Consider the following 144,179-nt stretch of genomic DNA (forward strand, 5'->3'; position numbering starts at 1 on the left):
GCCGCTCTTTGGTGAGAAGATTTTTTATATATTCAATTATATTTTCAAAAATTTATTATTTTAGGTGATATATTGTAACTTTATGAAGTGATAAAGCTGATGACTGACCCTCATAGCAGCATAAATGAAAATATTAAAAAACTGAGCGATGTTCTGTGAGCAGTGGACAGCTATCTTTATGTTATTGCTAGGAAGATACCTGTTCAAAAACTGACATTTAATTCTTAATTATATACTCAAGCTAAGCATCGTATGTACAGTTATGTTAATGAAAGCTCTGGCAGAATGTGAATGATTTGGGTTTAAAGAAGACAACTCATCAAAATGGTGGAAGTAATGAGTCATTGACAGACACACAATAAGTAATGAAAACTGTGCCTTTAAGGAGATCGCCCGCTCGTCCCCCTTCCCCCCTACCCCACACACACTACATTTTGAAACCAATTGTTGATTTTCTAACATACATAGGGCCTATAGATAAATGCTTCACTGAAATCTGAGCGTAAAATTACATGTAACTCACCATACATTAAACATTTCATGAATATAAATGTCACCTTGTACACTATGAACTGTTTGTCAGAATGCAAACTATAGTTTGTTAGACATTTATTGTTGAAACATACAGGAAACACACTTATGGAAGGTACATGATAAATACACACATTGAGAATTAATGGTGTCTTTAAGTGGAGTTGATTTCCCAGGATATCAAAGTAGCAACACATTTAGCTCCAAAATACAGGTACAGATTATACTAATAAGTAATATAAACAACAATGACTACAGTGTGACTTCACTAATTTAAATTTGCAATGCCAGCTTGCAAATTTGTTATAAATTTTGAAACCATTTATAATACATTATAATCTTTTTTCAGTTACCTAATAACCATTCATCAACAGAACCCTGTTTTCGTACTACTCTGAAACATGTCCAACATATCATGCATACATCAAATACTTATTATAGAATGACAATTAGTTTGTCTTCAGATTTGGGTACTAATATCACCTAACAACAAACATTAATTGTAACATCAAATTTACAGGTAAGGAGCCACATTCAGTAAGAAGGAAGTTTATCACAGGAAATTTCTAAGTAGGACCCGTCTCTTGCACTTCACTTAAAATAGTCTTCAGTTTAAAATATAGGAATTCCATTATTCATAGTGAAAAATGCTTGAGCATGTTTCCAAAATACTTAAATTCATGTTTTATTGATTATAATGCTTTATCACAAAAATAAAAATACTGATTATCGTAACTTGTCATGTTTTAGCCTTCAGACACCTGTCAGTGGAATGCAAAAGGTGATAGTTTGCTTTCTACATTTGTGGCAGATTTAAAAATACTTTCATTTGGATGCCACTGAAAAATAAAAGTGTATAGTTGGTGGCTATATAAATATATAAAATATATTATATGAAACAAAAATTGCAATGTGTAAGATTGTAGAGTTACAAGGAAGACAATAGAAATACTTCTTGCTGTATGAAAATACCAGAAATATTACAGACAGCATGCAGATTGTCTAAAGTACGGTACAACACAGAGACGGTATCACACCCATGGAATGTAGTTCTCTACAGGTTGTGACACAAACAGGAAATTAGTTACAATAGCAAAGCAGTCTAAATTTCATAGTTGCGGAACTTGCTGACAACTTCACTAGAAGCATCAGATTTCCAGTTGACAGTGCCACGAGCACCCCAGTGTATATTTGCACCTCCCTCTGAAGCCCGGCGGTGTGCCTGGGGAGCACTCCCTGAGCCACTTGTGCTGCCACCTTCACCTGCAGTTTCAGGCAGCATCCTATCTTTCGTCTTCAGGGTGGTCCAGTGCATTGACTGAAAAATATTCAATAGTATGAAATTAGGATTTCTGAAAAAATTTTCAAAATAAAGTGAAACTTTTAAGAATCAGCAAACATACTTTGAAGGTAAGGAAATTGTGAGTTAATGGTACTGCAGAATTGCTTTAGGGAGATTGGAGGAGAAGGAGGAGGAGAAAAGGAGAACAAGAAGAGAAGAAGCTAGGTAAGTCGCTAAGAAAACTGTAAATCTTAGAAAGTGTAAGAGCTTTACCTTAAAATCAAAGAGATAGAAAACAACAAATGGTAGTTTGTATCGTTATATTTATTGTGTAATTATTAAGAAATATGAGGTTATATAATTATCAATTAATTTATTGATTGCCCTGTTTGTCGGCCTCATTCTGTGGATGTACTGGAGCAACTAGTGTCCCATCTCTTGGGTGATCATCTGACAGTCTTTTCCTTGTGGTCGTTCCATGTTTACAAATTTTAACTAGTCTTGTGGGGGTCCACCCTTTGTGATCCTTCCAATTTCGTTCTCCTATCTCCCTGTATTTACATATATCTTTTATCCCACACAGATGCTTCATTCATACATTTTTTCTCTTGTCCCACAATGTTACTCCTTGGATCTGCCTTAGTATCTTCACCTCCATTGCCTTTAACTTTTTTTTTATCTTTTCCATTTCCACTCTAGTTTCCGTTGGATGTCAATAGTATGCACCATTGTTTTTTATATATTTTTTTTTTCCCCATAGTTGTCAAATTTATTTCACGATAGAGCATTTTGCAGTTATCTGCCTATCGTTACTGCCATTGTCACCTTGTTTTTCACGTCCATGGTTATGTCTTTATAGCTGGTGATAAGAGTCCCTAAATAATTAAGTCATTACTTGTCCAACTGACACACCATCCACTTCTAATTTACCTCTTACAGGTGTTTTTGATATTACCATACTCATTTTTTAGAGAGGATTTTCATTTTATATTGCATAGCTATTTTACTGAATTGGTGATTCAACTGTGATTGTGAAAATTGGCTGAAACTGAGTTTTATTCATTTGTTCTATAGATCTCATCAAGAATCAGCCAACTCCCTGTTAATATCTGATAAAACCACTCCCGCCTCTTCACTGAAGTTAAGCAAGGTTGGCCCATGCTCGTTCTTTCGAGGAACATTGGCTCTAGTATGTGCAAGTCACCTAAGTGGTGACCCATTGAAAGACTTCCACCAGGCTGTGGTGACACATTGTACAGGTAGTTCGAAAGATATATGCTAATACAAGAATCCAAATAACTGGGGATAATGAAGAAACAACAAAGGTTATTAATTTAGGAGTTCGACAAGGTTGCAGCCTCTCTCCACTGCTTTTTAACATATACATTGACGACATTATACGGCAATGGAGAATGAAACTGAAGAACTATACATATAATTTGAACCAAAAAGATTACATTATGACTGTTATTCGCAGATGACCAAGTGTTAATTTCGAATAATGAAGATGGTCTGCAGAGAGTTGCCTACGAGCTAAAACATGCCAGATATATAATATGTCAATATCAATCCGAAAAACAAAAGCCATGGCTTTCTGTGGAAAAATCCAGTAAGAAAAAATAAAGACAACGAGATTATAGAGCAAGTAGATAGATTCAAATTTCTACGAATCTTGCTGTTGTACAGGGGAGACCTAGATCAAAAAGACAAAATTGAGAAATTTAACTACTTAAATGGCACTATCAGAAGAGCTTTCCAACGTAAAGTAAGAACAGAATCATACTTAAAAATTTTATAAAGGTATGTCAGTACCATTATTACTGTATGGAAGTGAATCTTGGGTAATGAAAAAGAAAGATAAAATAAGATTACAAGCCAATGAAATGAAATTCCTCAGGTACATAGCAGAATACACCAAGCTAGGCTACAAAAGAAACAAAATTGTCAGGAAGGAATTAAATATTTTCGATATAAACAGTAAGGTTGACGAATACTGACAAAAATGGATATCGCACCTGTTATGAATGGACAAATCAAGGTTACCACTACATTTTTGGCGCTATATTCCACAGGGTAAAAGATGTATTTGAAGACCTGCAAAACGATGGAAGGACCAGGTGTAGCTGCAACAGGTTGAGGAAAAGCCGAATGGCTGACGGAAGAAGAAGAAGAAGAAGAAAATGTATGTACAGGGTAACCTTTTTTTTTAGCTTTGGTACAACTCCAGCTGTGAGCTCTTATTGCTTTCTATGTAGAGAATCCTTTATGGAAGGCAAATTGACGGGCAGTTCTGTTTGGTGAATAAGTCAGTGTATCATCATAGGCTGCTTTCTCAAACACTTTTGGAAGCAATAATACAGGTTTATAAATACCGGTATTTTCTTTATCTCCAAATTAGAAGATGGGTGTTATTACAGCGTATTTAAATCTGCCAGAAAATAAGAACTCTGCACAGACTGATTACAAAGGAGGCTTAATTGTTGTGTCAATGACACCCTTTTTTCTTTTTATTTTAATGTTATATTGCCATGAGCTGTGGTGTATGCAGTGTAGTATCGTGTAATGTAGTTGTTAGCGTCACTGCCTGGTATGCTGCATGTTGACAATTCAGACCCGACCGTCAGGAGTTATTTGCTGTTTAGTAATTATAATTTCTGGAAGGTTCTTGAAATATTTTGTTTTTGTATATTCTGGAATATATGATGTTTGTTTGAATGCCAGCAATACGGAATATTTTTGTATCAATATCTGCACATTCTGTCCTGGCGATCAATCGTGTTCTTGCTGTACGTCGGTGTTCATAATGAAAGTGCTTTCACTGTTGAGTATTGTATTTCACCGGAGACACCACTTTCAGATTTTGACTTTACTCTTGTTACGACGTGACATTGTTTGGTAGAGACGCCTCGTGTTTCAAAACATCTGCATCACTGTGTTTCCAATTATGCCACGTAAACGCCATTGCCTACTTGGACAGGAACTAAAATACAAGCAGTACGTGGTCCCGTAGGTCCGTTTGAGACAACCATAGATCTGAAGCCAGCAGTAAGTCACTTGCACATGAGGCATCCATCAGTGTTTTCTGGAGACGCTAGTCAGGATATGATGAAATGGTTAAAAGGATTTGACCTAATCACCAAATGCGACTGGTAGGATAACATGATGTGTTTGGCAAATGTGCACTTTCACTTGGATGGCACAGCCCAGCAAGGTTCAAGAACAACGAAGAGTAGCTCTATAGGAGACAAATTCCAGGCCGAACTGAAGAAAAAATTTGATGACAACCAACAGCAAGCCCTATTAGCAGTTGAATGTGACCCAATGTCGTGGCGAATGACAATTTTATGTACAGAATGTTTTGGACTTTTGCAACATTGTGAATTTGAATATGATAGAAGCCAATAAAATATCACATTGGATGAAACGAGTCGCAGAAGGCATGTACCAAACACGTATTGTTAGCGATGTCACAACAGCAGAAGAATCAAGCGGTACAAGGAAATGCAACAAGAAAAACTCTGACGAAGAGTTATAAACGTCTACCGAATGTGGTCCCTTTGGCAACTTAGTAAGACCACCGTGATCTCGCTTTCTCTCATATGCCATGTTGTAAGAGAAGAGATACAGCATTTTATGGCACCTAGAACTGATGGACTGCGTATGTATCAATCGTGGGCTCCAATCTGTACCACCGCACGAACGTGCCATGGAGAAGTGACTGCCATCTCGGACTTACACCGCAGCTGTCACACACACACACCCAGCAACCAACCAAAGAAACTACAACCAAATCCTCTACCAAGTAGAACGCCCCCTAGAAGAACAAGTATTTCGAGGCTGGAGGACTATATGTCAGTCGATTTTCACTGTGGATACCCTTATACAGGAAAGAAGACGAATGTTCAGTGACTTAAGCCACAAGAAGTCAACCACTCATACCAGCCAAATGCAGACGATTATAGTTTACCAATGGGCTGAAGCTCATTACTGTATCATGAATGACATCGCAGAGGGTGACCAAGAGATGAATACACTAAGCACATTCAGAAGGATGTAGGTTGCAGTAGTTACTTGGCGATGAAGAAGCTTGACTAGGATAGAGTAGCATAGAGAGCCGCATCCAAGGACTCTGGACAGAAGACGACGACGACGACGACGACGACAACATAGTCATGATGTTATGCTCAAATGAGACTTCTTGCAGGCATCCCAAGAAGTCTATGGATGATCAGAGATCCTGGTTGACGAAGCTATTACAACAAGAACACACACAAAAGATAGCATCTCAATTGATGACGAGGATGATAACAACAGCAAATAAGCTAAGTACAATTGTGAAGATTTTTTTTTTCCACAAGCAATCACAGTTGACCTCTACAGTTACGTACATCGGGTCAGTGGAACCAGTCCAGGACGGGCAGATTAGTCTCACTCCAGTGTCCCAGTACTGTTACAGACGAGACAGTGGCCGGCCGGAGTGGCCGAGCGGTTCTAGGCGCTACAGTCTGGAGCCGCGCGACCGCTACGGTCGCAGGTTCGAATCCTGCCTCGGGCATGGATGTGTGTGATGTCCTTAGGTTAGTTAGGTTTAAGTAGTTTAAGTTCCAGGGGACTGATGACCTCAGAAGTTAAGTCCCATAGTGCCCAGAGCCATTTGAACCACAAGACGGTGGAGAAAGCTGCTATCTGTCAGTAAGATCTGGCCTGACAGAGGAACAGTGTCAGCGAGCAAGTCATTCTGCTACAGTTTTCCGATGTTTTCACATCTGGAGTGGAGTAAGAGAAACCAAGTGGCCTGTGGTAAAACACCGTATCAACACTGGGAATCGTACACCAATCAGCAGCGCTCATATGAAGTGTCGTCAGCTGAACGATCGATAATCAGGGAGGAAGTGGAGAAGATGCTAAAAAATGACATCACTGATCATTCAGAGAATCCTTGGTCCTATGCTGTTGTCTTTCTGAAGGAGTGTGGTAGATGGCGTTTCTGTGTTGACTATCAATGACTGAACAAAATCGTGAAGAAAGACGTCTTTCCATCGTTGAGCACTGATGACACTCTAGACCGCTTGGAAGGAGTGAAGTATTTCTCAACTATGGTCATGCAGACAGGCTATTGGTAAATCGAGGTTGACGAGGCTGACCAGGAGAAGACTACCTTTAATACCCCTGACATCTGAGTTCAAAGTTACGCCGTTTACTATGTAATGCTCCAGACAACTTCGAATGACTGACAACCCGCTTCGACACCTTAAGTGGACGACTTGTCACTATCTGAATGACATTTTTGTTTAAGACATTTGAATACCATCTAAGCCACCTGACAACCGTGCTGTAGTGCGCTCACATTGAAAGTCTCTTCCTTAATCCGAAGCAGTGGCTGTTCTTTGCCCAAGAAAGTTTTGGGGGTACCTAGTTAATTACGTTGGTGTCCATCCTGATCCAGAGAAAATACACTGGTGTTCAAAACTTAAGGATGACAGTGGCTTTTGGGTGATATCACTGCCAAGTAACACAGCTCTCTCAAACTTGGACCACACAGAAAAAACCGCCACATTGTACTACAGAAGGTAATTGAAAGAAATACGCATTCAGACCAACAGAGTGACGCTTTTATTCAAAGGCAATAACTACACTGAAGTCACTGTAGTTCATGCTGGTCCCCTGGACATTTCAGACTCTGGGACACTATTCTTATTAGGGTGTGTGATCACCACAGAAGGCAATGAATTCTCTGCAGTTTTTTACAATGCTGACCACAAGACGGATTGATAATTTCTCGTGGAGGGGCAATCCATTCGTCCACTAGTGCCCTTGACAACTGCTGGACGGTCATTGTTGCACGTGGACGTGCTGCAATGTGTCTCCCCAACATGACCCACACATGCTCAGTGGGTATGTGGAGTGGATAGGCCAGTCTATTCTCTAGAAATCCTCTCATTCCAAGAGCTGCCCTACTTTCACTGTTCGCAGTCACGCATTGTCATCCATAAATGTGAAGCCAGGGGCGAATGCACCCCTGAAAAGATGAACAACAATAAAATCGACTGGCGAGTGTGCCCTGTTAAAAAGATTTGGAGGCCACTATGCCCATGCGACATTATGCCTATCCACACCGTAGCACCTGGACTACCAAAACCACCATGATTAGATTAGATTAGATTAATACTAGTTCCATGGATCATGAATACGATATTTCATAATGATGTGGAACGAGTCGAATTTTACAATACATGACATAATTAGGTTAATTTAACAACATACTTAAGTTAATATAACAACTTTATTTTATTGTGTTTTTTTTTGTTTTTCTTTATTTTTTTTCTTAATTTATATCTAAAAATTCCTCTATGGAGTAGAAGGAGTTGTCATTCAGAAATTCTTTTAATTTCTTCTTAAATACTTGTTGGTTATCTGTCAGACTTTTGATACTATTTGGTAAGTGACCAAAGACTTTAGTGCCAGTATAATTCACCCCTTTCTGTGCCAAAGTTAGATTTAATCTTGAATAGTGAAGATCATCCTTTCTCCTAGTATTGTAGTTATGCACACTGCTATTACTTTTGAATTGGGTTTGGTTGTTAATAACAAATTTCATAAGAGAGTATATATACTGAGAAGCTACTGTGAATATCCCTAGATCCTTAAATAAATGTCTGCAGGATGATCTTGGGTGGACTCCAGCTATTATTCTGATTACACGCTTTTGTGCAATGAATACTTTATTCCTCAGTGATGAATTACCCCAAAATATGATGCCATATGAAAGCAATGAGTGAAAATAGGCGTAGTAAGCTAATTTACTAAGATGTTTATCACCAAAATTTGCAATGACCCTTATTGCATAAGTAGCTGAACTCAAACGTTTCAGCAGATCATCAATGTGTTTCTTCCAATTTAATCTCTCATCAATGGACACACCTAAAAATTTGCAATATTCTACCTTAGCTATATGCTTCTGATTAAGGTCTATATTTATTAATGGCGTCATACCATTCACTGTACGGAACTGTATGTACTGTGTCTTATCAAAATTCAGTGAGAGTCCGTTTACAAGGAACCACTTAGTAATTTTCTGAAAGACAGTATTGACAATTTCATCAGTTAATTCTTGTTTGTCAGGTGTGATTACTATACTTCTTTCATCAGCAAAGAGAACTAACTTTGCCTCTTCATGAATATAGAATGGCAAGTCATTAATATATAATAATGATCAGCAAGACTACAACTACCTTCATAAGGCACGATGTGGGAACACACCATACACCCATGAACAATGTTGAACTTTATTTTAGTGCTCCAGGTATTGTGGTGTGGGCTGGCATAATGTTGCATTGGCGTACTGACCTCCAAATCTCTGAACAAATAATCACCGTTGATGTTGTGACACTATACAGCTACCCAACTCGCATCTTTATAGCGGTGCATTCGGTCTTGACTTCATATTTATGGATGAGAGTGCGTGACAGGGAACAGTGCAGGTGGAGCAGCTCTTGGAATGCTTTTTTTTGTTTAGGGCACTCAACTACTAAGGTCATTAGCGGCCAGTCACAAACGTTAGTGCACTAATGGCGTAGAAAAAACGCAAGGGGGCAACACCATAAAGTACTTACAAAGACGCAGATAACCAAAATAAAAGAGTTCGATCTCTTTGGTCAAGTCCATCAATGAAATAAAACTAAGGACACCAGCAGCTGCTCGAGCGTCATCAGCTAAAAGTTCCTGTAAGGTAGACGGCAGACACAGGACAACAAGAAAGTGAAAAAAACGGGGACAGGACAATAAAACATGGCGCACCGTCAATGAATGACCACAGGGGCACTACGGGGCGGGGTCACCAGACAACAGGTAGCGGTACTAAATCGGCAATGCCCAATCCGCAACCTGGCCAAAGTGACCTCTCACCGGGAAGGGCGTGAGGAGGTCGTCCAAACTGTCAGGATCAGTTTGATGGCCCTAAGCTTATTTTCATGGAGAGAGGACCAAGCCTCATCATGCCACAATGATGAAACGCGCCGACAAAGTTGATGGGACACGAAAGGAAGCTGTCCGAGGCAGGAGGACAGCAGCCTTGACCACAGGATCAACAGCTTCGTTCCCAGGCACATCAACGTGGCCAGGAATCCACAAAAAAAGTACATGAGCGCCAGTATCAGCTAGCGGCTGAAGGGACCATTGAATTCGTTGCACGAGAGGGTGGTCCGAATTTGGGTCACGGAGACTCTAAATGGCGCTCAAAGAATCAGAGCAGATGGTATAGGGAGAATGACGACGGTGGCAGATATACTGAACAGCTTGATAGAGAGCAAAAAGCTCAGCTGTAAAGCTTGAACACTGGTCAAGGAGCCGGTATTGAAAGGTATCATCCCCAGCGACAAAGGCACATCCGACGCCAGCAGTAGTCTTGGAGCCGTCTGTGTAAATAAAGACGTTATTAGCGAGCCTCGAACGAAGTTCGACAAACCTCAAGTGGTATATAGAATCCGCGGTCCTCTCCTTTGGGAGCGAGCCGAGTTCAACGTGAACGCGAACCTGAGCCTGGAGCCAAGGTGGTGTCGGGCTCTCACGCACTCGAAAAGTCCTAGGGAGGGTAAAATTAAGTTGCTGAAGCAGGTGACGAAAGCGAACTCCAGGAGGTAACAGGGTAGAGACATACAGCCCGTATTAGCGGTCGAGAGAGTCGTCAAAGAAGGAGAAATATGACGGGTGGTCGGGCATTGTCCTCAGTCGGCAGGCGTACCGACAAAGCAACATATCGCGCCGGTAGTTTAGGGGTAATGCGGCAGATTCGGCCTACAGACTCTCAACAGGGCTGGTGTAGAATGCTCCAGTCGCCAGACGTAACCCCCGATGGTGGATAGAGTTTAGACGGCGTAAGATGGATGGCCGGACAGAAGAGTAGACAAAGCTCCCATAATCCAGCTTTGATCGGACAATGGACCGATATAAGCGAAGCAGGACCATTCTATCTGCTCCCCATGACGTACCGCTGAGAACACTGAGGACATTTAGGGAATGGGTACAACGAGCAGCCAAGTAAGACACATGCGGAGACCAGCAATGTTTCCTGTCAAATGTAAGACCTAAAAATCTCCACGAATGGGAGAGCAACGGGACCGAGATGGAAGGATGGTGGAAGAAACTGTTTGTAACGCCAGAAGTTCATACAGACCGTTTTCTCAACAGAAAAAAGGAAACCGTTAGCGAACTCCAGGAATATAGACTGTCTAGACAACGCTGAAGACAGCGCTCCAGGAGACATGTTCTCTGAGCGCTACAGTAGATCGTAAAGTCGTCCACGAAAACGGAGCCTGAAACGTCAGCTGGAAGGCAATCCATTATTGGATTGATAGCTAAGGCAAAAAGGGCCACGCTCAAAACGGAGCCCTGGGGCACCCCATTCTCCTGGCGAAATGTATCTGACAAAACAGAATCCACACGTACCATGAACATTAGATCCATTAAAAATGCATTAATAAAAAGAGGGAGGTGGCCGCGAAGGCCCCAAGTGTGAATGGTGCGGAGAATGCCCGCCCTCCAACAAGTGTCATAAGCCTTCTCCAAATCGAAGAACACAGCCACCATCTGGCGCTTACGCCAAAAGTTGTTCATAATGAAAGTCGACAAGGTAACTAGGTGGTCAACAGCAGAGTGGCGCCTACGAATATCCACACTGGACATTGGTAAGGAGACGTGGAGATTCAAGGAGCCAAACCAATCGAGAATTTACCATGCGCTCCATCACCTTGCAGACGTGGCTGATAATGGAGATGGGGCGATAACTGGAAGGAAGGTGTTTGTCCTTTCCTAGTTTGGGTATGGAAACAACAATTGCTTCACGCCAGCGTGTGGGAACATTACCTTCAGTCCAGATGCGATTATAGGCGCGAAGAAGAAAGCCTTTACCTGCAGGAGAAAGGTTCTTCAGCATCTGAATTTGGATACCATCGGGCTCCGGAGCAGAGGATCGGGACCGGGCGAGTGCACTTTCGTGTTCCTGCACAGTGAAGGTGGCATTGTAACTTTCACGATTCAAAGAGTGGAAAGAAGGTGGCCGAGCCTCCTCTGCTTGTTTTCGGGGGAGGAAGGCACGGTGGTAATGGGCCGAGCTCGAAACCTTCGCGAAAAAGCGGCCAAAGGAATTTTAGACATCCTAGAGATCCACAAGGACTTCATTCGCTACTGTCAGGCCAGAAATCGGGGAGTGGACCTTGGTGCCAGATAGCCAGCGCAGGCCACCCCAGACAACCGAAGGAGGAGTAAAACTGTTGAATGAGCTGGTGAAAGCCACCCAGCAAGGCTTTTTGCTTTTGTTGATAACATGATGACATTGTGCACGAAGTCGTTTGTAACTGATACAGTTCGCCATCGTACGGTGGCGTTGGAAGGTGCGTAAAGCACGTCGCCGAGCACGAATAGCGTCGCTGCATGCTGTAGTCCACCAGGGGACTGGGACTCGACGTGGAGAAGAGGAAGTACGAGGGATGGAATATTCAGCAGCAATGAGAATAACGTCCGTGAGGTATGCGACCTGACTATCGCAGCTGGAGAAGTTCATGGAAGGTCGCCAGGGAGGTGAAAAGCCCCCAGTCGGCTTTGGAGATGTTCCAGCTGGTGGAATGCGGAGAAGGGGTGTGATGCAGGAGATGGATTACGCAGGGGAAATGGTCGCTCTAGTATGTGTCAGACAGAGCATACCACTAGATAGGGGATATTGAGAGGTCCAAGTGGGAATAGGTATGCGTTGCGTCCGAAAGGAAGATAGGTGCACCGCTATTTAAGCAGACTAGATTGAGGTGGTTGAAAAGGTCTGCCAAGAGGGAGCCTCTCGGGCAGGATGCTGGAGAGCCCCAAAGGGGATGGTGGGCATTAAAGTCCGATCAACAAAAATGGTGCAGGAAGCTGAGCAATCAGTTGTATCATGTCTGCCCTAGTAAAGACAGACGATGATGGAGTGTAAACAGTATAAATGGAAAATGTGAAATTGGGGAGAGTAATTCGGACAGCAACTGCCTGAAGATCCGTGCGCAATGTGATTGGATCGTAGTAGACATCATCCTGAACCAGCAACATAACCCCTCTGAGCTGGAATACCTGCCACAGGGAGTAGGTCAAAACGCACGGAAGTATAGTGTGCCTGGTCGATACGATCGCATGGGCGTAACTTCGTTTCTTGGAGACTTACGACAAGCGGGCAGTGCATTCGAAGGAGCAATTTTAGTTCCTCTCGGTTGGACCGAATGCCGCGAATATTTCATTGAAGAAGTGCCATTATGAAAACGAAAAGAAAAAGAAACAAGAAAGGATCACCTCGATGGCCGCTGAGGGCCTGGCTTCGAGGGAGCACTGCTGCTGCAATCGATAGGTGGTGAGTCATGGACCATCAACTCAACAGTTGGTGTCTGCCACCTTCCTGACCTGGTCAGGAGGAGTAGCTTCCTCCGCCGGTGAAAGGCCAGATGATCGGCTACCAGCGGTGCGGCCTGGCGAAACTGAAGGTGGCTGGGGATGGCAACTGCTGGGTGGCGCAGGAGAGGAAACGCGCCACGGCGGAGATGGAGAACTCTTTTTTCTATAAGCCTTCTTTGAAGAATTACGTTTGGTCGAAAGAACAGTTGATGGCTGTGAAGTTTGTGTACGCAAGAAATCTTCGCGTGTCGGTTCTTTTTTGAAGGTCCGAGCATCTGATTTAGAGGTCCTCTTCTTAGCAGCAGCAGCAGCAGCAGCAGCAGATGATGATGATTATGATTGAGCCTTAGGGTTGGTGGAAGGAAGAGGAGACGTTGATCGGGCGATCTTAGCACTGGCCGATCTGACGACCCAATCGCTAAATGTTAGATCGCATGTCTGTGTAGCTACCTCCCTGGTAGGCCGAGGGGAGCCGAGAACGGTACTGTATTTTCCTGCCGGTAGCACAGTGGGCTTTCTGCTATTTAATAACTTGGGAGCAGCCGAGGTCGACACCTTCTCTTCACTCGAATTTCCCGTATACTTTTCTCATCTTTGTAGACGGGGCAGGTAGCATGAGGAGAGGAGGCAGCATGGTCGCCCATACACTTGATGCAACGAGGGGACAGAGGTGGACAGTCACCCTCATGGGCGTCCCTGCCACAGGTAACGCATTTAGCCGCACTTTAACAAGACTGCCGTGTATGGTTAAACCGCTGACATTGGTAACACCTTGTAGGGCTTGGTACATACGGCATTAATTTATGAAGGCAATTGCACATTGTCAAATGTCAGGAAGATGGTTCGAGTCGGTATGATGTCCTTGTCGACCCTTTTCATGACCCGATGGACGGCCGTCACTCCCTGATCAGAGAGGAAAGACAGAATCTCCTCATCAGTTAGCCCGTCGAGTGACCTGGTATACACCACGCCACGCGACGAATTCAAGGTGCGGTGGGCCTCCACCCGTACAGGAAATGTGTGTAAGAGAGTGGCTCGAAGTAATTTTTGGGCCTGGAAGGCGCTCTCTGTTTCCAACAGCAAGGTACCGTTGCGCAACCGAGTACAAGATTTCACTGGTCCTGCAATCGCATCTACACCCTTCTAAATGACGAAAGGATTGACTGCTTAGAAATCGTGACCGTCAGGTCTTGTGACAACAAGAAACTTCGGTGCTGGTGGTAGAATTTTCGAAACAGGAGTTTCATCTAGCTTTCCTTTTTGGGCAGAAGACAGGGAAGAAGAGGAAGAAGAAGAAGAAGAAAAATATATTGCGGATGAATCCCCTATGACTGCCAGCGTCTCAGATGGCGCGCTCCTCCCGTGTGGGGGGCCCCTCTCAGAGGGCACTCCCACCTTAGGTGATTGTTCACACCTCAGGTCACACCTCCCGAGAAACGGACGGAGGGACCAATCGGCAGTCACCCCTCCATGGGCCTGGCCTTTACCAGGGGGTACGTGCGTGCCTTACTTGTCCACCCAGGGCGGGGAATTAAGCGTTACGCCGTTACCAGCTACGCGTGTGAACACGTGGGTCGGCCTTCAGACACGCACAGGGAGGAAAGAGAGTGCGGGATAGAGGGATAGAAGAAAGAATCTCAAACGCTGAAGCGGAGAATAAGACACAGAAAAGAAGACAAGGAGAATGTGGCAGAGATAGAAGTAAGGGCATGAAAGCAAGGAGAAGAGTGAATGTAGGGAAAGACCAATAGAGGAAGAAAGTGTGAGGATGGAGAAAAAAAAGGGAAACAGGCTCCTGGAGTTTTCAAACGTCCGTCTCCCAACGTAGGCTCGATACATTACTCCCAAGAAGAGGGAGTGTGAAAGGGAGGTAAGGGGGGGGGGAAGGATTTGGGACGAGGAGGGTAGGGCAGCCCGGAAAGGAAGGAGAACTGCACTAGCTCGGGGCCCCATGCTCGCCACGCACGAATCAACAAGAGAGTTGTGGACCCCCTTGGGGGGGGGGGGGGGGCTTTTGGAATGCGAGGATATCTGGCGAATGGACTGGCCTACTCGTTCCATCCCATCGAACACATGTGGGATACGTTGTGGGTATATACTGCTGCACGTCCAAATGCACCAGCGACCGTCCAGCAGTTAGCAAGTGCGCTGGTGGAGTACTGGAACGCCCTACCACAGGAACTCGTTATCAACCTTGTGGCCAGCAAGGGAGCACACTGCAGAGATTCCAGTAACATCTGTGGTGATCAGACACCCTTCTAAGAACAGTGTCTTACCCTCTGGAATGTCCAGTGGACCATCATAAACTGCGGTAACTTCAGTTCAATTATAGCCTCTGTATACATGTGTCATTCCGAAACTTCCTGGCAGATTAAAACTGTGTGCCCAACCGAGACTCGAACTCGGGACCTTTGCCTTTCACGGGCAAGTGCTCTACCATCTGAGCTACCGAAGCACGACTCACGCCCGGTGCTCACAGCTTTACTTCTGCCAGTATCTCGTCTCCTACCTTCCAAACTTCACAGAAGCTCTCCTGCGAACCTCATTATGTGTCATTCTGTTCTCACTGAGTATTTCTGTGAGTTACCTTCTGTACTATAATGTAGGAATTTTTATGTATGATCTAAGTTATTCAGCTATGTTACTCAGTAGTGACCCATCATGTGAGACATTCTGGCGTCCTTAAGTTTTTCAAACCATTTACAAGCAGCCACATATTTTCCAATACCTCAGCACATTCGTAATGTGATAAGTTGTCTTGGACTGTGCTCGAACTACTGACGATTCATAAAGGACTTCTACTGCAAGGTATGTCCATTGCAAGACCTACTGCAGGGAGAAGCTAAATTTTCCAGAAACGAGGTGCAAGAAAGATCTTATCTTGGCCTTAAGGAGCTGTTATCATCTCTACATTTAGCACTGTGTGACTAGAATGTCGAGACAGAACTTCACATTGATACTAGTAGTTTTTGGATATGAGCAGTTGTAGCGGAAATTTAGGATGGCATTGAAAAGGATACAGCTTACGTTTACATAGTACTTCCAAATCCGAGGTGAACTACTCTAAAACCGAAAAAGAGTGCCTTGCAGTTGTTTGGGCCATTAAAAACTCCAGCGGTATTTGCTTGACAAACCATTCACCATTGTGACGGTTCATTATTGTCTGTGCTGGCTGACTAGCCAGAAGGTTCATCTGGTGAGACGGGCCTTTTGGCATCCAGAGACCAAGGTCACAATGGTAAACAAAAACGGACACAAACAGGACTGCCAACTAGCTTTCAAGGCATTCTTCCTAGCGAAACAACTCTGTGGATGAAATCTCAATCATGACTGTGTTAACTCACATTGCTGCTAAACAGAGGAAAGATCCAGCACCGCTAAAAACCATAGAAGCTTTGAACTAATAGGAATGGATGAAAGGTGGATGCCAGTTAATAAATGGAACATTGTTTTAGAGGAATTATTAAACTTGGAAAAGTGTGGCTAAATAAGGAGCGAACGTAAACATTAGGCTTTGATACATGTCAGTCTCACCACAATCAAGATTTCATAGGGTAGGGTCGGGTTGGGGGGGGGGGGGGGGGGGGCGTCCGATATCGCATTTTAGCCCCATGACTACCCTTCTTTTCGTTTTCAGGGTTAGATTAATTTATATATTGCCCATTATACCTTATCGACGCGATTATCGGAAGTTATAATTTAAAATATGTTGCTACCTATTGTAGATTCAAACTCTGAAAATTGACTATGCATACATAAAATCATAACCAAACTTATTCACAGAGTAGTTTGTAAGTCATACTTTGCATATAAAGAACTGCCATTATAATTTGAAATTATAATTTAAAACAGGTAACTCTTGCTCGCAGGTAATTACAGACAATTCCTTTATAAGGTGAAAGCACGCTTCATTTAGTTTCCAGAAAGAACCAAAATCAGTTGTTGGAGTAATGCTAATTGCAACTGTAAAAAACTGAATCACACAGAAAATACGTAACCGACCACATCTTCCAACTAGAAACTAAGATTTCAGTCACAAAATAAAGAGAAGGAAAGAAAAGAAAAGGAAAGAAAAGCTTAAGGTATTATGCTCCTCGCGTTTCGGAAATGTTACAAAGTTTGATACAGGCCAGGAATGTCATATGTTTAGAAGAACCTGGATGAAACAAGTTTTACTACACAAATAAACAAATACATCACTATACACAAAACAGCACAGTTCCAGAACACAGTATGTGAGAACATTTACACCAATAATTTTTTTTCTTGGTATGTGCGTACATTGTATTCTGACAAGGGAACCTCCCCATCGCACCCCCCTCAGATTTAGTTATAAGTTGGCACAGTGCATAGGCCTTGAAAAACTGAACACAGATCAATCGAGAAAACAGGAAGAAGTTGTGTGGAACTATAAAAAAATAAGCAAAATATACAAACTGATTAGTCCATGCGTAAGATAGGCTCCATCAAGGAGGGACAGAATACAGAAGGAACCGTGGTCCCGTGGTTAGCGTGAGCAGCTGCGGAACGAGAGGTCCTTGGTTCTGGTCTCACCTCAAGCGAAAAATTTTTCTTTACATTCGCAAAGTTATGATCGGTCCATTCGTTCATTGACGTCTCTGTTCACTGTAACAAGTTTAGTGTCTGTGTTTTGCGACCGCACCGCAAAACCGTGCGATTAGTAGACGAAAGGACGTGCCTCTCCAATGGGAACCGAAAACATTTGATTCAGTAAAACAAGCAAGGTCATAGGTCAACCGATTCATAGGTCAACCGATTCCTCCACAAGAAAACACGTCTGATATATTCTATACGACACTGGTGACGGCATGTGCGTCACATGACAGGAATATGTTGTCGTCCCACCTAACTTGTACACTTGGCGAATGGGTAAAAAGATACTTCTACCTTGCCCGATTTTGGTTTTCTTGTGGATGTGATAATTACTCCCAAAAAAGTGATGAAAACATCAGAGTTTGTCACATAAACTGCAACAAATGAATCCAAAAGTCTCAAGTCGCACACTTTTCCCTGTGCTCTGTCAAAACGTACACTCCTGGAAATGGAAAAAAGAACACATTGACACCGGTGTGTCAGACCCACCATACTTGCTCCGGACACTGCGAGAAGGCTGTACAAGCAATGATCACACGCACGGCACAGCGGACACACCAGGAACCGCGGTGTTGGCCGTCGAATGGCGCTAGCTGCGCAGCATTTGTGCACCGCCGCCGTCAGTGTCAGCCAGTTTGCCGTGGCATACGGAGCTCCATCGCAGTCTTTAACACTGGTAGCATGCCGCGACAGCGTGGACGTGAACCGTATGTGCAGTTGACGGACTTTGAGCGAGGGCGTATAGTGGGCATGCGGGAGGCCGGGTGGACGTACCGCCGAATTGCTCAACACGTGGGGCGTGAGGTCTCCACAGTACATCGATGTTGTCGCCAGTGGTCGGCGGAAGGTGCACGTGCCCGTCGACCTGGGACCGGACCGCAGCGACGCACGGATGCACGCCAAGACCGTAGGATCCTACGCAGTGCCGTAGGGGACCGCACCGCCACTTCCCAGCAAATTAGGGACACTGTTGCTCCTGGGGTATCGGCGAGGACCATTCGCAACCGTCTCCATGAAGCTGGGCTACGGTCCCGCATACCGTTAGGCCGTCTTCCGCTCACGCCCCAACATCGTGCAGCCCGCCTCCAGTGGTGTCGCGACAGGCGTGAATGGAGGGACGAATGGAGACGTGTCGTCTTCAGCGATGAGAGTCGCTTCTGCCTTGGTGCCAATGATGGTCGTATGCGTGTTTGGCGCCGTGCAGGTGAGCGCCACAATCAGGACTGCATACGACCGAGGCACACAGGGCCAACACCCGGCATCATGGTGTGGGGAGCGATCTCCTACACTGGCCGTACACCACTGGTGATCGTCGAGGGGACACTGAATAGTGCACGGTACATCCAAACCGTCATCGAACCCATCGTTCTACCATTCCTAGACCGGCAAGGGAACTTGCTGTTCCAACAGGACAATGCACGTCCGCATGTATCCCGTGCCACCCAACGTGCTCTAGAAGGTGTAAGTCAACTACCCTGGCCAGCAAGATCTCCGGATCTGTCCCCCATTGAGCATGTTTGGGACTGGATGAAGCGTCGTCTCACGCAGTCTGCACGTCCAGCACGAACGCTGGTCCAACTGAGGCGCCAGGTGGAAATGGCATGGCAAGCCGTTCCACAGGACTACATCCAGCATCTCTACGATCGTCTCCATGGGAGAATAGCAGCCTGTATTGCTGCGAAAGGTGGATATACACTGTACTAGTGCCGACATTGTGCATGCTCTGTTGCCTGTGTCTATGTGCCTGTGGGTCTGTCAGTGTGATCATGTGATGTATCTGACCCCAGGAATGTGTCAATAAAGTTTCCCCTTCCTGGGACAATGAATTCACGGTGTTCTTATTTCAATTTCCAGGAGTGTATGTTTTTAACTTTTTCATATTTTCCCGTGTGTAGACCGTCAAATCCTGCATATATCCAAGCAAATCTGAATATGTCCTGGAATTTTGGAGAGCGAAGTTGATTTATGTGTGAGTGCCTGAACTTTGATAATTGTCTGAAAATAAAAAATTAAACTTTTCGCTCGAAGGAAGACTTGAACCAAGGACCTCTCGTTCCATAGCTGCTCACGCTAACCACGGGACCACGGCGCTCCTTAATTCTGTCTCTCCTTGATGGAGCATATCTTACACATGGAATATTCAGTTTGTATATTTTGCTTATTTTTTCATAGTTCCATACAACTTCTTCCTGTTTTCTCGATTGATCTGTGTTCAGTTTTTCAAGGTCTATCCACTGTGGCAATTTATAACTAAATCTGAGTGGGGTGCGATGGGGAGGTTCCCTTGTGAGTACAGTTGCGAAAAGAAACTCAGCAACTGCGTAACTTATGAAACCATACACGAGCTCTAACTTTCAAAACATTCGCAGAATGACTTCCCGAAACATGGCAACTCCTGGTTCGGGTTCGCACAGCAGGGAGCGCTGAATAACGTGTCACAACCGTTCTCTCTCTCTCTCTCTCTCTCTCTCTCTCTCTCTCTCTCTCTCTCTCTGGCTAGAAATCCATGTCATTCATGTGCTCTTGCCGAATTCAAGCTGCCGAACACGACTGTAGTTTCCAGTCCCTTGCACATTTGTATTGTCTATCAAGAGGACCACGTGCCCCTACATTAAATTTCATGACAGTTATACTTTCGGCTATATTATTTTATGGTCAGCTACCTATTTCCCTGGCCACCCATTTATTAAGCTCCAAATGGAGTAATTACAGCGTGTAGCAGCAAGGGCGGAGCAACAGGACTATCTGAGTGCGAAGACAACTGTAAATGCTAGCATTCTGGTGTTAAGGTACGCGCAGGGCCTACCATCTGTAGCAATCCTGCTGGCACGCTGCCTACCGGCAAAGAGTTGACAGGCAGCTAAGCACTCAAATAACTGGATGCTGACATCAAGCAGATTTTAGAATGATCATTCATCCAGCTTTTATGGTACCGTAGTTAGGAGGAATTATAATTTAATTCCCACGCAGCCTGCTAATTTCCGACCAGATGATGGTTCAAATGGCTGTAAGCACTAAGGGACATCTAAGGTCATCAGTCCCCTAGACTTAGAACTACTTAAACCTAACTAACCTAATGACAGCACACACATCCATTCCCGAGGTAGAATTCGAACCTGCGACCGTAGCAGCAGCGCGGTTCCGGACTGAACGGCATAGAGCTGCTCGGCCACAGCGGCCGGCCAAACCAGATGAATTTTGTAATCTCCTTTGTATTTTCGGGACTAATGTCAGTTGGTAGTGTATGCCGTGTCTGCACAAATAAATGTGACGCATCTGTATTTGGTGGTGTATTTCCGTGTGCAGTGTTTGCCGTCGCTGTGAAAAGTATTAACTGGATTTGGTGACCAATGTTTTTAAAGTGTCATTTCTACCAGAGCTATTTTCTGAGGGGTGATGTTCATTAGCATCACTATTTTTGTTTGTTTCTTGTTTACTAATGGGCTAAATATTCTTCGATTTATTCTTAGAGTTTCATTTTTTGAGCAAAATACACCATTTCTATTTTCTTGTTAACAGACGGAAAGATTTTACAGTACTGGTGGCAATGGAATTCCAAATCTTGAGTTTGGTTTGTTTTGGTTTTAGGGCGCAAAACTGCTATGGTCATTAGCGCCCGGTCCGTGACTTAGGAAACAGTAAAAAACGAAAATGGAAACCAGCAGCAATGGGAACGAAATTCAAAAAATGGGGAAACTAAAAGCAGAAGGAAGGCTTAAAAATAAACTACAGAAAGGGGTTGGTTGCCCCAAAAAAAGCTTCAAATGACTGACGTCATCTCACTGGCCCTAATAAACTTGAGAACGCGATCGGCCGAGCGCGTGTCATCTGCTAAAATGGACGATATATCAGGAGACAGCTGTAGACGGGCGCGTAACGGAGTAAAATAGGGGCACTCAATTAAAAGGTGTCCTACCGTCCACAGCTGAGAGCAGTGGGGACAGAGTGGGGGAGGATCGCCGGTTAAAAGATGTCGATGGCTAAAAAGACAGTGCCCTATCCGGAGTCTAGTTAAAATTACCTCCTCCCGACGACGCGTTCGGGAGGAAGAGGTCCAAGCACAGGGAAGAGCTTTCACGTCCCGCAATTTATTATGGGGAAGTGTCGACCAATGTGCGTGCCATAAAAGAACAACACGACGACATAAAACGCTCCGTAGATCGGCGAAGGGAATCGATTGAATAACTGGCCGAAGAAGAGAGACTGCAGCCTTGGCCGCTATATCGGCCGCCTCATTTCCACAGATACCAACGTGTCCTGGGAGCCAGAGGAACGCCACCGAGACGCCCCCCAGGTGGAGCAAGCGCAGACAGTCCCGAATCCGGTGGACCAGAGGGTGGACAGGGTAGAGAGCTTTGAGACTGAGGAGAGAGCTGAGAGAGTCTGAACAGATAACATACTGTATCCGCTGATCGCGGCGGATGTAGTGGACAGCCTGGAGAACAGCGTAAAGCTCCGCAGTATAAACCGAACACTAGTCGGGAAGCCGAAAGTGATTTGGGGTGTCGCCAACAATATAGGCACTCCCTACACCTAACGATGTTTTCGAGCCGTCGGTGTAAATAAAGGTGGCGTCCGTCATTTGTGCACATAGAGCAGCAAATGCCCGACGATAAACAAGTGAAGGGGTACCATCCTTGGGAAATCGACAAAGGTCACGGAGCAGGCAGATCCGGGGACGGAGCCAAGGCGGTGCTGTACCCCAAGTTGTCAAGAAGGTTTTAGGAAAGCGGAAGGAAAGAGAATGGAGCAGTTGACGGAAGCGGACTCCCGGTGGTAGGAGGGAGGAGGGGCGGCCTGCATACCCTACATCAAAGGAGGCGTCGAAAAAAAGGTCACGGGCTGGATTAGCAGGCATGGAAGACAGATGGCTAGCATAACGACTCAGAAGGACTGCGCGCCGATTGGACAGCGGAGGTTCAGCAGTCTCAGCATAAAGGCTTTCCACAGGGCTGGTGTAAAAAGCTCCAGACACTAAACGTAATCCACGCTGGTGGATAGAGTCGAGACGCCGAAGAACAGACGGCCGAGCAGAGGAGTAGACTATGCTTCCATAGTCCAATTTCGAGCGCACTAAGGTGCGATAGAGGCGGAGAAGGACCACTCGGTCCGCTCCCCATGAGGTGCTATTCAGGACACGGAGGGTATTGAGGGATCGCAGACAGAGAGCCGAAAGATAGGAAATATGGGAGGACCAGCACAGTTTTCTGTCAAACGTAAGACCCAAGAATTTAGCGACGTCCGAAAACGGAAGGTTGACAGGTCCTAGATGTAAGGAGGATGGAAGAAACTCCTTACGTCGCAAAAAATTAACACAAACGGTCTTACTGGAAGAAAAACGGAAGCCGGTTTCAATGCTCCAAGAGTGGAGGCGATCGAGACATCCTTGAAGACGTCGTTCAAGAAGGCTGGTCCATTGAGAGCTGTAGTAGATCGCAAAATCGTCCACAAAGAGGGAGCCCGAGACATCAGGAAGGAGACAATCCATAATTGGATTTATGGCAATGGCAAACAGTACAACACTTAGCACGGAGCCCTGGGGTACCCCGTTTTCTTGGGAGAAAGTACGGGAGAGAGTAGTGTTCACCCGCACTCGAAATGTGCGCTCTGCCATAATTTCGCGAAGAAAAAGCGGCAGCCGACCTCGAAAGCCCCAAGAGAACAGTGTGCGGAGGATGCCTGTCCTCCAACAGGTATCGTATGCTCTCTCCAGATCAAAAAATATTGCTACTGTTTGGCGTTTCCGGAGAAAATTGTTCATGATATAAGTGGAGAGAGAAACAAGATGGTCAACTGCAGAACGATGCTTTCGGAAACCGCATTGGGCAGGTGTTAAAAGACTGCGGGACTCCAGCCACCAAGCTAAACGGCAATTCACCATACGCTCCAAAACCTTACATACACTACTCGTGAGAGAAATGGGGCGATAGCTAGAGGGGAGATGTTTGTCCTTTCCAGGTTTCGGAACAGGAACGACGATAGCTTCCCGCCATCGTCTGGGAAAAGTACTGTCGGTCAAAATTCGATTATAAAGGCGAAGGAGGTAACGCAGACTATGGTATGATAAATGCAGCAACATTTGGATGTGGATACCATCCGATCCTGGGGCGGAGGAGCGAGAAGAAGCGAGTGCATGTTGGAGTTCCCGCATGGAGAAAACAGTATTATAGCTTTCGCGATTTTGAGAGAAGAAAGCAAGAGGTTGCACTTCCGCTGCACGTTTCTTCGGGAGAAACGCTGGCGGGTAATTTGAAGAGCTCGAAATCCCAGCAAAATGTTGACCCAATGAGTTAGAAATTGCGACGGGGTTCACTAACTTATCACGCGCGACAGTGAGACCGGGGAGAAACTAGGCGCGCCTGATAACCGCCGAATCCGACTCCAAACTTCCGAGGAGGGAGTGAAGGTGTTAAATGAGCTAATAAAGAATTTCCAACTTGCCTTCTTGCTATCGCGGATGACGCGACGGCATCGCGCACGGAACTGCTTATAGCGGATACAGTTGGCCAAAGTAGGATGGTGGCGAAAAACGCGAAGAGCACGTCGCAGCTCACGTATTGCGTCACGGCATGCCTCGTTCCACCACGGAACTGGGTGGCGCCGGGGCAATTCGGAGGTGCGTGGTATTGAACGTTCCGCAGCTGTAAGAATAACATCTGTAATATGTGTGACCTCATCGTCGACGCTAGGAAAGTGACGGTCATCGAATGTCGCTAGAGACGAAAAAAGTGTCCAATCGGCTTGGGCAAACTTCCAGCGTCGCGGGCGCATATATGGCAGTTGAGGCTGCAGTCTAAGGACACATGGAAAGTGGTCACTCGAGTGTGTATCATCATCAAGGGCGAACCATTCGAAGCGCCGAGCTAGCGGAACAGTACCGACCGAAAGGTCCAAATGAGAGAAATTTGTCGTGGAGGCAGACAAAAATGTAGGGACCCCAGTGTTGAGGCAAACTAGATCCGCTTGGTGGAAGAAGTCTAGCAATAGTGAGCCACGCGGACAAGGATGTGGAGATCCCCAAAGCGGGTGGTGGGCATTGAAGTCCCCAACCAGCAAATAGGGGGGTGGAAGCTGACCAAGAAGATGAAGGGGATCAGCTCGTGCCATTGGTGTGGACGATGGAATGTATACAGTACAAAGAGAAAAGGTATATCCAGAAAGGGAAAGACGGACAGCGACAGCTTGGAAGGAAGTGTTTAAGGGGACTGGGTGATAATGGAGAGTATCATGGAGAAGAATCATGAGTCCTCCATGGGCTGGAGTGAGTTCAACAGAGGGGAGATCAAATTGGATGGACTGGAAATGGGGAAGAACAACGCGGTCATGGGGACGCAGCTTTGTTTCCTGAAGACAGAAGATGACCGTCGAGTAGGATCGTAAGAGGATCGACAATTCATCCCGATTGGCTCGAATGCCACGGATATTCCAGTGGATAATGGACATGGGGTGAACAGAAAAGGGAGGAATGTGACCAAGGTTGCCGTCAACTCGACTGCACAGAGCTTGCGACCGACAGCATGGAATAGCATTCAGCCGAAGGCAGAAGATCCTGATCCATAGGTTGTTCAGGAGCAGATCCTGCCACAAGGGATCGGCCGGTTGATCGGCCGCCAGCAGTGCGCCTCGGCGACACAGGAGACAGCCGAGGGCGATTTCCGCCAGGTGGTGCTGTAGATGAAACACGCCTTGGCGGGGAAGGAGATGAGCTGGGTTTCTTATTAGCCTTCTTGGAAACATGATGTTTAGATGAAGGAGGAACCGATGGTTGTGAAGTTGGGGTACGTAAAAAATCTTCACGAGTATGCTCTTTTTTCGAAGTCTTGGTGTCTGACTTTTGGGCTCGAGATTTAGCAGAACCCGATGAAGGGTGAGCCATAGAGTGGGCAGGCGAAAGTGGTGAGGTTGAACGGGCGATCTTTGCGCTGGCCGATCTGACGACCGTGGCACTAAAGGTCTGCGTGGCCGCCTCCTTTGTTGGCTGAGGAGAAGCAAGGACAGTGCTGTATTTTCCTGTCTGAGGCACGGTGGGCTGTCGACTGGCGAATAATTTTCGAGCAGCAAAGGTCGACACCTTTTCCTTCACTCTGATTTCCTGAATGAGCTTTTCGTCTTTAAAAATGGGGCAATCTCGAGAGGAAACATCGTGGTCACCCATACAGTTGATGCAACGAGGGGATGGAGGTGGACAAGCACCCTCATGGGCATCCTTGCCACATGTAACACATTTGGCCGGATTGGAACAGGACTGGCTGGTGTGATTGAACTGCTGACACCGATAGCAACGCGTAGGGTTTGGGACGTAAGGGTGAACGGAAATTATCTCATAGCCTGCTTTGATTTTGGATGGAAGTTGAACTTTGTCAAATGTCAAGAAGACAGTGGGGGTTGGAATGATGTTCGTGTCAACCCTTTTCATAACTCTATGGTCAGCCGTTACGCCCTGGTCAGACAGGTAGTGCTGAATTTCTTCGTCAGACAATCCGTCGAGGAAGCGTATATAAACGACTCCATGTGAGGAATTTAAAGTGCGGTGCGCTTCAACCCGGACAGGGAAGGTGTGGAGCAGTGAAGTACGCAGCAATATGTGTGCCTGGAGGGCACTGACTGTTTCTAACAACAAGGTGCCATTCCGTAATCTGGAACAAGACTTTACAGGACCTGCAATTGCGTCGACACCTTTCTGAATAATGAAAGGGTTGACCGTGGAGAAGTCGTGACCTTCGTCAGACCGAGAAACAACCAGGAACTGTGGCAACGATGGAAGAACTGTCTGTGGCTGAGACTCAGTGAACTTACGCTTGTGAGCAGACATAGTGGAAGGTGAGGAAACCATTGCGGAAGAATCCCCCATGACTACCGGCGTCTCCGATAGCGCGCTCCTCCCTTGTGGGGGCCCTCTCTGAGGGCACTCCCGCCTTAGGTGATTGTTCACACCTCAAGTCACACCTCCCGACAAACGGACGAAGGGACCAATCGGCACTTTCGGAAGGTATCAGCTCGGGTAATCACCCCTCCCTGGGCCTGGCCGTTACCAGGGGGTACGTACGTGTCCTACCTGTCTACCCGGGGCGGGGAATTACGCGTTACCCCGTCACCGGCTACACACGAAAATGCGTGGGTCGGCCTTCAGACACGCTCAGGGAGGAAGGAAGAGAAAGGGAAAAACAAAGAAAGGAAAGGTCTCAAACGCTGCAGCGGAGAAAAGGGTAAAGAGAAGAGGTAAGGAAAGGGAAGGACAAAGGAAGGATGAGGACATACAAGCAGAGAAGGCGAAGAATGCGTTACATTTACGAGCGTCTGTCTCCTGACATAGGCACAAACCATACGCCCAGAGGGGGAGAAAGAGAGGGAAAGAGCCAGAGGTGAGGGGAGGGTGGGCGAAGATGGGGGATAGGGAAGGATGCGGAAAAGGAAGGTATCCAGCCCAGAAAGGATGGAGCGCCACATTAGCTCGGGGTCCCGTGCTCGCTATGCACGTATCCAGAAAAGAGTTGTGGACCCCCTGGGTGGCAAATCTTGAGTATAGCCTTTCCTCTGAATTACGTAGATCTCTGTCTTCCTAGCGAAAGTGTTTCAATCCTAGGAATTCTTCACCCCTTACCTCTGCTTCCTGAATGGAGAACAATCGTAATAACTTGTCAAATTACATTCAACTAATAGTTCTGTGAAATACCGAAGATCAACTGATCTTCTGATTGCACAAATCTATTGAAATTTTCTAGAACGAAATATTAACACTTAGATTTGATGAATAATGATGCTGCAATGTGTTGCTTCGTAACAACTATCACTACTCACGTATTTCGAAGGTACATATTTGCCAAAATTGCTATAGCCGTAAATGAATTAAATGGAACTTCTGTAACTGAGAAATTGTACAGAGCAGAGTTTAAACTTAACTTAAGCAATACCAGAAGAATCTAACACCTATTTACAAAACAGCTTCAAATGTCCGATTACCATTGAGTTTGTTTGTTAAATATTTGTCATTAAGAATGTAAGCGAGAAGTTCGTTGGAATTTGCTATGTGCACTCATTCTCTAGTGCTGGATGAATATATTCTGGGTAATTTGCGCGCCGTGAGTTAACGCTGCCTTAGGACATGTCAGCAATTTCTAACAGTAATATTTGTCTTGCTGTGTTAAATTTACAACATCAGATTATACCTCTTCATAAGTCGATTATGACAGCATTTGAAATTTTTAAATTCTCTCAAAAATTATATTGATATCGAAAATGAAATTTTTGTTGTCCCTGAAAGCCGTCAGACAGACAACCAGCAACTGAGATCGTGCACTATGAACTAGGTTTGCCGTTTAGCAACATAAATGAGCAGCAATGCAATAAGCGAACATTACTCAAGTGTAACAGTCACCAGATGATTGTCAGCTACGAAGACCAGTTGACAGTAAATGAAATGGACAGTTAACATAAAATCCCAGTATCCTCAGAAGGACATTGCAGGGGTGGTTATAGCTCCACAGTATTGTTACTACTGACTTCTGGCAAAAAAAAAAAAAAAAATATTTTATTTAGGTGCTTTTCACAAGACGATAATTTCGTAAGTGAAGGAGTGATAAAATACAAAATAAATCACAGTACATATTTAGGGTCTTACAGTGAGTGGTACTGTACTTTTAAGAAATAAACATGCTGATCTGAGCTGCTTGATTAGTTGCCGATGTGTTGATTAACTTGTTATCCAGTCATAATCCATGGAAATTTAGACATAGATTTGCATATAGCATATGAGGCCGTATTTGCTCATTCGGAGTTGCGTAATATGAGTCTTGTGAGATTAAAAGTTAATCTGTTGTGAGCTTGTTCAGCCGTCATCTGATCTGTGTCTGGTACAGTTGAATTGTAATCTTTGATTAGCGTAATTATAACATTACACGTTTTCAACCATTTTTAATATTGTTAGCCAGAATTTCTGTAGTACACGAAAGTGAAAAAATTGTAATAGTAAACTACGATTTAAACTTATCTTCGCTGTAGGTACTTACCGAATGAACGTGTTCCTTCATTCCAACCCATTGCTTGTAGCTGATAGCAATGCCACTGTTGCGCCACTTGTCGTAGTTGCTTCTTTTCTCGGGGTCACAAAGGATTTCCTTAGCTTCCTGAAAGAACCAAACTATTATGAAATACTGTTTTCAGCAATTTCTTACTCTTAGCTTACTGAAACTTATTTGCTCCTGTGCCTAGAAGAGAGAACATATTGTCGAAGTATTATTGTTCTGATAATCAGTTGTGTTTGCAACATGCATTTCACTCTAAGACCTGTGCCTGCAGGGTGCTGTCAAATTGAATTTTCGTAAAAGCTGAAAATGAAATATACTGCTTGAATTTTTGGATGCAAATGTGTCGAAATTCGGAAGAGCATATTTAAATTAAGAAAACCTAAGTGTTTTAGGTATATTGATTATTAGCACCTCATCCCGAAGGCGTACTTTTTTGTGGTTCCCAATTTTAGTTGTTTTTCTTGGGATATACTGTAGCTACAGTTTTCATCTTTGCCATACTGGAGTAGAAGCTGTGACGAAACGAGCTAAGTGCAAAATTGATGCATTTTGCACATTGACTTACATATGTTTACATATACAAGCCGACTTCTAGTATTTCCTTTGTGTCTGAGTAGAAACTTGTCTGTCAGATATATTCGCTTGAAAACAAATATCCTGAATTTTCATGTGCAATTTAAATGTCTTGTCTTAACTGTGCGGCGACCACACACAACACAACACAAAGACAACTCTGAACTCGATATCCTGACATATCTTTTGTATATCTTTGGTTTTTACTCAGTCTGCTCCTCCTCCATGTTCTTGGCATGTGTAATATTCGTCTACCGGATAGAGTGATTTAGATAATTAGTTGTGATTCATTCTACTCACCGTCCGCTGTAGTACCCAAATTTCACAACTTTCTCAAAACGTGTCTATGTATATTATGATAGAGTGTAATCGAACACAGTGTCACATAAATTTACTTTTATTTTTTTAATTTCGGAGCAGTAATCTCGTCCAAAAAAAGCATTGATCCGAAATTTCAGTTTATATTTCTTTACAATGTTCAGAAGTTACAAGTTAAGGAAGTTTTACACGTGTTGTGTGTTACATTTTTCTTTGCAAATCGGATTTTGTGAGTTACAGTTACTGCAGCGTATATTTTAACTAGCGTATCGTGTTAAATGTAAGTTTTCTCTTCCAACAATACTGTATATTGTCAGCGATAATCTTACATATCCACTGTTTTAGAGTCTGATCTGTACATTTGTTAATTCCACAAAGTTTCAGTGTATCAGTAGTTTTTATTCCCGTTCGTGGTATGATAAAAATCTTTTTGTTGGGTGCTCAGCGCTTCACTTCTTTAAGAGAACTGGTATCACTCGTAGCGTAACGGATACGGAAACTGAAAGAGAACAAGCAAGTTTATTTAAAGTTATTTGTTGACACTTGTATAATATATTGCGCCAGCGACAATGCAACCCCATGTGAATTCTATCCCTGGCGCAGGACGATTTTATTGCTGTATACAAGAAGGTGGGATTCTCAGTGACTATCGTCACACAAATGGAAGCAGCTGCAGATCAGTGTTCTAGAAGTCTACTAAGAGACATGTACCAGAATACCAAAAGTACATGAAGTAATGTCTACTGTGCATATTGCCCTTTTCTGCAGGCAGTACTCAGGGTATTACATACAACCCTGAACCCAACAAATTTGAGGTGCTATTGTTGAGTTGGCGTTGATTCCTGACAGTTGCGGTAGGCTGAGCGCGGTTGATTTACGGGCCTACTCCAACCAGTGACGTAACACGATTATATAAACATTTCTCTGGCAATGTCTCGGTGTTGTCACAGCTCTATAGGCGGCTACAGTTTTTGCCTGTAACCGTGAAAGCTAACAGCACAACGGGCTGTCAGGGATCTCTTACATTGTCTCGACTGTACCTCCCACTGAAACTGAAACAAACTGAGTCCAGCGAGGATGACTTCACCTTTTGGAGAAACTGCAGTGTTCCGTGTCAAGAGGCAGCAAAAGCGAAGGATGGTGTTTAGTGACCATTTCCCTAAGGGAAAAGATACCAGTGAATGAGAATGAACTCCACGTACATTCTGTCTCTCTGCCTCAAGGGCTCATTCAGCATGTTGAAGAAGCTGGTCCAGTGGACGTTGAGGAAACACGGTGCAAGCAACTGCCGACTGGGTTCCGCGATAATAATTGGATCGTTCTACTGACTGGCTGAGGAAGTTGTGAAGACCAGTAATACTTGCGGAGTTTCGACGAAGTCTGTAGCATTGTATGTGGAACTGTTCATGCCCCCCCCCCCCCCCCTGGTCCTGTGTCGAGCGGAAGGCTTGAACCAGTTGCTGCAAAGGTTAAGTGATAAGCTAGTTCTTAGACTTGCGACTCCCACAGTACTGGGTACAAAAAGCTAGTTAAAACCCAAAGTAGATATCAGGGAGGCTCTTGGGGACAATTGAAGTGTGTATCCAAAGGACAGGCTAATGGAAAATGGAGGGTGTATTTTTTGCAGTAGATAGTCAGTGCAGGTTTAAGGCCCAGGTGACAAAAGCTGCTGCTTGGGACACCAAACAGGGGGGCGCCAGAGACGCGACAAGTGTGAGATTTCTGTACATCCTAACAACTAGCAGCCGGCTGGGGGCGCCAGCTGAGAGAGAGAGGTGCACCAGGCGTATCCAAGTGCCAGATTTGTTCACAACGTGTATCACAGTTAGTTCCGAAAACTGACAGTGAGAGAGTACAAGGGGGGGGGGGGGGGGCGCCAAAAGATAATTCGGTTGTGTGAAAAAGTTCTCAATCTGACCCTGTGGGCAGGTGATAACTTCACTGGGTTGGTAATTGAAGATGCATGCGAGATTGTTTGGGCAAAAATCAGTATTCATGGTGGGTATAAACTTATAATTAGATCTTTCTACTACCAGACTCATTCCACATGCCAACAAAAACCTTAGAGGAAATCTCAGTAAACCTCATATTTATGTTCCCCAATCACACTGTCATCATTGAAGTAGACTTTAATCATCCATCAATCAATTGGAATATAACAATTCTGTAAGTGGTTGACGTGACAAAACGTCCTGCAAAACCGTAATAAATGACTAATCTGAGTGATATCTAGATTGGAAGCCTACTCACGATGGAAAAATATTGGTTCAAATCTAACAGCAACGAAGATTACCAAGTGCAGAGGGCAGCTAAAACAAATAGGTTTGTGTTTTCGTCAATGTAGATGAACAGACAGTGTCATATCTCAATTAGGAACTTTAAATGTTTAACTCAGTACAGAAACATGCTGAAAAAATGTATCTCGGGTTTAATGGATTCGTTGACAATGCACTGGATAGAACAACTAGAACAGTTTATTCTGCCAGTAAAGTAACTAACTTCTAAGGAAACAGATTACTGCAGAACAGGTGTAAAACAGAGGATCGGCCTACAATCTAAATTTAAAGCATTTGGTTGTACATAATGAAAATGCTTGAAGCCTTAAATGACAATTATACCATAAAACTATATCTCTGACCAACTCCAAAGAACTTCATATATATAAGTTGTCAGTGTCAATGAAGTTAGTTATGGGAAGTACAGATATATATCAGAAACAGACGAACTACCAGTTGCAGTCAATTCTTCGAAAAACTACTTTAGCTATGAATTCACCCCATCCAGAAACATACAGCTTCCAGTATTATTTTTGAGAGGTGCGTAAGGGGCCTGAATATGGCGTAATGAATTTGCCAAACTGGTAGCGAAAATAACATCTCAACTGCAAGGCTGTTTGGCGATTTTCATTGTTAATCTGTTTAACTACGTGATATTATGCGAATCACAATGTGTAACTTGGCCTAGTAGGACACAAACTATGAAGGTTGTTCAGCATTTTGCTTTTCCAGCAGGCACTGTGTGTTTTTTTCACTTATTTCAGTTCCGCTGACCTAATATGGACTCAGTGACGGGCATTAGATAATGCAACGTAAGTCAAGAACGTTATTTACTTCGATATTTCAACTATACCTCAAAGCAAGCACACAAAAGAATAAGGCAAGTTGCCTGGTAAAATGTAACAAACTTCAACCAATCTGTTGCTATGCGAGACTACATTACAGAAGAAACTTTCGTAGTAAAATAATAAACTAATGTACTAGTGACAAATTTCTGATCTTTGAAATTTTCGTGGTGTCCTACATTTTAGGCACTGATGTTCTACATTTTCCTGCAATGCCTACATTTGAACATTCATGTATTCATTTAATCGAACTGGCAAGCCAATGAAAAATTGTCAGTCAGAGTCACAAGCGGGTACTAGACCCATACCAATGGACAAAATTCCCACTGATCACCTACTTGTCCTTATGGCTGTGAAAGACCGTACTGCAACGCTCACAGTGTCCACTCAAAGTCTGAGCACTAAAAAACGTTGGACCTGTTGTCAGTGGTTGTTTCTCTTAACTGTCAACATGCAAACGGTCTTACAATAGTGGAAACATCAGTCCTTGGAAGTTCATCGAAGTTAAACACTGTCAGGCTTGGCTAATACTTAGATGGGTCACCATCCAGGGCTGCCGACTGCTGTTGACAAGCAGGGTGAACTCAGCCATTGTGAAGCCAATTGAGGGGCTACTTGACACAAGTAGCGACACTGGACAGGAAAACTGACAACAAGCGAGAGAGCAGTGTGCTGAGCACATGCCCATCCGTATCCAGTGACGCCTACAGACTGAGGATGCCACGGGGTATGGTCGATACTCTTGGGCCTTGAGGACTGCTTGGATGGTGTTTTCTTTTTTTAACTATCTACAGAGGACTCAGCTCCTGCCCCACATTCATTCTCGCCAGTTTCCACTGAGTAGAAGTTACAAACGCCTTATTTCAGTAATTGATATAGCAATGCCGCCACTGGCATACAGAGTGGGCAAATCTAGTGTTTTCACAGGAGTCCCACTTCAGCCTGCCATGCTGTGATGGTCACATGTGGGTTAACACTACTGTGTCCCACAGGGATCTATACTTAGCCCATTGGTGTTCACTTTATACACAAATCACAGCCCAAACAATTATCATAATATAGTTACTTACATAGATGGTGTAACTACTATTTAGGGATAGTGATACAGAAAATCTGCTAATAAAATTCAAATTAGAAGTAAATAAAGCTATCCAATGGTTTGCTGAAATAAATTTGCACAATAATATTGGTAAAACACTGTTTAAACTGTTACGCACATTATGGAGCCAGAAAATGTTTTCTTATACTGAGACAGAACTGCTAGTTTGCCAACATGGAGAAACGTATTCGACGAGTTTTAGCGTCATGTAAAATCTGCCAGAAAGCTAAATCAGACACGACTTCACATATTCCTCCGTTACATCCCATTGTACCCGTTAAATTGAGATACATGGCCGCTGTAGACATTTTTGGTCCGATTCCCAGATCTAATACAGGTTTTTGTTACATCTTTGTCGCTGTTGAACTCACTTCGAAATTTGTTACCTTCACTCCGTTACGCAAAGCTACTGCTAAATCTGTTTCGAATGCATTTGTAAAACATTTTCTATTTCATGTAGGGCATGTATTGAAAGTAATTTCCGACAATGGACCACAGTTTCGATCTGCTATATGGACACGTATGTTACGAACAAGAAACATTTCTCCGAACCCTTGTGAAAGACTAATGAAAAATTGGTAAACTATGTAGAATATACTGCTATAAAAAATATATTGATTGGGATACACACATACTGTCATTCCAGGATGTAATTAACTCCATACCAAATGAATCTACTATGTTATCTCCGACTGTTATACTGAAAAATGTTGAACCACCTAACAAAATTAAAGAATTAGTATCCTTTCCCTACATCTCGTCGACTACGACACCATGAAATAATTGACATTGCGCTGAACAACATCAAACGTGCCGCAGAGCGCCGGAGAAGACAGCAAAAACAGGTTTGTACACGCCGTGACTTTCACATTGGACAGAAGATATTAGTACGTACACACTATTTATCCAACAGAGGAAAGAGTAGATGCAGTAAATTTGAGCTTCTATACGCAGGTCCATATAGAATTCGCAGCATTCCTCACCTCAATGTAGTACACTTCGAAACTGAGAAACAGAAAAAGTAAAGGCAATCACCATGTCTCCAATATTAAACCCTTTATTGAATGAACATACTTTATGATTTATCACACTGTAATGCCATTTTCTGATTTTTATGTGACCACTTACGTAATTATATTTATATGAACAATTACTGATTATCATATTTTTTCTTGGCAAGTGCCCGGCAAGGTAAGGTTAGCAGGTCGCTTTTCTTGTCGTTACACATCAGACCGTGCACATTTTCCATTTTTCATGTATGTATGATTGCTTTCCTGTTTTGTTTGTATGCACTATGAAATATTTAAGATATAACAAACACCAGTTGACTTCGACATTTTGCCTTATGATATCTCAACATCGTGACTTTTTTTTTGCTACTGCATTATGAGACTCTGTGTACATTTTTGCACCTGAACACTATGTTTTTGACATAATGAGTTTTCTGTCATGCTATACTGTATGCTTAATTATATCACTAGAAACAAGTTTTTATGTAATGGGTATATGATTTAAATGCAAGGTATTAGCCTTTTTCATCATTTGCAGAAAGCAATAACGTGTAAAAGAAATAAACAATCCACAGTGGATTACTATGAAATGGGAATTTGACCTTCGGAATGAACGAAAGAAAGTGGAATACCTTGTGATGAAGAGTAAATGGATCAGAATTAACAAGCATTAACAAGAATATACTATACACATCGTATGATAGCAGTCTTAACTAATATTTTCTTTCAGAATACGAGGCGATTGATGCAAGCTGTCAGACAGAACTACACATCTTAGTTTTAGTGATGAAATATGCTAGAAATAAGAAATTCTATACTATGAATAGTTGTATGAGTAAATGGTAATATGAATAATGAAGTGTCTTTTTTGAAGATGATAATGAATGATGAATAGTTATATGAAGAATATGCTAATATGAATAATGAAGTTTTTTTTGCAGGTGATGATAATGATGAAGTTTTTATATTTACTGTTAGTAGTTATTTAAGTATTTGTTGCAGTTCGTTTTGACAGTATGTCTTATGTCACATCGTATAATGACTGTTTTGGAAAGGACAGCTAGAATACATACATATTGAGTACACATTTCATTACCTGTTAATTCGAAGTTCACTACTTTTCAGCATAATATGCGATTCTTCTTTCAGCTGAATAATCCATTTTGTATTTTTTTCCAGGAGAAGCTATTCATGAAACTAATGTGCTATAAGCAGTTAGTTATTAAACCTGTTCTAGTACTTGCATTTTTTTTACCCATTTGTGTGTGTCATTCAAGAATGTGATCACATATACTCTACTTGTTCATAACCTTGCTACAGCTGACTCATGACAAATGACGTTATTTGCAGCAATAAGTCAAAAGCAAATATTTTCATGCCCCAGCAATTAATTATCGATCCCAACAGAATGCTTTGCCGACACAAAAAAAATGTATTACCAGTCCCAAATAATGCTACTATATTTATAGTACTAAATATAATGCAGATTTGTCAGATGTATTGAATCCATTACATCTATGTATTATTGAAACACAGACCTTGAGTAATACTTACAGTGTGTTACATTTTAAATATGTCCTATGTCACTTGAGTGATGAGTTCTGAGTAATACTGAATGATGTTTCGTAATAATGCATAAATGCTATGCCAATAATTTCTGTAAATAATATTTTTGTTATACTCTATAAATGCTATGCCAATAATTAACTCTCATTTTTGAATGATGACTTCTGAATAATACTGAAAATTGTTTTATAAAACTATATGAATACTTTGTAACTGGCCAATGAATGCCACTCTTTCTTATATTTTAAATTTATCTTATGTCACTTACATGCTATTATATACGAATACCAGCAGCTTGATGCTACACTCATTAACTCTTGTTTTGAAGGATGACTTCTGAACAAAGAATAAAAATGGTTTGTAACTGGCCAATGAGTGCCAATGATTACTATAATTAGATGAATTATGTAAATGTATGCCATTAATTAACTCTTGCTTTGAATGATCACTTCTGAATAATGCATAAAAATGGTTTGTAATTGGCCAATGAGTGCCAATATTTAGTGTAATCAGATGACTTATGAATAATGTTCTGTAATACTTCATACATAGTACAGAAATGTTCAGCAACTAGGCGATGAGTGCCAACAATTAGTCAAATCGGTTGATAGACTAGTGTAATTCTCAATGATGACTAGCATGAGACTTAATATCCCTCACCTTCTGACCTAATTACCAGAAATTACTGCAACATACGTTTGTCCTGTCTATCCTTATGATCATGGAGCACTATATTTGGTTTCTGCACTAATTCTACGTTGGTGAAAGACTGTGGTGTTGACACATCATGGTTCAAAATGGCTCTGAGCACTATGGGATTTAACATCTATGGTCATCAGTACCCTAGAACTGAGAATTACTTAAACCTAACTAACCTAAGGACATCACACAACACCCAGCCATCACGAGGCAGAGAAACTCCCTGACCCCACCGGGAACCGAACCCGGGAACCCAGGCGTGGGAAGCGAGAACGCTACCGCACGACCACGAGATGCGGGCGACACATCATGGTGTCCACTATCTTAAACAATGGAGATATTATGGATTCACTGTTTGGTGTACCTAATGTACTACCAAAATGATAACATTGAATATTCATACGACATTTCAGTGTCTTGGCTACACTGATTAATACTTCAGGGAAGAGAACTTCAGATTGTCTCACTTGGTGTTGTGCTTCTGTAGAAAGATATGGACTTTCAGTGCAGCTACGTGCAACCTACTGTGCTACAACCATGAAGAAATCCTTCCCTTTCCTTTCCTAGTTCTTATAAAATGGTAAAAAATATATATATACAGTGCGTGTGCACTTTATGTCATTTATTAATATGTTTTGTACTCATTGCGTATACATTTTGTCATTGCTTGATATGTTTTGTACTCAGTGCATGTGCACGATTTCATTTCATGTTCTGCACTTATATATATATATATATATATACTCTGTGACTGTAAACTTAGTTAATTAAGTAGATTTTAGAAAAATTTGTTGTTCATGGCAAGTCCAATTGACTCACCATCGCTGCCAAATGGCCAAATGGGGCATCACACCGATATCAGTGGCATCCCTTTCCCGACACGCCAACAAATTATGGCTTAAAACACATGTACATTTGTAAGGCGTCAGGCAAATTCAACACCTTCCATGAAAACCCTGACATGATAGCAAATCCGGCAGTATGTCACATAGCTCCGAATAAATCCTGTCATTAAATTAACCAAAGTAATATGATCAAATAGTGAGCAATTGGAATACCACAGACTAACACAAGAACACCTAAATGCATGTCATACCTTCCCACCATGAAACAGACGCAGTTCCGAGGGGAGGAAAGAGAACAGAATCATGTAGGCTAGGAGGCCCTACGATAAGGGACAGACACCCACGTCGCCAGCCGACCGCCAAGATCACCCCCAGCCCATGTTAAAAGATAGAACCCTCCAGAAGAACAGTACAGATCTTACGATAACACTAAAAGGACCACACCAGCTGCAAGTTTTCGCACGAGACTTTTTCGCGTCTCTGTTACGTAGCAAACATTAAAAACATTGCCCCACCACGAAAAGTATGTTTGTCAGTGGATAGATAGAATTTTTGTAGGCGGAGCTTAAGGTTAACATTGAGACCCTGATTGGTCAGTTAAAAACGCAGCCAGATAGCTTTTCTTAAACCAACTTCAGTAAATTGTAGTAAGGAGTAGTTAGAAAGAGTTGCTTCTGAGACGGCGAGGTGTGTGGAGCTGCGCCGCCCGCTGCCCCCCTAACGCTGCCTAACCACCGACAAGGTAATGAACGCACGCGATGCCGCATAAGGCTTCACTCAGAACTGCAGAAGTCTCATCTGTTACACCCCCTTTTTGCATAATACTAATGTCGATCGTCAATTAAAGCTCATGGTATTCACATTTGCTACTAGAAGTTAAAATCTGAAACACAATGATTTTTCTGTTATATAATTATTGAGAAGCCACATCAGCCACTGTAATTTACAACAAGTTACATAAGTAATTAAAGATAATTGAGAGTCACTGTAAACCGTTTTTGATAGTTTTCTCTCTTATCAAACTTAATTTAAACCTAGATTATAGATGTGATATGGCATAGGTCATCCTTCGATCCATTGTAGAACTTGGAAACCCATTCAGGGAATATTCGTTCACATTTTTGTTGAACACAGTTGGTTTTTATCATCCTGTATTAAAATATTTCCTTTTATCGATAGTGCAATTTATAAACAATGTTTTGTGAGTAGAATAAAAATTCCAATGGTAAACTTAACTGCTTTTTCGACGTTATTTTACCAGCTAACTAAAAATAGGAAAGCCTTGAACCCCTTCCACTAAATTTAGTTAGTACTAAGATTCTTTTACAGGGAGTGCAGTGGAGCTGACGCTGAAATCATTAAGTAATTGATTATGTCATCGCTAGTCTCACCGAACTCTTCTGAATTCTACATGTCGTGTGTGGTCTGGCGTCTCCTTACCAGCAACAGGTCCCAGGTTCAAACTAGTCAATTCCCTAAAAAACACGCTCAGAGCGTCGTTGTGCGAAAGTGGTAGGAAGACACGACGTAGAACAAACAGACACCATGCAGAATGTTAGACATTCACTTTACGTCCACCCGTAATTTCTGCCGTGAGCTGGACCTCAACCAACCGCGTGCCGGATGCGGCCCAGGAACCGCCGGTTGCCCATCCGTGGTCTAAATACAAAGGCCGCATTGTATTCGGTGTAGAGCGCACTTTAAGTAACGTGTAAATATCCACTGAAACTCACGACATTCGCAGATATCGATCTCGGCGTCGCAGTTTTCAGAAACTTTGATGTGTGTGCAAAAAAACTAAGTAAATCGTACGCCACGCTGGGAACCATTGAAAGAATGTGAAGGAAATTTAATTCATGCGCGAAAGAAGAGGCTTATAAAACATCTACATCTACTTGATTACGGGGCAGTTCACAACTAAATGCCTGGCAGAGGTTTCATCGAACCACCTTCAAGCTATTTCTTCACCATTCCACTCCCTAACAGCGCGCGGGAGAAACGAGCACTCAAATTTTTCCGTGCGAGCTCTGATTTAACTTTGATCATTTTTCTCCCTATGCAGATGGACGCCAACAAAATATTTTCACATCCTGAGGACAAAGTTAGCGATTGAAATTGCATTAGAAGATCCTAGCGGAAGGAAAATCGCCTTTGCTTAAACGATTGCCATCCCATTTCAGGTATCATATCCTTGACACACTGTCCCCTATTTCGCGATAATACAGAACGAGCTGCCCTCCTTTCAGATCTGCCCTTCTTTGAACTTTTTCGATGTCCTTCGTGAGTTCTATTTGGTGCGTGTCCCCACACCGCATAGCAGTACTCCAGAAGAAGGCGAGCAAGCACAGTGTAAGCAGTCTCTCTAGCAACCTGTTGCATTTTGTACGTATTCTACCAACAAATGATAGTGTTTGGTTTGCTTCCCCAAAAACAAATGTTCAAATGTGTGTGAAATCTTATGGGACCTAACTGCTAAGGTTATCAGTCCCTAAGCTTACACACTACTTAACCTAAATTATCCTAAGGACAAACACACACACCCATGCCCGAGGGAGGACTCGAACCTCCACGAGGACCACCCACCCCCCAAAACATTTTGTGATCGTTCCAATTTACGTTATTCGTAATTGTAATCCTTGCCGCGCGGGATTAGCCGAGCGGTTTGAGGCGCTGCAGTCATGGACTATGCGGTTGGTCCCGGCGGAGGTTCGAGTCCTCCCTCGGGCATGGGTGTGTGTGCGTTTGTCCTTAGGATAATTTAGGTTAAGTAGTGCGTAAGCTTAGGGACTGATGACCTTAGCAGTGAAGTCCCATAAGATTTCACACACATTTGAATATTTGAATTGTAATCCTTAAGTGTTTGGTTGAATTTATAGCATTCAGATTTGTGTGCTTTATCCTGTAACCGAAATGTAGCGGATTCCTTTAAGTACTCATGTGGAGGACTTTGCGGTTTTTATTCTTTAGAGACAACTGTCACTTTTCGCATCAGATAAATTGTCTAAATCGTTCTGCAGTTTGTTTTTCTCATCTGATGACTTTATAACAGCATCATCTGCAAACAATCTAAGAGGGCCGCTCAGAGTGTCTCCTAAATCGTTTATGTAAATCACGAACAGCAGGGACCTACGAGGTGTGGCTAGAAAAAAAACCGGACTAGTACAGGTGAAACAATAAAACGAATGCAATAAGGCTGAAAGTCGCGTGGCCTGTCACGTGACTCTCGCTCCGCCTACTGCTCGAGTTTCGTCTGCCTCCTGCACTCAGTCTGCCCGTGGCGTCTGTTTTAAGTAGTTGACGTTTTGTCTGTGCGTCGGAAAATGTTGAGTGTACAGAAAGAACAGCGTGTTAACATCAAATTTTGTTTCAAACTAGGAAAATCTGCAAGTGAAACGTTTGTAATGTTACAACAAGTGTAGGGCGATGATTGTTTATCGCGAACACAAGTGTTTGAGTGGTTTAAACGATTTAAAGATCGGTAAACTTGTTCGACACTTTCCTTGTCAACTCCTGTTAACTCAGACACTGCTCTGATTGTTAAACGGCGATCTTGTCGAACAAGTTTACCGATTTTTTCAATGTTTGCATCAGTTTTTGCTGACAATGGTCTGCCAGGGCGAGTGTCATCACTGGTGTCTTCGCGGCCATCTTTAAATCGTTTAAACCACTCAAATACTTGTGTTCGCGATAAACAATCATCGCCGTACACTTGTTGTAACATTACAAACGTTTCACTTGCAGATTTTCCTAGTTTGAAACAAAATTTGATGTTAACACGCTGTTCTTTCTGTACACTCAACATTTTCCGACGCACAGACAAAACGTCAACTACTTAAAACAGACGCCACGGGCAGACTGAGTGCAGGAGGCAGATGAAACTCGAGCAGTAGGCGGAGCGAGAGTCACGTGACAGGCCACGCGACTTTCAGCCTTATTGCATTCGTTTTATTGTTTCACCTGTACTAGTCCGGTTTTTTTCTAGCCACACCTCGTATAATACTTCCTTCGGGAACAAGAGGTATTACTTCTGATGTGCGCGATGACTTTCCGTCGAGAACTACGAACTGTGACCTTTCTAACAGGAAGTCACGAATAGGTCCCTCAACTGAGATGATACTCCATATGAACGCAATTCGATTAGAAGTCGCTTGTGAGAAACAGTTTCAAAAGCCTTCTGGAAGTGTAAACAAATGGCATCAATTTGTCGATGGAACTCATTACTTCGTGAAAATAAAGAATTAGTTGAGCTTCACAAGAAAGATATTTTCTGAATTCGTGTTGGCTGTTTGTCAATAAATCGTTTTCTTTGAGATGATTCGTACTCTTCGAACGCAATATATAGTCCAGAATCCTACTGCAAATCTACGTTAGTGATATGGGTCTGTATTCAGCGGATTACTCCCTATTTCCTTTCTTGGGGATTCGTGTGACTTGTGCAACTTTCGAGTCTTTTGGTGCGCATATTTCGACGAGCGAGCGATTCTATGTGACTGCTAAGTACGGCGCTATTTTATTAGCATACTCTCTGAAAGGAACATGAGTGGCATACAATCTGGACCGGAACCCTCGCCTTTATTACAGTGATTTAAGCTGCTTCGTTACACCGAGGATATCTACTAAGTTACTACTGTTGGCGCATGTTCTTGATTTGAATCTTTCAATACCTGCGTCGTGATCTTTGGTGAAGAAATTTCGGAAAATGTTTAATAACTCCAGTTTGGTGGTGCTGTCATCGGTAATATTACCATTCGTATCGCGCAGTGAAGATACTGATTGTCTTTTACCGTTGGTGTACTTTACATACGACGAAAATCTCTCTGGAATTTCTGCCAGATTTCGAGACCGAGTTTCGTTGTGGAAACTATTAAAAGCATCTCGCATTGAAGTTTATGCTAAGTTTCAAGCTTCTGTAAAACTTTGCCAGTCTTGGGGATTTTGCGATCTTTGAAATTTGTTCACTTTTTTCGTTGCTTCTGAAACAGTGTTCTGACTTAGTTTGTGTATCATGGCTGACCAGCACCATCTTTTTATTACTTTATATGGTGTATATCTCTCAACTTCCGTCGATGCTCTTTGAATTTAAACTATCTCTGGTCTACACTTACATAGTTGGACTGAAAGGAGTTGAAACTGTCTCCTAGGAACGCGTAAAGCGAATTTTTAACTGCTTATTTAAATATACGTATTTTTCGTTTTTTTGGTGGGTTTTGACCAAATTTTTAGTACTGATTATTAGTGTGGAACCCTTATCAGATTAGGTAAGTAGAAGATGGAAGATCGAACGGATAGCAACATGTTTCGTCACGCGAGGCGTTCTGCATCACGGAGTAATTTACTATAGAAATTCCGACAGAGTTCGTTCTGCGGAGAGTCGAACCAGCATATTGCTTCCTCTTGCGAAATGATGACAATAAGAAAAATCAAAGAAATTAGAGCTGATAAGGATGCTTACCGACAAACATTTTTCTCATTCGTTATTGGAACAGTGATGAAAAAAAGAAGTACCCTCCACCACACACCGTAAGCTGGTTCGCGGGGTGTAGATGCAGATGTAGAATACAAATTGAGCCATTTTCGCGCATTCACATGAGGACGCAGGTTGCCCGTGACACAACTGAGCCATCAATTTCCTCAATCGCTACGAGCCGTGACTGGAGTCATACCCAAAGGAATCGGGCACGGTGACGCCAGGAGTAACGCCGCAGTTGTCTATACCAAAGTAGCGAAGCCAGATGATAGAATTTGCAGAACGACCTGCACGGAACTGATGAATGGTGTAGGCTCTGGCAGTTGACCCTGATCGTAAATACACTACTCGCCATTAAAATTGCTACACCACGAAGATGTGCTACAGACGCGAAATTTAACCGACAGGAAGAAGATTCTGTGATATGCAAATGATTAGCTTTTCAGAGAATTCACACAATGTTGGCGCCGGTGGCGACACCTACAACGTGCTGACATGAGGAAAGTTTCCAACCGATTTCTCATACACAAACAGCAATTGACCGACGTTGCCTGGTAAAACGTTATTGTGATGCCTCGTGTAAGAAATGCGTACCATCACGTTTCCGACTTTGATAAAGGTCGGATTGTAGCCTATCGCGATTGCGGTTAATCGTATCGCGACATTGCTGCTCGCGTTGGTCGAGATCCAATTACTGTTAGCAGAATATGGAATCGGTGGGTTCAGGAGGGTAATACGGAATGCCGTGCTGGATCCCAACGGCCTCGTATCACTAGCAGTCTAGATGACAGGCATCTTATCGGCATGGCTGTAACGGATCGTGCAGCCACGTCTCGATCCCTGAGTCAACAGATGGGGACGTTTGCAAGACAACAACCATCTGCACAAACAGTTCGAAGTCGTTTGCAGCAGCATGGACTATCAGCTCGGAGACTATGGCTGCAGTTACCCTTGACGCTGCATGACAGGAGCGCCTGCGATGGTGTACTCAACGACGAACCTGGGTGCATGAATAGAAAAACGTCATTTTTTCGGATGAATCCAGGTTCTGTTTACAGCATCATGATGGTCGCATCCGTTTGGCGACATCGCGGTGAACGCACATTGGAAGCGTGTATTCGTCATCGCCATACTGGCGTATCACCCGGCGTGAAGGTATGGGGTGCCATTGGTTACACGTCGCGGTCACCTCTTGTTCGCATTGACGGCACTTTGAACAGTGGACGTTACATTTCAGATGTGTTACGGCCCGTGGCTCTACTCTTCATTCGATCCCTGCGAAACCTTACATATCAGCAGGATAATGCACGACCGCATGTTGCAGGTCATGTACGGGCCTTTCTGGATACAGAAAATGTTCGACTGCTGCCCTGGCCAGCGCATTCTCCAGATCTCTCACAAATTGAAAACGTCTGGTTAATTGTGGCCGATCAACTGGCTCGTCACAATATGCCAGTCACTACTCTTGATGAACTGTGGTATCGTGTTGAAGCTGCATGGGCAGCTGTACCTGTACACGCCATCCAGGCTGTTTGACTCAATCCCCAGGCGTATCAAGGCCGTTATTACGAGCAGAAGTGGTTGTTCTGGGTACTGATTTCTCAGGATCTATGTACCCAAATTGCGTGAAAATGTAATCACATATCAGTTCTAGTATAATATATTTGTCCAATGAATACCCGTTTATCATCTGCATTTCTTCTTGGTGTAGCAATTTTAATGGCCAGCAGTGTAAATGTAACATATTGCGCATACATACGAAAAGGAATCCATTACTGTACGGCAACACTATTGATGACCAACAGTTGGATACTCCGACTGCCATAAAATATCTAGGAGCACTATCCAGACGTTAAGTGGAATGACCACATAAAACAGATAGTGGGAAAAGCAGATACCAGTCAGATTCATCGGAAGAATCTTAAGCAAATGTAACTCATCCACGAAAGAAGTGGCTTATTAGGAGCTCGTTCGCCTGATTGGTGAGTATTGTTCCTCTGTCTGGGATCCCTGTCAGGTAGGACTGATAGTGGACGTAGAGAAGATAGAACGAAGAGCCACACGTTTCGTCGCGGGATCGTTTAGCTGGCGAGAAAGCGTTAAGGAGATGCTAAACAAACTGGCAGATGTTACAAGAGAGGCGTTGTGCATCACAGAGTTACTATTGAAATATCGGGACAACACTTTTCAGGACGAGTCAGACAACATATTACTTCTCCCTACATACAGTATGTGACGAAAAGTATCCGGACACCTGGCTGAAAATGACTTACAAGTTCGTGGCGCCCTCCATCGGTAATGCTGGAATTCAATAAGGTGTTGGCTCACCCTTAGCCTTGATGACAGGTCCACTCTCGCAGGCATACGCTCAGTCAGGTGTTGGAAGGTTTCTTGGGGAATGGCAGCCCATTCTTCACGGATTGCTGCACTGAGGAGAGGTATCAATGTCTGTCGATGAGACCTGGCACGAAGTCAGCGTTCCGAAACGTCCCAAAGGTGTTCTGGAGGATTCAGGTTAGGGCTCTGTGCAGGCCAGTGCATTACAGGAATGTTATTGTCGTATAACAACTCCGACACAGTCCGTGCATTATGAACAGGTGCTGGATCGTGTTGAAAGATGCAATCACATCTCCGAACTGCTCTTCAACAGTGAGAAGCAACAGGGTGCTTATAACATCAGTGTAGGTCTGTGCTGTGATAGTGCCACCCAAAACAACAAGGTGTGCAAGCCCCCTCCAGGAAAAACACGACCACCCATAATACCACTGCCTCCGAATTTTACTGTTGGCACTACACACGCTGGCTGATGACTTTCACCGGGCATTCGCCAAACCCACACCCTGTCATCGGATTGCCACATTGTGTACCGCGATTCGTCACTGCACGCAACGTTTTTCCAATGTTCAATCGTTCGGTGTTTACGTTCCTTACTCCAAGCGAGGCGGTGTTTGGAATTTACCGGCGTGATGTGTGGCTCGTTAGCAGCCGCACGACCATGAAACCCAAGTTTTCGCACTCCCGCCGAACTGTCACAGTACTTGCAGTGGATCCTGACGCAGTTTGGAATTCCTGTGTGATGGTCTGGATAGATGTCTGCTTATTACACATTACGTCCCTGTTCAACTATGGGCGGTCTCTGTCAGTCAACAGACGAGGTCGGCCTGTACGCTTTTGTACTGTACGTGTCCCTTTACATTTCCACTTCACTATCACATCAGAAACAGTGGACCTAGGGATATTTAGGAGTGTGGAATTCTCGCATACAGACGTATGACGAGTGACACCCAATCACCTGACCACGTTCGATCTCCGTAAGTTCTGCGGAGCGCCCCATTCTGGTCTCTAACGATGTCTAAAGCCTACTGAGATCGCTGATATGGAGTACCTGGCAATAGGTGGCAGCACTTAATACGCACTTGGGGGTGTCCGGATACTTTTGATAACATAGTGTACATCTCGGGTATTGACCGCGAGAAGAAAATTCGAGAAATTAGAGCCATTACTGAGAATGACAGACAATCATTCTTCCCACGCACTATTCGTGAGTGGAACAGGGTTGGAGGGATCAGATAGTGGTACCGAAAGTACCCTGTGCCTTCGTACGTTGTGTACTAAATTGTACACAACAGAGCAGAACCGTGATTCATCGTTAACGACAGCCAGCACACGGGGAGGTAATCCTCTAGCCCAGCTGCTGCTACCTTCTGACCAATCGTACGCAATGACACTGTTGCAGGCAGGCCATTACTTATTCTCAAAGGGCAAAGGCAAATGTGAAGGGCTTTCAATGTGCTTTGTGCAAAGTACGTCGGTCCTCCACAGTGGTCAGAAGTGGTCAACCGGACGAGTATTCCTGCCCGCAGTCGAACTTCGGGTTACTGTGACATCCGAATGCCCCACAGACCTGGATACTGCACAATTCGACCAGCCGGCCAAATGGAGACCCACAATGAGTTCCCTTTCAAACGCCGTCAAAAAGGGACTTCTTGGTATGGAATGGGTGGTAGCTGTCGAAGTGGAGGTATTGTTGGTGGTTGATAGGCTTGATATGGATGGAAATACTGATGTAGTCATCTTTGAGGAGTACGCGACATCTCCTTGTCCTTCAAAGTCATCACCCAGCATCTCTAGCTATTTAAGCCCCTGATATACCTTATCAGGCCTGTTAATAACCTAAACATGGACAGCACTAATGCACTCTGTTGGCCGCTCTGTCACTGAGAATTGCAACATACTTGCCGATGGTGTGTACAGGTACGAAGTTACATTGGCATCGGACCATGTCTTCTGCGGGCTTCATATTTTTTTGTCAGACAGTTTACTCTGGAGTAAACCAGAAGAACGAGTATGACTAATTTATTATTAGAACAGATGGAGGTAACTACTTTGCGGCAATTGATAGTATAATGAAAATCTGACTAGCGATACAGGACGTATCAAAGAGCTCAAGAGGTACCTTCCTCGTCTTTAAAAGATCTCTCTAAGTTCTTTTTATCCTATTTGTCTGAAGCTACTTCGTAAAGGATTTCAAAAATTTGTTTGAATGCGCAGCGCTCGTCTTCAAAGCGTCCTTTGAGTTCCGGATGGCGCGTGTAATTAGCGCATGGCTGCTATAAAACTGCATCACTTAAAAATTATTTTCTGTTCTAATAAGAATCAGCATCTACACTCAAGGAAGAACATCGCAGCACCAAAAAATAATTGGTGCTGAGTAATGAAATTTCGGGAATAAATTTGTTTAGGTAACATTCCTAAGTTACTGAGACACGCACACCTCCCTGCAATATTTCATCAAAGGCTTAATCAGTCTTATACGAGGGGTGTCATATATATATATAGTCTTAATTAGTTAACAGGTTAGCCTCTGTTATTTATGCCATGCAAATGAGGTATGAAGTTAAGGTCTACAATTGTACTTTGCTATTTAACACGCCTCGTGACGAGGAAAGAAAGCATCCATATACATGTATATATGTATATATATGTATATATATGCATACACACACATACACGCGCGCATAAGCACGATTAAAAACTTGTGGAAAAACACTAAATTGGAAATCGACAAATCTATACTCAAAGGAGCCGCACTCCATCTAAACACCCTAAAAATGGCAACTTAATGGCTACCTAGAGCAGCCAACTTAAGAATAGCATACTTATAGATTGGCTAGAATAAAAGAATAAATAACACATACACGGCTTCTGACGGCCAACAAACTGTGTTGGGCTATTGAGCAGTGATTAAGCTAGCCACAACATACGCTAACCAGGTTAGCGGCGTATTTAAAGACAAGCGTCGAGCTAGAACCCTGGTCAGAAGGTAATGGAACCAGTACTAATTTACAACTAACTCCAGCATTGAAATCAAGTGATGAGAGGTTAACCATTAACGATGTGGCGTATGATGGACAGTCAGTAGACTGAACACTCAGCTGAAACCCAAGTATAATGCTAAGGGGCGAAACGCCCAGCCCAAAGCATGTTTAGCGCAAACACCTATTTTGAGAAAACAACCATGAAACAACAGGATGATATTGCAGCTTGCAGTACGAATGCCAGAGCCCGAATGTAGCCCTAACGCAAGGCGGGACTAAAGCACACTTGTTTCTCTCTCAGTTTCCAAAACAATCAAAACTTGCAGGATTCCCTTACACGGAAGACGTGCCAACTCTTCCGTTCATACCCCAGAATCAACTAGCGCAACATAAATCACTCACACATTTCAGATATTTTAAAACAACATACTTAAATACCTTTGTTTACCACAAGTCTTAATTAGTTAACAGGTTAGGCTCTGTTATTTATGCCATGCAAATGAGGTATGAAGTTAAGGTCTACAATTGTACTTTGCTATTTAACACGCCTCGTGACGAGGAAAGAAAGCATCCAGCTAATTCAAAGTCACTACTTGGATTCAGTATTTGGTGACGCGCTTAAAATCAACAAAGGTGAGAGTCAAGTTTACACTAACAAGCAGCACACGCAGAGCATGAGCATAAGTTGAGTATTAAATAAACTGCTCCTTGTTCAATCATTTACACACCGACGAAATAATCTTCGCCGAATTACTGCAGACGCCGGAATCCCCCGTTGCTTGCAAATGACGCAAATTGTGGTCAAAACGTCCTACTTTATGTCCGATGACATCCGTAGGATAGGAGTTTCAATGGACAACCAGGCCTTCTCCCCTTGGATCCACCTGCGACCAAGACAGTAATATTGGCTGCTATCACGGCTTTAACGATGCATCACACCTGACACGAGTCACGCTAAACCATCAACAAAACGGCGTGGCCTCCTGTACACTCCCAGACGTCCGCAATCAGAATTCTTCCTCCCGACCGACTCTCTCACGCAAACACGGCAGGCAGCCAGCCGCAGCTAGAGAGCCTATATACAGAGAGAGAGGCCATAGGTGAAGTTGCCCGTGATTGGTTGATTGGCTTTGGCGCCATTTTTCTGCCAAACGTCACTCGCGCTTCCTATGTTCGCCGTGCTTTTGAGTTGAATTGAAGTTCAGAGGACTTTTGGAAACGTTTAAAAGGTATTTGAATTATTGAGAGACTTGTTATGCGTTGTGCATGCATGTTCGATTTAGCTGTATATCGTTTTTAGTACGTAATTAGCGTTTGCGATCTTAAATACTTGTTGAAATAATGAAGCATTTTGTGATGAAGTCGGTAGGCTTACATGTTTGAAGTAAACACGTTAGTAATTGTACAGTATTGTTTTTGACATCTGTAAATCGTTCTGCAGACGTTCGTAAACGATGCCAGATTGTGCTGCATTTGGTTGTTCCAATAGAGGCGAAGGTGGATTTTGCATGTTAGCATTCCCATGCAATGAAATCTTTAGCGTTATACACTTCCGATACAAAACAAATGCTATACACTATATTTTTTTTATTTACGTTACTTTCATTGCAATATGTCTAGTAAACGAACTTTAAAGGAGATAAATGCAAGTAACGAACAATTTTTACAGCCACTGTATCAAATTTTTCTGTACTGTACGTAGTAGGCTACTATGAGTATATTATAGCTGTAAAGAAAGGCATTTAACGAATGATTTCGCCATATTGTCTTGTGCTTTTGATTCGGTGAGTGTGTACACTACTCCACTACTGGCCATTCAAAAGTCACGCCCGCAGTTTGGCAGAAAAATGGCGGCCTTATCGTCGGGTTGGGCACTCTCTCCATATACAGGCTCTCTAGCCGCAGCAACGCCAAAGCGCTCTCTGGCTAGCGTAAGAAAACAGCAGAGCGCGAAGCGAGAATTTCAAAATGGAACGCGCTACAGACAAGTAGGAAAAACAGAGAAGCAACCGTGACATTTCGTCACGGTTCACTAACACTGCAAGACCTCAGGTTAATGTAGGCGCAAGATAAGCCACTGCAAATGCGAAATACTGGTACATTAATAACCAGTGTTACCGCCAGAATGTTGAATGCAAGCACGCAAAAGTGCATTCATTATATCGCACAGGTGCCGCATGTCAGTTTTTGGGATGCAGTTCCATGCCTGTTGCGCTTGGTTCTTCAATACGGCAACGGTTAATGCTGTTTGTGCTCGATTGGAAACAGATCTGGTGATCGAGCAGGACAAGGCAACATGTAGACATACTGTGTCGAGCATGTTGGGTTACACCGGCGTCGTCGTTCACGAATGGCAGCACGACAGTTCGAATCACTACATTCACGTATAGATTTGCAGTCAGGGTGCTTGGGATAACCACGAGTGCCCCTGCTGTCATAAGAAATCGCACCCCACATCATTACTCCAGTAGGTCTAGTGAGCCTAACACGCAGACAGGTTGGATGAAGGTCCTCAATTGCCCCCTCCTGACCAACACGAGGCTATAACTGACACTGAGGCAGAACTAGCTCCCACAGAAAACGCAATAGTTCCCCACCCTGCCCTCCAATGACCTCTCGCTTGACACTACTGATTTGGGGTCATTGTGGTTCGGATCTGCCCTTGAAGCAACAGTTCGTGTGTCACTGTGTTGCCAACTCCTGCTGAAATTTCTGCTGCAGATGTAGAACGGTGCGCCAGAGCCAGACACCGAACACGATGGTCTTTCCTCTCTGGAGTGCCACATGGCCGTCTGGAGCCCGGTCTCCTTGCAACCGCGCACTCCAGTGACCACCGCTGCCAGCAGTTGTGTGCAGTGCCTACATTTCTGCCAAGTCTTTCTAAAGTATCGTAGAAGGAACATCCAGCTACTTATAGCCCTGTTACACGACCTCGTTCAAACTCTGTGAGGTGTTGATAATGGCGTTCAAAATGGTTCAAATGGCTCTGAGCACTATGGGACTTAACTTCTGAGGTCATTAGTCCCCTAGAACTTAGAACTACTTAAACCTAGCTAACCTAAGGACATCACACACATCCATGCCCGAGGCAGGATTCGAACCTGCGACCGTAGCGGCCTCGCGGTTCCAGACTGCAGCGCCTAGAACCGCACGGCCACTTCGGCCGGCGATAATGGCGTCTTTGTCGCCTTAAAGGCATTCTTGACTAACAACTCACCATGTCTAATCTCAGAGATAGCTAACTCTCACGACCGTTATAGAGTATTGAAAGCAAGCCCGATTTGCATCGTCCGAGTGGCGCTACTTACTCGAAAACGGAATGATCATCATCTTTCAGATATAGAAATACGTGTAACAACTTTCGTTTACGTCGCACAACTCCTCCTGGTCTCCCGCCCCCCCCCCCCCCCCCCCCGGCCCCGGGATAATATGCAGGAGGAGGTAGAGGGATAATATGCAAAATCATCATACATCTCCCTACATATTAAGCTTTTTGCTTGTGCTTGCAATAAGATCTTCTGCCTTTCAGCCCTAATATGTTTCATGATGTGGAAGTGCCATTAGATTTCAAACTTCCAGTATGTCTTCCGTCATTAACTTCGTAGCAATATTTTCCTGCGCCTCTGCGCTGGACACTCAAAGCTCAAGAGAGCGTCTCTGCTAGTGATGCCACTGAATACACTGACGGAAAAAAATCTCAACACCAAGGAGGAGTTTAATAAATGTCGTGTGACTAGGACCTCCCGGTCTTCAGTGAAGGCCATCGGCCGTTGTGTTGTCAGTGGTGAGAGGTAACGACTGAAGTGTGGCATTCTCGGCACACTCCTTAAAAAATGGTTCAAATGGCTCTGAGCACTATGCGACTTAACTTCTGAGGTCATCAGTCGCCTAGAACTTAGAACTAATTAAACCTAACTAACCTAAGGACATCACACACATCCATGCCCGAGGCAGGATTCGAACCTGCGACCGTAGCGGTCGCTCGGCTCTAGACTGTAGCGCCTAGAACCGCACGGCCACTACGGCCGGCCACACTCCTTACACTGAGGATCTCGGAATATTGAATTTCCTATTTCCGAAATGGAATGTCCTAAGAGTCTAGCTCCAACTACCATTCCGCGTCAAAGTCTTAATTTGCGTAGTGCGGCCATAATCATATGAATTACCTTAGTACAAATGACAGCTCCGTCAATGAACACCTCGTGTACGTGATACTATCGCCATCTGCATACGTGTATATCGCTATCCCACGACTTCTCACCTCATTGTAATGGAGAGCTACTGAACCGAACTGAAACGAGAAGAAATTTATGGCACAACTCGAGTAAAATAAGGTATCGTTCGCAGGAGAGCTTCTGTGAAGTTTGGAAGATAGGAGACGAGGTACTGGCAGAAGTAAATCTGTGAGGACGAGGCGTGGGTCGAGCTTGGGTGGCTCAGTTGGTAGACCACTTGCCCGCGAAAGGCAAAGGTCCCGACTTCGAGTCTCGGTCCAGCACACAGTTTTAATCTGCCAGAAAGTTTCATATCAGCGCACACTCCGCTGCAGAGTGAAAATCTCATTCTATCGTATAATAGGCTACAGTCAGTTATTTTATCTAGTACTGCATTAAAGTGCAATAAACAAGACTTACGCCAAACAGCCCGAACAGTTTTCTGATACTTGTTAAGAGTTGTAAGTAGGATGCATAGGTTTTTTTATTGGTAACGCCACGTAGCGCTCTGTATGAAAATCACTGGATGTGCTGTGTGCAGTCTGTGTGTCAGTTTAAGCACAGTCATTTATAATTTTTCTAACGGGACGTTTCAGAGTTCGATAAAATGCTTACGAGCGACGAATAGGAGTTGTCACATATTTGCCAAGTCGGGGGGGGGGGGGGGGGGGGGGAGCGTAAGCCTGAACTTGCTGAGTCGATTCACACGAATCATCTCCAGCCACACTTTGCAATGCCGAGCTGATGAGGTCGCGGGTTGCCACAGAGGCCAATACGTTGTCACGGTGACACCATCATTAAATCTCTCGCTTACGACGGCCTGACCGGACATTTATTTGATCGAGTAACGAGTGTCCATCGCGACCGTAATTAACGAGCTCCGCTCAATGAAGAGCCTCCAACGTGCAGTTAAAGCGCGGCGAGTTAACTTAGTTTCACGACCCACTTTTACTGCTGCGCTTCTCAGGACAAGTCGGCGTGCAAATTCTGGGTAGTGCTCTTGCTATCTTTAGCCCATGGCGCATATGAAACTGTGAGAGTGTTCCACACTAACGTTCGTCAACGTAGCGACTTGTCACTGATGTCAACGAAATACCGCATGTATGCATATTACACTACTGGCCATTGAAACTGCTACACCAAGAAGAAATGCAGGTGTTAAACGGGTATTCATTGGACAAATATATTATACTAGAACTGACATGTGATTACATTTTCACGCAATTTGGGTGCACAGATCCTGCGAAATCAGTACACAGAATAACCACCTCTGGCCGTAATAACGACCTTGATACGCCTGGGCATTGAGTCAAACAGAGCTTGGATGGCGTGTACAGGTACAGCTGCCCATGCACCTTCAACGCGATACCACAGTCCATCAAGAGTAGTGACTGACGTATTGTGACGAGCCAGTTGCTCGGCCACCATTGACCAGACGTTTTCAATTGGCGACAGATCTGGAGAATGTGCTGGCCAGGGCAGCAGTCGAATATTTTCTGTATCCAGAAAGGCCCGTACAGGACCTGCAACATGCGGTCGTGCATTATCCTGCTGAAGGTGTAGGGTTTCGCAGAGATCGAATGAAGGGTAGAGCCACGGGTCTTAACTCATCTGAAATGTAACGTCCATGCGAACTAGAGGTGATCCAGACGTGTAACCAATGGCACCCCATACCATCACGCCGGGTGATACGCCACTGTGGCGAAGACGAATACACGCTTCCAATGTGCGTTCACCGCGATATCGCCAAACACGGATGCGACCACCATGATGCTGTAAACAGAACCTGGATTTATCTGAAAAAAATGACGTTTTGCCATTCGTGCACCCAGGTTCGGTCGTTGAGTACACCATCGCAGGTGCTCCTGTCTGTGCTGCAGCGTCAAGGATAACCGCAGCCATGGTCTCCGAGCTGACAGTCCATGCTGCTGCAAACGTCGCCGAACTGTTCGTGCAGATGGTTGTCGTCTTGCAAATTTCCCCATCTGTTGACTCAGGGATCGAGAAGTGGCTGCACGATCCGTTACAGCCATGCGGATAAGATGCCTGTCATCTCGACTGCTAGTGATACGAGGCCGTTGCGATCCAGCACGGCGTTCCGTATTACCCTCCTGAACCCACCGATTCCATAGTCTGAGAACAGTCATTGGATCCCCACCAACGCGAGCAGCAATGTCGCGATACGATAAACCGCAGTGGCGATAGGCTACAATCCCACCTTTATCAAAGTCGGAAACGTGATGGTACGCATTTCTCCTCCTTACACGAGGCATCACAACAACGTTTCACCAGGCAACGCCGGTCAACTGCTGTTTGTGTATGAGAGATCAGTTGGAAACTTTCCTCGTGTCAGCACGTTGTAACTGTCGTCACCGGCGCCAACCTTGTGTGAATGCTCTGAAAAGCTAATCATTTGCATGTCACAGCATCTTCATCCTTTCGATTAAATTTCGCGTCTGTAGCACGTCATCTTAGTGATTTAGCAATTTTAATGGCCAATAGTCTACATAACACAGAAAATGTTTTGTTGACAATGTCTCCCAGCTAACAAACAGTTTTTAAATGACGTTTGCACGAAATAACTTGGCCGCTACCCTCGCAGACTGAGCGGAAGGGGGCACAGAGAAGGACGCCAACAGCCGGGGCAAGCGGAAGCCACAAAAAATTTTGTGTAGTAAACAGTGTTTCTTTGAAGACAATGATTTAAAAGTCTGTATTCGCGGGTTTTTAACAGCATCGCAACTGGAACTGTTCTTGTGGCCGCTTACAAGTCCCCATTTGTCTTCCACGATGTTAAAAATAATTGATGCCCCCAGTTCTGGTCCTCCTCTCCCCTGCCAACTATTGTGTGGGCGCCCTTTCACACATGGCAGAGAGGTCACAGTTCGTAGTAATTGACGGAAAGTCATCGAGTAAAACAGAAATGATTTCTGGCGTTTTCCAAGGTAGTGTTATAGTCCTTCTGCTGTTCCGTATCTATATAAACGATTTATGCGACAATCTGAGCAGCTGTCTGAAGTCGTTTACCGTCCAGTAAAGTCATCAGAAGATCAAAGCAAAATGTACAACGATTTAGAAAAGATGTTTCTATGGTGGGAAAATTGGCAGTTGACCCTAAATAATTAAAAGCGTGATATCATCCACGTAAGTGCTAAAAGGAATCAAACTTCGGGTACACGATGAATAAATCAAATCTGAAGGCCGTAAATTCAACTAAATACTTAAGATTTACAATTACGGAACAAATTATATTGGAAAGAACACACAGAAAATGTTGTGGGAAGGTGAATCAAAGACTGTCTTATTATCAGAACACAGAGGAAATGTAATAGATGTACTAAAGAGACCGCCCACACTACGCTTGTCCGTCGTCTTTTGGAGTACTGCTGCCCAGTCTGAGATCCTTACTAGATAGGATTAACGGAGTACATCGAGAAAGTTCAAAGAAGAGCAGCACGTTTTGTATTATCGCGAAATGTGGGAGAAAATGTCACTGACACGACACAGGATTTGGGGTTGACATAGTTAAAACAAAGTCGTTCTTAGTTGCGGCGGAATCTTCTCACGAAATTTCAAGCACCAATTTTCTCCTCCGAACGCGAAAATATTTTGTTGCCGCCGACTTAAATAGGGAGGAATGATCATCATAATAAAATGAGGCAAATCAGAGCTCGCAAGGAAAGATATATGTGTTCGGTTTTGCCGCGCGTTGTTCGAGATTTAAATAAGAGATAAATATTGTGAACCTTCTGCTAGGCACTTAAAGAGTGATTTGCGGAGTACGCGTGTAGATGTAGATGTACATAGTGCTTGGGGGGGGGGGGGGGGGTGTCGGCAAGGAAGACTAACCAACACACGGCAAGGGAGGTGCATTTCGACTGCTGAAACCTACACAGAAATGCGTATCTTGCATAACCTGTAAGTTACAGCTTGCTCGTTTGCAAACGATCGTATTATCAGGTTATATCAGTACGATCAGTAATTAGACAAACATAGACATTGGAATTCAATAGTTTCTCAGAGTACTGAAAGACTCATCAACAAAGGATCAACTAAAGCAAAACATATCTGATCATGCGCTGCCAGAAAAATCTCAAAACAAAAAAGGTGGAAAAAATGTAAAACAGCGGATGACGTCGTTTACAAACTGGAATATTTCAATATTTATCCTGTCGAAGGGTGAGAAACACTGAACACTCATACACAAGTGGAATCAACTACAAAAAAATTTATTAGCCACTTGAGCGTGGCTAGCCCACAAAAATACATTGTGCGAACTTGGACGTAAAATGCGATTGAAACTTGGCTTGACATGCGTTTAAGTCGATTTTCGAACTGGACTAGTCTTATTTGCTTCGTTGTAGTCGTTAAGTCCCATCTAACTCAGTTGAATAGTAAACTACAGGGGGAAGAAACAATGTCGTCGGTGTTCGAAGAAGTTGTTTCATTCTAAAACAAACTATCTGTTTTGCTCAAGATTTTGAAAGAGCAAGCCTGTTGAAAAATCGCCAAGAAAATAATTCTGATATTGAAATTTGCTATTTCAAAACAATACTTTCAAATATGAAGGACGTCGTTAGCCTTTGTTAAAAAAAATCTATTGATCCTACTGTAAAGCAACTGAATTCTTTTTCCTTTAATATTGGCACTGGAAACATTGAAACGCAACTGCTGAATTTAAAAGCAAGGATTGTGGAGTTCGAAATTTGAACGTCTTTTGCTGAAACAGAAACAACAGAGAAAAGCTGATGCGAACTTAATTTACAGCTCAAGTGGTCTGCGTCGCAAGACTTTAAGAAGGAAGATATGTATTTTTTTGTCAATACCTGCAATAGTATTCTGTCTGATATAATCAGCTGACGAAACTAGCGTTTGCCGTTCTTTCTTCATTCGGATCTACATGCTCATGTCAACAACCATCTTCAACCACGAACCTTATCGCAGTAAACTGAGAAGTCGTCTTATTGGCAAGAACCTGGAATTGAGACTACAATTCAAACCAACAACATTCAATTTGTCTTACCAGAACTTACCAAGGAGACGCAAAGTCATCATTTAAATTGCTGCTTGGCAGTATTGGCATGATTTAATTTTATGTATACCTTACAATTTCATTTTATCAAAAAGCAATATCCTTATAAAGTATGATATTAAGTTTTGTTAGACATGCCGATAGTTTAAGGACAGCTTAGGAGTACCTTAATTTAATAGCAGTATATGTAATACGACTATTGATATTTTTAAAAATATCGGGAATCCGATATACCAGTATTAAAAAAGTATCATTATTGGCCTTAGATAAACCGGAAAAAGTTATCGATATACCGACGGAAAGAATATCTACGTACTGACCAAAAAAATTTACTGCGCATTGTAAATATACCGCCAGTTTCAGAGGGGTATTGGTTTGTTATTAGATATACTGTACATCAAACAGCTAGCAGCCTGCTTATCCCCCTTAGAACAAGAATTGAAAGGAAAACGAAGCACGTTCACGCTTGGCGATAACCGTTTTGCTAACAATGGTAATAATAGCAGGTAAGTGGCACAATAAAAGGTGTCCGATGGATCGGGTTTGTCAAATATCGGATATGCTCCGAACACTTCGTGTCGACCTCATTTTTTCATTTCTGCACACGCCAGACACCTAGCAGTTGTAGAGTCAAAACTGCGTGGAGAAGTTAAACGTTGGAGTTTCTGTTAGTAGCGCCGAACGCCGATTACGTCAACATTGCTCCTCATACACCTCCGCCCACCACGAAGACGAGTGTTAGATTTTTTGCTCATCACCTTCAGCAATTGTTTTTGACGAATACCGATGTGAAGACAGCACACTAGTTGCGTTAAAAATTGATTTTTACCTCAATTGGTGTACTATTTCTTCACATCAGAAATCTTGTTATTCCATTCACACCGCTACCCTCCTGTACAATCGGACTACTACTATGTGCCACCTATACTTGCTGCACAGAGTCAATGAGAAAGTGGAAGTAATGAAGGCTCAAAAAGTACTAAGACTCCTTCACACAGGTGAAGTAAAATCATGTTGTTCTATGAAAAACTTCAAATATTTATCGAAAACTGCGAAAAAATATAATATAAAGTAAAAATATCGGCATTTGATATCGTTATTTAGATATCGATATATCTGAGTAAGACCATCGGCCAAAAACATCGATATTATTCGAAAAATTATCGGTATATCGATATTTTACTAACTGCCCTAATATCTACCTATACAGGTAAAGTTTATAAACTCTGGCTCTCAAACGAAATTTCAGTCGTTGCACTGCTGATATTTGGATCTGTTAACTAGTACGTTTGCTGACCATTAGCCTAGATTGCTACCACTTTCCTTCACTTTCAATGACATTCAAAAGATATTTGATTCTGTTTCGCACTGTCGTCCAATGAACAGCTTACTGAACATCGAACCAGCTTGTGACTTTATTCAAAACGTTGTAGCAGATTGGAGTACTTCATGGGACAAAATCGTATGATGCAAACGAAATATCGGTGATGCCGACGGTAGTGCTCTATGCTGTTCACGATCATACATCGTCTGTTGGATAACTTCGGAAGCTCCGTAAGGCTGTTCACAGACGCCGGCCAGAGTGGCCGAGCGGTTCTAGGCGCTACAGTCTGGAACCGCGCGATCGCTACGGTCGCAGGTTCGAATCCTGCCTCGGGCATGGATGTGTGTGATGTCCTTAGGTTAGTTAGGTCTAAGTAGTTCTAAGTTCTAGGGGACTGATGACCTCAGCAGTTAAGTCCCATAGTTCTCAGAGCCATTTGAACCATTTTTTGTTCACAGACGATGATGTTTACACGGAAACTCAAAGGACTGTGTAGAATAGTTATTTTTGGTCTAAAATAATTTTCACTAATGGAAAATGGCTTGACGTGGCACTAACTTACGGAGAATGTCACCAAGCGCAAAGAGCGGTAAAACTAGTCTGTAACTCGTACTTTGTAAGCAAGACCTCACGTAGTTTCATTAAGGAAAAAAAAATATTCATACCTAAAACTGTGTTTAGTAATAATTTTTGACGTTACTGTGGGGCAACAGTGATCGTACTTAATATTGTAATAAAAATCTGCCCTTTCTGTCTGTAAGAGCATTCTCAGACCAGCGACTCCAGATGACGTGAGGAACAGGCTCACAGAAATGCTGCGTAGTACCGCCTGGTACCGGTTGCAATATTATTGTAGCTAGGAGAGAGCGCTTAGATCGATCTATCTGTCTTGGGTCAGCGCGTAATCGCGGCTGGCAGTGTGTGCACAACTGACCTGAAACCACCGACAGTGCGATGGCTTCTCCATAATACCTCTGTACTTGTTTACTGTAACGTCAACCCGTGTTTCTGGTAACAGACAGCTACAGTAATATGTTTAATTATACAAAGTGTTCATTTAATTTTGTTGTTGTTGCTGTTGCTGTTGCTATTGTCTTCAGATCGAAGACTGGTTTGATGCTGTACTTCAACCTTGTTTACACCGTGTAAGCCTCTTCATCTCTGCATAATTGCTGTAAACTGCCTCTATTTGAAAGTGTTTACTGTTTTCATGCCTATCTTCCTCTGCAATTTTTACCCCACATACTTCTCTCCGTTACTAAATTGACGAGACCTTTATACATCACGCCATGCCCTATTAACTAGTCCCTTCGTTTAGTCAAAGTGTGCCACAAATCTCTTTCCTCAGTTTGATTCAATACCTCCTCAATTATTGGATCCATTCATTTAATTCTTCTGTCTTCTGTCTCACCACCTTTAAGGAGCTTGTATTATCATATGAACAATTTGTTGCCCATGTTTCACTTCAATGCAAGGATACATTTCAGACAAATTTCTTCGGCAGACTTCTTAACACTTAAAATATTGTATTTTAGATGTTACCGAGCGAGGTTGGGCAGTGGTTAGCACACTGGACTCGCATTCGGGAGGACGACGGTTCAAACCCGCGAAAATCCTGATTTAGGATTTCCTGATTTCCCTAAATCGATTCAGGCAAATGCCGGCATCGTTCCTTTGGAAGGGCACGGCCGACTTCCTCCCTCATCGTTCCCTAATCCGATGGGCCCAATTACGTCGCTGTTTGGTCCCCTCTCCCGAAACAACTGCCGGCCGGAGTGGCGAGCGGTTCTAGGCGCTACAGTATGGAGCCGAGTGACCGCTACGGTCGCAGGTTCGAATCCTGCATCGGGCATGGATGTGTGTGATGCCCTTAGATTAGTTAGGTTTAATTAGTTCTAAGTTCTAGGCGACTGATGACCTCAGAAGTAAAGTCGCATAGTGCTCAGAGCCATTTGAACCAAAACAACTAACCGACTATTAGATGTCAAATTCACGGATTCCAGAAATTATTTTCTTTCTATAATTCATGTTTTTCAGAAATTATTTGCTTACTACGGCCAATCTGCATCTGTATCCTATCTTCTTCGCTCACTGACAGTTATTTTGATCCCTAAATAGCAAGACTCAGCAACTAATCTCAGTGTCTCATTCCCTCACCTAATTCCCTATGCTTCGCCTGATTTAATTCTACTAAATTACATTACGCTTGCTTTACTTTTGTTGATGTTCATCTCACCTTCTTCCAAGACAGTATCCATTTCGTTCAACTGCTTTCTCATCAGAATTAAAAAGTCTTCAGAAAATCAAAGTTTTTATGTTTTCTCCCCAAACTCTAATTCCATCTCCAAATATTCTTCTCGGTTTCCTTTACTGCTTGCTCAACACACAGATTGAGTTACTTTGAGGATTGGCTATAACCCCTTCTCCGTCCTTTCCGAACTCCCCCTGCTTCCCTTTCACGTCCTTCAGATCCTATCACTGCAGCCTGGTTTCTATAAAAGTATTAAATAACCTTTCGATTCTTGTATTTTATATCTACAGTCTTTAGAATTAAGGAGGTTACGAAAAATAAACTAGTCGTTACTTTATGAGCCTGCGATTTGTACCTGGCCACGCTTTACTGGGGCTGTCTGCTTAAATGGGAAAGAAAGAAGAGAAAGCACACGTTTATAGTATGTAAGGTACTTGGATATACGTCCTAATCTAATTGTTTCCCCCATTCTTTTTCATGTCCTCTACCCCTTCCCTTCTGACCACAATATAATGGTTATGAACTGCAGATTGAAACTGAAGAAACTGCAAAAAGGTGGGAATTTAAGGAGATGGGATCTGGATAAACTGAAAGAACCAGAGGTTGTAGAGAGTTTCAGGGAGGGCATAAGGGATCAATTGACAGGAATGGGGGAAAGAAATACAGTAGAAGAAGAATGGGTAGCTCTGAGGGATGAAGTAGTGAAGGCAGCAGAGGATCAAGTAGGTAAAAAGACGAGGGCTAATAGAAATCCTTGGGTAACAGAAGAAATATTGAATTTAATTGATGAAAGGAGAAAATATAAAAATGCAGTAAATGAAGCAGGCAAAAAGGAATACAAACGTCTCAAAAATGAGATCGACAGGAAGTGCAAAATGGCTAAGCAGGGATGGCTAGAGGACAAATGTAAGGATGTAGAGGCTTGTCTCACTAGGGGTAAGATAGATACTGCCTACAGGAAAATTAAAGAGACCTTTGGAGAGAAGAGAACCACTTGTATGAATATCAAGAGCTCAGATGGCAACCCAGTTCTAAGCAAAGAAGGGAAGGCAGAAAGGTGGAAGGAGTATATAGAGGGTTTATACAAGGGCGATGTACTTGAGGACAATATTATGGAAATGAAAGAGGATGTAGATGAAGATGAAATGGGAGATAAGATACTGCGTGAAGAGTTTGACAGAGCACTGAAGGACCTGAGTCGAAACAAGGCCCCGGGAGTAGACAACATTCCATTAGAACTACTGATGGCCTTGGGAGAGCGTCATGACAAAACTCAACCATCTGGTGAGCAAGATGTATGAGACAGGCGAAATACCCACAGACTTCAAGAAGAATACAATAATTCCAATCCCAAAGAAAGCAGGTGTTGAGAGATGTGAAAATTACCGAACTATCAGTTTAATAAGTCACAGCTGCAAAATACTAACGCGAATTCTTTACAGACGAATGGAAAAACTAGTAGAAGCGGACCTCGGGGAAGATCAGTTTGGATTCCGTAGAAATGTTGGAACACGTGAGGCAATACTAACCTTACGACTTATCTTAGAAGAAAGATTAAGGAAAGGCAAACCTACGTTTCTAGCATTTGTAGACTTAGAGAAAGCTTTTGACAACGTTAACTGGAATACTCTTTTTCAAATTCTGAAGGTGGCAGGGGTAAAATACAGGGAGCGAAAGGCTATTTACAATTTGTACAGAAACCAGATGGCAGTTATAAGAATCGAGGGACATGAAAGGGGAGCAGTGGTTGGGAAGGGAGTGAGACGGGGTTGTGGCCTATCCCCGATGTTATTCAATCTCTATATTGAGCAAGCAGTAAAGGAAACAAAAGAAAAATTCGGAGTAGGTATTAAAATTCGTGGAGAAGAAGTAAAAACTTTGAAGTTCGCCGATGACATTGTAATTCTGTCAGAGACAGCAAAGGATTTGGAAGAGCAGTTGAACGGAATGGACAGTGTCTTGAAAGGAGGATATAAGATGAACATCAACAAAAGCAAAACGAGGATAATGTAATGTAGTCAAATTAAATCGGGTGATGCTGAGGGGATTAGATTAGGAGATGAGACACTTAAAGTAGTAAAGGAGTTTTGCTATTTAGGGAGTAAAATAACTGATGATGGTCGAAGTAGAGAGGATATAAAATGTAGACTGGCAATGGCAAGGAAATCGTTTCTGAAGACGTTGTTTCTGAAAGTATTTGTATGGAGTGTAGCCATGTATGGAAGTGAAACATGGACGATAACCAGTTTGGACAAGAAGAGAATAGAAGCTTTCGAAATGTGGTGCTACAGAAGAATGCTGAAGATAAGGTGGGTAGATCACGTAACTAATGAGGAGGTATTGAATAGGATTGGGGAGAAGAGAAGTTTGTGGCACAACTTGACTAGAAGAATGGATCGGTTGGTAGGACATGTTTTGAGGCATCAAGGGATCACAAATTTAGCATTGGAGGGCAGCGTGGAGGGTAAAAATCGAAGAGGGAGAACAAGAGATCAATACACTAAGCAGATTCAGAAGGATGTAGGTTGCAGTAGGTACTGGGAGATGAAGAAGCTTGCACAGGATAGAGTAGCATGGAGAGCTGCATCAAACCAGTCTCAGGACTGAAGACCACAACAACAACAACGACACCCCTTCCCTCTGTCTGTATCTTGTCCTGCCCTTCCCTCCCCCTTCCTTCTCTCACTCCATCACCTCCTTCCCCGTCTCTACTCATCGATCTCCCTTTTCAGATTTCCCCTCTGTCCATCTCCTCTTCCCCCTCTCTCTGTCCTTGAGCCTTGTTGCAGATTCACACGGTGGTATTCCAATCAAACCCATAATCCTTGATATAACTTTCCTATTTACTGACAGGAAAGTTTCATTATATATTAAAAGTATATAGTCTATGTGTATCATCGGAAAGGCACATTTTGAGATTTTTGGGTTATTATATTTTCCTTCATATATTACATTACTATCTTACATGTAGTAAATGTAGACATATATTAAAGAAATGGTACCCAAAATAACCCTGTATTAGAATGCAACGTTGTGTCAAAATTTCAAAACGGTCGGTCAGGAACTTTCGGAGATACTCTAACATTTACATTTTTATTTATATACGAGGTCTGTTTAAAAAATTCCTGAACATTCGCAGTTTCGCAATGGTGTGATGCAGGGAAATGCGGTTGGCACCCCTGCACACACCTGTGTTTAATGTGTAACTGCCGGAAGTTTCATTGTAGTACGGTTGTTAGATATTGTTCAGCGATGTATTGAGAAGAACATTATGTCGAACAGTTCGCGTATTGCGAGATGGCAGAGTTAGAGGAGCAATGCATCTGCATTAAATTTTGCGTGAAACTCAAGGAAACCTTTACAGAGACGCACCAAACGATGAAGGAAACCTACGGTAATGAGTGCTTAAGCCGTACTCGGTGTTAAGAATCGTTTACGCGGTGTATAGATGTCCGGACGGAAGCTCGTCAAAATGGTTCAAATGGCTCTGAGCACTATGGGACTTACCATCTATGGTCATCAGTCCCCTAGAACTTAGAACTACTTAAACCTAACTAATCTAAGGACGTCACACACATCCATGCCCGAGGCAGGATTCATACCTGCGACCGTAGCGGTCACGCGGTTCCAGACTGAAGCGCCTAGAACCGCACGGCCACACCGGCCGGCGAAGCTTCTCAGGTAAGGTCAAATGTCAAAGCAGTAGTACCATAGATTAACAGTTTGTCCCTGTCGAACGAATTCATGACGAACTAATCCTTCAAAGAGGACTATCAACATGGCTTTGACATTTGGCCTGACGTGGCGAGCTTTTTTTTTTGTCTTGGAGAACATTTGCTGACCCACTGTGAAGATTGATCCCCACTGTGGAGATTGAACCTTGGTCTCAACATCATAACCGCAAACGCACATCTCATCACGAGTTAAGATTCTTTTAAGGAACATCTCGTTTTCATTTGCGCGACCCAAAAGCTCTTCACAGATTGCGACGCGAAAGTCTTACCGAATTGGCGGCAACACGATGCAGCCCAAGATGCTGTGTCAGGATTTCATTACATGATCCAACTGAATCTCGGTCAGTCTTCGATTGGCACGCACAATTTCGTTGACATTCCTGACAAGAGCGTCATCGGTAGGCGTCGAAGGGCGTCCTGAACAAGGTCATCTGTAACTTCCGTCTGGCAATTTTTAAACCGTGTGAACCATTCGTAACAACGAGTACGGCTGAAGCACTTATCACCGCAGGCTTCCTGCGCCATTTGGTGTGTGTGTGTGTGTGTGTGTGTGTGTGTGTGTAAAAGTTTTCTTGAGTTTCAAAATTTAATGCAGATGCGTTGTCCTCTAACTCTGCAATCTCGAAATTCGCAAACTGTGCAACGCAACGTTCTACTCAATACAGCATTGAACAATAACTAACAGACGTACGACAATGTAACTTCCGGCAGTTACACATCAAACACAGGTGTGTGTGTGTGTGTGTGTGTGTGTGTGTGTGTGTGTGCGCGCGCGAACGCGCACGCGAAGTTACGGATATTCCGGAATTTTTTTGAGTAGACATCGTACAATAAAGGTGTACAAAACTGTAGCGTCACGGCGATACGGCAAACGTCAAATAACGAGAAAGTGTCACGTCGGAACAGTGTACCAGTCTCCTGAGAACCTACAGGGAAAGATTACTTAAAAATACCACTTTCTTCTTTTTTCCGTCTTTTTCCCGAAGATATGAAGCCTTGGAAGTACTTGAGGCTATGCTTTATTCTCATTATTGAGCGAATGCAGTAGCTACTGGTTCCTGCATCGAGCTCAGACACAGTTCTTGGAGAGATGTTTGCTTACTCGTTTGTCTCAGAGATAATGAAGAGCTACCGTTATATGCTATGTAAGGAAGGGATGTGGTGTTGTTGTGGTCTTCAGTCCTGAGACTGGTCTGATGCAGCTCTCCATGCTACTCTATCCTGTGCAAGGTTCATCATCTCCCAGTACGTACTGCAGCCTACATCCTTCTGAATCTCTTGGTCTCCCTCTACGATTTTTACCCTCCACTCTGCCCTCCAATACTAAATTGGTGATCCCTTGATGCCTCAGAACATGTCCTACCAACCTATCCCTTCTTCTAGTCAAGTTGTGCCACAAACTCCTCTTCTCCCCAATTCTATTCAATACCTCCTCATTAGTTATGTGATCTATCCATCTAATCTTCAGCATTCTTCAGTAGCACCACATTTCGAAAGCTTCTATTCTCTTCTTATCCAAACTATTTATCGTCCATGTTTCATTTCCATACATGGCTACACTCCATACAAATACTTTCAGAAACGACTTCCTGACACTTAAATCTATACTCGATGTTAACAAATTTCTCTTCTTCAGAAACGCTTTCCTTGCTATTGCCACTCTACATTTTGTATCCTCTCTACTTCGACCATCATCAGTTATTTTGCTCCCCAAATAGCAAAACTCCGTTACTACTTTAAGTGTCATTTCCCAAACTAATTCCCTCAGCATCACCCGACTGAATTCGATTACATTCCATTATCCTCGTTTTGCTTTTCTTTATGTTCATCTTATATCCTCCTTTCAAGACACTTTCCATTCCGTTCAGCTGCTCTTCCAAGTCCTTTGCTGTCTCTGACAGAATTACAATGTCACAGGCGAACCTTAAAGTTTTTATTTCTTCTCCGTGGATTTTAATACCTACTCCGAATTTTTCTTTTGTTTCCTTTACTGCTTGCTCAATATACAGATTGAACAACATCGGGGAGAGGCTGCGACCCTGTCTCACTCCCTTCCCAACCACTGCTTCCCTTTCATGTCCCTCGACTCTTATAACTGCCGTCTGGTTTCTGTACAAATTGTAATTAGCCTTTTGCTCCCTGTATTTTACACCTGCCACCTTCAGAATTTGAAAGAGAGTATTCCAGTCAACATTGTCAAAAGCTTTCTCTAAGTCTACAAATGCTGGAAACGTAGGTTTGCCTTTTCTTAATTTAGCTTCTAAAATAAGTCGGAAGAGATAGCAACGGGAAATCTATGTGTGTAGTCCGACACACGTCGCACAACTGAGGCAGCCCTTTGGAACGACGGTACGTATTCGCCAAGCACTCACGAGGAGAATGCCGTTCTGCATCTGTGCCACGTTTTTTTGCGCAGACTGTTCTCAGTTATCACAGTCGTCCGATCGGTAACCTCCAATAGTTAGAAGAAGGAAAATGTCAGCTGGTGAACCGCTGAACCGTTCCTAATATGAAACTACAAATTCGAATATTGGCTCGACTTCAGCTTTTAACACCCAAACATTTGCGCCGAGTTTAACGTCAAGGTGAATTTCAGAAAATATCTTGAGAAGTCTGGCGCAGAACACTAAAAACTTAGGTTTTTGTTAACCAGTGAACTGACCCGTAGAGCAAGCCCGTAACTATTTTCGTATAGAGGGCAGCAATTGGTGCCGACAGAGTGCGTCCCATCCTTTGATCTCAATTATAATGGGCGAAACTTCCTCTTGCCTTCCAGCATCATGACATAGGTCACGGCAACGTAGCCTCCCCGGGATAACGACGCCATTAGGGAACGGGAATTGGGTTCGGCGTTTGCTGACGTAGAGAGACTCCATTTGCTTTGCTTTTGGTGTGTACGGGCGGCTAAAAGAGAATCTCATTAAGCAGTGACTTGCGTTCTGCCTGCAAGTGACTAGCAGCTATAGGAGTTGTTTGGAGGTATCGACTTTGCTGTCTACTGTGATGATTCCTCACCAAACCGGCCCTTGCAGGAACGTAACGCAACAAGACACAGGTGCGTTCGGGTGGTATTTTTTTGTGTTTCAGTAGTAAAGAAAAGAGAACTGCTTTCACCTGTATAAAATTTTTTTTGTTATTTTTCAGAGTACTGAATCGAAGCGTGAGTAGAAGCTGCGTGTGTGTGTGTGTGTGTGTGTGTGTGTGTGTGTGTGTTTGCTCGCGCGAACTTTAGTGTATCATCATCATTGTTAATGTTGATTATGATGGAGAGAGAGAGAGAGAGAGAGAGAGAGAAGAGGAAGCCCAGTGGTGATTGGTTGGTTTGAAAAGGGGGGGGGGGGAGGGACCAACCTGCGAGGTCATTGGTCCCTTGTTCCCAGTAGAACAGTTATCCAAGGGAAAGAAGATGTATGGCACAATAACAGGAGGAAGGAAGAGCCAGAAGAATGACGTAAGGACAACAAACACAACAACGGACAAAGCAGGACAACAAAACCACAGAGATGCAAGAAACAGGGAGAGATTAAAAACAAGAAAGCAGCTTACCATGGCTGGCTGACCAAGAGAATAAAAAAGGATAAGTCAGCCACTGTGCAACACATTAAAAATGGCTTGGTTCAAATGGCTCTGAGCACTATGGGACTTAACTTCTGAAGTCATCAGTCCCCTAGAACTTAGAACTACTTAAACCTAACTAACCTAAGGACATCACACACACCCATGCCCGAGGCAGGATTCGAACCTGCGACCGTAGCGGTCGCGCGGTTCCATAGTGTTGCGCCTAGAACCGCTCGGTCACACTGGCCGGCCAACACATTAAAACTTCCATCCTAAAAGCCCTAGGGTGAATGACACAGAAGGACAAAGGACATGCGCTAAAACTCAGATCAAATGATAAAACCCACCCTCAAGAGTAAAACGTAAAACTAAAACTGCTGTTGAGGCATTGTCGCCCAACACTAAAGGCAGGGTGCTGGATAAGTTAAAAGTCCGCCGCAGAGCGGCTAAAAGTGGGCAGTCCAGCAAGAGGTGGATGACTCATTTGGGAACCACAGTGATACTGAGGTGGCTCCGTGAGCCACGTATGGCCAATGCGGAGTCGACTAAGGACAGCTGATTCCCTATGAGAAGCCCGCAGGGAAGACTTCCACAAATTTTCAGTCTCTTTAATGACACGCAGTTTGTTGTGCTTACTGCTATGCCACTCCGTCTCCCAACGCCGATAAACCTTGCGCGTAAGACAGAATGCAGGTCAGTTTTAGAGATGCCCATCTCCAGGAGCGGTTTCCGCGTAGTCTGTTTGGCCAGCCTGTCAGTAAGTTCGTTGCCTGGGATCCCAACGTGTTCTGGGGTCCACACAAACACCACTGAACGACTGGACCATTCCAGGGCAGAGATGCATTCCGGAACGTCCGCTACACAGGATGGCGAGGGTAGCACTGGTCGATAGCTTGTAAACTGCTCAGGGAGTCAGAACAGAGAAGAAACGACTCACCGGAACAGCAACGGATCTACTGAAGAGCACGAGATATGGCCACAAGCTCTGCAGTGAATACACTGCAGCCAGTGGGCACGGAATGCTGTCCAATATTGCTTCTGTGGACGTAGGCGTAGCCAACATTATCATCAGACGACATCGAGCAGTCTGTGTAAACAACTTCAGAGCCCCAGAACACGTCAAGAATCGAGAGGAAGTGACAGCAGAGAACGGCGGGGTTAACGGTGTCCTTAGGACCTTGCAAAAGGTCCACACGAAGATTCGTCAGAGGTGTACACCATGGAGGTGTGCGTGAATGAACCTGAAGTAGAGGTGGTAAAGGGTAGGACTCCAGTTTCGAGAGAAGGGTCGCATGCGAACCGCAATCGTGAGCCCTGACCTGGGCCGCCGATGCGGGAGATGAATTGCCGTGGGTGGGAAAAGGAGTCGGTAATTCGGAGGCTCAGGACAAGTACGAAAGTGTGCAACGTAACTGGCGAGCAGTTGTGCACGTCGGATCCGCAATGGAGGGACACCAGCCTCCACCAGGACACTGGTCACCGGAATCTTTCTAAAAGCTCCCGTCGCTAGGGGAACGCCACAGTGGTACACTGGGTCAAGGAAACGCAACTCAGGGGGGCGCCGCCGAACCGTAAACCAGACTCCCATAGTCAAGGCGGAATTGAACAAGGGCTCTGTAGAGCTGCAGCAGCATAGAGCGATCTGCAACCCAGTTGGTGTTGCTCAGGCAGCGGAGAGCATTGAGGTGCTGCCAGCACTCCTGCTTAAGATGACGAAGGTGTGGTAGGCAAGTCAATCGGGCATCGAAAACCAGTCCTAAGAATCGATGATCGTCATTAAGATAAAGTTCAGGTTCCAGATGAATGGTACGACGTCATCAGAAGTGCATGACACACGACTTCGCGGCTGAAAACTAGAAGCTGTGGGGTAGAGCACATGACTACGCCTTGTGAATGGCTCCCTGTAGGCGCCACTCAGCAGCATCAATAATGGAGGAGCAATACGAAATGCAGAAGTCATCCGAATACAGAGAAGGGTAGACCGACGGTCCTACAGTTGCTGCTAGGCACTTGATGGCCACTAAAAATAGAGATACACTATGTGGAACCCTGCGGGATGCCATTCTCCTGAATACAGGGAGAACTATGGCAGGCACCAAGTTTGACACGGAAACTATGGAGTGACAGGAAGTTTTGAATAAAAATAGGGAGTGGGCCCCCGAGACCACACATACAATGTGGCAAGGATATGATGTCGCCAGGTCGTGTCGTATGCTTTACGTAAGTCAAAAAAGACGGCAACCATATATTGGCGTCTGTAATAGGCTGTTCGGATGGCAGACTAGAGGGACACAAAATTATCAGTGGTACAGCGACCCTGGCGGAAGCCGCCCTGACATGGAGTCAGTAGGCCACGTGACTCCAAGACCCAACCCAACCGCCGACACATACGTTCCAGGAGCTTACTGAGAACGTTGGCGAGGCTGATGGGCCGATAGCTATCCACATCAAGCGGATTTTTACCGGGTTTTAGCACCGGAATGATGGTGCTCTCCCGCCATTACGATGGAAAGACGCTGTCGCACCAGATCTGGTTGAAGATGACGAGCAGATATCGCCTGTAGTCAGACGAGAGATGTTTAATCATCTGACTGGATCCGATCCGGCCCAGGAGCTGTGTTAGGGCAATAAGAAAGGGCGCTGAGGAGCTCCCAATGTGTAAATGGGGCGTTATAGGTAGGGTTCACGGTGGCGTGTAGTGAACGAGAGGACTTTCCTTTCCATCCACTGTTTGGGGGTGCGAAAGGCTGGGGGCGTAGTTCTCCGACGCTGAGGATGGAGCATCAGCAAAGTGCTCAGCAATCGCCTTTGCGTCGGTAGAGAGCACGCCAAGGATGTTAACGCCATGGGCACCTGGTACCCAAAGAGACGTCTGATCGTCCAGACTTGGGAAGGTGGCGTATGGCACCCAGTGGTCGACAAGTACCTCTCCCAACACTCCTGTTTCCGTCGTTTTATAGAGGCGAATGCGGGCACGGAGCTGCTTAAAGGTTATTAGATGCTCTAGGGAAGGGTGCCGCTTATGTCGCTGTAGGGCTCACCGACGCTGTTTAATTGCCTCAGCAACATCCGGCGACCACCAAGGGACTGTCTTTCGCTGGAGGCACCCTAGAGAACGAGGGATCGCGTTTTCCGCCGCAGAAATTATCGTAGTGACCCGCTCAATCACAACATCGATGGCACCACGTGAAGGAGATTCAACTGTGACAGCAGAGGTGAAGGCTAACCTGTCTGCTTTGTTTAAAGCCCATCTGGGTAGGCGTCCGTGGATATGACGCTGGGGGAGTGACAGGAAGATGGGGAAGTGGTCACTACCACACTGGTCGTCATGTGCTCTCCAGTGGATAGATGAGAGGAGCCCTGGGCTGCAAACTGATAAATCAATGGCCGAGTAACTACCATGAGCCACAATGAAATGTGTGGCGGCCCCAGTATTTAAGAGGCAGAGGTCGAGTTGGGACAGCAAATTTTCGTCATCTCTGCCACGGCCAGTAAGCATGGTGCTACCATACAAGGGGTTATGGGCGTCAAAATCTCACAAAAGTAGGGCAGGTTTAGGGAGTTGATCAATCAATCAGTGCAGCCAACACATTCAGGGATACTGCAGCATCTGGAGGGAGATATACCTTGCAGACAATTATTTCCTGCATCGTCTGTATCCTGACAGCCACAGCTTTAAGAAGAGTCTGAAGGGGCACAGGTTCACTGCATACCGAGTCCAGGACATAAACCCAAACGGAACTCTCTTATATTCGCTACTGTTCTTGCAATATCCCCTGTAGCCGCGAAGGGCAGGGGTTTCCATTGCTGTGAACCAGGTTTCCTGGAGGGCAATACAGAAAGCAGGTGCAAAGCTTATGGGAAGGCATGAATCACTCAATGAGGCAGTCTACGTCTCAGGGTCACCTGCTGCCATCGACTTATTTCCTGAACAGGCTATAATCTTCACCTCATCCTCAGACACAGAGCTTGTAGCCATCTGTGGTGTGGGTGCCACCGCAATTCCCTTGGTCTTGGGGGTCTTCTTTCTGGATTTCTCTCGCTGATCCTTGGGTTTCTCTGGCTGGGAGGGTGATCGTGAAGCCCTACAACCAGCTGCTTTTAGGCACTTCAGCCACTGGTGGGTGTCATATTTCCCACCAGCAGAAACCTGGGAAGGGAGTGACCCAAGGGACCCCTTCCTAGCGAGAGGAGCCGAAGAAGACTTACGCTTCTCCAGCTGAGAAGTGGAGACTGGTGTTCCCGATGGTTGGGGGACAGTACAAGGTAGGTGGTACAGTAGCAACAGGGAGGGAAGTTCCCGCCACTGCCTTGCCGAATAATACTTCCTTGTGGCAGAAAGCTGCGAAGCCGAGAGCAGAACGAGGACCACGTCATTCTGTAAGGTTGCCGTTAGTTACTAAGGTAGCTGGCCTCTTCATATTCCGACCTATAACGGTTATGCTAGATCACCTCCACACTGCTGGATCCTAAAGAGGCTTGTGGTTGTGGCAAAGTGTGTATAGGCAAGACGCAGAACTATTAAAGTCATAAGTAAAAGATCACGAAGTTTAAATACATTTAAAACAAAGCGCAAACCTGCGGTAATGGAACACCACCACACCTTGATATAGATTTTAATAACATTCCAGTGATAGTCAAAGGAAGTAATATAGAGGGAGCGTCCAGGAAGCAGCTGAGGTCTCTTAAAAATGATGCCGATTTCAACAGAGCTTATGGCTGTAAGCATCCTGCTTTGTGGCTTCCCGCCATCGAGGAAGCGACTGCCCAGCCACGGGACAGCGAGAAACAAACAATCATCAGGAAGCTACCTAACGACAATATTTTGAGATCAATCCCTCAGTCTTTCATTAAATGCTATCATTATGAAGATGACTCACCTTTAGTAGCGTGAGTAATTTTACCGATAATTCATTCGTCACTATTAACAGTACCAAATCCCATACCTTCTATCCGACTGCAGACGTGCCCGAATGCTCTGTCCTCCCTCCTATTCTCCAGACAGTCCAGTCACATTAATGTGTCCACCGCGTATGTTAGACTTCAAAGTGCAATAACCACTCACAGATGGCAGCACTAGAAGTGGAGGATATATAATGCATGTCAGGAAACGCGGAAGATATTGCAGTGGTTGTGATGCGGAAGCGGACCGATTATCTGACGTCCAAATGGCATGATCATTGGCTTTCGGGTCAAGGATGGAGGCATTTCCGAAACGGCTAAGTTTGTAAACTGTTCGCGTGCCGCCGTGGTTGAAGTATACAGGTTATGACAGAATGGCGCTATCCAAAACCGGCGTCGAGGCAAATGTGGTACACCACGGGCCATAAATGACGGGGGTGAACGACAGATGCGGAGATCTGCACAGGCGAACAGACGTGCAACTGTTAAGCAACTGACCGCCCAGATGAACCAAGAGATTACCTACCGTCATGTCTCCTCAACGACTGTTCACCGAAAGTTGCTGCTTATGGGCTTCCGCAGCAGACGCCTGATTCAGGCAGCCATGCTGACTGCTGTCCATCAGGAATGAAGGTCGGAAATTGCACACCAATACCGCAATTTGACGTCCACTGACTGGCGACAGGTGGGTTTTTCGGGTGAATAATCTATTACACTCCATCGAGCAGATGGCCATTGGTGTGTACGCCGTGAAACGCCTGAAAGCAAACACCCACTACGATCGTCGGACGGTGCCAGGCGTTGTGGTCTGGTGAATTCTTTCGTGGCATTCCCTGGGTGTTATTCTCAAATGCACAATGGATCAACGTAAATGGGGACCATGTCCACCCCTATATGCAGTTCGCTTCTCACCGACACCATGGCATCTACCAGCAGGACAATGCAACGTATCACACAGCTCGAATTGTACGTGTATAGTTCGAAGAGTAGCGTGATGAGTTTACCGTACTCCCCTGGCCACCAGACTCCCAGGATTTAATACCAATCGAGAATGTGAGGGACCACCTCGATTGGTGTGTTCATGGCACGGATCCTCAACCGAGAAACCTAGAGCAGCTGGCCATGACACTTGAGTCAGCATGGCTCCACATCCCTGTCGTTAGCTTCCATAGCCTCAGTGACACTCTTCCTGTACGTTTCGTAGCATCTGCGCTGGAAAAGGTGGTTATTCAGACGTCTGACAGTTGGTCACATTACTGTGATTGGACAGTGTATCACCGAACCAGATGAGGCAGTGGTCAGCATACTGGACTCGCATTAGGAAAGACGGTTCAAATCCGCATCTGACTATCCAAATTTAGGTTTCCTGTAATTTTCGTAAATCGCTCCAGGCTAATGCCAGGGTAGTTCCTTTGAAAGGGCATGGTCGACTTCCATCCCAATCCTCGACACAGTCCGAGGCTTTGCTACGTGTCTAACGACATCGGAGTCGACGAGAGGTTAAACCTACCTTCCTTCTTTATATCGTTCACACTGCCAGTACATTTAAACCACCTCAGCTGGTCCAACTCCCTTCAATATGCTGACGACAACGAGTTCCTAGCCTTCTACTCTACAGTCCAGAAATCCCAACGATACCTCCAAATCCACCCTTAGTTAGTTTAACTAATGGTTCCTCGAGGTCAGCCCATGCAAAATCCAGGCATTAATTATGGGGCCAATCATCTGTATCTTCAACCTCCTATCTTACCTTATCCTTCTAACTGACACAATAAAATATCTATGGCTAACACTCGACTGGCAATAAACAAGGAACTCCATCCACAAACCATCTAATAGACTGATGTGACAAAAGTCATGGTATACCTCCTAATATGTCCGACATCATTTTGCTTAGCATACCGCAGTTATCGACGTGGCATGGCCTTACCATGTCTCCTGCAGAAATATTGAGCCATGCTGCCTCTACAGCCGTCCATAATAGCGAAAGCGTTGCCGGTGCGGAATTTTGTGCAAAACTGACCTATCGATCATGACCCCGAAATGTTCGACGGGATTCATGCGGGGGCGATCTTGGTGGCCAAATCATTCACTCTGTCTAGAATGTTCTTCAAACCAGTCGTGAACAGCTGTGGCCCGGTGACATGGCGCATTGTCATCCATAGTCCATGGCTGTTTGGGAACATGAAGTCCATGAATGGTCGCAAATGGTCTCCAAGTACCCGAAAATAACCATTTTCACTCAATGATCGGTTCACACCATACCATACTACAGGGTGATTCAAAAAGAATACCACAACTTTAAAAATGTGTATTTAATGAAAGAAACATAATATAACCTTCTGTTATACATCATTACAAAGAGTATTTAAAAAGGTTTTTTTCACTCAAAAACAAGTTCAGAGATGTTCAATATGGCCCCCTCCAGACACTCGAGCAATATCAACCCGATACTCCAACTCGTTCCACACTCTCTGTAGCATATCAGGCGTAACTGTTTGGATAGCTGCTGTTATTTCTCGTTTCAGATCATCAATGGTGGCTGGGAGAGGTGGCCGAAACACCATACCCTTAACATACCCCCATAAGAAAAAATCGCAGGGGGTAAGATCAGGGCTTCTTGGAGGCCAGTGATGAAGTGCTCTGTCACGGGCTGCCTGGCGGCCGATCCATCGCCTCGGTAGTTGACGTTCAGGTAGTTACGGACAGATAAGTTTTCATAACTAACCTTTTTCGTAGGACTCCCCATACAGTTGATTGTGGAATTTGCAGCTCTCTGCTAGCTCTGCGAGTCGATTTTCCTGGGCTGCGAACAAATGCTTGCTGGATGCGTGCTACATTTTCATCACTCGTTCTCGGCCGTCCAGAACTTTTCCCTTTGCACAAACACGCATTCTCTGTAAATTGTTTATACCAACGTTTAATACACCACATATCAGGAGGTTTAACACGATACTTCGTTCGAAATGCACGCTGAACAACTGTCGTCGATTCACTTCTGCCGTACTCAATAACACAAAAAGCTTTCTGTTGAGCGGTCGCCATCTTAGCATCAACTGACGCTGACGCCTAGTCAACAGCGCCTCAAGCGAACAAATGTACAGATAAATGAAACTTTATAGCTCCCTTAATTCGCCGACAGATAGTGCTTAGCTCTGCCTTTTGTCGTTGCAGAGTTTTAAATTCCTAAAGTTGTGGTATTCTTTTTGAATCACCCTGTATAATGGAGCCACCACCAGCGTGCACAGCGCCTTGTTGACAGCATGGGTCCACGGCTTCGTGGGGTCTGCGTGACACTAACTCTACCGCCATATCTAACCAGCTGAAATCGGGGCTCATCCGACCGAACCACGGCTTTCCAGTACTCGATACGCTCACGAGCCCAGGGCAGGTGCCGCAGGTGGTGTCGTGCCATTATCAAAGGCACAGGCGTCGATCGTCTGTTGCCATAGCCCATTAACGCAAAATTTCGCCGCACGTCCTAACGGAAACGTTCGTCGTAAGTCCGTTATCAGCCGTTATTTCACGGAGTGTCGTTTGTCTGTTAGCAATGACTACTTACTTTACGCAAACGCCGCTGTTCTCAGTCGTTAAGTGAAGGCCGTCGGCCATCGTGTTGTCAGCGGTGAGAGGTAACGCCTGAAATTTGGTGATCTGAGCACACTATTGACTCTGTGGGTCTCGTAATGTTGAATTGCCCAACGATTCCACACATGAAAATGTCCCATGCGTTTAGCTCCAACTACCATTCCGCGTTCTCCTGACAAGGGAACCTCCCCATCGCACCCCCCTCAGATTTAGTTATAAGTTGGCACAGCGGATAGGCCTTGAAAAACTGAACACAGATCAATCGAGAAAACAGGAAGAAGTCGTGTGGAACTATGAAAAAAATTAGTAAAATATACAAACTGAGTAGTCCATGCGAACATAGGCAATATCAAGGACAATGGGAGTAAAGGAGCGCCGTGGTCCCGTGGTAACGTGAGCAGCTGCGGAGCGAAAGGTCCTTGGTTCAAATCTTCCACCGAGTGAAAAGTTTAATTTTTTATTTTCAGTTTATGTGACAAACTCTTTAACACATCCACAAGAAAACCTAAATCGGACAAGGTAGAAGAATCTTTTTACCCATTCGCTAAGTGTACAAGTTAGGTGGGTCGACAACATATTCCTGTCATGTGACGCACATGCCGTCACCAGTGTCGTATAGAATATATCAGATGTGTTTTCCTGTGGAGGAATCGGTTGACCTATGACCTTGCGATCAAATGTTTTCGGTTCCCATTGGAGAGGCACGTCCTTTCGTCTAATAATCCCACGGTTTTGCGGTGCGGTCGCAAAACACAGACACTGAACTTTTTACAGTGAACAGAGACGTCAATGAACGAACGGACTGATCATAACTTTGCGACAATAAAGAAAGTAAAATTTTCGGTCGAGGGAAGACTTGAACCAAGGACCTCTCATTCCACAGCTACTCACGCTAACCACGGGACCACGGCACTTCTGAGCTCTCATTCTCCTTGATGTTGCCTATCTTGCACATGGACTACTCAGTTTGTATATTTTACTAACTTTTTTCATACTTCCACATAACTTCTTCCTGTTTTGTTGATTGATCTGTGTTCAGTTTTTCAAGGCCTATCCACTGTGCCAACTTATAACCAAATCTGAGGGGGGTGCGATGGGGAGGTTCCCTTGTGAGTACGAATGACAGCGTCACCACGCACTGCCCTTTTCTTCCTTGTGTACGCGATACTTCCGCCATCTGTATATGTGCATATCGCTGTCCCACAACTGTTGCCACAGTGTACCTTCACTGATTTCAAATGGCTCTGAGCCCTATGGGACTTAACATCGGAGGTCATCAGTCCCCTAGAACTTAGAACTACTTAAACCTAACTAACCTAAGGACATCACACACATCCATGCCCGAGGCAGGATTCTAACCTGCGACCGTAGCGGTCGCGCGGTTCCAGACTGAAGCGCCTGTAACCGCTCGGCCACACCGGCCAGCTTTACTGATTTCACCCCAATCGATCGAGTTCAGTTCCTTTAATTCGTTTCAAAAAGTTCGTTGTCTGCATAAGCTTTTCGCATATTTTATTTCTCAAGTGCCCCAGGGAAGTGAGATAGGACCGCTTTTGTCCTCTGTACACATAAACGATCTGACGGATAAGATGTGAAGCCATCTGCGACCGCTTGCTGGTGCTGCAGTGATGGGAAGGTGTCGCGGTTGAGTGACTGTAGGTGGACGCAGGGTGACGGACAGAATTCTCGTTTAGTTTTATCAACAGCAGTTTGCTCCGAATGCAGGACAATAGAACTTAATGCAGGTAAGTAGGAAAAAAGAGTCCTTTGACCTTCGAATACAGTGTTAGGGCTGCCTGACACAGTCAAGTCGATTAAATATCTAGGGGACATGTGATTTAACAAGCCTGTAAGGTAGCCAGTAGGGAAGACGAATAGTCGATTTCGGTTACTTGGAGGCTTCTAGAAAGGAATAGTGTAAGTTGGCGCCTAGGATGGCTTGTAGAAGGCGGTGATTAAACTTATAAATTCGTGTAAAATTTGCATGGACCATAACGTAAGCAGCGTTTTGTTAAATGGAATAAAATCTGACCCTTTTAAAATTAAACTAGGCTAAGATAGGAGATGCTCTCTTCCCTCTTCTCTTTAGTGTAGCCTTGGAGAGACATGACGAAACAAATTAGTATCCTCTGGGATCCTCCCAAGAAATGAAGTTAAGGTTTTAGCGTATGCGGATGATGTAGTGCTCATTAGAAAAAGTGAACTAGCGATCAGACTTTTATTTGTGCAGCTCGTGCGAGAAGCATCCAAACTTTACTTAAAAGATCTGAAAACAAAATACGTTATTGTTCAAGGATCCACAGATGAACAAGACAAGCAATCGTTTCTAAGAATCAGCAAAGAAATTCGAATGCCTTTAGCAGTTCATATTTCTGGGCGGAAGGATAGACGAACAAAATCAGAGATAAGTAGAATAAAAACAAAATACTAATAGAGCGTCCTGCTCCATATAAAAAATTCTAGGCTCTAAACTGCTGACAATAAAAACAAACAATTACCAGACCAGTCTTAATGTATGGAGTAGTTAACTAAAACGGAAGATCAATTACAAATATCTGAAACAAAGTTTACAGGAAACTATGATAATGAATCGCAAAGCTGGAAAGACAAGACACACAAATCAATCACCATGCTGTCAAACAAGCACCAATGATGAGCATAATAAATTGCAGAAAACTTTCACGGGCAGACCAGCAGATGAGGGTTAAAGAGGATCACGTGGTTTCAAGAATATTCACGAAAAAGTCGTTTGGTAAGATACACGAAATGTATTCGCAGTTGCGATTACGGGCAACCTCCAACTGTAGAATGGTATGACGGCATTGAAAATTATTGCCAGCCTAGGACTCTGACCCAGATTTCCCACTTGTCGCGAGCGGTCGCCTTAACTTTCGGCTACGCGTGCACACTTCATGGGGAGACCCATCCTCCGTATGTCTTCGTCCTTTTACTGTAATTCCTGCACAGGGGAGACATTGCCTGGTATCCACAAATAAATATATTTCAGTGTACTGTCCCTTCGGACATTGCATCATACTTCTTATAAACACTGGCACTGCAATATCGTATTTGGTGAGATATCAAAGGGATGACCCAGGAGTACATCGGTAGATGTTGTTCAATGGTTCGCGCGCTGACACTTGCTGATGGCCGAGCATTGAAATATGCAGCAATTTGCGGAAGGTTGAACGTAAATAATTGCCAGGAAGCAGCATACGATAGAAGGATTTGGAGGTAGCATACACTGAAGCGCCAAGGAAAATGGTATAGGCATGCGTATTCAAATACAGGGATAAGTAAACAGGCAGAATACGGCGCTGCGGTCGGCAACACCTACATAAGACAAGCGTGTGGCGCAGTCTTACATCGGTTACTGCTGTACATTGACAAGTTATCAAGATTTAAGTGAGTTTGAACGTGGTGTTATAGTCAGCAGACGAGCGATGGGACACGGCGTCTCCTAGGTAGCGATGAAGTGGGGATTTTCCCTTACGACCATTTCAGAGTGTACCGTGAAAATCAGGAATCCGGTAAAACATCAAATCTCCGATCCTGCAAGAAATGGACCAACGACGACTGAAGAGAATCGTTCAATGTGACAAATGCAAATTGCTGCAGATTTCAATGCTGTGCCATCAACAAGTGTCAGCGTGCAAACCATTCAACAAAACATCATCGATACGGGTTTTCGGAGCCGAAGGCCCACACGTGGACCCTTGATTGCACAACACGACGCTTTACGCCTCTCCTGTGCCCGTCAACACCGACATTGGACTGTTGATGATTGGAGACATGTTATCTGGTAGCACGAGTCTCCTTTCAAATTGTACCTGGCGGATTGATGTGTGCGGGTATGGAGACAACCTCATCCTGTCTGATCAACTGCATCCATTCATGTCCATCGTGCATTCCGACGGACTTTGGCAATTCCAGCAGGACAGTGCGACACCCCACACATCCAGAATTGCTACAGAGTAGCTCCAGGAACATTCTACTGAGTTTAAAAACACTGACCACCAAACTCCCCAGACATGAACGTTTACTGAGCCTATCTGGGATGCGTTGCCACGTGTTGATCAGAAGAGATGTCCACCCCCTCGTACCTTTACAGATTCATCGACGCCCTGCAAGATTCACGGTGTCAGTTCCCTCCGACGCTACTTCAGACATTAGTCGAGTCCATGCTACTCGTGTTGCGGCTCTTCTGTGCGCTCGCTCAGGCTCTACACTGTATTAAGCAGGGGAGCTTACATTCCCTTAGAAGCCAAGAAGAAGAAGAAGAAGAAAATGGAGGAGAGAAGATAGACATTTAAACTAGTATGTTGCTGCTTCAGTATCTCTTCAGTTATGATTGTTAGTAGTACAGCATATTTTTTGTCCTTTCGCGTGCCATCATACGCCACAAGTTTCATGTTGGTACCTACAACCGTGTACGACATGTTATGTATGTCCAAACTACGCCATATGCATCGGTCCTACCACCACTACCTTGGGGAACGATGGACGCTATTTTCACTTCCGGTGTAAGCCCCTCATTAAGAATGATGATTGTCTACTTGCCCTGCGTTGCAGTAGCAATCTGTGTTATTTGTTTTGAGTTATGAAACCGTTAAACGTGTTGAAATAACAATACAGTGACTCTTTTGTGTCCTTGCAGCAAATGTACGATTGCAGCAGAAAGTTTAAAATAGGCGAACTTTTGTCGAAGACGCTTCGTACGATGCATACTGTCCAAGTACTAACGAAAACTATGCCGTAGTGGAAGAGATTGTGAAGGAAAAAGGCTATTACTGAAATATAAACAGCCTCTATTTTGGACTGTTAGTGGTCCTTCACCACAAAATATTGTCCACGATGTGCTGCGATTCAATAAAGTGTCCGCGAGATGGGATTTGTTGACTGCTGAATTGAGATTGTTGCGTCGACGCCTGTGAGACTATGCGTCGTTTCTAGATCGAAGGTCAGGAACGTCGCCCCGAAGTGTTTGAACGGCTCAGACAACTCTGGGAGGTAAGCATTTCAAAGTGTTGAGGCGAAAACCACGACGCGTGAGTGGCTGCATTCACCCCCGAATGAATTTCTCTTCGAGATTTCCACGCACTTCTGAAGTAAGCGTTAAACGTCATGGGGTCTACGTAGAAATTATTTTGTATTATCTCATTTCAATCATAATAAGATTTTCATGTTAATAGCACTCGTAAAATATCCCTTTTCGCCATCTCAACTGTGCATTAATTTTTTATGACCGTAAAAATGAGTGTGCAACTGGGACAGTGAAATACTTGTTAAACTGAAATTAAGACAGTTTTCGAATGTACAGTGACAAATATGTCGGCAATTCTATAGCAAAGACTCCGAGCGAAAGGTTATCTACAGCCGGCCGCGGTGGTCTAGCGGTTCTGGCGCTGCAGTCCGGAACCGCGGGACTGCTACGGTCGCAGGTTCGAATCCTGCCTCGGGCATGGGTGTGTGTGATGTCCTTAGGTTAGTTAGGTTTAAGTAGTTCTAAGTTCTAGGGGACTTATGACCTAAGATGTTGAGTCCCATAGTGCTCAGAGCCATTTGAACCATTTGTTATCTACAACTTTTACAGAAACAGACTGTACTTACTGCGTCGTGGCACGTGAAAGAAGCAGCAACTGAGAAGGGGGTGAGTGAATATTGTAGCCTACCCCCATGTTATGCAATGTGTATATTGAGCAAGCAGAGAGAAAACAAACGGAAAATTTGGAAAGAAAATTGAGGTTCAGGGACATTAAATAACAACTTTGCCGTTTACCGATAACATTGTAACTCTGTCAGAGACAGCGAAGGACATTGAAGAGCAGTTGAATGGAAAGGACAGCGTCTTGAAAAGAGGCAATAAAAACAAAAAGACGCAAGGAAGTGCAGCAAACTTAAGTCAGATGATGCCGAGAGAATAAGATGAGGAACTGGGACGTTAAATGTATATGCGTTTCTCTGTCTGCGCTACGAGATAACTGGCGATGGCCGAAATAGAGAGGATATAAAATGCAGGCTGGCAATAGTAACAAAAGCGTCTCAGAGAAACAGAAATACTTTAACATCCAATACAAATCTGTCAGAAAACCGCTGTGAAAGCATTTGTCTGGAGTGCAATCTTGCACGAAAGTGAAATGTGGAGTATGAACAGTGAAGACAATAAGAGAATAGGAACTGCATAGATCGGGCTTTGGGCCGACGACACGTTGCATTTAACCGTATTTGAAGGAAGCTGCAGTGTAGAACATTATGCGGAATTAACGTCCATTTTCTTTTGCTTTTCCTTACCGCCGGCCTCGATGGCCGAGCGGTTCTAGGCGCTCCAGTCCGGAACCGCGCTGCTGCTACGGTCGCCGGTTCGAATCCTGCCTCGGGCATGGATGTGTGTGATGTCCTTAGGTTTAAGTAGTTCTAAGTCTAGGGGACTGATGACCTCAGATGTTGAGTCCCATAGTGCTCAGAGCCATTTTTTTCCTTACCAACAGACCCCGGACAATACTTTTCCCGCATGCAGCAGCGCCGTCCCGAACAAACAAGATCAGGATTTTATGTCCCGTCGACGACGAGGTGATTGGAGACCGTACAAACTCGGACTAGGAAAAGGCGGCGATGGAAATCGGCTGTGTCCTTTTCAAAGAAACAACCCGACGTTTGCGTACAGCGATGCAGGTAAATCACGGAAAACCTAAATCACGACGGGCGGGCGGGGATTTTTGAACCGACGTCCTTCCGAATACGAGTCCAGTTCCTTACCACTGCTTCACCTCTGAGCAATGAGAGCGCTACAGATGGTACCTGAAAACTTATATATACCTTGAGTATATTAGCGATTCAATACATTAAGTCACTCTCGTTCCTGTTGAACAATCGCCATTCACTGTCACGCATCATGTTTTATTAAGTCGAACATTCTCTCAACCAGTATAATCTGAGAAGGCAAGTGCTCTAGATCTAACGGCTGCAATCGTATATATATATATATATATATATATATATATATATATATATATATAGTGTAATCTTCTCATTAGAGTTGGCATGTTACATTGGCATCAGATCTGAAAAAGTATTGCAGGAATTTTTTACAGTCTAATAACCGTCATTCGTCATGAAGAAGAAATTCTAATGCATTTATTACATATCGTCTACATATAAAGACCATTGTGTCATTCTACGTAGTGGAGTGTCATTCAGTCTTTGAGAACAACTGCGATATAAGTAAAAACGGATATGGAAAATCCACCGTCAAGAATATGAAACGCAATATGACTGAGGTGAACATACCTCATTGAAGAAGACACTCCATGGATACGTTATACAATAAAATCATGATCGTGCCAAATACGAAAGTTCAAAAACACTTAGCCATTCAACGCTGGATTTTCCGTAACTGCTTGTACTTATGTTACAGTTGTTCCCAAATGTGTCCATTGCTAAATGACAGTACACTACGTAGAGTGGTACAATGGTCTATGTACGTAGATGGTATATAAGACGTAGCAACGATTGTTAGACCGTAAAATTTTGTTGTAATACTTTTTTAGATCTGTAGGTAGCAACTGAAGGAATTAGTTGTGTATATATTTTGTGTAAGAAGATAACATTTTATTCAAATTCAGAGATCGCTCTGCTGCACAATGGTATATGAACAACTATATTTATATTTCATGTATATTTTTATCACCCATAGATATTTATTTGCAGCCCTCTGCATTTGTGTACAAACCATGCTTGACAATGAACTACTCTAAACACTACAGAAGCTGAAGTCATTGAAAAACAATAACAAGTAACAGATTATTATGACCAGACTATCATAAATGAGGTATTATTAAGCGAAAATCTGAACATTGGAGTATGTATGTAGTTAACAAAACTTACAAAGTCGTATTTTCTAAAATACAAGTGGCTCTGTTGTATGTCCGTCATCAGAGTGCAAGTGTGGAGTTTCAATGAAGTGATAAAAAAGCTAAATGAAACAGCTCGTGGCAGATATCAGGATAGTACGTCCGCTGTGGATTTAGATCTCGACTACTGTAGCGAGGATATGCCAAAAATAATGTAGCGAGTCCCCGTATCGTTCTTGTCAAGTGAGGAAACTTTTATATTTCGCTGTGTGCTAATCATTTCACTTCATTGAAATTGCATAAATGCAGCTGTATAACGAACAAGGAACAACGTATGACGATACCCCAACTTCTATCATTGGAAATATGACTTAGCTCTGCTTGTACCAGCATTTACTGTTTCAACTAAGTGCTTAACTTTCTCCCAAATACCTCATTTATGACTCCTGTGAGCCTGACTGTCGTGATTGCCTGATACAAGACGCTTTTGTTCTATAGTGACTTGTCCTTGTGTATTTTTTAATCTCGTTAACCTTCAAACACTGACTATACGGAAATGAAAGGCTTTCCGCGTAAATGAACTTACTGATGATTGAACAGAGATCTTTGTATTTTAAAATTATTTCTATTAGATTTCAACAGTTCGAGCTTCGGTACTTGCCTTGTCAGAAGATATAAACGCAAAACGAGTCATAAAAAAAAAGAAGTACCGACTTGAGGCCTTGCCGAGGTCGTGACCATGGCGTTGACACGGAGCAGTTTATACAAACAGCGAAAACTAAGCCATGATGGCCGGCGTTGGCTTCACCCTGCTCCTGTACAATACTAGTCTTTCGTTTCCCTGACGAGTCACTTCGCTGACGCGCCAGAAACATTACTGCGTTGTAATTAAGTACTGAGGTCTGTAGTATGGATCCAAACGATAAACGAGGCCTTTTCAGCTGCCCTGGCAGATAAGTAAGGTCAGGCGACACTAAGTGGGGGATTCCTCTGTTATTCCAAAAGCTCGCGCGCGATCAGTTACATTGACGTTCACAAAAGCGCGTTGTTTTGTCGTACGAGCCAAACACTGCTAGGCGCACGGACGAACACCTGTTGGAAATCTGAACTGCGTCTCGCTTTAAATCTGCCATGTTTGTGCCAAGATTTCAAAGCAACGAACATAAAAGAAATTAAAATTATAACCAGCCGACCAGTTGCAATGGATAAAGAAATTCTTTACCTAGGTTTCGACAAACATAAATTTGTCTTCTTCAGAAGGTAGCAATTTTACATTAGTAAGGACTAATGTACCATCGCCGTTTTTACAATTGTCGGCATAGATCCATTTGTCAAACATGAAAGATAGCCCTAGAATTAGGGTTTGTCACGTAAACACAAAATAGTTTATGGATCTTGCAGAGCTCACAACCGAGTCGGTTGTATTTACGTGACAAACCCTAATTCTAGGGCTATCTTTCATGTTTGACAAATGGATGTATGCCGACAATTGTAAAAACGGCGATGGTACATTAGTCCTTACTAATGTAAAATTGCTACCTTCTGAAGAAGACAAATTTATGTTTGTCGAAACCTAGGTAAAGAATTTCTTTATCCATTGCAACTGGTCGGCTGGTTATAATATTATTACGTGGAACCGTTGCTGTTGTGCAGCTGTGTTCAAAATATAAAAGAAATTACTAAAGGCATCTCAGAACCGTTCTTGCAACTACTAAAAATGAGTATTTTACCATATCTGGGTCAGTTGTCTGGAATCGAACATATTTACAATTTTATTTTTGGCTCTAAACCTAAAACAGTTCGCTTTAAAAGACATCGAAATTATCGTTTAATTTTGCTTACGTCTAGAAGTTCCGTGTGAACGCACATTTCCCAGGTATTCTTGGGTTTAGCATTCATGTTTGTGGCCTAACAAAAAATTCAAATGGCTCTGAGCACTATGGGACTTAGCTTCTGAGGTCATCAGTCCCCTAGATCTTAGAACGGTCGCGCGGTTCCAGACTGTAGCGCCTAGAACCGCTCGGTCACCCCGGCCGGCTGTGGCCTAACATCATAGTGTTGCAGCACTTCACATTTTCTCACATGAAACACTCTGAGGTATTGCACCATTAATGTTTGTGTGTTCTGAACATAAGCCTATATTTTCTGTTTTTAGTGTCGTCAATTTGGTTTTCCTTTGGTCCAGAAACGCTCTTTTGACGTATCATTTTATTTCTGTTGCTATATATTAATTTATGTGAATGGCATCAAGGGAAATTAATGAAGTAGTGAGAATTGGGAAGGGGGAAGGGGGGGAGTGTCAAAGACGAATACAAGATGGTGAATGCAGAAGTAGGGAAGGGAGAGTGGGTTGGTTATGAGTTGGAGCAATGGCGAAGGAGGGAGGTAGATGTGAAATGAAGAGGGTAAATACGCGTTTTTAGCAGTTGCGAAGACTGATGTGAGACACCACTAGTGTTCTGAAAACAATTACGTACACCACAGACACACAGACGAAGATGGAAGTTATCAAAACAACCAAGGAGCCTGTAAAAACTGGAAGACAATAACTGCACGCCTTACCTGCAACTGCTGAAACTTCGCTTCGGCTTCTTTGTCACCCTCATTCTTGTCCGGATGGTACTGGAGAGCTCTGACCTTGTATTCAGCGACAATCTGTTCTGTCTGGAAGACAAAGTACACGACAGAAATTAGTTAAACTCGTAAAGAAGTCTTCAACATGTAAAATAATTTTGAAAAAGCGAGACTGCTCGGATTGCAATCGCGTATTAATCCGCGTCTGTTTTTCGACCTTCTACACGTGGTGGTTGCAGAGCAGCTGACTACAGGCATATTCACGCGACACACTGTGAGGAGAAACTGCGGACTTTCTGCACACCCTCACGGAAAATACATACATGAATGTTTTGAGTAGTGGGAGTTACCAAAGCCAGTCAAGAGTGGACTCAAATGGGTGGTACTTTGAAGTCGTCCATCACTAATTGGTAAAAATAGAAATTGGCGCTATCGATTTAGTCTTTTTATCGGTTCTCATACGCATTTCCTGACGAAACGCGAGAAAAAAGACGAACAAAACTATATGCCTACATCTCTGGCGTTGAGCTGTTGTGGAATTTTGGAACATGTTTTATGCGCTCGTATTACGACGTTTCTGGATACCAAAAATTTCCTCCTATAGGGATCAACATGGGTTCCGAAAACAACTCAGCTCTGTTTGTTCACGAGACTGGAAAGCACTAGATTCAGGTAGCCAGGTAGATGACTTGTTCCTTGACTTCCGGAAGTCGTTTCACACAGTTCCGCACTAGCGCCTGATGAAAAAAAGACAAACAAAAAGTACGAGCGTACGGAATATCAGACGAACTATGTGATTGGACTGAAGAGTTTCTAGCAAATAGAGCACATGTCATCCTGAGCGGAGAGAAGTCTTCAGACGTAAAAGTAACTTCAGGCGTGCCCCTAAGGAGTGTGATAGGGCGATTACTCTTCACAATATACGAGAGTGATTTATATTTACGTTAAAAACCCTCGAAGCGACGTAGCTGACGCTGACAAGTAATTTAATATGATACATGGGGTCGTATATGTCGGGAAATACTCCAGAAATGGAGAGAAATGTAGAATATGTGACGTCAGCATATGACGTACCTCGCCGCAAGTACAGTGGTTGGGCTTTGGCGTGAAGCGGTAACTGGGCGATAGAATACTTGCATTCGAGAAAACGGTGCAAATTTCAACAGCTTTTGTAAATGCGCTTTGTTGTAAACGCAAAGTCAAAAAATTATTGTCGTCGCTGTAACCAAGTAAAAGCTGTTCTTATTTTGTGTTGCTTTTCCACTGTCCGGTCTCTCTTGTTTACAAACATTATTTAGTAAAGAAGACGTAGCTCATTTACTGGTAACGACTCATTTACTTGTGACAGGTAGGGTTTGTTGTATTGTACTTCACAATAAACCAGCGGAGACGGTAAATGAAATTATATATCTTACCTCAATGTAAACACATAATTGTCTAACGCAATGAAAAAATACAACCTGCCAGACAGGCTCGAACTGTGAGCTCCACCATTGACGTAGGCCCAGAGCCACACCGACGTCAATACCTGACTTGGACTGGGATGATCACATGCGACAGACCGATAAGCTCCACCGACTCAAGTGAGGCGAGGTACGTCATCTCGTGGAGTGAAGATCTTCAACTTTTGTCATCCAATTTTGGGGTATTTCCCAACATTTGCGACCACACGTGTCAAATTTGGTGTCTCAATGTCATCTACGTCGCTTCTGAGGTTTTTAAATGTTGATAAGAATCACCCTGTATGTAAGTGACCTAGCAGATAACGTCGGAAGTTTATGAGGCCTTTCGCGGATGAAGCTGTCGTATACAGAAAAGTCTAAACGCTAGAAAATTGTACGGGGGTTGCCAAGAAAGTAATGCACCGCATTTTTTTCTTCAACAATTCTTTATTGGACATAATGAGAACTAAACACACGAAATAATGGTGCTTTATCTAAACACCATATTTTTCCACGTAATCTCCATCCCGTTCTGTGGCCTTCCTCCAGTGCAAAACAAGGGAGTGTATGCCCTGTCACTACCAATCCTTGTCCTGGTGGCGGAGCCAGTGCTTCGCTGTGTGAATCACCACCTCATCGTCCTCAAAATGTCTTCCACGAAGGCCATCCTTTAATGGCCCACACAAGTGGATGTCCGAGGGGGGGGGGGGGGGGCTAGGTCTGGGCTGTCAGGTGTGACAGCCGTGGATGGTCTCCCAGTCCGTTGCAAATCGTGAAGCTCCACCGAATCGGCTTCTGATGACCTCACCCACCGTTAACTTTACTTCCGTCGACAGCATATGCTCCATAGCTTTGCATAAGCGTTTGTGAATACTCCCCACAGTTTATTTCTCTGCAGTGAGAAATTCAGTGACAACACGTTGCTTGTCACGTGCAGGTACATCACCTACATACGCCATTTTGAAACTGTCCTGCTTCTACGCTGTCTGCCGGAAGTGACAAACTTGACGCGCTCTCTCAGGAGACTTCAAATAATACATACGCAACGTTTCGCATTCGTAGAATTGTTTTCGGTGCACTACTTTCTGGGCAACCCTCGTAGCGAAATCCAGGAAGACCTGCAGCCGGCCGGCCGAAGTGGCCGCGCGGTTCTGGCGCTGCAGTCTGGAACCGCGAGACCGCTACGGTCGCAGGTTCGAATCCTGCCTCGGGCATGGATGTGTGTGATGTCCTTAGGTTAGTTAGGTTTAACTAGTTCTAAGTTCTAGGGGACTAATGACCTCAGCAGTTGAGTCCCATAGTGCTCAGAGCCATTTGAACCTGCAGCCGATCGACGCATAGTGCAGGAAGTGAAAATTGATCCTCAACATAAATATGATGAAATGCGCGCAAATAGACAGAAAGGCCCATTATTGTATGACTACGCAGTTGCAGAACAATTAGTGGAAGCAGTTACATCTATAATGTACTTATGGGAATGCATAGGGAGCGATTTGAAGTGGAACGACCACATAACACTAATCGCAGGTAAGGCAGATGCCATAAAACTAATCGCAAGTAAGGCAGATGCCAAACAGATTCACTGGAATAAGCCTCAGGAAATTTAGTCCACCCATAATGGAGGTAGCTTGTAACAAGGATTGACAGAGCGAATAGAGAAGAACCACGCATTTAGTTGCAGGTTCATTTAGTACGCGTGAAAGCGTCACGAGACGCTTAGTCAGCTCTTGTGCCAGACGCTGCAAGAGGCGTTCTGTATCATGGTATGGTCTACTTTGAAGTTCCGAGAGCGTACGTTTCTAAAAGAGTCAACGTATATACTTTTTTTTTCCTCCTACGCGTATCTCGCGGAAAGACCATGAACGTAAAACTAGATACTCGAGTCCACACAGTCTTGCCAAAAATCGTCCTAACCATTCACAACTGGGACAGGAAAAGTGGGAACCTACACTGATTCACAAGGTACCCTCCGCCACACACCGCAAGGTGGACTGCTGAGTGTAGATGTAGAACCAATGTTTTACTCTTCCACTGCCGCTTGAGTTTATGGACTTCGACGGCACTAACAATGGAAGCGTACATCCAAGAGACCACCGATTTTGTCCTCCTTTCGCTACGATTGTAGTGCGCACTTAGTTAAGTGCTGTCCTAGTACGATGCATTCCTCAAGCGTTTTCGAAAAATGTTTAAAATTTCACGAGGATATTCAAGACCTGTGGGAGTACCAGCCGTCCAGCAACGGTGTTAGCGCAGCCGGCTGAGGCGGCTCTCATAACTTTTTTTATCCCTCTCCCCTTATCTTCCATCAAACATTCGTATGATGATTCTTCAATGACCATTGAAGGCCCCGGTATCAGCTCAATTTCAGAAATATAGTAAATATACCTGTATCTTTGCAGTGTACAACAATGAACGATTGTCTTGACCAGTTACGAACTAATTTTGATGATGTTGAGCTCTACAGCTGATACTAATACTACTGCAAATCACCTCAGCTGTATTACTGCACGTTTACTATGATATGATCGACTTCGTTCGTTATCCGAATTTGACGCGCCAAGTAATCCGAGAACTTTTTATGAGTCTTCAGGTTTCCTGCAGTTGGACAAAATAGGGAATTAGGGTAAAGATAAAACACCTTAACAAATAAATCAGACAACTCACACTGATAGCAGCTTTATACTGAATCCTCACTGAGCTGTACTAAAGGCGTGCCAAATAGCCTGGCTGTCGTATGTAATGTTAAAGAACATCGCTGATCATAAGCATTGCACGGCATGCTGCGTACAGTAACAGCGTACGATAACCACCACTTTGGTTGCTTTAGCTCTTTTACATTTTCAAAGACAATACATATTTTGTAATTACGTTATTAATGACTTCGTTCTGTGAGATCATAATTACCGTTCCTCATAAACTTTACGTAATTCATTTGCAACTATACTTTATAATTATTCACTTACTGTCGTAGCTGTCAAATGCCGATGTAGTCTGGTATAAGCACCGTCACTTGTTGCCTTGTTATTGCGCATAATTGTGTTAACTTTTGTTCGGTTCTACTTTTCAGTTTTTTGGATTAATTGTTCAAAAATGGCTCTGAGCACTATGGGACTCAACTGCTGAGGTCATTAGTCCCCTAGAACTTAGAACTAGTTAAACCTAACTAACCTAAGGACATCACAAACATCCATGCCCGAGGCAGGATTCGAACCTGCGACCGTAGCGGTCTTGCGGTTCCAGACTGCAGCGCCTTTAACCGCACGGCCACTTCGGCCGGCTGGATTAATTGTGCACTCTTTAATATCAGTTCTGTACTTCAAGTTTCGTCACTACTTTTAACGATTATGATGGCACAGTCGCCTATCGCACTTGACAGAGGCCAAGTACTATGTTTACATGTTCAGTTCCGACGTTGAACGATCCTGGCTGGGCAATTTACAGTACGCAGCCACACTTCTGCCAAGCAGTCAGCAGAATGTTTATGATCGGTGTTTTTGGATTTGGTCTTTAACATGAGATATGATAATCAAACCTTTTGTGTCACGATTTCAGTCCAACTCGGTGAGGATTTAATATAAGACTTTTATCAGTGTGAGTCGCCTATTTTATTCGTTAAGATGATGTTTTCCGGTTCTGTTTAACTGCAGGCAATATGAAGATGTGTAACGAACGAAACCGGTCGTGACATGGTAAACGTGTAATAATACAGCTCAGATGGTTTCCGTTAATCATAAGCGTTACGAACTGTTGACTGCCAACACGATCACTTGATGCGGTCTGCAACACAACAGGTAGAAACGCAGGAAACCCCGGCCGACTCCATGAACACGGGACTCTGCTGCTTTCTATTGACGCTTCAAAAGCAATACAAATGCAGTGTTCATTATTCGAAACAGGTACAGCTCGTTATGACTCCATTGCGATATTCGCCTGAATGTATCGATAAATGTTCATTTCATCACGATTTATTATTGTACACGAATGTCACACCATGATTATCAGTACTACAACTACTACTCCCATTATTATTATTATTATTATTATGTCTGCCCCCGGTAGCTGGGTGGTCAGCGAGACAATGTCAATCCTAAGGGCCCGGGTTAGATTCCCGGATGGGTCGGAAATTTTCTCCGCTCACGGTCTGGATGTTGTGTTGTCCTAATCATCATTTCATCCGCATCGACGTGCAAGTCGCCGAAGTGGCGTCAAATCTAAAGACTTGCACACGGCGAACGGTCTACCCGACGGGAGGCCCTAGTCACACGACGTTTTATTTATTATTATTTTTTCTTTCCAAAGAAAGATCATTCGTTGTAGCAATATTAGTGTTTGGTGGGAGATTAGGGAAACAAAGAAAATTACGTGTCTCTAACACCTAAATATGTACTACAATAGTGCGACATATGAGTAAAACTTATGCTCCATCGCTCTGAAGGCAATTACTGGTAAAAAAAAGTTGCTCAATAATAGGTGACGGCAAATAGTTCATAACTAATGTAATAGTCTCATTTCTTTTGTGTCAGTGTATGTACAATCAAACTTATTTCAGAACGAGAATAAAATTTCTTAATGGTTGATCACAACTAAATTATGTATTTAATATTATAGAAAAGAGATTAGTGAGCTGGGTTTTATGGAATCAGGAGTGCAAAAGACTGAAATCTGCGAGGGCTCATTGTGGTTGCTCAGCGTACCAAACTATAGAGATGAAGGAATCTCCACAGGGGAGGTAAACTAACTTCATTTGGAAAAAGTTCAACCCGTCGATGAGGTCAACAGAGATGAATCACAAGGACGAGGTGGGAAAGAAAATCGGTCTGGTCTTTTCAAAGGAAACATCCCAGCATTGACGATGAAGGCGATTTAAGGTAATTACGGTAAAACATAAATCTTCGTGACGAAACTATGACCTGAACTCCCAATTCCCCGACTCGCGCCTTGGCCTCTGTCATCTATCACTGTTTGTTTACAAGAAGTATTTGTTTGTTAACGTAATTAACGAACGAAAGAGACTATCGATAAGGTGCTATTTTTATCAGTGAAGACAAATATTGCCATCAATTCATTAGATAGCACACTCAGTACTGGCTGGACGCTAGAGTGTAACAGTGTTCCTCACTCCTGAAACCTTGATTGCGGCAACAGATTTATCTGTAGCATAGCCCGACGTCTACGTTGGCGCCAAATTTAACATACTTTGTTATATACTGTTTTTTAAAAAACCTGCGGGGTAAATTCAGAAAAGCTGTATTAGATAATACACAAATATCCAACGAAATGGTGTAATTATATATATATATATATATATATATATATATATATATATATATATTGTCGGACACAAATTACGAAAAATGCAAGGTGGGAGGACACTACGTAATTGTTACCCTGATTAGAATCTGCTTAAGCTCATGTTAATTTGGAAACAGCCGATGACATGTAAACTGTCATTACATCAGAGCTATTAAATGACGTTACTGTCTACAAAGACGTAGTCTCAAAATTTTAGTCATATACAATCAGATGTTAAACTATCAAGGATTAGAACTACAGAAAAAAGTAAGAGAACAAAATTAAGAAATAGTGCAGTCCAATCAAAAATGAACTCTGAGGTCAGTCTAAGGCGAAAGGTTTGCAGAAATGGTGTGAAATGTGAAACATACACATTATACACGGTCCATAATATTTCGCGAAAACTTACTTAGAAAAGTACAAGTTGGATAATCTCTGGGCAGAATCTGAATAACTCCACTATCTCTCTGGCGGTCCCTCCTATCCTACAGATAGCTCACTTAGAGTTCGTGAAAATAGAATACAGCGTATAATAAATATTTTTCCTCTCCAATGTGAATTGTATGAGAGAAAAACTTAATACTGTTACTAAAAAAAGGTCCCTTCACCACACACTTTGCAGTGAGAATACACGTAGATACAAGTAATTTAAGAATGATTATAAAGATGGTAATAGATGTAGTATGATAGAAACAGTACGCTGCAGGGCAAGCGAAATGCGTTTGTACTGAAAAAAATTTACCGCTGGCGATTTGCGAGAAAGATTTGACAGTCGCGCACCGTATCAAAGACGGACTTACTGTGGAATTCTCGTCGCAGCCGAGCAGTGCGTAGAAATCCTCCTCCTCTTTGCGGGTGTAATTGAGAATGCTGTCTATGGCGCTCATCTTGTTCTCTTGTTTTCCGCCTGTGTTTGGCGCTCGACTTCCTTGTACTGTTAACGGGCAGCCGTGGAAATTCCGCCGCGCTTACTAGCGGTTCTGCCCCGACACTGAGCGGCAGCAGACGACGTAACTCCGCCGCTGTCTCGCCATTGGTCGGTGCAGGCGACAACGCCCGATTCGCTCTCGGAAAGTCAGCCGAACGCGGGCAAGTTCGCAGCATCACCGCCAGGAGCAGCACCCGTGCGGGAAGCACTTGCGTTCACTCCGCCTGTAAGGTCCTTGGAACACGTAACGCTGCCCGAGAAATTCCGATACATTCATGTGGCTTTTACCACTTCGTGAAGGTCGTGACCCGGTTTGTACGTAAAGTGTGCCGATTACGCCTGACCGGCGAAGAAACTCTCTGAGTGTCCGTATCGACAATTTCACAGTTCCACGACATGCCGAGTTTGCGGTTTCGCTTGATATATTTCTTGTAGTGAAGGAGCTATCGCTGAGTGATCTCGTGGCTCTCGCTTCATTCTACACTCTTTACGATAACGCTACAATCCTCCCGCAGAGTACGGATGGCCACAGTTACCACGTCAGTTATTCGGTCTGTTCCTAAAAGCTTCTCAGAAAGACTAATATGACGAATTACGGAATTTCTGCTTCCCGGTATTTACATGATAAAGAGGCTCAAGCAACAGTCTCACGTCCACGTTTCGCAGAAACTAATAACGCTCAAAGAGAACGATATCGAGAATCTTAGTTGGACTTTGCCAATGTCGTAAGAGAAGAAATGCACGTATTTTAGACTACTGTATAATACTAAACTGCATATGTAGAACAGTAAAAGAACATGCAGTAAATGGCTGATAAAACTAACGATACAACCATCGAAAGAGTTTTTGATGTATTGTAATTCGGTATTTGCTTGTGTATTACGTCCAACTGTGCAGGAAAATGGCTCTGAGCACTATGGGACTTAACAGCTATGGCCATCAGTCCCCTAGAACTTAGAACTACTTAAACCTAACTAACCTAAGGACATCACACAACACCATCACGAGGCAGAGAAAATCCCTGACCCCGCCGGGAAAATTATGCAGGAATTGACCTTCAAGATGGACAAAGATGCGCACAAATATGCGAACAGATCCATCACTGTTCAGTTACACAATCGGCGATAAACTGCTGAAAGTAGTCAAGGAGTAACAGTTCGGTTCAATCTAAAGAGCGAAACAAAGTCCAATTACCCCCTATCGCGTGTCCTCATATTCGTAGAAGGTCGCATTGTATTAATGTGGGACCATGGCGGAGGATAACTTCGAGGCGCTACAGTCTGGAACTGCGCGACCGCTACGGTCGCAGGTTCGAATCCTGCCTCGGGCATGGATGTGTGTGTGATGTCCTTAGGTTATTTAGGTTTAAGTAGTTCTAAGTTCTAGGGGACTGATGACCTCAGAAGTTAAGTCCCATAGTGCTCAGAGCCATTTGAACCATAACTTCGAGGAATGAGACTGTTATTTATTCCAGAGTGTGTGTGTGTACACCATCGTTTTAATCACGCAGTATGATTCTCCTCTATGTACGACGTGGAATTCTCCTCGACAAGACTGACTTCGTGGCATTAAATGCACGTCAGTAGCATCTTTGAAGTAAATGTGTCTCGTAGCGAGTGGCAGTAACCTTCCGATTAATGAACCCCCATAATAGAGTGTAGCAAAATGACAGATCAGGACTTCAGGGTGGCCACTCCAGTGGTGAAGGCAAATGGACAGAACTACGTCCAGTCCTTCTATCAGGAAATACCTTATTGAGATATTCTCTGACGGCAGTAGCATAATGGACTCGTGCTCCATCCTGCTGGAACCAGTCGCAACCGAGCAGTCCCTGATCATGCAGACATGGAATAAACCAATCACGTAACATGGTGGGATACGCATCGTGATTCACTGGAGCGTCAATAACATATGGACTTACCAAATGGGTTGCAGATATTGCAGCCAAGATCACGAGATGTGGCGAGATGTATTCACGTGGATTTTTCTTTACTCCAGAAATAAACGCTTCTCGTCTTTGCATTACGATATATTGCGCACTCGTTGCGGAAAAACACTTTTCCACTGGAAGGAAAAGTTGTAAAGACATCAAGCATTCGCCTACAAGTCTGATGACGTTTTTGTATGTCATTATCACTGGACGATTTTACCAACAAAGGTTTACCTGCCATTTACTTCAAACCACTCTCTATGTGTTTTTGTAACGTCGAGTATGGAAGTCCTTCTTCCTGTGACCGTCTACGAATAGATTTCTCTGGTGAACGAAGGTTGGTGCTCATCCTGAGAGGGGCTTATCTTTCCTGCAACAACTGTCAAAGAGCCTCTTCCTTCACCACCGGCCGGTGTGGCCGAGCGGTTCTCGGCGCTTCAGTCTGGAACTGCGCGACTGCTACGGTCGCAGGTTCGAATCCTGCCTCGGGCATGGATGTGTGTGATGTCCTTAGGTTAGTTAGGTTTAAGTAGTTCTAAGTTCTAGGGGACTGATGACCTCAGAAGTTAAGTCCCATAGTGCTCAGAGCCATTTTCTTCCTTCACCGTAAAATTGTTGGTCTTGGTCGGGAAGGTTTGTGAAACCTTATAGTGAAATCTTTCTGAATATTGAAAGGTGGCTACACTGAGCCACAGCGCCAGAGATCGCGCCAGAGAGTTTTGTTTCGCCGCCTCCACTGGCAGTGATTATTGAGAGGTAGCGGAGAGAGTGCTTGCTGAGATGTCGTAGTGAAAAGTTCTTGTCGAGAAGTCGTAGTGGAGAGTGCTTGTTCCATGTTTTATGCAGTTGTTTGATGGGATAGACAGCAGATGTTGTTCGAATGGAGATATTGTAATGATCAGAGTGCTTTTCGTCAATATATATGAAGGTAAAATATTCCCTGTTTTTTCAACATGCTTATTTATGTTCTGGTACTCTTCGGTTTCTGCAAATGGTAATGGAGCTGTATCATCCGAATCTCTGTCCCCATTTAAACTAAGACTTGTCAATTTATCTGAAATCTCCTCAACTCTTTCCGATAAGTCACCTAATTGTTCTTTCTGTTTATTTAGTCTTCCGTAAGTGTCGCGACTCGGGTTTCAGTATTGACACATTTAATAGTTAACTGTTCATATTGTTGTGTTAGATTATTTATTCTGTCATTTGGTACGGATTCCTCGATTCTCTCAAATATTTCCTCCTTATCGTGTGCACGTTGTAAATTTAACTCTGAAACTTTTTGTACTATCACGCGATCTTTTTCTTCCCGTTCTCTGTCCTGTTCCTCTTGTCTGATTTCTGTTGAAATTAAACTATTATTGTAAGCATTCAAAATCGGTTGTACTTCTTCTCTAATTTCTTTCTTTGATTCATCTTTCATGTTTTTGAAACATGTCCCTATTCGTGAGCCTAACTGTGTTTCCATTGTTTCCATCTCGGTTTTACTTGTTCCTGTTTGTGAGTCTAACCGTGTTATCATTGCTTCCATCCGTGATCCCAAATTTAATATTGCACTCATTAACTGCTCCACATCGACTAGTTCGAAATTCTTTTCGCCCCTAACATTTCCCGCAAAACCAGTTTCCTTCGTCATAGCTGTAAAGCTATCTGTGTTCGATACTATTCCAGAATCTTCTATCGTTAATCTCGTATTCTGTGAATTTTCTGATTGAGAAAAATTTTGAAATGGTTCCAGACTATTTTCCCGACTTATTACATTGTTTTCCACTTCATTATTCAACATACCGTTCTCCTGTGTTGGCGAGTTCGCCATGTCAACAATTTCGTCATTCTCACTATTCATCATTTTTGCCTTTTTCATTGATCGCGTAATCATTTACAAAATATACAAAACTCGTCACTATATGAAAATTACAGAAAATATAACACGTTATCACCAACAATACCATTCACACGAAATGCTTCCCTCAACCACGATTAACGAACAATTGAAATCTTCCTAACTGCACAAAATTGTCAAACCCGTATACAAGATAACAAAATTAAATTCTGCAAAAAAAAAAAAAAATACCATTAGAAGAATGACAATTACCAAATCTACACATGCAATATAGACTACAATTACTAGACTACAAATTACTACAACAATACTACTGTCTACTATTTTTACAATCAGAAGAATTCCAAGGGACGATCCGAAGCAGCGGTCGCCACGTGCATGGGGGCTTAATTATAAAAAGAATGCAAATAATTTTTTTTTTTTAGTAGCTAACTGTCCGGTTACGAAGTCTCGTAAACGGTTGGCCCTGACTAGTTCTTGTACGCAATCTGACTGCATAGAACAACAACAAAGAATGAAATAAAAATTTTCGTTAACACAATTAATTAATTAAGTCCCCAGCAACTATAAAACCTACGAACCCAACAAAGCACAAGTATATCTGTTCTGTGTGTGGAAGTGTGATTCAACGTACGCATCTGGCATGGCTCTTCTTCAATAAGCGAAGAAATTTTAAATATCATTTATACTGAAGTAATTAAAAAAAAATAGAAATGCTAAAATTGCGCAAGAAAACCAGACTTACACTCTAATACAAGAACACAAGCCAGATGCTTTGTTGACTGAACCTGTAATGACGCATTATTTAAGACATGGAAATAATGAAAAAACAGGGAATATTTTACCTTCATATATATTGACGAAAAGCACTCTGATCATTACAATATCTCCATTCGAACAACATCTGCTGTCTATCCCATCAAACAACTGCATAAAACATGGAACAAGCACTCTCCACTACGACTTCTCGACAAGAACTTTTCACTACGACATCTCAGCAAGCACTCTCTCCGCTACCTCTCAATAATCACTGCCAGTGGAGGCGGCGAAACAAAACTCTCTGGCGCGATCTCTGGCGCTGTGGCTCAGTGTAGCCACCTTTCAATATCTCTTATTGATTTTTTTCTGTGTGGGGTCGTTCTTGAGCCTACGTGCGAATTAGGATCCGTTCTTCCACGCTGTAGTTGAATTCATCAGCCGTGATATAGATATATATCAGTACGTGCATCAATAAGAAGCAACATTTGATTAACGTGTATGTAATACGTAGGGGTTAATGGAACTTTGTGATCAATCTGTACAGGGGAATGGGCACAGGAAACTATCTATAGGAAAATCAGGTAAAAGGCTGAGATTCATTCCAGGAATCTTTAGGAGAACCGCGCGACCGCAACGGTCGCCGAAGGACTTCACACACACCCATGCCCGAGGCAGGATTCGAACCTGCGACCGTAGCAGCAGCGCGGCTCCGGACTGAAGCGCCTAGAACCGCTCGGTCACAGCGGCCGGCCTTAGGAATTATAATTCACCCATGTGTCTCACAAAACAGTCGTTTGACCGATTCGTGATACTGCTGGTTTGTCTGGAGTACTTAACCGGGTAGGATGTCCGCCTACTTAGCTGAGTGGGAATGAGTCTGCCTAACATGCAGTGGGCCCGGGTTCGATTCCCGGCCAGGTTGGAGATTTTCTCTTTCTCGTGGACTGGGTGTTGTGTTGTACCCAACATCACCGACTCGCAAGTCGCCTAATACGGTGTCACCTGAAATAAGACTCGCAACCGGGGGCCGAACTCCCCCAGTTGGGGCCTCCCGGCCGACAATGCCGCACGATCGTTTCGTGTACCAGGTAGGATTAACAGAGCAGCTCCAAAGAAGACCCGCATATTTCGTTAACCTGGTCGTTTAGTAATTGCGAGCGTGTAACGGAGATGCTCACCGAACTCTAGTGGTAGACTCTACAACAATAGAGGAGTTGGGCATCACGGAGAGGATTTTTGTTAAAATTCCGAGAGCGTACTTCCCAAGAAGTCGGATAGCATGCTACGTCCTACATCACACGTCTCGCGAAATGACCACTACGAGGACAGCAAAAAAATTATATCTCTTACGAGGGATTCTCGACAGTTCTCGCCGCACACTATGATGGTATGTTAGATATTTATTTGTTGAATGTAAATTTGGATTCTTACTTGACCGTGTGTTTCCATAATCCACATAAATTCATCTCAGTCGCAAATAGGTCTAATAATTCATTTGTATATAATTTCTATTTCCGACGACACTCGCTTCTCTTCAAGATGTAAATCACTGTATCAAAATTTAATTTCAGAGAAAGTGCTGCAATTTTTCTTGTCACCAACACGAAAGAGGAAAGTCGTTAGGAGAGCAGCAGAGATGCTAACATTAATTAGTTCCTTCAGGTGAATTGTCGTCAGTTAACTCAATTATTCGTCACAGAGTGACAAAGAGATTGTTTCTGCAGTAAAAAACCTAAATAAAATTCTTCGTTCATGTAAAAACAGACTCAGATTCTTCTGCTTGAAAATAATCTGCACAGACTTCTCCTGAGCTCAATGCTTGTAAAATAAAGTGCAGGGTGTATTAAAAAGAATCATTCGATTTATAAAAAAATCATAACTATTATGTTATTTGAGATATGTTCCTGAACAACGTACTGTTGGAAAGAGGAAACTCTCTACTTTCACATGGTTCTCGCTAAGTAGCAACAATGTGCGCCTACTTTAGTTCTAGCAAAAATGGTGCCGGGTCAACAGAAAGCGTTTTGTGTTGTACGTTTTGCGCAGTGCGGGTCAGCAACAACTGTTCGGCGTGACTTTCGTGCTGGGAATGGTGTGGATTCTCCTACAGCACTTCCTCCTACGATGGCATGAACAATTCCGAGAAACAGGTTGTTTGTATGAAGGCAAATCGCCGGGCTGTCCCCGAGCGTCTGACACAGACGTCGAACGCATCCGCCATTGCTTCACAAGGAGTCCGCAGAAATTCTTTCTCCGCGCAGCTCGACATCTCAGTATGCCCCCGATGTCCGTCAGGCGTGTGTTGCGTCGACGGTTACACATGAAACCATAAAAAATTCAGCTACTGCAAGCTCTTCGTAAAGGTGACAAGCAACAAACGTATGGAGTTCTGTAATTTCATTCTTGACAAGATGGAAATTGACAGTTTTCTTCCATGCTTACTGTTTAGTGACGAGGCAACATTCCATTTAGATGGAAAAGTGAACTACCATACAGTGAGAATATGAGGTACGGAACAACCACAAGAAGCCGTACAACATGAGAGGGACTCTCCAAAATTTAATGTGTTTTGTGCAGTTTCACGGGAAAAGGTGTATGGTCCATTTTCTTTGCCGAGAACACTCTTACAGGAAGCATATATCTCGATATCCTGGAGAACTTGACCTCACCATATGTGATTATTTCTTGTTACCAACAACAATAAATGAACTGAGACATCGAATAACAACAGCTGTGGAAGCTGTAACCCAAGACATGCTCGCTGCTGTGAGGGAACAGTTTGAATACAGCACTCAGTTTATGGCGGGTCATGGCCCATCGAACATAGGCCAGTGTAAGGTGGAGCGTACACCATTAACTTAAGTAGTGGTTTTGACTTTGTACATATGTACTGTTTGTGTTTTCCTTTTCTTTTTGGTTTATAAATGTACAGCTATGGTGTTCTTTTAATCATTGACAAAGGTCTTCTTAGGCACTTGTGAGTTTTATTGTTGTTCTGAAGAAGATGTAGTTATCTACGCCGAAACCTGGGCTAACACTTAACACTAGGTGCTTTTTTCGCAATCGAGGCGGGTTTTTAGTTTTTTAAAATATTAACCAACTATTGCTGACGCGCTGAGATGTTGAAGGTATGGAAAAAATTTTTGAGTTTCCTGTTCATCAAAAAAACAAAATTCATTGTATATGTTTATTAGTTTCAGAAATATAGACATGACAAACAGGATGATTCTCTTTGATACACCTTGTATATAACTGGATGAAAAATAATCTTCGTAATTTCAATAAATCCGCCAGTTGGTCTAACATAAATGATCACCACCAATATTCTTCTTTTTCTCTAGCGTTTTTCCGTCTGGTGGCAGAGTCTGCTGAGTGGATTCCACGTCTGCATTTTGTTCGATCGTGTACCATGCCTGGATGAAAGTTTACAGCCTTTAGTGACCTGTCCCATCGCTGTCTTGGTTGTCCCTTGGGTCTCTTTCCCGTCACTTTCGCTGTATATGCTGCCCTTGCAATGGTGGCGTTCTTTGTGCGCAGCACATATCCAGACAGTCACAGACGACTTTCTTGCATTTTATTCTAAATCGGTGTGACTCCAAAACGTTTCCTGATAGTGTCTTTGAAACGTGTTCCAGTCGAGTGATGCCATCTGTCCCTCTAAGGATCTTAGTCTATAGAGCCGTAATCGTCGTTCTGCCTCTTTTGTTGATGGTGCCGATGAGAGCAACAGGTTGGATGACAGTCCATTAGATCTTTGACTTCAGATGATCCTTAATCCGACGATAACAGGTGACCCATGCTGTCGTTCGCCACATCATCCAGGCTGCTTGCGTTGACCTCCTCTGTAATCTGGCCATAGCTAGAGACTATAGAACCGTGATACTTAAATTTTGATTCCCTTGTTAGATATTCTCCATCTTCTTGTGGATGTCACGTACTTAGTTTTCTTTTCGTTTAGCCTGAGGCCAAATTGCGCAAGTCCATCGTTCCTCACGTGTGTTTGGTGCTGGAAATAAAACTTGTTCTCTGCAGCCAGCATGACATCATCAGCATAGAAAAATGTCCATGGTAGTGACATGTGCAGGTTTGTTGTGACAAAGTCCATTGCAAGAATAAGCAGCAATGGTGATAGAGCAGAGGGGTGGTTGACTCCTACAGTGACGCGTAAGTCATTTGATGCTCTGGAGCCCCTTGGACACAGTTCCCCGGTTCTACACGCAGAAGCTGTATCCAGTTAACAAGACACTCTGGAATGCCATGTTCTAGAAACGCTAACCACTTTAGGTTGTGTGGCATTCGATCGAAAGTCGTTCCGAGGTCTAGAACCACAGCCAATGACCTTCATTAGCAATATAAACTACGAAGTCGCCGTCAGTTTTAAGCTAACTGGAAAATAGCAGCCACATTTTGCAACGTCATGTTAAGTGTAGGCTGTTTAGGTTCTGATATTGGTAACGCCACCGCCACATAGCGCTCTGTATGAAAATCACTGGCTGTGCTGTGTGCAGTCTGTGGCTGGGTGGCATTGTTCGAATTTGCTATTGTAGTGTTGGGCAGTTGGCTGTTAACAGCGCGTAGCGTTGCGCAGTTGGAGGTGAGCCGCCAGCAGTGGTGGATGTGGGGAGTGAGATGGCGGAATTTTGAGAGCGGATGATCTGGACAGAGACAGTAAATATGTAAGAATGGATGTCATGAACTGATATATATATATATATTTTGAACACTATTAAGGTAAATACATTGTTTGTTCTTTATCAAAATCTTTCATTTGCTAACTATGCCTATCAGTAGTTAGTGCCTTCAGTAGTTAGAATCTTTTACTTAGCTGGCAGTAGTGGCGCCGGCTGCAAGCAGTAGTTCGAGTAACGAATATTTTTGTGAGGTAAGTGAGTCATGAAAGGTATAGGTTATTGTTAGTCAGGGCGATTCTTTTGTAGGTATTTTTGAAAGTCAGACTGCATTGCTCTATAAATATTGTGTGTAGCTTAAGCACAGTCAAGTATAATTATTCTAAGGGGACGTTACATATGTCGACCCTTAGCCGAGGATACCTCACTGGAATCTTCCGATTTTTTCTTATAGTTTGTGTAATTAGTGTAGCTATTGTTTATTGCTAGCGCCCCCCCCCCCCCCCCCACACCGAACCATGGAACTTGCCGTTGGTGGGGAGGCTTGCGTGCCTCCACGATACAGATAACCGTACCGTAGGTGCAACCCACAATGGAGGGGTATCTGTTGAGAGGCCAGACAAACGTGTGGTTCCTGAAGAGGGGCAGCAGCCTTTTCAGTAGTTGCAAGGGCAACAGTCTGGATGATTGACTGATCTGGCCTTGTAACACTAACGAAAACGGCCTTGATGTGCTGGTACTGCGAACGGCTGGAAGCAAGGGGAAACTACGGCCGTAATTTTTCCCAGTGGCATGCAGCTTTACTGTATGGTTAAATGATGATGACGTCCTCTTGGGTAAAATATTCCGGAGGTAAAATAGTCCCCCATTAGGATCTCCGGGTGGCGACTACTCAAGAGGATGTCGTTATCAGGAGAAAGAAAACTGGCGTTCTACGGATCGGAGCGTGGAATGTCAGATCCCTTAATCGGGCAGGTAGGTTACAAAATTTAAAAAGGGAAATGGATAGGTTAAAGTTAGATATAGTGGAAATTAGTGAAGTTTGGTGGCAGGAGGAACAAGACTTCTGGTCAGGTGACTACAGGGTTATAAACACAAAATCAAATAGGGGTAATGCAGGAGTAGATTTAATAATGAATAAAAAAATAGGAATGCGGGTAAGCTACTACAAACAACATAGTGAACGCATTATTGTGGTCAAGATAGATACGAAGCCCACGCCTACTACAGTAGTACAAGTTTATATGCCAACTAGCTCTGCAGATGATGAAGAAACGTATGATGAAATAAAAGAAATTATTCAGATAGTGAAGGGCGACGAAAATTTAATAGTCATGGGTGACTGGAATTCGGTAGTAGGAAAAGGGAGTGAAGGAAAAGTAGTAGGTGAATATGGATTGGGGCTAAGAAATGAAAGAGGAAGCCGTCTGGTAGAATTTTGCACAGAGCACAACTTAATCATAGCTAACACTTGGTTCAAGAATCATAAAAGAAGGCTGTGTACATGGAAGAAGCCTGGAGATACTGACAGGTTTCAGATAGATTATATAATGGTAAGACAGAGATTTAGGAACCAGGTTTTAAATTGTAAGAAATTTCCAGGGGCAGATGTGGACTCTGACCACAATCTATCGGTTATGACCTGTAGATTAAAACTGAAGAAACTGCAAAAAGGTGGCAATTTAAGGAGATGGAACCTGGATAAACTGACTAAACCAGAGGTTGTTCAGAGTTTCAGGGAGAGCATAAGGGAACAATTGACAGGAATGGGGGAAAGAAATACAGTAGAAGAAGAATGGGTAGCTTTGAGGGATGAAGTAGTGAAGGCAGCAGTGGATCAAGTAGGTAAGGAGACGAGGGCTAGTAGAACTCCTTGGGAAACAGAAGAGATATTGAATTTAATTAATTTAAGGAGAAAATATAAAAATGCAACAAATGAAGCAGGCAAAAAGGAATACAAACGTCTCAAAAATGAGATCGACAGGAAGTGCAAAATGGCTAAGCAGGGATGGCTAGAGGACAAATGTAATGATGTAGAGGCTTATCTCACTAGGGGTAAGATAGATACTGCCTACAGGAAAATTAAAGAGACCTTCGGAGAAAAGAGAATCACTTGTATGAATATCAGAAGCTCAGATGGAAACCCAGTTCTAAGCAAAGAAGGGAAAGCAGAAAGGTGGAAGGAGTATATAGAGGGTCTATACAAGGGCGATGTACTTGAGGACAATATTATGGAAATGGAAGAGGATGTAGATGAAGATGAAATGGGAGATACGATACTGCGTGAAGAGTTTGACAGAGCACTCAAAGACCTGAGTCGAAACAAGACCCCTGGAGTAGACAACATTCCATTAGAACTACTGACGGCCTTGGGAGAGCCAGTCCTGATAAAACTGTACCATCTGGTGAGCAAGAAGTATGAAAAAGGCGAAATACCCTCAGACTTCAAGAAGAATATAATAATTCCAATCCCAAAGAAAGCAGGTGTTGACAGATGTGAAAATTACCGAACTATCAGTTTAATAAGTCACAGCTGCAAAATACTAACGCGAATTCTTTACAGACGAATGGAGAATCAGAAACCAGATGGCAGTTATAAGAGTCGAGGGACATGAAAGGGAAGCAGTGGTTGGGAAGGGAGTGACACAGGGTTGTAGTCTCTCCCCGATGCTATTCAATCTGTATATTGAGCAAGCAGTGAAGGAAACGAAAGAAAAGTTCGGAGTAGGTATTAAAATCCATGGAGAAGAAATAAAAAGTTTAAGGTTCAGCGATGACATTGTAATTCTGTCAGAGACAGCAAAGGACTTGGAAGAGCAGTTGAATGGGATGGTTAGTGTCTTGAAAGGAGGATATAAGATGAACATCAACAAAAGCAAAACGAGGATAATGGAATGTAATCGAATTAAGTCCGGTGATGCTGAGGGAATTAGATTAGGAAATGAGACACTTAAAGTAGTAAAGGAGTTTTGCTATTTGGGGAGCAAAATACTGATGATGGTCGAAGTAGAGAAGATATAAAATGTAGACTGGCAATGGCAAGGAAAGCGTTTCTGAAGAAGAGAAATTTGTTAACATCGAGTTTAGATTTAAGTGTCAGGAAGTCATTTCTGAAAGTATTTGTACGATAAATACTTTGGACAAGAAGAGAATAGAAGCTTTTGAAATGTGGTGCTACAGAAGAATGCTGAAGATTAGATGGGTAGATCACATAACTAATGAGGAAGTATTGAATAGGACTGGAGAGAAGAGAAGTTTGTGGCACAACTTGACTAGAAGAAGGGATCGGTTGGTAGGACATGTTCTGAGGCATCAAGGGATCACCAATTTAGTATTGGAGGACAGCGTGGAGGGTAAAAATCGTAGAGGGAGACCAAGAGATGAATACACTAAGCAGATTCAGAAGGATGTAGGTTGCAGTAGGTACTGGGAGATGAAGAAGCTTGCACAGGATAGAGTAGCATGGAGAGCTGCATCAAACCAGTCTCAGGACTGAAGACCACAACAACAACAACAACAGCGCGTATTTATAAAGAGAATTTACTTTGTAGTTGTAGTTTTTCATTGCTGTACAGTAAAACAGTTGTGGCATGCATGTAGATTTACACCAAGTATTTCGCAGCTGCGCTTGCAATTAATATGTTTTCTTATTTTTGCTCTTCAAATTGTGCTTTTCTTGTTATCGTGTGAAATACGTGATAATTATGGCGTGTGAAAAACGTAACACTAGGCTCCAAAGTAAACTGAGAAATGACAGTGAAGACGAAAGCAGTGTGTTAGCGCCACCGCGTAATGAATTAACTAATGTTCAAAGTAGTAATTTGGTAATTGTGCATAGGGAAATGGAGCGGGCTGCAAATAATGGTGTAGACACTGAAACAATTAGTGAACAGGGAAGCATTATCGATCGATCGGTCGGCAACAGCTCGCCTCAGGAATTCGAAATGACAGGACACAATCTTGCAAATACTGTAGATTCAGGTTTTGCGTCCTCACCGTTTTCTCAAATAAGTAAAGACACATTATCTGCTTTTCAAAATGCGAATATTGGCGGTTCAAATACACTGCCGAATAGCACTGAGGAACATGTTTCAGACACCGGTGCACTGTTATTACAATTAATGCAACAAATGCGACAAAGGCTTCTAACGTTTGACACAGTGGAACAAAATCTTCAAAAGTTAGACACAATGGAACAAAATCTTCAAAAGTTAGACACAATGGAACAAAATCAGAGACAAACACAGCAACAGCTTCAAAAGTTAGACTCAATGGAACAACGCTTGAACAAACACGTGAAGGTATAACTGCTGAGTTACTTAAAATCGAATCGAAATGTCAAAAAGTCTGTAATGACGTAAAAACACAAATTTGTGAGCATTTTCAACCTATTTTTTCGCGTCATGAAAATGCATTACATAATCACGAAGCAGCCATAAAAAACTGCAAACTATTGTTCATGAAAATCACGACACCTTGCAAGCTAAAATTGACTCAGTTGCATCTACCGATTCGGTTACGCAACTTGCAAAAACTCAGGAAAACTTAAATGACACAGTAGATACGATTTCAACACAAATGGACACTCTGAAACTTGGTTCAGAAAAACACACTGAGGAAATAAGTTCACTATCGGAGAAAGTAGCCGAACTTTCGGATCAGTTCACTACCTTATCTACAAAGGTGGATGATGATCTGAATGACACAAGACCCGTAGCCTTCGCTGACACAGAAGAGTATGAACAAATTAGAAAATTCAAACAAAATCAAAATCAAATCAATACACAGTACAAAAGAGAAATCCGGGAAGTACAAGATCAGTTGACGCAGGTAATACAAGAATTACATATTTCAGAGGACACTCGCGCTCCAACACGGGAAGAGGGACATAGAAATATGGAACAGCGACAAAATAATAACACAGGGCACTTCGGAAATTATGAAAGAAATTGGCAACGTACACCGAATTTTGAGATGAAACCGCCGAAACGAAGTAACAATGACCGATATGCGACTCGCCGACACTATGATTTTGACTATAAGCTGTTCATTACTACACGTAAATTCAAAACATTTAAGAATTCTGGCAACGACATTCATCCACAAGCATGGCTCCATCAATTCTCTCATTGTTTTCCTCCCAACTGATCATTGGAGCACAGGTTAGAATTTATGTGTGGCTACTTAGAGAATGAACCAGCTGTAAGAATGCGATCGGTCATTCACGATTGTCACAGTGAAGGAGAATTTTATCATGCCTTCCTCTCAGCATATTGGTCTCAAGCTACTCAAGACCGAGTAAAACATAGCATCATAATGATGAAACATTTCGAACAATCTGAATTTTCCCGTCTTGTCAAATATTTCGAAGACATGTTACATAAGAATCAGTATCTTTCAAACCCATACAGCCCCTCAGAACTCATCCGCATTTGTTTAATCAAATTGCCTGAACATTTACGACATATTGTTTTGGCAGGACGTTGCAAAGACGACATTGAAGCTTTTCAGGGTCTGTTACAAGAATTGGAAATTGACACTGACAATTGCGGGGCGCGAAAACAGGAAGACAACAATTACAGGTCACATCCATCACAATTCCGCGATGACTGAAATAGTAACTGGACACAAAGCTATTCTTATAACGCAAATCGTTACCAAAACAGACACCACCCGTATGACAACCGTTGGCAGAGTAATAGTTACAGAGAAAGATCGCATTTCCATAGTAATGAATGTGACAGAGACAACCATAGAAACAGACAATATGGGAACCAAAACAATTATTATGAAGGGAGACAGAATAACTTCAGACTCAACAGTTCAGCGCGCAGTTACGATTCAGGGAGAAATTTTCCACCATGTGACGGACGAGAAAGAAACTATGGAATCTACCGACATGACGACAGACGATATAATCGTAACGACAGACCTGAATTGCATCCGAACTGGCGGGATTCGAATGGGGACGGCCCTCTCGACAAGTTAGGTCTCCTAATCCCAATAACGACGCGCGCCAACAAAGTAACAGTCAATGACTCGCACCGCAGGCAGCACGTGCGCCGGCTGGGCTTGAGAAAAATAACATACGCTAACCTTGAGAAAAATTCCAGTATTCCTTACCGACGTATACCACATGATAACTGCGTTGAAACTGAAACTCTGCGTACTAGAAAGAACAAAGGATTGCACCACATTTCACATGTAAAACCGTTTCTTGAGAGATAATCTGCTTTTTAACTTAGCCTCTGCCATAATATTTTTCGCTTCACGTTACTAGTACTCTTTGTCACACTTAGAAACTGTTAACATGCAACTATGTTTTGAAATTAACTATCCAGTCTAGAACCTAGGGAACATATTTAGACAGTAATTACGAATGCATTGTTATAGTGAACAGACGACACAGTGTTACTGTGTGTATACATTCTTGCTTGTTAGTTGCACGATTACATAACGACTATAAGGCTTACATACTTAGAACATATACCAGTACTGCTACTGAGATTTTAATGCAACATTTTGGTTTACTTGAAAATACATTATGGATTTAAAGTGCTTTCTGAGAGATACCAGATGACACAGTGGTTAGTTTATTTGACAGCTACAAACTATATCACGACGCTACTAATGTGTGACACAATTTACATTGTTGCTTTTGCGGTGTATCTGTTTTATATCTGCACAGTTTTTCTGTATTATTCTGGAAAGTAAAACATGTTTTAGTAGTAACTTTTGTGGTATAGCTACAATGAGAACGCCTCTCCCGTAGCACAACAATACATTACATTACAGTACTTTCTTGATCACGGTACTGTGCGTAATAACTACGATATCTATACGCATAGAATTTCGCTTTTGTTTATTACAAGGTAAGTACATTGACTTCCACAGAACTTTGCTTATGGACGACGATAATTACGACACTTGGCATATTTTTTACCCTCAAGTAATGACAGAGATTATGTTGCAACAAGACGCACAGTTTAGCGCGGCAGTACACGTATTTGAGTGATTAATTTTGTACTTAAAACATTTATTTTTATAGATTTTTGAATTATAAAGAAAGTTTTCCGTGATACATTTCATTCCATTTCTGTAATCTGTTACACCTAAGGGTATAATTACATTAATACTTAGGGGGGTACTTGCTTACTTTGTGTACCATGTGTTTGGCAAGCACAAGGAGCCCTAGCTAATATGGTATTTGCTTATACAACTTTACACATCGGTACCATATTTCTCTAACACATAAACTACACAGCTATCTGATCATTTAACTGAGAGAGACAAACATTTTTTTACTACATCAGTGACACATGTTTACGTAATTACACAGTTGGATAGCTTCACACTTATGAAATTGTATTTTGTCTGTACTTTGTGAACCCTTCATATTTTTTCGGAACCATTGTGATACTATGAGAGCTTTGAATAATGTATTTGGTATGGGATCATGAGGTAGATGACACTATTGAAATGAGCAGAGAATTTTTTTAGGTTTTGAAATTACTGCAGAAACCTACGACGTTTTTGAGATTTGGCTGAGTTTTTGTGATGTTATTATTACGACGACGATGTGTATTATGCTATTGAGGTATGTTTATGGTCAATAAGCTGATGCTATATGAGGAATTTATTATGATCAAATACTGAAGAAGTGTCGACGAATATGTGTAATAAGGTAAGAAATAATGAGTAATGGTTAGCGACTCTGATTTGTGAAAAAGAAGGTTGGAAACCAAGAATCGTACTTTAAGAGTTATGAAATGTATGTAAATGCTTGAATGTAGCACAGTGCCGACGAAAATTTTTTGGACACTGTTATATTTATAGGATTTTGTTTCTACAGACTTGGAACGCAAATATTTCAACCTGTGAAATTTTATTTGTATCAAACTGTCACTGTAGCGGAAACTGATGTTGTTAATATTTCGGTAAGGAAGGTAGGTCACCTTGACGTAATGCACTGTAAGCACTCAGCTGCACGACAGTCGCCTGGAAAAAAGTCATTAGTGTGTGCCTTTCAGAGGCATAGGTGGAGAAAAAAAGGAGGCCATTATCCTCGCTATTGACATTTCTTGGTAGAGAGCATCGCAAATACGACACTCTCAAACTTGAAAACATGTGATTACGCTGTGGAGCTCTTAATTTATGATATTTACTAAAATGCCTAATAAAATGATGAGAAACATTTTACATCTATTGTCTTTCTAGTTGAGACATTGCTCATTTTGTTTAATATCAAGTTTCTAGCTGAACTGCAGCATTGGTTAAAATAAAATTTAATAGATGTACTAATATAGATATTTTATGCCTACAGATCCAGTAAATAATAATTTTATGATCTACTTCCAAAAAAACGAGGGAGCACAAAAAGACATTTCCCTTCACAGGAATTGCATACATAATTTTTGTCAATGACTGGGTAACTTGTTTAGTAGAGTAAGTCAAGGTGATGCATCACTCTAGTGTTAAGATCTGACATAGGTATTAGACCTTTCCTATCTTTACTGTAAATTTTTTCTGCTTGAGCTTCGTCATGTTTAGGTATAAGTTACTGCATTTGCTGCTGTTATTTGCCAGGCATAGTGTTACTGAATTTGACTTTGTATTACTCTGTTAAGCCAGTTTTACTACTGATTTATTTTTCTTGTTGCTGCACATTGGCTCATATTAGTTGGAATGTTGCATATGCTCTGCTAATTTAGATTTACTGCTACTTGCTTCGCCAATTTGCATTTTTTTGTCATTGCTGTTTGTGTTAATTTGTTGTGTGTTGCTGCATTGCCTCGTCCCTTAGTATATATATCTGAGCTCAGTAGATTTAAGTTAGCTTAAGATGGGGAAGGCTATATAAGAGAACGAGTTGTCATGAATTGGAAGAAATGCATTGAGAAGCGATAAGAAAATGGTTTGGCCAAAAAAGTATTTTGAAAGAGGATATGAAAAAAAAGTAGGGTTTAGGGACAACAGGTTTAGGTAGGATTTTCTTGGAAATAAATGATGAGATAAGATAATGGAAAATAAATAATGAGGTAAGAAATATGTGAACATATAAATACAGAAAGCATGCTTGGATAGGATTTTTTTGGTGGAAACAAATGTTGAAATAAGAGGAAAGCTCTATGGAATGAAGTTTTGGGTTGGACTGCAGTACCAAATGTTACACTGAAAACGAACCCTGTCCTTTCCTTATGTGTTTGTGTACCCTTGTGTATTTGTGTTCTTCCTGTCTTTATGTGTGTAGCTGATAAGAGTTATGTTGTAGAATTTTTCTAATAATATGTTATTTACTTTGTAAAGATGTTTAGACATTATTTATTTTGTTTTTATGCTCACATGTGAAGTTGATGTTTCGGAAGTTATTCTGACCTTTTATGTATTTACTTATGTTATAATTCCTGTAACACTGATGTATATGTTATTTCGATTCTTTTGTAAAGCCCGTATTGCTACAAATGTTATCTGTATTGTTATGTTCTTTAATGATGTATTTTTTACCATTGTAATTGTATTCTCATCTCATAAATTTATAATTGTATAGACACCAGTTCTTCAAATTAAGCATTCATTTCACTGCACACATTTCTGTTGGTCATAGTATATGTACAATATGTGAGAAGTTGGGACTGTTAGTGTTTGCAAGTGTGTTAATAATTCAGCAAGGGACTGATTAACATCATTGCTGGTTCTAAGGACAATTCCAAAAAAAATTTTTGTGAGTGCACAAGTGGAGGTTCATGGACTTGCTATATTGTCCACAAGACTCTTCGATGGTGATTGTGCACCTACACAGTCGCAACAGATGGCTGCTGGCCGTCTCTACAAGAACTGCAGGGGGTCTGCACCTTTGATGACCCACCAGTACCATTATTTCTACAAGGACTGCAGTGGGTCTGCACCTCTGGTGGCCCACCAATACCATAATATCTACCAGGACTACAGTGGGTCTGCTCTGTGATGACCTACCTACCAATATTCTTCAAAACTTCGACTGACTCTGTTGTGGGTTTGCTCTGTTGTGGCCCATTACCTGTCTGCATGTCAAGAGTGAGCACTGTCTTTCCATTGGAGGGACAACACTACTTCTTCAAGACTGCATGGAAATCCACTACTTCCGTGTGCATTTTCTTTTACTGCTCAGACATTGAGAAAGAAAAACACTGCAATTTTACTGTAATGAATGATCAGGACTGTCTTTACGGACTGTGAGAAAATTTTAGCTTTTGACCAACATTGTATCAGTAAGTGTGTGCATTTGATGTCTTTGTTATTGTAATTATGAAAATTTTTAACAAATATGTATTGGCCAGTGCCCAAAACAGTTTGTAAAACTTTTTGTGGGGAGCATGGGGGCTATGTAAGTAGGCTGTTTAGGTTCTTATATTGGTAACGCCACCGCCACGTAGCGCTCTGTATGAAAATCACTGGCTGTGCTGTGTGCAGACTGTGGCTGGGTGGCATTGTTGGAATCTGCTATTGTAGTGTTGGGCAGTTGGCTGTTAACAGCGCGTAGCGTTTCACAGTTGGAGGTGAGCCGCCAGCAGTGGTGGTTGTGGGGAGTGAGATGGCGGAATTTTGAGAGCGGATGATCTGGACAGAGACAGTAAATTTGTAAGACTGGATGTAATGAACTGATATATATATATATATATATATATATATATATATATATATATATATATATATATATATATATATAATGACTTTTGAACACCATTACGGTAAATACATTATTTGTTCTTTATCAAAATCTTTCATTTGCTAACTATGCCTATCAGTAGTTAGTGCCTTCAGTAGTTAGAATCTTTTACTTAGCTGGCAGTAGTGGCGCTCGCTGCATTGCAATAGTTCGAGTAACGAATATTTTTGTGAGGTAAGTGAGTCATGAAAGGTATAGGTTATTGTTAGTCAGGGCCATTCTTTTGTAGGGATTTTTGAAAGTCAGATTGCGTTGCGCTAAAAATATTGTGTGTCAGTTTAAGCACAGTCATGTATAATTTTTCTAAGGGGACGTTACAAGTGATGCTAACCGTTGCTAAGCACGGAGTCATTTGGTTTTCTTTGTTATAAAAGAACATTTGCTACTACCAGTCAAGATTTTTCGTTATCCGTTTCCCGCACGACGCGTTTCAAGGAATAATTTCGGTTATGAAGTGCATTTTTTCGGGTGCTGTGAGATCTTCAATGTAACATTGCGATGTGCGATCAGCTGCATTATTCCGGTGACTTTACTGTAATGTAAGCATGTGCATTTTTGTAATTTCCGATGTAGCTTTCCCTATAAATACTGGTGAATTTGTTTATAATATTTACTTATGGTTATTATAGCTCTGATTCGAATTGCGCATGAGTGTTTCACGCTAGCGTGTGCTGTCTTACGAATTTATCAAAGAGGTGTATTTATACAGATCTTTGGCATTTATAAAGAAAACAGCGGTAGCTGATGTAAATAAATATTTTAGGGCATGATTCAATGGCTTAATAATCTTTGATTTTGAAGCTGTCATGTAGACTTCAACAGTTGTAATGGAAGTCAGGACTTCGTCTTCCTTCTTCGGGATATTCAGCAGTGGAGCATTTTCCTTGCGAATGAGACAAATTGCTTCAAAATGTCGCACCCAAATACAATAGCCACAGCCTTGAAGCCGCATATATAGATCTGTAACCAACGCTTCATAGTTACAGTTTGTTTCTTTATTCCTGAGATACATTGTTTTGCATGCTTCACTTGCTTTCACAGCTTCTCACGTCTCACTTGTAATTTTACCCTGGACAAACAGATATACTGATCCACATCAAACACAGTATAGAGATATAATTAGATAAAGAGCTTCGAATGGGTTGCTTGATGGCCATGGAGATTCAGAAAATACGATATAGAAATTTACTAAATTCGATAGTTTGCGAGGTGCCGGGGCTATCAGTGTATTTATCACTAAATTCTACTAGAATCCACATATGTAAATCATGCTCTAAGCCCCCCCTATTCTAACTCCGACTTTTGCTGTTGCACAAGGATAAAAAAAATACGCGAACTGACTCTAATCAACCCTGCCAGTGGAGTAGAAGAGAGTTTGGCACCTGCAATAATTTAATTTTATAAATAAGTTAAATAAACAAAGGTTTCATTAGCATAGTGAGGAATGATAGGGTTGCTCTATCGATTAACAGAATGAAAGTTCTGTCCAAAATAACAATATGATTTATTAAGACTAAACACTGAATAGTAAAAGAAACACAGGAAATATAATACATCAAATTGGCTCAAATTTGGAGATTCATACAAACACTGTAAAGGTGAAGTTGTCCCTAAACTAGATCGTGAGGTTTAAGACGAGGTGGTATGTGGAGCCAATTCCTTTCCACTCAAATCTCAAGAGAGACACACAGCTACCCCAACAGTAATTGCTGCTACTCAAAACAGAACAAAGTTAGAAAAGGATGAACAGGCGCGCTCTGCTGAGCTCTGATTGTCACCTAGGAAAATCCCTATCTGCCGGTGCTGCGGACGTACATTACCAAACGGTCTTCTTATCTCCCAGAACACGATCTGGCGTACCGCAGGCGAGGGCTGGTTGCTTCGACGTCCTCGACCGAAAGGCGACTGCCGACTCGCCACAAGAGCACCCGTACAGGCCGAACACAGAACATTTCCGCCCCCACGACAGTGGCCGAGGTTAAACGTTCCAATCAGCAACTCGAAAACCGGCGGAAATTCCACTCCATTGCCGGAGCACTACCATTCCACCAATGGAGATTCTTGGCGCCAATTTCTGTGCTGATTTTGCTACGTCACGGCGCTATGCCCTGAGCAAACCAATCACCGTTACTATTTTGCAGAAAGTGCGGGAATTTTCCCGCCACAACTGCCAGGGTACACAAGTCATTCGCACGCCTCGCTGGTAGCCCGCCAGAAAGTGTTTTCGCTAAGTTTCTCCGAAGTAACGGAACCTCTAGCCCAGCCGCTACTTCACACCCCAGCGGGCGTGTCTCTTGACAATGTCGGCGTCTGCAAAGCATTCACTCGACTGCCTCACACACGTCGGCTTAACCCGCCTGTCACCGGACCACCCGGGTGACGAGAGACGCTGCGTGGGAAGTCCGCGTGTGAAGGAATAGCAGCCCTCCACCGCATGCAAATAGAGAGGAGAGTCGTAAGATAGAAATATGAGAGGGGGCTCATGCCACCTCTCAAGTTACGTACAAGAAAGGTTATAAATGAAAACATTCTGATACTCACCTAAATTACGATATTCCAACTGTTTCATTTCTACTAAAATTGTCCGTTGAACATATATTACTCACGCCTTATGAAGAACAAAATTTTTTAAAAATTTATATTTCGATCACAGAAACATATGTGTTTCCAGCATCTGTTGGATCCACCCAAATTATACGTTCGGTGCGGCAGACGTTACAAAATATGGCAGTCATTGTTGTTTGTTGCTCCTACCCAGAGGACGGTAAAGCACAGATAGCCTGTGTGTTGATTTATGCGTCTTTGATTATCATCAACTTCCGCTCAACATTAAACTTTTATTCACATCTAAGTTAATTTGATAGTCTCAACATCAACTAACAGTTAAAACATGTTCAACATAACAAGAAATGATACAGAATCATTTTTAATAATAAACATTCCGGTGCTTTGACACTGATTGGAGATTGCAGAGATAAAACGCGAGCACTTCTATGAGGAGAGAGAGCCTTCCCTGCTTCGGAGCTGGTGACCAGGCACTCTACAGCATCTTCGGAGGTGTAAAGCATTCTCCAAATGAACAGCCGTTACCTGAAAATAAAAACACATTTTTTTGTAGTTAAACAGTAAACGTGTATCTGGTTCAAAACAATAAAAGTCGTCAAATTGTGTAGTGCATGCATTACATCAGCTGTTTCCAAGTACTGAGTGCCTCACATAAGTTTGTGACACTGCTACACCATTCGCGAGTGAAACACAAAAGGAGGAAATTGTGGTGGCTTTAAAATTACCCTCCGCCACACACCGTAAGATGCCTTGTGGGTTATGTAGAGACATGAAGACACTTTCAAATTTTTTCCACTTAACTGTCACTAAGGTTCCTTGCATTTGTAAGGTTATTAGCTTATTTTTTGGTATCCAATTAAGGTGATGTGAACACTATTTTTATTCCATGTGTCATACTTAATATTTGTACACTGGTTTATTTTTCAAGCAGAAGTCGTCAGTAGTCAACATGGTGACGTGGCAGAGGTTATGAGTACAAGCAGTGTGATCTTTGGATGTCTAGCATTTTCGTAGCCAGTAGCATTGTGTGAAAAGTGCAGTGCATGATGGGAGAAGCAACAAGGTGGAGGGGGCGGGGTAAGGAGGAGGCAGGGGCAGGGAGGGGGAGGTTCAAATGGCTCTGAGCACTATGGGACTTAACATCTGTGGTCATCAGTCCCCTAGAACTTAGAACTACTTAAACCTAACTAACCTAAGGACATCACACACATCCATGCCCGAGGCAGGATTCGAACCTGCGACCGTAGCAGTCGCGCGGTTCCGGACTGAGCGTCTAGAACCGGTAGACCACCGCGGCCGGCAGAGAGGGGGAGGGATAGCAGGGTAGGGGTGGGAGACAGTAAAGTGCTGCCTGTGGGAGCATACAGGGACGAGTTCGAGAGAGGGTAGTGCAGCTGGGTGCCGCTGTGTGGTTGGATGAGGGTATGTGGGTGGGAAGAGTAGCAGAAGAGAGAAGTAAAAAGACTTTAGTGCATTGGTGGACTAGAGGGCTGTGTAGTACTGTAATAGGTACAGGAAAGGGGCTAGATGGGTAAGGGCAATGAGTGCATTGGTGGACTAGAGGGCTGTGTAGCACTGGAATGGGTACAGGAAAGGGGCTAGATGGGTAAGGGCAATGAGTAACAAACGTTGAGGCCAGGAGGGTTACAGGAACATAGGATTCATTGCAGGGAGAGTTCCCACCTGCGAAATTAAAAAAAGCTGGTGTTTGTAGGAAGGATTCCGATGACACAGGCTGTGAAGCAGTCATTCAAATGAAGAACATCGTGTTGGTTGGCGTTCTCAGCAGCTGGGTGGTCCATCTGTTTCTTGGCCATAGTTTGTCAGTGTCCATTCATGTGGACACACAGCTTATTGGCTGTCAGGCCCACGACGAATGCAGCACAGTGGTTGTAGCTCAGCTTGTAGATCAGATGACTGGTTCCTCAGGTAACTCTCTGTTATATGGGTTATGTGATGCTTGTGACTGGACTGGAGTAAGTGGTGGTGGGAGGTCTTGCGGGACAGGTCTTGCATCTGGGTCTATTACAGGGATATGAGCCATGAGGCAAGGGTCTGTCAGCAGGGGGTGTGTAGGGATGAACGAGGTTATTGTGCAGGTTCGGTGGTCGGCGGAATACCGCTGTGAGAGGTGTGGGAAGGATAGTGGGAAGGACATTTTTCATTTCAGGGCACGACTTGAGTTGGTCGAAACCCTGGCGGAGAAGGAAACATACAAGATGACACAAAACATAAGTTACATATTTTGCAAACCAGATTATGATCCTCTTTGTTATGACAATTCGGTAATGATCCTCCTTATTCCGTGCATGTTGGAGTTAGCTTTGGAAACTGCGACTGTGATATACAACAGAAATTAAAACAATTGTCTGTCACTTATTTTTATTTTTTCCCTCACTAAGCGATTACAACGTGCTTTGGTAGCTTATATTCTCATATTCAATTACATTCGTGGTTTACGTCAACTTTCCACATTAATGACATGGGTATATTTTTGACATATACACGATAATATAATAATACTTCATAAACTAAACAAAGGCCATAAAATGAATATCTGAAGAGTCGGAAATTTACATTCACAGTAGAATGCAATGTGTGACAAAGCTGACATGGTGCCAATGAAAATTTTTTAGAACTTTTCAGTAGTACTAAATGATACGCAGTAACTTCTACTGCCATCTGATCTTTAGCTAAAAAAAAAAAAAAATACAGAACTCAATGCCCAAACGGTGGAAGCTGATTTGTTACAAAATAAATATCCTGATATACATTTGTTTCTAATAAGGCTATGATTATGTGAGAAGTTTCAAAGATATGAACAGCTATCTGCATTTTGGCTATTTCTTTGATTCGCAGGGCAAGCTTTCGACTTACAAGGCACTGTACTTCTATCCATACACGAACTCTAGACTGCTTTGTTTTGTATGTGATATTCAGTGATACACGGTCCAGTCGCATTAATGTGACTATCTGTCACAAGTGCGAATAATAATTTTTTGTAGTGCACACGTGCAAGAAGAGGCTCAGTGAGGTTCTGGAAGGTACCGACAGATTTTGGAGCCATGACGACTCCAGAGCCGTGGCCAGCTGCAATAGGTTTCATGGCTGAGGATCCGTGGCGCGAACAGCTCAGTCGAGGTGGTTTCAGACATTCTCGATTGGGTTTAAATCCGCTGTGGTTTGGTGACTAGGGGAGTATGGTAGACCCATCTTGGCACTCTTCGAACCACGCACATATACTATGAGTTGTGTAACAAATGTTCAAATGTGTGTGAAGTCTTATGGGACAAAGATTACACACTACTGAACATAAATTATCCTAAGGACAAACACACACACCCCTGCCCGAGGGAGGACTCGAACCTCCACCGGGACCAGCCACACAGTAGTTGTGTAACGCCTTGTATTGTCCTGCTGGTAGATATCATCATGCCAAGGAAAAACAAAGTGCGTGTAGAGTGGGGGAGGGGAGACATGATCCCCTAGGATAGATGCATACCTGTGTTGATCCACTGTGCTTTACAAGTTGACGAGATCACCTAGGTAACGCCATAAAAACATTTACCAGACGATAATGCTCCCTCCTACAGTCGGAACCCTTCTGACTATAGTTGTAGAATCATACACGCCAACGGTCGTCTGTCGAATGCAGCATAAAACGCGATTCACCGGAAGAAGCCACTCAGGGAACGTCCAATCGCGGTACTGTCGTGCAGATGCCAGCTTTCATCGATGAACAGTAGTCAGCATGGGTGTACGGAGCAGGCGCCTGCTGCGGAGGCCCATATGCGGCGACGTTCGCTAGATGTGCAGTGAGGAGACACAGTTGGTAGCTCCAAGTTTCATCTGGGCGATCAGTTGCTCAACAGTTGCACGTCTATTCGTCTCCGCAGCTGTTATTCACCATTGTCATGTATGGCCTGTGGTGCACCACTGCTGTGTACATAGTTCTGCGTAGTCAGTGCGTACACAACTTTCCCACTAGAGCGTGCCCCGCTAAGCACAACAGCGCAGGCGCAGCACTCATCCGTCTCCACAGTACGAAATGGCGCTGCCTTAGAGACGGACCAAATTCTGCTTCCGCCGATCAGCATATTAATATGTAACGCAGCCAATGAGATTGCTGCTAACGTAGAACCTTTTCTCTTCGCAGATCACACTCGCGCAGTGATACCTGAATGCGTGAGGTATTATAACGAGTGCACAGACCTCCGAATTAGTCAGTCTGCATTTGTCTGCACCAGTCTGTACCAGTCTGCATTAGTCTGCACCAGTCTATAGTCAAGTTTCAGTCTGCACCTAAGAAGATTATCATATTGCTGTACATAGCTATGAAGATAAATGATAGACACTTTGTCAAGTATCAGAGATATGTGAGAATAAGATTAACGTACCAAGACCAAAGGAACTTTGTCAATTGTAAACAGCATCCAGAATCAAGTTACGTAATGTCTATGCTTTTTATTATTTTAATAAATGTGTGTGAAAATTAATCAAGTTCTGTTTAAAGTTGGTCACCGTCAATCTGCTACTCTTAAGTGTGCAAGTGGCATTTCTATCGTCTGACCTAACGGCAGAAGATAAACACGCCACGATAAGACCATGAAACATATTGCTGACACTCGGCTACTTCGTTAGAGCGACAAGTCAAATAATCTGACGGTGTGTGTACCAAAGGTCTTACAGTACGCACACCAAAACCACAGTTGACTTGGCGGCAGTTTTGGATAGCACCATTTTGTCATGCACGCTGTACCCTAATCATGGCGGTACTCAAACACTTTACAAACATTGGCATATCGGACACGCTCCTACCCTTGGCTTGAAAGTCAAACATCATGCAATTTCGGACATTAGATAAATAGTTCCGTTTCTGCATTGCGACAACGACTGCACGGATTTCTGCGTCCCAACACGCTTTATATACCCTCCACTGCTAGTGCTGCCACCTGTCGTTTTTCTGTGGTTATTGCACATTAATGTTCCATATAGGCAGTGGTCCATTAATGTAACTGGACCGTGTATGGGAAGTAAGACATTATAACTAATTTGTAACGAAATCAAGCGTAAGGCAGACAAATGGCTGCATCTAGGCAGAGAAATGCTCACATAATCCATTGACACATCTGAAGGTGAGGGTGTAAGACATGTCTTTCGGTTAACCATATTTTCCCCTTTTTGCACATTCATCTTAGGTTTTTAGTACCCTATTTAGCTTTGCTTCTAACACTTGAAACGGTAAGGTCGGAAAATGCAACTTCTTTTGCCATAGAACCGATACTTACTTTGCAATTTCCTTTACACGTTCTTCCCCTCCTTTCTTGGATGCTCCAAGTAATATATACCGAAGAACACTTTGTATTTTGAGCTCTATCCTGTAAAAGTTTCCATGTGATTGCTCTTCTAGTGGAACATTTCTTCTTTTTCCATGCGATTCTTGAAATCATGCTAGATTCTTAATCGTGATCTTTTTGGTTGTTTCAGTGGTAGACGAAATTATTTTAAAATTCGCTTTAACTACAATTATGCCTCAACAAAATAATGGATGCCCGTTCAATTAATTATCCACACCATGCCACACAGCATTGTCACACTATGGCAGTCAAGTCAGCCGCACTTTAACGCGGTACAGCACGAAAGATAAAAAGCTTAAGTCTTTTATGTTATTTTATTCATGAAAGCAGCACTTGTCATATGTCCTATTGTTGGCCGGCTCGCCCACCTGTTCGAAAGAGAGAGTTGTGAAAAGTGTTTTTAAAGTCATAGAACTAAAAAATTTGTATACTACTAATTACATCATTTTATAAATTTCGTGGGGGTGACCCTTTTAAAGAACTGAACACAATCAAGCCCTTTCTCATTCATTCATTCATTCATTCCCAATGGGGGGTTCATTGGCTTATTCAGATAATGCCAAAGATCACAGCCTCAATGAATACCTTATTACAGTCCCCGAGGATCGAAACTGCAGCTATGTACTTGAGGACAAACACATTACGACAAATGTTCCTGTGGCCACCATTCATGTGAAGACAGGATTCAGCATACGTTCTCATCAGTACCTGCACACATTCAAAATTACCATTTATGTTCCGAATGAAGTGATACCCATCTACAATGCGCTCCAGGCATTCATCAACATCATCAACAGGGCTGGAATGAACCAGAACTGTTAAATACCAGACACATAAATTTAAAGGTATGAAGGCTGGGGACCTGGGAAACCGTGGTATCGGCGAGCCATGACCGATACACTTGTTGATGAATATTCGTGTTACATATACCAGAAGAGCCACATCAAAAATACCGGTGCGCCATCTAGCATATACCACATACCCGTACTTTCACTGTAAGTTGCAGCACAAACGTAGCTTTACACAGTAACTGTGTTGTAATACAGCCGGCCGGAGTGGCCAAGCGGTTCTAGGCGCATCAGTCTGGAATCGCGCGACCGCTAAGGTCGCAGGTTTGAATCATGCCTCGGGCATGGATATGTGTGATGTCCTTAGGTTAGTTAGGTTTAAGTAGTTCTAAGTTCTAGGGGACTGATGACCTCCGCTGTTAAGCACCGTAGGACTCAGAGCCATTTGAACCATTTTGTTGTAATACTGAGGTCACTGCACTTGTGCATACGTCGTACCAGAGCTTTTGGCTATATTTATTGGGATTACTTCCTTGTTTCATTGTCATTTATCGACTCTTCCGTTTGCACTGTAATGTATTCCACAAAAAAGAATTAATAAATTGATGTGATTTTTTTTTCTTCAATGCTGATGGTCAGAGAGGCGGAACGCATCACATTGACGACAGCAAGAGTGTAATAGTTATGACTAGTGCTCGGATTTATATACACTGAAAAGTATGAATATATGCATGTATCTGTGCATTAAAAATCTGATAAATATGCTCTAAAAACTTTAAAATATGGATAATAAATAAAATTCATTATTTCAACTTTCTCACAGCTTTTAATCCTGCTAAAGTAATCTGATTATACAATTATTCTTCGAACATTAATTAACAAAGTTAATATTTATTACTTTCTGTTTGTCTCTTTCTCTTAGTCTATTTTAGCATCAGTTGCTTTTTTTGCAATAAACAGTTAAATATTTTTCACAGTTTTATGGAAGAAATGATTTTCTTCTGTCACTTAAAATGTTTTTGTACGAAGAAAAAGATCTCCCTACATCACACGAAGTGTATATTTTTCGAGGAACCCTCGAAATTCTACATTATTTAATTTTTTGAAAGGGATATTGGCTGAAACTAAAGCTTTGCAGAGATCTTTCGAAAAATTATCATTTCCACTTCTGCTTGCCCGAAAATGCTGCTGGTAAGGTTGTCTGGATGTTGGAGATATTTTTATTAGCAGCATTTCTATGAGCAGCTGTTTGTAAATGTTGCGCAATCTGGAATTTTCTATCACAGGGCACCTATAACAATGGTATAAAAATAAAGTGAGTTTATTTTCAATAAGTAAAAAACGATCTCGAAAATCATTGATTTTTAACTTTGAGAAAGCAAAAATAGAACTTACGTGCCTCTCACATACTTGTCACAATACTACATTTCCTTCTGTTGTTAGAGTAGGATTTCCATCAAACTACTGTCGAAGTAAATAAGCTTTACTTTTCTTCTCCTTCAGCACTGTGGTAATATGGTCTCCTCCTGCGCACATTTCAGAAATCACGAAGAACAGCACACGGTGACTTCGTTTGTTACACAATACAAACCGTACTGACTTTTATGACGCGATGGCCGACCGAAGTTTAAAGGTTTGCCGCATGACTGTTGATCGCTATTTAGTTTTTGTTAAGCTGTCGAGAGACATATTTTTATAGTACACGAACCGCTCATTGCTGATTGCTATGTTCACCTCATTTTTAGGCGCCCTTTTATAGATTTGCATTTATGACAGAGAAGTAATTCTACACAAACAGAGCAATAAAAGAGAAATATGCACAGGTCTTACTCTTCTGCTTAAACTATTGTGGTGAAATACTTGTATTTCAAGAATCATTGCTGCAAAAGTTATATATATGCACAAATATGCAAAAGTTATTTATATATGCAATAACACCTTAAATATGCATTTATATTCACCATCATGCACATATGCAAAAATCCTAGCTCTAGTTATGACACGGAGACGCAGATTTTTATATTAATGATAAAACTGAAGTGCCTACTGCGTAGAATAATACTGCGTTACCTGAGCTCTCAAATTCTTGTAACAGTCAGGAGCAGAAGTCGTCGTTGGAAAGCTGAAAAGTTGGGTGACGCAGGACCGTGACAGTATTAAATGGCGATGTAGCAAATAATATGCGTAATAATAGCAATGCTGATGGGATTTCGTAAAAAGAAAATTAGCCTGCAGGCTCGAGTGGTGAAAATATGAATGTACATGTACGTTCGATAGCGTACTGGTGGCACACGATCCTCACGCAACGAATCCGACCACTGGCAATGGCTTAATCAGCTGGAAACACGTAGATGGTTCACAATTATTGGAAAAGGGACATGACGATTACGAAACGGATGAAACAAATACATTTGTAATTATTAATTACACTATGTGATCAAAAGTAACCGGATACCTGGCTGAAAATGACATACAAGTTCGTCACGCCCTCCTTCGGTAATGCTCGAATTCAATATGGTGTTCGCCCACCCTCAGCCTTGATGTCAGCTTCCACTCTCGCAAGCATACGTTCAATCAGGTGCTGGAAGGTTTCTTGGGGAACGGCAGCCCATTCTTCACGGAGTGGCACAAAGTCGGTGTTCCAAAACATCCCAAAGGTATTCTATAGGATTCAGGTCAGGACTCTGTCGGGCCAGTCCATTACAGGGATTTTATTGTCGTGTAACCACTCCGCCACAGGCCGTGCATTATGAACAGGTGCTCGATCGTGTTGAAAGATGCAACGTAGGCCTGTGCTGTGATAGTGCCACGCAAAACAAGGGGTGCAAACCCCCTCCATGAAAAACAAGACCAGACCGTAACACCACCGCTTCCGAATTTTACCATTGGCACTTCACACGCTGGCAGATGACGTTCACCGGGCATTCGTCATACCCACGCCCTGCCATCGTTGCATTTGGGAGGACGACGATTCAATTTCGCGTCCAGCCATGCTGATTTAGGTTTTCCGTGATTTCCCTAAATCGCTTCACGCAAATTGCCGGCATGGTTCCTTTGAAAGGGCCCGGCCGACTTCCTTCCCCATCCTTCCCTAAACCGACGAGACCGATGACCTCACAGTTTGGTCACGTCCCCCGAAATGAATCCTCTAATCCTGCCATCGGATCGCCACATTGTGTACCGTAATTCGTCACTCCATACAACGTTTCTCCAGTGTCCAATCGTCCAATGTTTACGCTCCTTACACAAGCGAGGCAGTTTTTGGCATTTACTGGCGTGATGTGTGGCTTATGAGCAACCGCTCGACCACGAAATCCAAGTTTTCTCGTCTCCCGTCTGTCATACTGCTTGCTGTAGATACTGATGCAGTTTGGAATTACTGTGTGATGGTCTGGATAGATAGTAAGTGTCGTGTGACTAGGGCTTCCCATCGGGTAGACCGTTCGCCGGGTGCAAGTCTTTCGATTTGAGGCCTCTTCGACGATTGGCGCGTCGATGGGGATGAAATGGTGATGATGATTAGGACGTCACAACTCCCAGTCCCTGAGCGGAGAAAATATCCGACCCAGCCAGGAATCGAACCCGGGCCCTTAGAACTGACATTCTGTCGCGCTGACCACTCAGCTACCGGGGGCAGACGTCTGGATAGATGTCTGCCTATTACACATCACGACCCTCTTCAACTGTCGGCGGTCTCTGTCAGTCAACAGAGGAGGTCGGTCTGTACGCTTTTGTGCTGTACGTGTTCCCTTCACGTTTCCACCTCGCTATCACATCGGAAACAGCGGACCTAGGGATGTTTAGGAATGTGGAAATCTCGCGTACAGACGTATGACACAAGTGACACCCAATCTAATGACTGCTGAGGTCGCTGATATGGAGTACCTGGCAGTAGGTGGCATCACAATGCACCTAATCTGAAAAACGTACGTTTTTGGGGTGTCCGCTTATTTTTGATCACACAGTGTATATCACAAAAATTTAAACACAGCACTTCTTCCAGTGCTCATCCATTCCAGAGAGAGAACGAGGAGCAAAAGACAAGAGTTGAAGCAACAAGAAGTCGTACGTCAGTTGTTTTTATGCAAACAGATGATTCACTTATGTAACACCGGTTTTTTCATCTACTCTAGTGATGTGTTCTCTGGAGGACATTTATGTCCCTGACTTTAAATAACGAATCGTTACAGTACCTTTAACAGGCAAACCCCCTGTCCGTAACCAATCACACGTTCAATTTGTTATCTATGTATGTTACTAAACGACTGGCTTGACACCCGTGGCACGGTAGCTTGACCCATTTAAAATTTTATTTCCAATACTATGCATAATTACTTGCCGAATTTAAAAATGTACACTACTGGCTATTACAATTGCTACACCAAGAAGAAATGCCGATGATAAACGGGTATTCATTGGACAAATATATTATACTAGAACTGACATGTGATTACATTTTCAGGCAATTTGGGTGCATAGATCATGAGAAATCAGTACCCAGAACAACGACCTCTGGCCATAATAACGGTCTTGGTACGCCTGGGCATTGAGTCAAACAGAGCTTGGATGGCGTGTACAGGTACAGCTGCCCATGCAGCTTCAACACGATACCACAGTTCATCAAGAGTAGTGACTGGAGTATTGTGACGAGCCAGTTGCTCGGCCACCATTGAGCAGACGTTTTCAATTGGTGAAATATCTGGAGAATGTGCTGGCCAGGGCAGCAATCGAACATTTTCTGTATCCAGAAAGGCCCATACAGGACCTGCAACATGCGGTCGTGCATTATCCTGCTGAAATGTAGGGTTTCGCAGGGATCGAATGAAGAGTAGAGCCGCGGGTAGTAACACATCTGAAATGTAACGTCCACTGTTCGAAGTGCCGTCAATGCGAACAAGAGGTGAAAGAGACGTGTAACCAATGGCACCCCATACCATCACGCCGGGTGATACGCCAGTATGGCGATGACGAATACACGCTCCCAATGTGTGTTCACTGCGATGTCGCCAAACATGGATGCGGCCATCGTGATGCTGTAAACAGAACCTGGCTTCATCTGAAAAAATGACGTTTTGCCATTCGTGCACCCAGGTTCGTCGTTGAGTACACTATCGCAGGCGCTCCTGCCTGTGATGCATCGTCAAGGGTAACCGCAGCCATGGTCTCCGAGCTGATGGTCCATGCTGCTGCAAACGTCGTCGAACTGTTCGTGCAGATGGTTGTCTTGAAAACGTCCCCATCTGTTGACTCAGGGATCGAGACGTGGCTGCACGATCTGTTACAGCCATGCGGATAAGATGCCTGTCATCTCGACTGCTAGTGATACGAGGCCGTTGGGATACAGCACGGCGTTTCGTATTAGTCTCCTGAAGCCACCAATTCCATATTCTGCTAACAGTGATTGGATCTCGACCAACGCGAGCAGCAATGTCGCGATACGATAAACCGCAATCGCGATGGGCCACAATCCGACCTTTATCAAAGTCAGAAACGCGATGGTACGAATTTCTCCTCCTGACACGAGGCATCACAACGATGTTTCACCAGGCAACGCCGGTCAACTGCTGTTTGTGTATGAGAAATCGGTTGGAAACTTTCCTCGTGTCTGCACGTTGTAGGTGTCGCCACCAGCACCAACCTTGTGTGAATGCTCTGAAAAGCTAATCATTTGTGTATCACAGCATCTTCTTCCTGTCGGTTAAATTTCGCGTCTGTAGCACGTCATCTTCGTGGTGTAGCCATTTTAATGGCCATTAGTGTAAGTTGCTGTCACAACTTGCTCATTAAGAGGTGTACTCTTATAATAAAAGTTTAACGAAATAAGACCAGTAATAAACTTAGAAAATGTGTGTTTGTCTCTAGGCCATGTAACTAGTTAACGGCGCGCAAGTGCCCGGACTTCATGTATGCAGTACTTGAGAATGAGTGCACGTAGGCTTCCAAAGAACTTAACACCTATCTTCAAACCTTTTCGAAACTTTTTCTCGCTGACTACATTACCGCTGTTCATGCATTGAAACGGCAGCGTCAGGCATTACTTTTTAATTTATTATGCTGGTAACTCTCTTCTCAACACACACTGTATACAGCGTCTACGTATCTCTTTGAACGTATCTGCAAAATTATATCATTGTACGACCCATCATTCAGGAGATATAACGTCATAAACAGTGAGATGCGTGTTAAACTAACGTTTGTTTAAATTGCAGCGCAAATTACTCAGTTTATATTCATCCAGTGTATCCTAACGAGAGCACTTAGAGACTTCTAATAAACTTTCAGCATGATTTAAAACCTTTCTCATACGTTCTCTCGCTTGCATGCTGAAAACAAAGACATTAACTCATTCCTAATGAGGTGTTTCAAGCTGTTTTATATACAAGACTTCGTTTCTTTAAAGAATCGTGTGTTTACTGGTTCTTTACGTTAGTCTATTCACGATGGATTCCGCGCCACTGGTATCCATCAAGCATCAAAGGCATAAAAGACTCTTACTTACTATTCATACTATCAAAAACTCAATTAGTAGGATAGGTACATGGTTACAACAGGTGGCAAGGACAGGTATTCGTGTGATATTGCACTGAAAGTGTTAACTTGAATTATCTTCACCAGAATAGACCCGTGATGCTAACGTGTTTAGTACCCTGGTGATAAGCAGACCAGAACTCTTCCATTTAGATAATGTGAAGGAAAGGGTGAGCCACAGTTGGGGTACTATGGTGCCAATATGCTAACAGGAATTCTTAGATTATCTGAGGACTTATCCGATAGTCATGTGTGGAGCTGCAAAATTCAGAAGTTTTGAACAGTATGCTGCTGACAGGTATTTTCCAAATAGTGTTTTGAGGGATGGGATGGACTTGCCGTTCTTCAGCAGTCGCGAACGAATTGCCTTATCGCTGGTTTAAGCGAAGTCTTAGCTCGGCTGACCAACAAAACCAAAGTGGATTAAAAACAGGCTAAGGAGAGCAATGCTAGAAATAAAATTGTAACTATCGGCCTTACAAGAAGCCATAGGAAGGTTTTCTCTTACATAAAGTGAGTAAACCAACCAAAGCCATTTAACCAGACACTCAGCGACCTTACCGTCATCGAAAAGGAAGACACGGAGAAGCCCGAAACACTGAATCTCGTCTTTCGAATGAGATGTTTTGGACTATAGAGTACTGTGACTCGTTCGTATAGCGCCGTACGAACTTCGAAGCGAGAGATATTAAGGTAAATTATTGTATCCGTTATGATTCGAGTGCCCCGCAGCTGATTTCGTGAATTACGCTGCCGTAAGTACTGGAACCAGGAGGATGGAAAGCAGCCCAGGTAGAAGCAACTGTTGAAAATCTTGGTGATGAGGACCAATGGCTTGCCTAGTAACTGCTTCAGATGGGAATCACTCATGCTGTCTGGTCCTAGTGCTGAGTGATCTCAGCAGGCACAATCAATGGTAGGTCAGCCTGGAGGTTAGCCAGTTGAAGTTCTCGCAGCAGTCGGTGTACCCTGTCCACTTAGGCGATGTTGTCTTGGATTCCAGAGCGTTTTGGGGTTTTAGGTCTCGGCGAAGATTTCCGCCTCATAGAGTCGGTCGTAGACAAGGCTAGCAGGGCGCTGAGGTGCATGCTTTGGGGGACGAGATGTCTTTACGAGCGACCATTCATTAGGAGGCGGAAGTATGAAGTTGATCATTCTGTCCTCCCAAATTTCTGTGTGATATTCAATGGCGTGATAGTGTAATTCATGCTACAGGCGTTTCATCTCTTGTCGGTTTGCCAGGTTCCAGCAGCGCCGCCAGCGTTTCTAGGCTCTATTGTCAGGGTCTTCAGATCCTGATGCTAGGGAGAGAATTCGTATTGTTGCCAGGTAAGTGCTTCTGATGTGATGGAACTTTGTCAGGACGTCCTGTGTAGCTTGCCAGTGAGAGTGTAAATCACCGATCGATATTGGCAATGGTGGAAATGTCTTCAGTTGGTCGGGACGTCGTTATTGAGCCATGTGCTGTACCGGTGCTATTTGGTATTGGTGGTTCAGGATAGCCAGAGTTGGTCCGCGACTTCTGCTTTGTTACCAAACTCTGGATTGTGAGCTGAAGTTAAATCCGTTACTGTTGAAAATCCAGACGCAAGTAATTTGTTGAAGCCATCAAAAAGCACCATAAAATCGTCCTCTCTGAAAGTGCTAGTAGGGCTGAGAAAGGCTGCAGTAACTGTTATGACACGATAGGCAGTCGAAATGGTGATTGCCATAAACTCGAGTGTTGCTAGTTCGGGCAAGGAGACAGGAGCATGTGTGATGATTCTTCATACGTAGATGGCCATACACCCACCACAGACGTTATCTCTATGATATGATAGCCCACAACATTCTGAAGCTTGACGTTGATCAGGGATGTGTTTCTGTGAGGAGGAGGATGTCAGCATGGTGATGGTGTAAGAAGTCTTCATGTTTAGGCTTCTTGGTTTGGAGATAATTTGCGTTAGATGTACAGAATGTGAGGTTGTCAAACTGTGAAGGTCTACAGGCCATGGCTTGGGGTGAAGACCTTATGGGTATTGTAGTGGACTGTTAAGGCAGCCAGTCCACAGTGAAGTAGCCGAAAGGGCACGCGTCAACTCACGCCGTCTGGCGTTAAGTCTGGAACAGGATTCGTAATGAATGTGATAAAGAAAAGAACGTAGCTACTAGAACACTTAACTTTGATATTGTCCTTTGGTATACAGCATTCTGGATGATACAAGTGAGACTCTATCTTGAGGTACATGCAACGTTACAAACGGTTAATGGCGCCTTGCTAGGTCGTAGCCATTAACTTAGCTGAAGGCTATTCTAACTGTCTCTCGGCAAATGAGAGAAAGGCTTCGTCAGTGTAGTCGCTAGCAATGTCGTCGTACAACTGGGCGAGTGCTAGTACGTCTCTCGAGACCTGCCGTGTGGTGGCGCTCGGTCTGCCATCCTGACAGTGGCGACACGCGGGTCCGACATGTACTAATGGACCGCGGCCGATTTAAGCTACCACCTAGCAAGTGTGGTGTCTGGCGGTGACACCACAGGTATCTCAAAAAGGGCTACGATTTTCATTAATGTAGTTGGTGTGATGTTTGAAACTATCCCAGCGTACTGATTGTTCCATAAAAACACGGGAGAACTGCCGTAAGTCAGTAACATCTTGCCACAATATTTCGGCACAAAGTCTTTTGGCCAAAAGAATTTGTGCCGAAATATCGTGGCAAGATGTTACTGACTTACGGCAGTTCTCCCGTGTTTTTATGGAACAATGTAGTTGGTACCGTACAGAATTTCTGGACTGTCTGCTTTGGGATGGTCAGGATGTTCCTCGGTTGTAATGTCGCCAGGAAACCTGTGACGCTGGACATAATGGACACAAGACCATCATTACTGCATGACATCTGTTCCAGCTGTTGGGTTATTACAGGCCGTCTTCTTCTGTCTTGTGTGTTGGTCTGAGTGGTGGATGCACAGACTGATGGTTTCAGTGGAAGAGAAGGGAAGTCTGGCCTGTCGTTGACTGCTGGTGACGCTGATACTGCTGCTTGGGCTGCTTGTTTGGCCCTTTCCCTCGCCACTTGACCCTGTGCCGTGGCCCTACAAATGTGCTGCAGCCTCTTCATGTGGCAGGGTGTTCCTCATTGCAGTTGGCACAGGCTGGTTTTCAGTTTTCTGGCTTGGAGCAGTTTTGTGCCTGATGATGACCTCCACATTTTGCACATCTCGCCACTTTCATTGCAGAGGTCTCTCCTTTGGGCAGTAGGTTTCAACTCGAATTCTGGTGTCGAGGATTTGCCACAGGACATAGACGGAGTTGCTGGTGGATCGGGCTGGCAAGGTGACGCAATATAGTTGATTCATCTTCTCGTCCCAGTTCTTGAATTGAATGAACTGATGCTCGTGACAAGCCAAGCTTGTGAAGTTCAATTTCCACCTCGCGAGCTATGATTTTGGTGGGTAGGTATTTAAGGACAACTGTCAACGTTTTATCTGTAAGGGGGCTGATGGGTATAAAAAAGAACCTAAGCATCCCGGAAGAAGTTCAGCGCCGTCCCTTGGTCTGTCATCTTCTCAAAGTGATGTTAAAAAAAAAAAAAAAAAAAAAGGCTCTGAGCATTATGGGACTTAAACCTAACTAACCTAATGACATCACATACATTCATGCCCGAGGCAGGATTCGAACCTGTGACCGCTCAGCCACACCGGCCGGCCAAAGTGATGTTTTATGGAGTTCCCTATATGTAGGGCCTCGATGGATCCGGCTACGTTTTTCTCGAGCTCCATGTTAAGAGAGAGGTATTTTCACATGTAGTAAGTCTGATTGGCGGGATCCTCGCTGGTCGGGTAGGTTGTGCTCGGGAGGATCCAGGTTGGCCTGCTTGCCAAGTGTCGTTTGTCGTCGATTGAGTGGTAACTTGCATGTGCTCGCCCTCTAGTTGCAGTGGGTCGAATTTGTTGCTGATGGGCAGTGGCGGTTGTCTCTTGGTTGCATCGTTCAAATCTTGCGAATTATTCCGCGTCCTAACTGACTTCTTTCAGCGGACGAGCTGTAACAGAGCGTCGTCATTGTCAATTTGAGATGTGTCGGAGTCAGCGCTACAGCAGGTGCCCTCTTGCTGCTATCGTCGGATGTGATGTTGCGATCGTGGTCGGATGTTTTGTGTCCGCACCTTGTGGCCAGGTCCCTGGCATGCTGAAGGCGGTATTGCCGATCGGCGTCAGGTTGCCCTGGCAAACATTCCGTTGATAGACAGGTATGGAAGGTGGTGAATAGTCCAACTAAAAGACAGTCCTGCCCGCAGAGTTTCGCCAGGTGTGTGACTTCGATCGTTGTCTGGGGGAAGGACGTGGGGACCCCAGCTCTCCGTCGTTTCCTGTTCTTGTCGTTTCTCCAAGTTCCGTGCCCGTAGCCGAAGTTGTGGCAGTCGGATGTCCGCCTGCCGTAGCCTGACTCGTCTAAGTGCGGCAGCTAATGGAACCGATGCTGGAGCAAGCGCAGTCCAAACGCCATCGACCGCCTCGGTCGCGAACGCAACGCGGTCCACACACTGCAGCACAACGCGCTCGAAAGACGTGTGACACAGTCTCGCAGGAACTGAGTTAGCCGTCCTTTTAGTTGGCATGGACATAATGCTGTAAGGGGCACACCTTAACTGCTCATTTGTCTGAGGAGAGAGTCGAGGTGGAGATGCTAATGAGCGGATGTACGCCCACATTCGCGTGACTTACTGCGTGGTCTGTAACTTCATCACACTGCAACGTTTCCAGTAATGCACCGTCTCCGTACTGCTTCGAGAGCAGCAATTACATTATGATAGCAAAGTTGGCCCCTTGTTTCATCTACACTACTGGCCATTAAAATTACTACACCAAGAAGAAAAGCAGATGATAAACGGGTATTCATTGGACAAATATACTATACTCAACTGACATGTGATTACATTTCCACGCAATTTGGGTGCATACATCCTGAGAAATCAGTACCCACAACAACCACCTCTGGCCGTAATAACGGCCTTGATACGCCTGGGCATTAAGTCAAGCAGAGCTTCGATGGCGTATACAGGTACAACTGCCCATGCAGCTTCAACACGATACCACAGTTCATCAAGAGTAGTGACTGGCGTATTGTGACGAGCCAGTTGCTTGGCCACCATTGACCAGACGTTTTCAGTTCGTGAGAGATCTGGAGAATGTGCTGGCCAGAGCACCAATCGAACATTTTCTGTATCCAGAAAGGCCCGTACAGGACCAGCAACATGCGGTCGTGCATTATCCTGCTGAAATGTAGGGTTCCGCAGAGTTCGAATGAAGGGTAGAGCCACGGGTCGTAACACATCTGAAATGTAACGTCCACTGTTCAAAGTGCCGTCAATGCGAACAAGAGGTGACAGAGACGTGTAACCAATGGCACCCCACCATCACGCCGGGTGATTCGCCACTATGGCGATGATGAATACACGCTCCCAGTGTGCGTTCACCGCGATATCGTCAAACACGGATGCGACCATCATGATGCAGTAAACAGAACCGGGATTCATCCGACAAAATGACGTTTTGCCATTCGTGCACCCACTTTCGTCGTTGAGTACACTATCGCAGACGCTCCTGTCTGTGATGCAGCGTCAAGGGTAACCACAGGCACTGATTTTTGATTGTTGTTATGATCCATAATTTATGATCATAAGATAAATCGCTGTTGCGGTTTATCGTATCGCGACTTTGCTGCTCGCGTTGGTCGAAATCCAATCACTGTTAGCACAATACGGAATCGGTCGGTTCAGGAGGGTAATACGAAATGCCGTGCTCGATCCCAACGGCCTCGTATCACTAGCAGTCGAAATGACAGGCATCTTATCCGCATGGCTGTAACGGATCGTGCAGCCACGTCTCGATCCCTGAGTCAACAGATGGGGACGTTTGCAAGACAACAACCATCTGCACGAACAGTTCGACGACGTTTGCAGCAGCATGGGCTATCAGCTCGAAGACCGTGGCTGCGGTTACCCTTGACGCTGCATCACAGGCAGGAGCGCCTGCGTTGGTGTACTCAACGACGAACCTGGGTGCACGAATGCCAAAACGTCATTTTTTCGGACGAATCCAGATTCTGTTTACAGCATCATGATGGTCGCATCCGTGTTTGGCGACCTCGCGGTGAACGCACATTGGAAGCGTGTATTCGTCATAGCCATACTGACGTATCACCCGGCGTGATGGTATGGGCTACCATTAATTACACGTCTCGGTCACCACTTGTTCGCATTGACGGCACTTTGAACAGTGGACGTTACATTTCAGATGTGTTACGACCCGTGGCTCTACCCTTCATTCGATCTCTGCGAAACCCTATATTTCAGCAGGATAATGCATGAGCGCATGCTGCAGGTCCTGTACGGGCCTTTCTAGATACAGAAAGTGTTCGACTGCTGCCCTGCCCAGCATATTCTCCAGATCTCTCACCAATTGAAAACGTCTGGTCAATGGTGGCCCAGCAACTGGCTCGTCACAATACGCCAGTCACTACTCTTGATGAACTGTGGTATCGTGTTGAAGCGCTGTACCTGTAGACGCCATCGAAGCTCTGTTTGACTCAATGCCCAGGCGTTTCAAGGCCGTTATTACGGCCAGAGGTGGTTGTTCTGGGTACTGAATTCTCGGGATCTATGCACCCAAATTGCGTGAAAATGTAATCACATGTCAGGTCTAGTATAATATATTTGTCCAATGAATACCCGTTATCGTCTGTATTTCTTCTTGGTGTAGCAATTTTAATGGCCAGTAGTGTTTTAAATATTTCGCGCGAATTGGCTGAACTATAATGGTGATTCTCCATTAAGTCGTACCTGATTAAATAGTTTAAGTTGCTCAAGCATTTGCAGTTACAATTCAGTTACCTAACGTTGTTCTCTGAATTTCAATCTTAACTCTACTCAGTGTCCCCGCAAACAAAATTACCGCTACACTAGACAAGCTGTCCGCCCGGGGCGAGTCGCGAGTTTTCTATTCATTAAGAATTTCAACCTTAGTAGTCCGCCACCGTAGCTGAGGGTCCGCCCCGGTAGCTGAGTGGTCAGCGTGACAGACTGTCAATCCTAAGGGCCCGGGTCCGATTCCCGCCTGGGTCGGAAATTTTCTCCGCTCAGGGACTGGGTGTTGTGTTGTCCTAATCATCATCATTTCATCCCCATCGACGCGCAGGTCGCCGAAGTGGCGTCAAATCGAAAGACCTGCACCAGGCGAACGGTCTACCCGACGGGAGGCCCTAGCCACAGGACATTTCCATACCGTAGCTGAGTGAACAGCGCACCGGGTTTTCATGCCATGGGGCCGGGTTGGATTCCCGGGTGGGTTGGAGATTTTCTCCGCTCAGGGACTGGGTGTTCGTGTCGTCTTCATCATCATAGTTTCATCCTCATCGACGCAGAAGTCGCCGTAGTGGCGTCAAAACGCTCTGAGCACTATGGGACTTAACATCTGAGGTCATCAGTACCCTAGAACTTAGAAGTACTTAAACCTAACTAACCCAAGGATAACACACATCCATGCCCGTGGCAGGATTCGAACCTGCGACCGTAGCGGTCGCTCGGTTCCGGACTGAAGGGTCTAGAAACGCTCGGTCACAGAGGCCGGCTGTAGTGGCGTCACCTCAAAAGACTTGTACCAGGCGGGCAGGTCCACCCACCGGGAAGCCCTCACCACACATTTCATTTCATCTTATGTTAAAGGTTTAGCGTAATAAAACAGAGTATTACAGTTAGACACTGTGTATATGTCATGAGATAGCGTAACTTAGGGCACGCAAATTAGCCAGACTACATTCATCCAATATTTCATAATGAGAGGACTCAGTCAGTTCGCCGGCCGAAGTGGCCGTGCGGTTAAAGGCGCTGCAGTCTGGAACCGCAAGATCGCTACGGTCGCAGGTTCGAATCCTGCCTCGGGCATGGATGTTTGTGATGTCCTTAGGTTAGTTAGGTTTAACTAGTTCTTTGTTTTAGGGGACTAATGACCTCAGCAGTTGAGTCCCATAGTGCTCAGAGCCATTTGAACCATTCAGTCAGTTCCAACGAACTTCACAAGTAATTTCAAACCTTTCCGCCCTCCGTCCCAAGATAAAGAAATAAAAATAATTTATTTCTTACTATAGTGATTCTCTAGGCAACGGCCTTGCCACAGTGGATACACCGGTTCCCGTGAGATCACCGAAGTTAAGCGCTGTCGGGCGTGGCCGGCGCTTGGATGGGTCACCATCCCGCCGCCACGTGCTGTTGCCATTTTTCGGGGTGCACTCAGCCTCGTGATGCCAATTGAGGAGCTACTCGACCGAATAGTAGCGGCTCCGGTCAAAGAAAACCGTCATAACGACCGGGAGAGCGGTGTGCTGACCCCATGCCCCTCCTATCCGCATCCTCACCTGAGGATGATACGGCGGTCGGATGGTCCCGATGGGTCGCTTGCGGCCTGTAGACGGAGTTAGTTAGTTATAGTGATTCTCTACGTGTGGACTGCGACCTACTAGAACTAGGTGAACGTGATAACGCTAAATGAGGGGCTCCAGCTTATTGAAAAAAAAAATCAATGAATACAAATACTGATTAATTTAGTGAAAGGAAAGCAAAGTAAAATATACGTTTGACTAAACAAAGGAATTAAAATTCACGTTCACACTGATACAAAGCATTTATAAATAGGACTTGTAAGAAATCTTGCCTCCCCATAAACTTCGTACTTCGATTGAAATGTTCCATTCCGTATAAATTTCGGACTGACTTGTGTCAATTCCTATACTTAAATTATATATTCCACATTTAATGATAATTTTGCAGATTTTTTGATTACCAACACACTAGTTTTCTCACAATATAATTTTATTTTTCACATAGATCCATTCAAGGAAATCGATCTTGAACACTGAAATACGTTAACTCAAATGCGTCAAAAAGCACTTTACACTGAAACTAATATTATTATGCTTTAGTTTTCATGTAAACGAAATTTTTGTTTCATTTTTAATTTTCCTAATTTTATTATCGGTAATTCAACCAACCATTATAAAAGACAGAAATTGATAGTTTTTATATCGTCAAAATTTGCAACCTTCATTAGTAATTATTAGGCACATAAATCAAATGGCTCTGAGCACTATGGGACTCAACTTGTGAGGTCATTAGTCCCCTAGAACTTAGAACTAGTTAAACCTAACTAACCTAAGGACATCACACACATCCATGCCCGAGGCAGGATTCGAACCTGCGACCGTAGCGGTCTCGCGGTTCCAGACTGCAGCGCCTAGATCCGCACGGCCACTTATGTAAATAATTATTTCCAGTAAACATTACGTAAATTATACCTGAAAAGTAATTTCGATTATAAAGTCATAATAAAATTTATTTGAACTACATCCTGTTGCCGGTCGCTGTGGACGAGCAGTTCTACGCGTTTCGGTCCCGAACCGCGCGACCGCTACGGTCGCAGGTTCGAATCCTGCCTCGGGCATGGATGTGTGTGATGTCCTTAGGTTGGTTAGGTTTAAGTAGTTCTAAGTTCTAGGGGACCATTTGAACCATACATCCTGTTCTACAAGGATCTGGAAGCTACGTGCGTAATAATTGTCGAAATTTTACGCGCCAAGCGCACTATAATAGGTCCAGTTGTTGTCGAGAGTGGTCAATGTAACTAACAAGTTCTTTCTAATATGTTGAAATGATGTTCAATGCATTTACTTAACTGGTGTTGTTGTAGAAAGTGTCAAGAATTTATGAATAAATGCTCACCGTGTCAAAAAGCAATAGTATTCCAGCGCCTTTTACTGAAACAAAAAAACCTTGTACTTATTAATTGGAAAGCGTAAACAGTAACCTACACCCTAGTCAACATGTCAGCCGTAGCAAGATAAGTATCGTTTATCTGCTCAGAGAATGTTTCTGCCCTTATGAAATTACTTAAGCGTTGGCAACAGTATAGTAGTTAATTTAACGTAGGATATATACTTTGTGTACATCTACGAACATTTATGGTAGCGCGGCTTATGTAACATTGACTGTATGAGCATTGCACAAGGCAAGTCAATTCCTGGCTATTCTACCTTCATTTTGACTTGCATTCATTGTAACATTCACATTCTCCCTAAATAGTACTAATGAATTTGCATTGTAATACTGTGAAAACAGGCAGAATGTAAACACAGCTGTATACTCTAACGACCATTCCCAGCCTCTGCACGATTAAAAAATCTTCGCACTTGATAGGTTGCAGAATCGTGTTCTTTTTCGTAATTAGTTTCGCGGGAATTGGTCTGGCCCCGAGGGAACAAGCTCGGCCTTTCGTACACAGCGCAGGAAATTACCACATGCACGAGATTTGTGGCTCTACAAAACCAGATGTGACACAGAGGCGTTAGGATCGACTCGAAATTTTATGACATCCACACATTGTGTCTTCCACTTGCGGTGAATAAACAGCTACAAGTAAGTGCCACATTTAAAGACGATCGAGTTTATAATGTGCATTCACAAACTCATGTTACCTGCGTGCGTCATTTTGGTCATTGCAGCTGATCAGTACGAAGGATGTATGTCCGTGAGCTGTCCGCACTGGAGGACAAAGAAGAACCCCCCCCCCCCCCCCCCCCATCACGGCCACACTCCACCGTAACGGCGGTACTACTTTCCTTCTGCTTCCCGCACTCCCCTGAAGTAGTCCATCAACTTCACTTTCCGTACTACCTGTGAGACAGGGAACAATACGGAGCCATCGATCCTGGTTTTGGCAGTGTAGCGGATCGGTGTGGCGAAATATCAATAAACGTGCTTGTTCTTGGTAGTTTGTAACTTTTTAGCTTTAGCTTCAGAATACTCAAAATAAATTTCTATAAATACACACCACGGTCATTTTTTCCACCGTCTGATTGACGAAAAGATACGAAACAAAAAAGATCTAATGAACTTATGCCCCGAAATGCAAGATTTGCATGCTAGAGATCATTTATTTTTATTCGATCATACACTACTGGCCATTAAAATTGCTAGACCACGAAGATAACGTGCTACAGACGCTAAATTTAACCGACAGGAAGAAGATGCTGCGATATGCAAATGATTAACTTTTCAGAGCATTCACACAAGCTTGGCGCCGTTGGCGACACCTACAACCTGCTGACATGAGGAAAGTTTCCAACCGATTTCTGTACACAAACAGCAGTTGACCGGCGTTGCCTGGTGAAACGTTGTTGTGAAGCCTCGTGTAAGGAGGAGAAATGCGTACCATCACGTTTCCGACTTTGATAAAGGTCGGATTGTAGCCTATCGCGATTGCGGTTTATCGTATCGCGACATTGCTGCTCGCGTTGGTCGAGATCCAATGACTGTTAGCAGAATTTGGAATCTGTGGGTTCAGGAGGGTAATAAGGAACGCCGTGCTGGATCCCAACGGCCTCGTATCACTAGCAGTCGAGATGACAGGCATCTTATCCGCATGGCTGGAACGGATCGAGCAGCCGTCTGGATCCCTGAGTCAACAGATGGGGACTTTTGCAAGACAACAACCATCTGCACGAACTGTTCGATGACGTTTGCAGCAGCATAGACTATCAGCTCGGCGAACATGGCAGCGGTTATCCTTGACGCTGCATCAGAGACAGGATCGCCTGCGATGGTGTACTCAACGACGAACCTGGGTGCACGAATGGCAAAACGTCTTTTTTCGGATGAATCCAGGATCTGTTTACAGCATTATGATGCTCGCATCCGTGTTTGGCGACATCGCGGTGAACGCACATTGGAAGCGTGTATTCGTTATAGCCATACTGACATATCACCCGGCGTGATGGTATGGGCTACCATTGATTACACGTCTCGGTCACCACTTGTTCGCATTGACGACACTTCGAACAGTGGACGTTACATTTCAGATGTGTTACGACCCGTGGCTCTACCCTTCAATCGATCCCTGGGAAACCCTACATTTCAGCAGGATAATGCACGACCGCATGTTTCAGGTCCTGTACGGGCCTTTCTAGATACAGAAAATGTTCGACTGCTGCCCTGGGCAGCATATTCTCCAGATCTCTCACCAATTGAAAACGTCTGGTCAATATTGGCCCAGCAACTGGCTCGTCACAATACGCCAGTCACTACTCTTGATGAACTGTTGTATCGTGTTGAAGCTGCATGGGCAGCTGTACCTGTACACGCCATCCAAGCTCTGTTTGACTCAATGCCCAGGCGTATCAAGGCCGTTATTACGGCCAGAGGTGGTTGTTTTGGGTACTGATTTCTCATGATCTATGCACCCAAATTGCGTGAAAATGTAATGATATGTCAGTTCTAGTATAATATATTTGTCCAATGAATACCCGTTTATCATCTGCATTTCTTCTTGGTGTAGCAATGGCCAGTAGTGTACATTGTTACAGACTCTGCGGTTTAATACGCGCTGTACCATGCAGTCACAGTTACAGTATGTGTTGTAAATGGGTTCCATATGCCTCAACGCATACGTGTAGGCGACGTAGCATGTTCTGTCTCACACGTTCTCATCGACCAGGCTGCAACCGAGCAGTGTCAAAGGCAGCACGAATAAGCTACTCCAGTGTCTACACATCTGCAATAGGCTCCGCATACACGATGCTTTTGAGATCGCCTACAACTAGAAATCGCACGGGTTGAGATCTGGCGAACTGGCAGGCCATGCAACTGGACCCCCCTCGTCCGATCCAGCGACAAGGGAAGACACGATTGAGATGCGTCCGGACGTTAACGGCGAAGGGGGCTGGAGCATCATCATGTAGCAGCCACATAACGCTTCGAATCATCAATGGCACTTCTTCCAGCAGGGGAGGCAAAGTCACCCGCAAGAAACGCCAATATTTCCGACCCATTAGGCGACGTGGGAGGAAGACTATTCCCTAAATGCGGTCGCCAATTATCCCAGCCTACACATTGCGGCTGCACCGATGCTGATGATTCGCTGTCACCATACTATGGAGGTTCTGCATTCTATCCCACAGATGACTTATGAAAGTTGGAGATACCACTCCGCATAAAGGATCGCCTCATCTGTGAATAGGATGGATGACAAATCCCAGAACCGTGGTTACCTGGTGAAGAAACCAGTGACAAAACTGCTCCCGATGCGAAAAGCCTGTCGCTAGTAAGCACTGCACACTGAGAAGAGTAGTAATGGATAATGTTCTACACAATCGTCTACCCCTTATTCCGGGCCACCTGCCTGGTACGGTCGCCTTCCACAATTTAAATCACATTTTCCTCCAAGTCCGATGTTCGGAGATTTCGGGTGCGTCCTTCATGATTTCCTGCTTCCTGAAAAGACACTGTCTCAGAAAAACGGCGAAACACTGTTCCGAACAGTGAATGCTGTTGTCGTTGTCAGCGGGGATAGGTCTCCTGGTACAGCCTTGCTGCCTGCCGCCCGTTGCCATTTGTCTTTACGTAAGTAAACACCTTGTCGGCAAGCCTTCGATTTGAACACGAAACCATTGTGTACAACAGGGCTTAACAACTGGCCGGTTTTGAGCGCGA

The 144,179-nt window shown here is 43.6% G+C and overlaps 1 protein-coding gene across 1 annotated transcript; it reads right to left on the minus strand.

The window, feature by feature from the left end:
* Positions 1-602: 602 nt before the first annotated feature.
* LOC126234770 (J domain-containing protein) lies at positions 603-95,648 on the minus strand. The gene is made up of 4 exons (XM_049943520.1): positions 95,438-95,648; positions 87,892-87,993; positions 28,843-28,959; positions 603-1,849 (listed from the first exon to the last, which is right to left on the minus strand). Exons 1-4 carry the CDS (start codon positions 95,522-95,524, stop codon positions 1,634-1,636), a joined length of 522 nt encoding a protein of 173 aa, XP_049799477.1. The 5' UTR covers positions 95,525-95,648; the 3' UTR covers positions 603-1,633.
* Positions 95,649-144,179: the final 48,531 nt, after the last annotated feature.

Source organism: Schistocerca nitens, chromosome 2 (genome assembly GCF_023898315.1).
Source record: "Schistocerca nitens isolate TAMUIC-IGC-003100 chromosome 2, iqSchNite1.1, whole genome shotgun sequence".
NCBI classification, from domain to species: Eukaryota; Metazoa; Arthropoda; class Insecta; order Orthoptera; family Acrididae; genus Schistocerca; species Schistocerca nitens.

Excerpts from the sequence above, each read along its gene's own strand:
- LOC126234770 (XM_049943520.1), bottom strand. The coding sequence starts at position 95,524 with ATGAGCGCCATAGACAGCATTCTCAATTACACCCGCAAAGAGGAGGAG. Across the intron at positions 28,960-87,891 it reads CGAAGTTTCAGCAGTTGCAG|GAAGCTAAGGAAATCCTTTG; the intron begins GTAAGGCGTGCA and ends TGGTTCTTTCAG. Across the intron at positions 1,850-28,842 it reads TGAAGGAACACGTTCATTCG|TCAATGCACTGGACCACCCT; the intron begins GTAAGTACCTAC and ends AATATTTTTCAG.